This window comes from Pinus tabuliformis, chromosome 1_2, assembly GCF_031772625.1.
Source record: "Pinus tabuliformis cultivar Carrire ecotype Pingquan chromosome 1_2, CPIR1, whole genome shotgun sequence".
NCBI lineage: Eukaryota > Viridiplantae > Streptophyta > Pinopsida > Pinales > Pinaceae > Pinus > Pinus tabuliformis.
Genome location: NC_142298.1, coordinates 481,540,677 through 481,684,855, shown reverse-complemented (window position 1 = coordinate 481,684,855; position 144,179 = coordinate 481,540,677). Strand labels below are relative to the sequence as shown.

The 144,179-nt window shown below is 36.9% G+C and overlaps 2 protein-coding genes and 1 long non-coding RNA gene across 4 annotated transcripts; 1 reads left to right on the top strand and 2 right to left on the bottom strand.

The window, feature by feature from the left end:
• Positions 1 to 37,903: 37,903 nt before the first annotated feature.
• On the bottom strand, positions 37,904 to 82,693 carry LOC149206429 (cysteine-rich receptor-like protein kinase 2). 2 transcript variants are annotated; one of them, XM_089395412.1, is made up of 7 exons: positions 81,711 to 82,693; positions 81,390 to 81,515; positions 39,420 to 39,562; positions 39,116 to 39,326; positions 38,763 to 38,997; positions 38,535 to 38,685; positions 37,904 to 38,446 (listed from the first exon to the last, which is right to left on the bottom strand). In XM_089395412.1, the coding sequence occupies exons 1-7, from the start codon at positions 82,600 to 82,602 to the stop codon at positions 38,018 to 38,020; spliced, it is 2,187 nt and encodes a 728-aa protein (XP_089251538.1). In that variant the 5' UTR covers positions 82,603 to 82,693; the 3' UTR covers positions 37,904 to 38,017. The 2 variants fall into 2 exon arrangements, with proteins under 2 accessions (XP_089251538.1, XP_089251539.1); XM_089395413.1 differs by lacking the exons at positions 39,116 to 39,326; positions 39,420 to 39,562.
• Positions 79,112 to 80,803, bottom strand: LOC149206430 (uncharacterized). Its single transcript, XR_016251925.1, has 2 exons — positions 80,667 to 80,803; positions 79,112 to 80,485 (listed from the first exon to the last, which is right to left on the bottom strand). It is a non-coding gene; the product is annotated as an uncharacterized LOC149206430 (long non-coding RNA).
• Positions 82,694 to 90,130: 7,437 nt separating the features above from the next.
• Positions 90,131 to 94,503, top strand: LOC149206428 (uncharacterized). Its single transcript, XM_089397694.1, has 2 exons — positions 90,131 to 91,661; positions 91,826 to 94,503. The coding sequence occupies exons 1-2, from the start codon at positions 90,131 to 90,133 to the stop codon at positions 94,501 to 94,503; spliced, it is 4,209 nt and encodes a 1,402-aa protein (XP_089253820.1).
• Positions 94,504 to 144,179: the final 49,676 nt, after the last annotated feature.

Below are 144,179 nucleotides of genomic sequence, written 5' to 3'. Positions count from 1 at the left end.
GACATATAAAGCTAAATCCAGTCAGAGGATACCTACACAAAGCAAACCAGCCACACATCAGGTAGCAGAGAGCATGCAGCGAAGGAGATAAAGGCATTCAGCAACTGAAATACAAGCATGTAGCAGCAAAAGGAACCAAAATGCCTCACAGCACGTACATTCGACCCCTAGGTAAGTGACTAACCCTCTCCTCTATTGCATATTTGTAATTGGAAGATATGCATAAGAGAACGAGAAAACTCATCCAGTTGACTGCGCTCATCCGGAGATGCCACCACACGTGTGCCTAGTCAACTCAGAGAAAAATCTAAAGGAAAGGTAGTGGAGGATATGAAAACTCTGATGCAATGATGGGAAGTGATCACGGGAAAGAGCCATGATGACAAGGCAGTGGGGACCAACAGTCCAAATATGGCAACGTACATTTTTGCCAGCTCACCCCATCACCAAAAATACCCCAAAGAAGAAATAAGTACTCCTCCTTGAAACTCCTTCACCACCTTTTCTTCCATTTCATCCTCGTCCACTTAGCTGCAGCAAGCTCTTTTTCACCACCATAGCCTCGAAACCATCTTTCTCCATCACTTTCATCCATCCTCCTGCTATCGGCATTCTACAAGCGCACCTACAAACAGTTCTACAGGAGGGGTAGTAAGTTGTTTTTAAGGAGAAAACATAGGGTTTTTTGCTCAATTTTCGCTTGAGGAGGTAGGTTCTATGCATACCCACCTTGATTATCAATATGTGCAAGGAATGATATAATTTTAAGGAGAAATTGAGTCCATAGAAGAAGAGGAATTACATAAAAATTTATGCCTGTTTTCTTTAAAAAAAACAGTTTTCCTCTATTTTCATGTTTCTTCAAAATTCTTGTCTCCATCTCTACCTTGGGTGTTCAAAAGGGGTATAAGCACAATGAAAGGGAGATTCATGAGGAAGGAGCCCACAAATTCAGCTAGGCTCCATGAACATCTAGAAGTAGTAGCCATTTTCACCAGAGCAAATTGGATGCCATGTTTTGAGAAAATTCAAGGGTTTGATGAAGAAGTGGCTCAAGAGTTTGCCCTTTATTTAGTCCCTCACTCAAGGACCCATGCCACTGTTACTCTTAGAGGTCTCTCCATGGAAATCGCCCCAGAATTTATCAGTAGGGTTACCACCCTTCCTTTTGGATTACCTTGGAGGAAAGATGAAAATCCAATTGGACAGTCTGCCAAGAAAAGCTTCTTCCAAAACAATGAACATCCTGTAGAAGACAAAAATAGCATTAGAAGGACAAGCATACCTTACCCTTGGGATGAGGTTAGTTACCAGATTTATATTTCCTGTGAAGGGAGGTATAGCATAGTTTATGGCTACCATTTCAGACTTCTCCATGAGCTGAGATATGGCATGGACACTCCAACACCCCAGAAACTCAGCATCCCCTATTTTCTCCTACAGTTCCTCATAGACTCCAGCATTAAGTTGAAGGCAGGAGGTCCAGATCAGTTGGCTCACCATGGGTTAATTAAATTGTTAGTGGAAGAAGCCCTCCATACCTTTACAATCCCCATAGCATGGGAAATCTTCCAAAACATGACAGCAAAAGACGATATAAAGGCCCTCACATATGATCTCAGTCCTTTTGATAATGAGGGGGAAAAGCAGCAAGGGGGAGAAGGGGAGGAAACTGAGGAACAAATAGAGAGGGAGGAAACCAAAATAGAGGAAGAAACCAAAACAGAACAAAAGGAAACAAAACCAGTAGAGACAGAGAAAAAGACAGAAGGAGAGGAAAAAGGGGCAAAAAAGACATAAGTGTCTCCTGAGACCCTAGAAAGGGAGGTAGCAGCTGCTCTCGCTACCCTCAACACCCCAATTAAACCAAACAAAATAGGAAGAGGCAGACCTCAATGTATTTTAGGGCTCGGAAGAGCACAGGGATCAAACAAGGGAAGCCCCAACCTTCTTCTAAAGTGCCCATTGTAATTGAAGATTCGCCCACTGTCAAAGGGGAAGAATATCCCTCTAAAACCCCTATCACATATGAAAGAGGGACTCCCAGATATTCCACCTAGAAGGAAAGAGTGCAACTACAGGACTCAAAAATTGTTCTACAAGAGGCACAGACTGTTCTACAGGAGACCCTGCCAAGACTACAAGAAACTGAAAAACTTGAAAAAAGACTAGAAGGATGGTCACAGGGGGAGGAGGAAGCAACAAAGACTCAAGAACCTGATCCCCAGCCTAGTTTGGGCTCTTACTACAATATTCTTGAGGGGGGAAGAATCATTTCACAGAAATTTGCAATCCCACTTTTCTTTGAGTTGGAGAAAGAAAGAATAAGGAGCCATAGGTGGATGCAAATCACCAAATCCAAGGGAGTAGAGGATATTGGCCATATAGAGAACAAGCTTAGAGAAATGGGAAAGGAGTTAAGTGTTGTAAGACATAGAGAGGCAATCACAAGAACACACATGGAAACAGAAAATGCATTACTTAGAATATAGTTGCATGAGAGGGAGACACAACTAGCATGCATGGGAGTCTATGGAGGCACTGCAGTGCAGAACACGAACAAAATCATATGGATTATACCTCAAGGACCAATGGCTACAGTTTCAGATAAATACTTTGGCACAGAGAGGCACAATGCCTTCCCAAGATTATAGACAGTTTATGGAACTATGTGACCAAAGTTCATCAGAAGACAAGGCAAAAATAGTAGATTTCTATTTGCATAACATGGCCCTCACCGATATGAATGTGTGGGACCCAAATGCTAGGCTAGGGGACCTGCAACTAATTTCCATCGCATCATGGATGAATCATGAGGAATTAAGGGCAGCAGAGATAAGGGAGTTGATGATAAAGGAGAAGAATGAGCCCTTAATGATTAGAGCTGAGCCATCAGACCCCATGGCTCTCATCAGCACACACCAATTGCTAGCAAATAATCCCCAAATTGCCCCTAAGTATATCAATGATCAGGCTCAGGCCATTGCACATTTTGAGGACATGGAAAGGTTACTGGGGGATGGCTGTATTCGTGCTTGTATGAGGAGGTGGAACACCCAACACAGTCTGCAGAACATGGAGTATCACTCCCCAACAAGGATGAAAGAAGCATTAAGGAGAGTGCCACTGTACAAGCACTCTATGCAGAATTTGAAAGTCAATTTGATTGGCCTCAAATTGAGTCCCCCACTACTGCTAAGAATGCTAGAAGGCAGAAAAGAGAAATAAAAACAACAGCAGTGGGAAGAGGTTGACAGAAAGGAAGGATTCCATGACAAAGAAGAGGACCTCACATCAGAAGCATGGGATGTCAGGGAGGCTATCAAGGCCATCAAATATGAGGAGATGGATTAAGTTGCTTAGAGGATGAGCAACACCTTCAGTAGGGGGGTGATGATGAGCCCCATAAATGGGTAATTATATGGGATCATTTTGCCTCCTCACATAGTTTAATCAACCATTCTATTAGCTTATTGCATGTTTTTATTATATTTATGCTTATGGAGTGATTTGGGTTGGTCATTATTCCATGGAGTCTAATATGTGTTTAATGCAGATTTTTGTTCAATTTTTGAGATAAAGTCAAATATTTAATGGACAATTGGAAGCAATAATTCGAAGTAGACAAGGGAAAGGATTTATAGGAGGGTATCCCCCTCATTTATGACTGCCCACTTCAAATTCTCCTCCATGCAGCTCGGAGCACAAACAACCACATCAATGCACTAGGAGGCAGCCAGGCAAGTGGAGGATAACTTCTGTTTATCTCAAGTCTTGGGAGCCAAGCCTCTTTGATTTTAAGGAAGCTGTTGGGAACTTCAGTTGTATAAGTAGAGAGGCCTAGGGCCTCATTAGGAAGTTAGTCAATTTTTTGATTTTTTGTTGCAACTTTTCTCTGCTCAACTTCGAGCTTACTTTTGTTGACAGTTTCATGTAATCCTATTATTATTATGATAATATAGATGAGATCCTTTTTGAGCTAGCACTGAGTTACCTCAGAGGGCTGAATTTCTTGGGTTAGGGCCCAATCCAAGCAGTCAAGCTTCTCTTTCTTGTATTTATATGCTTTGTTTCGGTTTATGAATTAGTTGCTATTAGATAAATCTCTTTCTTGGTTAAGAATAGGTTGCTTTTGGTGATTTAGAAGGTTGTTTCCATTTAAGTTTCTTGTAGAAGGTTGAACAGTGATAGAAAGAATATACAAAAAGGCCATCAATAGAGCCTTGGCCTCCTTTCCTTCCCTTGGGACCATGAACTAAGGCCAAGACCCTCTTGCTGCCACAAAAAACATAGATTTGCCTTCTCCATAGGATTTCTAGTGTTGCAGTTTGTTAGAAGGTTAATGCTTTGCTTTAGATCTCTTTCACCATGTTCATTTTTGTCTTGCAATAAGTTTCCTTCCATGCTTTCTCTCATTATAGCATTTTTCAGCATTTCTTTCCATAGCTCATAATTTAGAATAGCTTGATGCAAAATTCTTTTTTTGATGTACTGAGTTTCCTTGCTTACTTGATCTCCTTGTTTGATTTTCAGGTCCTTTTGCAGCAAATCTCTTCTGACAGCAAGTAAGCCTACCAGCCATCACATTCTCTCCCTGATCTATACCCTACAGGTCACCCAAAGTTCACCTCAAATCTGTGTTAGTTTTCTGTACTTTTCCATAGAATTTCCTCTCTTTTCCTTGAACAAATTTGACCATCTTTCTCTCTCCTAATCATTCTTCATGGACCCTGGACACCTTAACACATCATCCTAGCCTTCAACTACCCTTTCCACCCACTTTTCTACCTTCAAAACCTCCAAAACTGCTCTCGGCATCCTCTTGTAGACCTCATGTAGATCCCCTGCAACCTCCTGTAGATTTTCCTGTAGGCTTCTTTTTGAAGTCTGATTGCAGGAAAAGCCTCCAGAAGGCCACCTGAGACCTCCTAGGACCCATCCACACCATCCTACACCTCTGCAAATCCCAAAGTCACCCTCCATCGCCACCTAATCACTGCCACATTCACAATCAAATAAATTACATGCATGACAATTTCACATAAAAATCCAAAAAGATGTTTTTTTGCTCACTTACTTCTAGAAATAGCTTGAGTAGATGTTGTTTACTTCTTGAGTAGGTAATTGAATTCATTTCATGGTTTTTCATCTCACTTTCAGCAAAAGTAGGAGTAGTTGGTTAAGTAGGGTTTGTTAGGTTTACTTTACATTTCAGTCTTGTTTTCCTTTCTGCAAGTAGAGTATCCCTTGTAGAGTAAGTTTTCCTTTCTTTCATCACATAAAGAGATTCTTCCGGAATCCATAGAAGTTGGCTTGAGCTCCTAGTGATCTTGCACCAGCTGACCAAGTGACAGCCTACAGTAAGAACTAGTACTTGTGCATACAGCATCGTTGCTTCCAAGTTTGTTACGAACTACCAGGTTGATAAAAGTAAAGTAGGAAGCCCAGGAGTTGCAGCATTATTGTTGCAATACTGGTGCTCACCGCTTACCATAGTATTAAACGTGTTCAGATGCTCTGTCACCGAGTCTCCATATTTCATCCTCAAGTTATACAGCTTTTTCTATAGGAACAGTTTATTCACCAGAGACTTAGATTGGTATAAAGTCCCTAACTTGTCCCACAAAGCCTTCGCCGAAGATTCCCCTGATACATTTAGCAATATTGAATCTAAGACACACAATCGTGTTGTGCTCTTTGCCTTCCGATCCAACTTTTCCCAGTCTTCATCTAACATTGTTGTTGGTTTAGTACCCGGATCTACTATGATCCACTAATATTTATCCACCAACAGATCCTCCATCTTGAGTTTCCACAACTCAAAAATCTAACCATTAAATTTCTCAATCTTTATCTTTCCACTACTCACCATCTTCTTTCACCACAAGACTCGATCCCACAGATCTCGCACTGAACAGGGTCTACCACAGGCCCGAGCAAAACCCCTCAATAGCAAAGGCATCCTTGAAGCCAAAACAACTTTGATACCAAATGTAAATTTTAACCCCGTACAGAAATTACCTGCATATGAATTCTAGAAACAGAAAATAAACAATGGCGAGAGCATAAAACATAAATTAGATATACATAGTTATTTTCCCCTAGATCCCAAAACTGGGACTACCAGATTGATTTTTCATTATATTCCTTTCAATGTTACAATACATATATATACATGTTGAAGCATCCATAAGCCCCAATCCATTAACAATGGATTAGAACATAACTGTAGTTCCCTTTACTGGATCTACAAAATACCATGGAAGAAAAACCATCATGCCCAAAACCATGTGCAAAATCCATGAAAAAAACCAGAGGTAGGTCCACCCAACTAATATAGGGTCCAAAAAAAAATCGTATGGTGTTTCCACGGACCTCGTGTGCGGGGTAGTCGTGGAAAGAATATAACACACACCCAACACATGGACATTACCCCGGAAAAGTCGCGCAAGAACACAAGCATTGCTCCACTGCCAGCGAGCCTGGTCAGTACCCTGGTGGAGTTGTTTGCTTCACCTCTCTATGTGGGAAACCTTTCTCTTCTTTCGCCTTTATATTTTTTTAAAAATAGGACTGTGCCTTTAAGCAGAAGAGGGATCCTAACTTATTGAGAGAAGAAGAGATTGTTCCCTCAAAGAAGCATGTAAGACCTATTATTTAGGCTTTCTCGTGTAGATTTTCTCCTTCTCTGTTTCTACTAGTTGGATAAGCTTGGATACACAGAGCAAAACACTAAGTATAGGCATGGGGTTTCCCACTTTGGACACAGTTTCATGGTTTGACTAGAGCTTCCCTTACAAACAAATCGTATTTTCCATCAAGACTTCATCAGCGAAAATTTACAACCAAGCACAGAGGAGATGGACACAGGATTGGGAAAGCACTGTAGTGTCATATGATTCCTTTACTTCAGCCACATACTTATTCAAAAGCCAGAGCACAATGCAGGCACAAAATTTATTCACATAGTGCAAACAAACGAAAAACTCAACATGAAAGAAAAAACGAGATGAGAGGAAAGGCATACACAACAAGAAAACAAAACTAAAAGACAAGAAAGCAAAGTGATCAATGCAAACATGATGTACAACCGGAATAAGAAGACCATGATGTATTGTGAGTGCAAAATGAGTTCAAGGAAATGAAAACTAAGATGCAACTAATCATACTCCTATTCTAACCGCTAAACGATCGAGGTTACGTGAAATGAAATTTCCAGTGAAGCCACCGTAGTCACTTTTGACCTACATCCACAAAGATACAAACAATTAAAACAGACAAAAAGTAGTGTCCAACAAAAAATAAAAAAACTTGAAAGACTTTCACATGGAAAGGAAGGTCTTGCTTATGAGCATAAAAATGTGTCACGACCACCCAATACACATGCTTACCTCTATGATGTATATCATTATTCAACAAACCTCTGAAGAGTCTTGAGAGTGTGTCATTATCCGCATCGAGCTGCTTATAAAACATGAGGAAGGATTGAAGCATGTTACCTACAACATGGATTTCCAAGTAAGATTGTTCCAACCATTCAATGATTGGGTCATGGAATTCATAATGGTTGTTTGGACAGCTTCGTGATCTGTGAAAGGGTGAATTCTTGATTTAACAAATGGGGTCACGATGGGAGTATTGTAAGGAAAAATGAATCTAATCATTCTCAATAGTCATGCTAAGATAGTGAGGACCTTCCATAACCATCCATGCAGGTTGAAGTGCCTCACCTGCTTGACAAAAATCTAAGGAGAAAGATGCTGAAAAATGAAAATCAGAGAGAACGAAACAACTGTCATCGAATGTGCTATTGGGAAAATAATAAATTGAATGACATTCACCCAAGATAGAGGGGTGATCATATGAGCTAGTTGAAAAGCTAGATTACCAGTTTGAAATGAACAAATAAAAATCCATTTGAACAATCTTGCGAATGTTTTGAACAATTGAACCAAGTTCGTTGTGAGCTAGACATGATAGACCACCTTCTTGCAATTGGTGAAAAATTGCGCAGGAATCATGGTCATCACAGGAATTTAAAAAGGATGCCAGCACTGTAAATGCATGAGACCAGTTGCGGCATGGTGAATAGAGAGGAACTTGATTCATGTGATCACCCGGGGATATTTTTTATGTGATGAGCAGACATATTTGCAATGAAAGGATAGCAAGTAGACCAAGGAGCTAATAGTGAAAGGGAAAATTCGATAAGTATGATCACACGAAAAGACAGTATTTGAGATGATCAACTTCATAATTCCATGATCTCATGAGGGATGGGCATTCCCATCCCGAGTTTGATACAATAAATGTGCATGAAAATGAATGCACTATGACAAATTTGTGAATTCGGTAATAAGTGAAATTTTGAGAGATCAGATCCAGAATACCAAACATTTTTTACACATGAATTCACATCGAGTGAAACCATGTAGATAGATAGATTGTGCATGAGAAACCAGATTTGATTGGGTGTTGGGGGCTTACCAGAGTCATGAGGTCCTGACATAACCATCAACGGATGTTGAAGTGCCTCAACTCCCTGTCACATCTCAGAAATTTCCAGAATTTTAGAATCATATTTTGAAGCTTGAACTAGATCATGCATGGCTTGAGGATAGTTGTTGTTTTTGATTTCAAAATTGCTCTCAGGATGGAAGCCATCTTGTCACAGGTTGCACTAGATTTTCCAGCTTTAACAAGCTAACTTGAAGAGTTGTCTTCATGCAAGATAAGAGATGATGGGGAATGGGAAGTACGCTCTTTGATTAAACTATTTTTAAATTCATCATGGACAACTTCACTACCTTGTGTCAATTGAGGAAATAACTCATCGGATGAAGAAGTAAGAGAACATGGATTATCTTTGACGCATGTGGATGCGTTGTGAATGGTAGGACACATCGGAAAGTGAGGTGAAGAGGAAGTTTCAATGTGAATGTCTTCTTTGATCGAAGCACATTCTAGATCTAAGCTAGAGCCTTCATGAGAAAATGAAAGATCACATGTTGTGCATGGGTGCTCGTCACAGCATATCGAAACACAGGAGTGATGACTACCCAGGACTAGGGGTTGACTGAAAGAATTAATTGTACAAGATATTCCATCGAGATTAGCAGATTGAGAATCATTCAATAATGGAAGCTCATTGTCTTGATGTACATAATTTTGAATCAAAGAGGGAAGATGGACAATGTCCTCTCCTTTTTGCTCCTCTGCTTGTGTGATGTGATTGACTGCCTTGCGCCTAATTGCAATTTGAGCCAGCAGCTTGAAAATCAAGAGTGCGAACAATTGGCTGGTGGAACAGATTGATCAAGAGAGTCATGGTACAAGGAGTCATGGCTTGTAGATGATCGAGGATAGATGAGATGCAGATCAAATTTGAGACTTGAGTTGTGAACGGTGACATCCTCTTGCAAAATGGAGGAATGATTTTTCGTTATAGGCTTCCTAAGCCATTATGGAATTTCCTCCATTAAAGCGAGAGATGGATGAGAAGATGGGCTGGGAAAATGTTGTGCATATTCCCCATCTTTGCAATCATCGCAAGGGGGCACCCACATCAGAACCAGAAAAGGTGGAGGATAAGGAACAAATGGGGTGTTGGGCTCCTCCTCTACAATCTAAGGTGCCTCATGATCCGCAAGAGTTGGGTAGGAAGGGAAATTAGAGGTTTCACCATATTGAGAAACATGAATCAAGCATTTAAAATCTTCTCACAAGAAATCGAAGTTCAAAAGCTGTTTAGGAATTTCGTAACAAAGGTGAAGGAAGAGATCAGCAAAGTCCTTAACTGATTCTTCATGCTCCATTCTTAAACGAGAAATGTTTTCACGGAAATATCAATGGCTATACTCACCGAACGTTTTATTCATCATTTCGGAAAGCTGACTAAGTGAATCGATAGAGGGAAAGGGTAATGTGTGGCACTATTTTTTAACATGACCTTCAAATGTGAGGGTGAGTAATACAGTCTAGACATCTTCGTACTCTATCATGTGGCGTAGGAAAAAGTTTATAAATTGACGCACATGCACATAAAAACATGGTTCACCCTCACCACTGAACTTTAACTTGGATGGGTTATGGACAACTTCCGTAGGGATAGTAAATTCGAACTTTGTAGAAAGACATCACGGAATTATGATGTCAGGAAGAGCCATTTTTAAATAAGATATTCAAACTAGACTCTATGGGCACAACCTATCATCTAGCCCTCCTTCTAGTACCATTTTGTTGATGGCGCTGGACCCACCAATAAAGGGGATCTCCCCAGAATGAACTCCCAACTAGAGCTTACACTGTTTGATGTAGGAGTCCCATCCGGTACGATGGCCCAGTTTCTATTATCTTAGAGATTTTCCTTAACTCTTTTTGTTCAACACATGAGAGTGTTATGCTTGTAACTTCAAAAAGCGAGGTGAGTATGTCTGGTGAGTGAATAATGTAACTTCGTGTCCAGGTTCTCTTACTGTAAGGGAGAGGGTAAAAGTGAGCCTCTAGATAAGAGGTAATAGTACCACCCAGGGAGAGACACACATGAAAACAACAATGGTTTGTCTAGCATCCATCAGAATAGTCCAGCGGATTTGGTAGTTGTTAAAACAAAATTGTAAGGGAAAAGACGTACACTGTCCAGCGGAGTAGTCCACACGGGGGTGGCGGTCATTATAAATAATGAAAACAAGAATGGTTTGTCTAATGTCTAGCGGAGTAGTCCACACGGATGAGACAACAGTGATAAAAAATGCAGCACATCTTCAACAATGTAAGTACTAAAATAACCGAAGTAGTCCAACTATCTTAGTACAGGTTAAGAAAACAAGCATTACAAACGTTTAAATAATAGTCTTACAAAGGGATAAAAAACATCCGTGAAAATGTACTAGCCTAGGACATGGATTTTGAATTAAGAAATAGTTCCAAGACACATCTGTAAACAATACATCACTAGCCCCAGTAGTGGGATATTGGAGTCACTCCTCACCCCTCAAAGAACAAACTACAGACTCTTAAGGCTATGTAGGAGGATCCAAGGTGAAAAGTCCCTTGCTCATATAATGAGGGGATATATATAGCCAAGGCGGATAATTGACCCTTGTGACTCTTTGACTTTCCTCATGACTGTTTGACTTCCTATGAATTTTCAACTAAGGTGACTCTTCAACTTCATATGTGTGTCTCTTGAACTTTCACAATACATTGCATTTGATTACAACAAGTATGGCCCATAGTAGTGATGTGGCCGAGACAACACACAACTCGACATGACACTACTGACATGTGCTAGCTGATTGTGGTGTTTGTGTCGAGCTGCTATGTTTTTGAGTGATGGGTGTGCTCTCAGTGTATCATGTCTTCACCTGCGCATGGAAAAGTGTGTGGGGTCTTCGATGGTCTTGGTCTTTTCTTGATGGTGCACATGTGTGTGTCCCTTTCCCTTGTTGCTCGATGTGTTTTATACTTTTTTTCAACTGCGAGCAAGTCTTCTAGCATGTGCCCCTTCTTCATCACATTCGTCATGGCACCATGTTTCATCAATGTACTTGTTCCTGCAATCACTCATGATGAGACGACATCAAATCTAAAAATCTCCTAGTCTAGCATGATGCATGTTTTCCGTTTCGAGTATAGGTGACCAAGAGAGAGGACAAGGCACTGAAAATGTGCAGAACACAACTAAGGCCAAGATGATAGGATCTAAAGCACTATCGGGAAAGCTGCATAGATGTCATTGGGAGGAAAATTTCTATAATCCGGGACAGTAGTGACAGCTGCAAGGTAGAACCCAGGTGGGTAGAATTACGTAGTTCCTGGGAGGAAGACAAGGCGAGGTGTCGGGGGGGATTATTGGGTCATTTTGTGAAGTTTTTAGGATGGGGACTGGGTAGGTCATCCGAGGTTCCAACTGGGAATCTTTGCAGTTTCTCCAAGGAAGACAGAGAGGGTAGCAGGAGGCACTAGCAGACATTTTTGCATAGTTTTCCAAGCAAGGCTGGATTGGGCTGCGGGGAGCTACTGGTCATAACTACGCATTTCTGAGAGAAAATTTCGAGTAGGCAGTTGCTACACAGTTCCTGGGATGAGTGCAGAGTGGGGCAGCAGGGAGAGTGCCAGTCAAAACTGTGCAATTTTCAGAGGAAGATCAAGGCAAGCCAGCAGGGGGCATGCTAGTCAGATCTGCACAATTCCTTGGAACAGTGCAGTGACAGGCAGCAGAGGCTTGACTCACATGACTGCGCAGTTTCTGTAGACAGTGCAGGGTAGGCAACTAGGAAACTTCTATGCAGTTTTGGGGAGAAATGCAACGCTGGGCCATAGTGCAGTTCAGGTTTTTTGGTACACCAGAGGGAGGCTTGATGAGTGATCTTGCGGGAAGCACAGATTGGGTCGAACTTGAGGAAAAGCTCTGCGCAGTTCTAGGAGACATTCGACTTGCTCACTTCTACGATTATGTAGTGCAGGCTACCCCAGAGGACAGCCTCAAGCTCTACGCAGTTCTGGGCAGCAGAGTAGGGTCATTGAGAGTTGAGACTCTACAGTGCAGCTCAATCAGGGTCCAGTTGAAGGGGTGTGTCCAGTCGATAGATTTTCAGGAAAAATGTCTAAGTGTGAGAGAAAGTGAACTTGTACATACGTCACATCGTGATCAGAAACTTAGCATGACTTGGTGACAAGACACCACAAACCAACAAGATAAACATTTTCTCAGTGAGACTATCTTAAGGTTGAGAGCGACAAGTGCAACACTTGAGATAGACCTTTGAACTACTGTGACAAAATTTGCACAACAATGTTTACAACTTTGTGTGTGAGTACGACCGATGTTCACAGAGCGAAGAAAACTCATGCACCCAAAGACAAACCTTCAAAATCGCTAGAACAAGATCGCAGGCATGACAAAGCATTCAACATGACGACCGCTAGTCAGACAAGCAAAAAGGTGTAAAGACTCTACAAGAGCTCATGGAACGAGCTCGAGTGTTTGCAACCATCAGTGGAAAAACCAAGAAGGGCTCTGAAATTTGGATGCAGGCCAAAATTTTGGAGGGTGTTGCAGTCGCTACAACAGGTTATACAACTCAAGAAAATGTAGTCCCATTGGCATGTTTATATTGTTTTGTATGAAAGGCAGAAGAGATCTACTCAAGAGGGCACATGGAATCGGCTTAAAATATGCAACAAAATTGTCTATTATAGAAATTTTTAGTTTATTCATTAAATGAGGCCAAATTAAGATCCTTGTTATTTTTTGGAGATTTTTTCTTGTATATATAGAACTTCTCCAATCAAGAAATGGGTTGGAAATTCTATATAACATACTTTGTACACTATTGTCAAGACTTTTTGTCGAATTGAAGACTAGAATTTGGTGACTCATTTCTTTCTTTAACTCTTTGATATTATTATTATTCTTACATTGAAATATGTAAATTATGCCATTTTGTCTTTCCTTTGATTTTGTCACTGGATTAATTCATTAATACATACTCTATTTTTTTGCATTATTGTTAGAAGGATCAAGTTATATTATTATTTGAATTCCAGTTTTCTTGAATTGGATGTGAATGAAATTTAATTAAATGTGAGCAATTACAAGTAAATTATTTAAATAGCTACTTATTTAAATAATTAAAGTTTAGTGGTTATTTAAATTGCTATATTTCAGTTTTACTCAACATCTCATATTTGACTATTATCTTGCTCGTGAGATAGGTTAGTTGCAGTTAGAAACAATAGATAGATAGCATATAGAGAGAGTTTTATTTTCATTAATTATGATTGCATCAACGAAATAGTATTAAATCCAAATTGGATCAACAATTTGTTGATTACAAAATTCCTTTAGTGGAAATTGGGCTCACATATCGATGATAATCACCATGCCAAATGAGTATAGGTCTAATATAGGACCTTGATTGGGTGATATCTCCATCTTGTTGACCAAGGGTTTTCCCAAGAATTAACAAGTATGATGCTAGAAGGAGGGCCTCTGATAATAAATGGAACAAAAATCACACAAATTTAAACCCCATTCTCTAGGTATAGGCTTAGTCCTTAATTCCAACTTTAGAATCTAGTTCTAGCGAAGTTGTTTCAGATATTCAATCAAAACTAGAGCTTAGTGTTACAACTTTGGTGATTGAACAAATTGTGAATTATCCTAAATTACATATTCAATAATCTTCCAGGATTACCAACCTTTATTACTAGAGATTAAAATCTCTAAGGTTAGTGAGGAAATTAATTAGGATTTACGTCCAAAATTCAAGCAATTAGGAACTTTAGCTAGATCCCAAGCAAGACAATTGGGTCAAGAACTAGCTGAATACTTTATACTAGCCAAATACAAGAAATCAAAAGCTAATGAATCATCTAATTGACATTTCTTTGCAAGAACCGATCCTCTTTTCAATTGGGAAGAAAAGTGAAAAAATGGTTACATCTCATAAAAGGAGCATGTTTCATGATAGGGATCACCACCACGATCAACTCCTCTTGATATTCTCACATTTCATACTTTACCATCGAATTCTGAATCATCATCATTATCTTTTTCAATGGCTGGAATTCAACAACAACAACCAGGAAAGCCTTGAGTATCCCTAGGTGTAGTTATAGCACTTGACATTCAACGTGACTTTACCAAAGCATCGTAATAAGTTCCTTCCTAAACATTATCCAAATACTAAACAATCTCCTAATGAATAAATTATTTCATTTACGCTAGCAACCAATCTAATGGGTGTACAACATGAAGATGTTGTATGTTAGCTTTTCCCTTTTACCTTTCAAGGGAAGGCTTCTATATGGTTTTTCTCATTCCAAAAGCATCCATAACAAACTAGAATGAATTTTAGGAATCACTTAAGGAAATTTGGTAATGATAAATCACTTGCAACATTATTCCTTGAATTCTCTAGGATTAAAATGAATGGACCAAAGGAAAAAATAAAGGATTTCAACCAAATATTTTTAACTTTATTGAAAAAAATCCCAATTGGAAGAAGACCTTCCATAGATGTTTTGCAGGATTTTTACAGTACTGCTCTACCCTCATCAATTTCCATTTTCAATAAAAGAGCATCTTAGACCACATTGAATGAAACCATTAAGGAGACTCTAGAAGTTGAAAAAGAGATGATGAGCCTTCCTACTAAATCACTAGTGAAAGACAAGATAACCTTTCCAACTGTTAAGAAACCAATTCAAATCAAACAAGCAGAAGAAAAGAAAATAGAAGAAGCCCTAGACATGGAAAGTTTGCACAAATTAGTTAAAAGCCTCGCTAATGATATCATTGGTATAAAAAATGAAGCTAACGAATTTTCTTATAAGAGACCATAGAGGCCTTTTAGAAAACTACTCCACCTCTTGGTAATCAAATTTATTTTTCTAAAAATTAAGAAGATGATGATGAAGAAGAAGAAAAATATGATGATGCTGAGAGAAATAAACAAATTCTCAAAGTAAATATAATTTGGGATATCGTAGAAGGTATAATTGACTATGATGAGAATAAAAAACTAGAAGAGGTATATGTTGTTAAAACAAGAAATAGATGTCCTCCCTCCACTTATCCAAATACTCCAAACCCTCATTTTTCCTCTGCACCAAAAAATTCATAATCTTTATATAAAACAATTAATGGAACTTTAGTGGTGTTTGATTAAATACATTATGATATCATCAAATACTTGAAAATAACTAAGGCTAATATTTTCTTCTTTGAATTATCAAACCTTAAACAACAAAAGAATACATTTTTTAGAGCTTTATATATCAAAAGTGTTAGACATCACCAACTACAACTACACATCAACCAGCTACTACTACAGCTAAAAATAAAGGTAAACCAATTCTTGGTTTTTCTTCAAAACAAAACAAACAAACAAATGCAAATGATGTGTTAACTAGGGAAAAGTTAAATTCTCATACACCCCCTTTTCTCTTAACCTTTGCAAACATTCAACTGAAATGTACACAATTTTTTAGTGGATTTTGGTGCTTCATCCAACATAATTCCATACTTTTTATGCAAGAAATTAGATATCTTAGAAATCCACCACTCAAATAGTACATTTTGACAGGTCAAGAGTCAAGGTGTTAGTTGAACTAAAGAGTGTTTTGATTAGATTCTCTTCCAATCTCGAAGTACATCAAATAAGTGATATAATAGTTGTTGACATTCCATAATCTTAGATTCTACTTCTAAGTAGAGATTGGGTACAAAACCTTAATGGCTATTTTTCCACTGATTGGTCTCATTTATGGCTATGGCATACAATGGTAAGTCCAACCAAATTAAAGTAGAGCATGAAAAATATATGAAATGTATTGTGACTAAAAATGATTGTGAAAATGAACCATTATTATTTGCAAATTCTATTGTTAGAAATTATTATGTGGATTCATTTTTTGGGAATTTTACTATAGAGATGTCATATTTTAAGATTTAGGTACACAGTCTGAGATAGAAATTTTTCCTTAGACTAATTTGTCTAAATGCAAAAACGTTATTTTTGAAAATGTAGAAGTAGATGTAAATAATAGTTTTCAGTCTTTATATTTTGACTGTTTGAAGTGTAACGAAGGTGATGGAGCAGGTTGTATTATCTAGGATCCCAACGGAAACAAGACCATGTTAGCCTACGGATTAGAATTTCAATGCACTAACAATGTTGCATTATATAAGGAATTCATCAAAGGTTTGAATAAGGCAATTGATTTAGGGGTCACTTGCATTAAAGTATTTGGTGATTTTGAGATTGTCGAAAGACAGGTATATAATACAATCCTTTGTGTTTCTAGTCATCTAAAAAATTATCGGCAAGTAGTTTGGGACTTAATATCTAGTTTTAATTCTTTGAATATTATGTCTATACTGATAGCTTATTACTCTGATACATATTTTCTCACTAATGTGGCCTCTAAACTCATTCCATTAGAAGATTTTTCATATGATAGATTTTTGATTGAATTATTGTTTAGACCATCAGTTCCCGATAACATAAAAAACTAAATAGTATTTAATGATGATGAGCATATTTTAAACTTCCTTACTCATAAAGACAAATATATTAACTTTATCATCAATGACAACCAACATGATCAAGAGATCAATCAAACTTCTATTAATTTTGAATTTAAAATTTATGAAAATATTATTCTGAAACCCGTAATAAGATTAGAAAAATATTATGATCTCCAAGATAGGTTTAAAGCTCCATGTATCTGTAAAGCAGATAGTTCTTAAATGAAATGTGGAATCATTAATCTAGGTTCTGAAGAAAATCCACAAAATGTGAATCTTGGACTAGGTTGTACACCTTCAAAACGAAACTCCTTTATCTAACTTTTAAAGAAGTACAAAGATCAGCTAAATAATCAATCGATTCTTAATTAGTAAATAAATCACCAAATGAGGAAGACTAAAAAAATATATATTAATGAAGTATATTTTATACCTGATTCCATTAACTTGTCGTACAAAAATATTAAGTATTTCTTATCTCATGGTTCTATTCCTCATATTTGGAACCCATAAAAAAGAGATCCTTAAGAGTACAATATGCTCAATATCAATTAATTAATGTAGTATTGTTCAGGAAAAAATATGATTTTGTTTTTCTTAGGCACCTTGAGAAATTAGATGCTAATAAAGAGTTGTCAGATTTTCATGATGGCCTTACAAGTGGAGATTTCAAAGGTGATACTACAGCTCATAAGATTATGCATACAAGATACTATTGGCCTACATTTTTTGAAGATGCACATGCCTATGCTTGAAGATGCAAAGTTTTCTATACTTTAGCTAGAAGAGAAAGAAAGTCAACATTCCCTTTACAACTAGTAGTGGTCAAGGGACCTTTTAAATATTAGGGAGTATACATAATTGGTGAAATCATTCCTAAATCATCAAAGAAACACAATTATATTCTAGAAACAACTTATTATTTCAAAATATGGATGGAGGTCATTCCTATGAAAACTATAAATCAAGATCATGTGATATCTTTAATCAAACAATTCATCATTACAAGCTTTGGAATTACAAATACTTTAACTTAACACTTCATACGTTTTTCCCATTGATCTAACTAAATTTGTTGCTGAGAAATGAATTAAAATTAGAGATTAATGCTAACTATTACCCTCAAGCTAACGACTTAGAAGAATCTAATAATAAAAACCTTCTTCAAATCATAAAGAAAATGTGAATCAAAGCCAAAAAAATTGACATAAATCTCTTACCAATGCATTATGGGATGATAGAGTTATAATTGAAACTACAATAGGAAATTCCACTTACTTCCTTGTTTATTGCAAGGAATCCATCTTACCTAGTAATGTAGCTTTACTCTCACTTCAATTAGCACAATCCATTAAGGATGAACCTTGTCCCAAAATGCAAGAACGAATTGAAGAACTATTAAAGTTAGAAGATAAAAGTGATCATACCAAACAAACATTCACTAAACATCAAAATGTCATCAAATCATAGTTCGATAAGCATTTGATTGGTAACAAATATTTCAATGTGGGTGATTTGGTTCTGAAATGGGATAAAGTCCATGAATATGAGAGAAAACAGGCTAATTTTCAAAAAACTTTGGCTAGGACCATTTCAAATATCATGAAATATTGACCCTTCAACATATGTTCTACAATTATTGGAAGGGTGAAAAGAAACTCTCCCAATGAATGACCAAATTATAAAAAAATTAAAAAAATAAATATGTAAATAAGAAGATGTAAATTTATGAATTTTTTTAAAATTTTAAATAAATTATATCTTTAACATTTCTTTTAATTTATTGTTCCTTTTTAGACTCTTCTTTACTTTTATATTTTGATTTACATGATTACCTGTTAGTATAAGTATACTTTTGTAACTAATTAGAGAATGTCTATTGAATATGTTCAACTTTTGATTTTGCACTTCAAGAACTTATTTATATCACAAATCAATATTGCATGTTTTCATTCATTAAGTCTTTGTAGAATATAATATATTATTACATTGTATTCATAATTAATGGAACTACTTAAATTATTATTTTTCATAAAATACACCCATTGCAAATGCAATGACAATTATTAGAATTTGGAAATGAGTAATTGAAGAGGGCTAAGATTTTATTGACTTTGATAAGGCATTACATTAAAATAACTTTTGTATCACCCCACCTTTTATATATATCTCAAAAGGGTGAATTTAAATGCTAGGAGGTTGAAAACACTATAAGAAAGTGTGGGAAGTGTATGTAAATCTATGGATGCTTACTAGCAATGAAGCAATATCAGATTAATAAAAAGATGATCTGAATTGATTGCACTAAATATTTTTGTATAAAAGCTTTGGCCTCTTAAATAATTCATGACAAAATTTTGAAGCATTTGTCTAATAGCAAATTATAAAAATGAACTCCAAATCTTTTTCTCATATTGAAAATGGTATTTTAGACTATGCTTACTAGAAGTGAAGTACTTAAATATTTATGAAATCAAATGCTAAAAGTACATTAATAATCATCTGTGAAAGTTTGAAAGGACATAATCTACTTGATTCATGTTATCATGCATACATCTATATATTGACATAGATAATTGTTTCTTATAGTGTTTCACCATTTGTTGACGTAGCAACAACCACCCTTTAAAATTTTGGAAACTTTTAGCATCCCTTCTTTAAAAAAATTATTGGACTAATTTAATTTATAAATTGGTTAGGTTTTCAAATTAATTTCCATTTTTACATTTTTTGTTAAATTTTTAAACATGAATGGTTTTTCTTAGCCCGTGATTGTTACATTGTAAATAATAATAATAATAAACCTAAAACCATGATAAATCCCCAGAATTGTAGACGTTTTACCTTTTAGAAAGAAAGCAATATTGAGATTTTTTATCTATTTTTTTTCAATGTACAAAGCCTTGCTATCCCCAAGTCTCGCTTTGTTTTCATTTATTTTGTTTGAATACAAAATTTCCCTTGTGATGTAGGTGCATTAGGTCGAGCACATAAAAATGATAAGTTATTAAAGTCAGACCAAGAGCCTAGCAATGTGATGGATTGGTCACATGCTAAGGCTAAACATTTTAAAGTTTATTTGTGAATTTTTTTATATTTAGTTAAGATTAGCTAAGAACATCTAGTTAAAAGAAATGATTTTATAGCTAGAAGGTAGTTAGAGCTAAGGGAATTGGTTCACATCGTGAACTCATTTCTTGGACAGCTTTTTCAGTTTGAAAGAAACAAGAGAGGATCATTTTAAAAAGAGAGATTTTTGGAGTGTGTATGGAGCAGGGGTTTTTGTTATTTGTATGAAATTGAAGTTAACTGAACATCATTTCTTATACCAGTGATTTTTTTATCAACAAGTCAAATTTGTAAGTGTGTGTGAGACAGTTATTTGCATGTGCATTTGTGAGGTTTGTGAACCGTAATACTAATATCTGAATATTGAAATTGATTTGGTCTTTAAATTGTTGTGTTGAATGAGGATTTCATGCACTGTCTTTTCTATGTTATTTACATTTAAATGAGAACCTGGAGAATCAAATTTTAGTTAATCCTTTAATCCAGTGCTTTTTCATCCAAGATTGTGTATTGGAAGGAGTCATTTACATTACAGGTTCGAGAATACAGAGTTCTTTGTTTCAAGCCAACAGAAGAAGGGAAATTCGTAAGGGAAAACCATCATCAAACTTGCGGGTCAATTTCTAATCAAAGGAAGACGAATTTCGAAATTCTGCCATCTGGGTTTTGTGTAAATCAGGGTCTATTTGGCAAATGGAGAGCGATTTTCCCAAAATATCCTTGGTTGGGGAGTTCCGAAGTGATATTTAGACTGTGTTTTTACAGACTCTGTGACTAGGAAAACGACTTGTTGTTTCCTTGCACCAACGCCTGTGTTTGCAAAAATTGAAGCTGAAAAAGACGACTTATTGTTCCCGTGCACCAAAGCCTATGGTTTGCAGATATAGCAGCCATTAATTTGTGCATGTTGTTCCCTTGCACCAATGCTTGTGGTTTGCAGAGATAGCAGCCATCAATTTGTGGTATTAGAGCCGTAATGTTGTTGGTCTCTATAGTATAGAGAGATGAATACGCGAGCAGGAAGGCCACGAGGTTAAGGAGGTAGACCGCGGTAATGCAGAACTCCGGGAAGAGATAAGGAGACTGCAAGTTCGGTTAGAAGCCATGGAAGTAGGGAGACAAAGGGATCGTGAAGGTGGAGATGTTAGTGAGGCTGAATAGGAACTTGAAGAAGAATGAGCAACACCTATTGAAGAATCTGATGAGATTAAGTTTTTGAGAGCATTATTGGGCTCAATTTCAAGGCCAAAGCTTGAAATCTCTATTTACGATGGCAGTTTGAAAGATGAGAATCTAACAGATTAGATCGGTGAGATGGACAAGTATTTTGAGTACGAGGAAATTGACGAGGATAAGAGAGTCAAGTTTGTTGTGACAAGGTTGAGGCCATGTTGCACTATGGTGGGACAATGTACAGGCGGAAAGAAGGAAGAAGGAAAAACCATTAATCAAGAGCTGAGCTAGAATGGTGGCAAAGATCAAGGGTAAGTTCTTGCCAAAGGGTTACTAGTTAACTCTTTACAAACAGATGCAAAATCTTAAACAAAAGATGATGACAGTGAGGGACTACACTGAAGAGTTATACAAGGTGAATTTGAGAGCAAGCTATGTAGAAGATACCCTAGAGAAGACAGCAAGGTATATCAATGGTTTGAGGTTAGATATCCAAGATGAAATCAACATACTTTCTCCAAGTACAATAAAGGAATCATATCAGTGCGCCTTGAAGGTAGAAGAAAAGATAGCTAGGAAGAAAAGCTCTGGTAGAGGACATGGTTTTTCCAAAGGGAAAGGATAGACAAATGGAAGAGGAAAGTTTCATGTGTAAAAGAATGATGAAGGCAACTCAAATCAGCTAGTTCAGTCAGAGAAAGAAGGTGGTAGAAAAGGATTAAGACCTTACTAGAGAGGTAGAGGTAGAGGAAGAGGCAGAGAGACTATCTATCGGTGTTACAGATATAACAAATTGGGTCACCAATTTTTTGAATGTCCTGAGAATGACAATACGGGACAGAAAGGTGCATACATAGCTCAAACCGAAGCAGTAGATGCACAAGTAACTGAGGTAGAGAATGTGTCAGAGACTGGAGAGGTGTTGATGATGCAAAAAGTCCTGTTAAAACTAGCAAAGGATACTGTTGAACCAATCCAAAGGAAATCCTTATTCAAGATGTTGTGTAAGGAAAAAGGAAAATGCTGCAAATTGGTGATTGAAAGTGGAAGTACAGACAATCTAGTCTCCCAAGAAATGGTGGAAAAATTGCTATTGAAAAAGACTAAGCACCCCACACCTTATAAGGTATCGTGGTTGCAAAAAGGACACCAATTTTTGGTGCATGAACAAAGTGAAGTTGAGTTTCAAATAGGAAAGTATAAAGACAAGGTTCTCTATGACGTAATGCCAATGGATGCTTGTCACATTCTTTTGGGTCGCCAATGGTAGTTTGATAGGAAGGTGACACATGATGGAGAGATAAATTGTTATAAGTTCAAAAAGGATGGCATCAAGCACACTCGTGTACCATTGAAAGAGGAAGGTACAGTTGAATCAAGTAGCACAAAATCACAGCTGCTTGGTGGAAATGAATTTCTACGACATATGGAAGAAGAAGAGGTAAGCTATGCAGTGGTTTGCAAGCCAAAGGTAGTATTGTTGCACATTAAAATTGTAGATTTACCTATTGAAGTTCAGGAGTTGTTGCATGAGTTTCATGATATTGTAGTTGATAAATTTCCAAGTGAGTTGCCACCCAAGAGAAGCATTAGTCATCACATAGACTTGATACTGGGAGCAAGTATTCCGGACAAGGTTGCATATCAAATGACACCCAAAGAGAATGAGGAAGTGAGGAAGCAAGTTCAAGAATTGTTGAACAAAGGACTAATAAGAGAAAGTTTGAGTTTGTGTGTCGTACCTACAGTACTAAGTCCAAATAAGGGTGCAGAATGGAGAATGTGCACCGAATCTAGAGAGATCAACAAGATCACCATTCGTTTTAAGTTTCTATCGCCACGGATGGATAATATGATGGATTGCTTGGGTGGGGAAAATTACTTCTCAAAGATTGACCTGAAAAGTGGTTATCATCAAATTCGGATCAAAGAAGGAAACGAGTGGAAGACAACTTTCAAGACCAATTAAGGCTTGTACGAGTGGATGGTCATGCCATTTGGCTTGTCAAATGCACCCGGTACCTTTATGCGGCTGATGAATGAAGTCTTGAAGAAGTTCATTTGTAAGTTCATCATTGTCTACTTGGATGACATTTTAATTTTCAGTCAAACTAAATAAGAACACTTGAGACATTTGAAGTATGTTTTAGAGACATTGCAGAAAGAGAAGCTATTGATTAACATGAAGAATTGTTCTTTTATGAAGATTGAACTTGTATACTTGGGTTTTTTCATTTCTAAGGATGGCTTGAAAATGGATCCGAAGAAGATAGAGGCAATTGTAAATTGGCCCTCACCTACGAACATTTTTGAGGTGAGAAGTTTTCATGGCTTAGCCAGCTTCTACAAAAAATTTATCAAGAATTTTAGTGGTATTTGTGCACCTATCATTGACACCATCAAGAAGAATAGACAGCCATTTTATTGGACAACAGTAGCAAAAAATAAATAAATAAATCAACTATTGAAGAAGAAGATCATTGAGAAGTCGGTGTGGAAGTTTCCAGACTTCAATCAGCACTTTCAAGTGAAATGTGATGCTAGTGGGACAGCCATTGGAGCTGTACTGAGCCAAGAAGATAAGCTCATTGCATATTTCAGCGAGAATTTAAATGAGTCAAAACATAAATACTCTTCCTATGACAGAATTTTATGCGGTGGTTCAAGCTTTCAAGCATTGGAGGTATTACTTGATGCCTAAGGAGTTTGTTCTATACAAGGATAATTTTGCCTTACAATACATTAAGAAGCAACATAAGTTAAATCATAAACATGCAAAGTGGGTGGAGTTCCTTCAAAATTACACTTTTGTTTTGAAGCACATTAGTGGGACGGAAAATAGGGTTGTTGATTCCTTGAGTACGAGATGCTTAATCATGCAAGAAAGTCAAATACAAATTTTAGGCTTTGATTACTTGAAGGACTTGTATGACATTGATGCTAATTTTAAAGAAGCTTTTACAGCGTGTAAAAATGCAGTCAATAGGGACAAAAGTCCATGGAAAGAGTTTATGTTGCAGGATGGGTTGTTGTTCAAGAACAATTAGCTATGTATTCCCAATTGCTCAATGAGGGAAAACTTGGTCCAAGAAAATCATAATGGTGGGTTGGTTGGACACCTTGGTGTTGAGAAAACACTTGGGCAGCTGAGTCACTTCTATTTTTGGCCTAAGGTGAAGGCAGGTGTACAAAGATGTGTGAGTAAGTACAGGTTATGTCAACATGCAAAAGGGAGAAGTCAGAATTGTAGAAATTTGAATAATATAACACTTATTCACAGAGATTATCCTGATTATACACTATTTTCAGAATGCATGCATAATACATAAACTCCTCTACCATTGATCATCAATTTGCAGAATTAAAAAAACAATCGCATGCGCACATATCAACATAGTATGTAATGGGGAAAGCATACAGCTGAAAACCCCCAACTATCTGTATATTATAATGATAGAGAACATGTAACAATACATAGTACAATACTCCTCACAAGTACTTAGTACTATTTCCACATGCTACACACAAAACTAGCTCAAATTTGAACAAGTCACAGGTTCAAATCTCCTCCACTGTTTGCCTGCCTCTACTGCGCAATCCAAGTTGAGAATAGATCTGATCCAAGTTCGAATTCCCTTGGCTTGCACTCCGCAATCCTCATTGGAAATCTCAATCAATGATTGTGCAAATCTCATGCACAGCTATAGTCATAACTAATAGTAGTCTCACCCTTTCACCCACCTCTAACACTTGTCTCCACTGAACTATCCATGCACTGAGTTAACTGATGTATTCTTTAGTTGATTTATGAGTTAATAATTAGTGAATTAATTAATAATTAATTCACATCACTCATCACTAGTGTATTTGGCAGTTAGACTAAATACAACTAGTTCAACTAAGTCAAACTAAACACAACTCCATCAACTCCTCAATCAACTCCACCAAACTCAATCACTTGAGTTCTAACTGAAGTCCATCATGCAATAGCTCAACTAACCCATAGGAAAAGTGTATTTCCTTCTGGTAGTTGCATGTGCCACATCCGTAGCTCAAACTGAAGTGTTGCAAGAGGATAAGATAATGTTTATAGTCCAAATATTATTAAGAGCTAATAATATTCGACTGTTCTATTTTTTTTACTGGCAGTCTAAAAATAGACTCTGCCCATATGTCTAAAAATAGAGGTCCATCTATTTTTACCAACATGACCAATCATCCATAAATAGCATCCTGCAACTCATAGACCATGATCCATATGTCTAAAAATAGACATAGTCTAAAAATAGACTTTGCGCCAAAAATAGCCTGTGGGCCCACTTAGTGAAGGCGACTTTTTTTCACTAAGCTCCATCATCTTTTTGCATTTTCAACACTCCCTCTCAACAAGATATGGATTATCTGCAACCCCTAGCCTGCCTCTGTGGTATTCGAATTTGCTCCTGGTGAGCGCCTTCGTCAAGATATCAGCATCCTGATCCTCCGTGGGAATGTATGAAAGTAACATGATTCTCCGCTGCACACAATCTCTTATATGATGGTACCTGATGTCGATGTGCTTAGATCTATCATGAAATACTGGATTAGCTGAGAGTTTAATGCAACTAATAAATCACAGTAGGCTCCAAGTGTGACCCGAACAACCCAACCAGGATCTTCCTCATCCATATAGCCTCGCATGCAACTGAACTTGCTGCCATATACTCGGCCTCTTCTGAACTGAGTGCCACAGATCTCTGCTTCCTGCAGTACCAAGAAACTGTTGTCAACCCGATACTGAAGATTCCTCCAGATGTGCTCTTTCTGTCCGTTGGGCTCCTGCCCAATCTGCATCCGTGAAGCCACATAGCTTCACCTCATCCCCCTGTCTGTACCATAATCCATATCCCGATGTGCCTCTGAGATAACGCAATACATGCTTGCCTGCCTTCTAGAAGAGCTTAGTTGGCTTAACCATAGCTTGTGAAAGTTGGTTAACAACATAGCATATATCGGGTCGTGTATTGACCAGATACATAAGCGACCCCACCAACTGCCGATAAACAGTGGCATTCACTACCTCCGCTGAAGTAGCATCCTCCTTCCTCCAACCTCCAGAAAGAGGAGCATCAACAGGCTTGTAGCCATGCATGTTGAACTTCTCCAGTATCTCCCGGGCATACTTACCCTGAGAAACAAATAGTCCATCACTGCGCTGCCAAATTTCCAATCCCAGGAAATAATGAAGGAGGCCCAAGTCCTTCATCTCAAACTCTCTAGCAAGACCCTCCTTGCATGAAAGTATCAACAGCTCATCTCCCGTCAAAATCAAATCATCTACATAAAGTACAATGATCAGCAACTTACCCTCCACCACAATCTGGTATAGGTTAGGATCCGCCTCACTCTTGGAGAATCCAAGTCCGGTGAAATAACTGTCTATATGTGTGTACCAAGCACGAGGTGCTTGTTTCAACCCATACAGCGCTCTCTTGAGCCTGCACACATGTGACTCGCTGCTGAAGATCTCAAAACCTTTGGGCTGCTCTATGTACACCTCCTCCTCAATGACTCCATTGAGGAACACAGTCTTCACATCCATCTGATGGATGTGCCACCCCATCTGCGCTGAGAGAGCAAGAATCGTCCGTATGGAAGAATACCTTGCGACAGGTGCAAAGGTCTCCTCATATTCGATCCCCTCTATCTGTGAGAAGCCTCGGGCAACAAATCCTTCCTTGTACTTCTCCACACTCCCGTCAGCTGCCTGCTTCACTTTGTAGATCCATCTCGAACCCACCACTGATTTCCCCTCCGGTCTTGGGACAATCTCCCATGCACTGTTTCTGACAATCGAATCATACTCTTCCACCATGGCATCTACCCATGCAGGATCCTCCACAGATTCCTCGAAAGAGGATGGCTCAGTCACGAAACATTTGCTCACAAGAGCCATGTATACAGTGTACCGATCAGGTGACTATCTCTATCTGCGCTGTGTTGTAGGTGGTCCTACAACCTTCTCTACATCTTGAGCAAGTCGCTCAGCTTCTGTAGTGCGCTTTCGCCCTCTGATGGTTGGCGCTGCATGAGTGGTCTCTTCCACTCCATGAACTTCATCTTGTGGCTGATCCACATCCTGAAGCTCATCATTAGGAACTAATAGCTCCTCACCTGCATGCAAGTGTGGCTCCCTCTCAAGCGAACACTTCATGGCTTTCTCCTCCTGAAATTTGATATCCCGTCACACAACAATCTTGCGACTGTCTGGCAAATACACACAATAGTTGTGGGGCATATCAGTGTACCCCACAAATATCCCAACCTCTACGATTGGCTCCAGCTTCTTCCTAGCATCCTTCATCACATGCATGTAAACAAGAGAACCAAAAATCCTCAAATGGGAAATATTAGGCCTCTTACCAGAATAAGCCTCCTTGGGTGTACTTATGCCAAGTATCTTGTGAGGACAATGGTTCTGCACATATACTGCAGTATTGCATGCCTCGCCCACAAGTGAAGGGTTAGGCCCTGGTCATGCAACATCGCCCGTGCAGCACCCACGATCGTTCTGTTCTTCCGCTCTGCAACCCCGTTCTGTTGTGGGTTATGGGGAGCTATGAGCTCTCTTCGAATCCCTTATGCATTGCAGAAGTCCTTGAACTCGCCAGAGATGAATTCACCACCATTGTCACTCCTAAGAGCCTTCACCTTCTTCCTCGATTCCTTCTCGACCAGTACTTTGAACTCACAGAAGTTTGAGTATGTCTCACTCTTCTTCTGCATGAAGAAGATCCAACACTTTCGAGAGAAATCATCAACAAAGATCACATAGTACTTGTGTTTTGCTGTCGAAGCTACTGAGAAAGGTCCACACACGTCTGTGTGAATTCTCTCAAGGATCGTCGTGGCGCGACTATCCTTCTCATGAAAGGTGGCTTTCACAAATTTTCCCAAAGTACACCCCTTGCACTGATCTGACTGCGTAAGAGTGCCTTTAGGAAGCCCAGTAGAAATTTGCTGCAGTATCTTCAAAGCTCCATGGTGAAGGTGGCCCAATCTCTGGTGCCACAGCTCGCCATCATCCCGGCTCACCACTCCTTCTGCCTTGCATGCCATTTTTGTGCAGCCATCTACATGCAATTGATAAAGGTTCTTGACTCGAACCCCTATCTTCCGGGTTTCTCCAGTTGTCTTACTGCGCAGGAAAACCTTTCCCTCACTAAAGACAACATCATATCCCTTGTCTTCTAACATCGCCACAGAGATAAGATTCTTCTTCAATCCTGGAACATGCATCACTTCCTTCAATACGAAGGGTTTACCAGACTCCTTCTCAAAGGAAATTGTACCGATACCGGTCACACTGTATCTACCATCATCGCCCATCTCCATGTGCACTCCAAGTTCTTTCTCATCCAGATCAGAAAACAAATCTCGATCTCCTGTCATGTGAAAAGACGCACCACTGTCCAAGAACCATACTGATCCCATCACACTTATACCAAGCATGCGATCAACGAAAAATCCAGCTCAAACTATGAGGCTAAGGCCTCCCCCGCTGCAGATCCAACAACTTGCTTATTTTTCTTCTTCTATGGACAATTTGTGGCATAATGTCCGTGCTGGTGACAGTGAAAGCACTTCACCTTGGACATGTCCTGCTTCTTGCCTTTCGCACCAAAATGAGAAGCTTTCTTGTTCTTCCCCTTCTTTACTTTGGCGGCCAAAGCACAATTTTCTTCATCAGATGCCTTTGATGAAGATCTGTCCCTGGTATTCCGCCTGATCTCCTCTTCCACAAGATCTGACCAAAGTCTCTCCCATCCTGGCAATTTCTCTCAACCATTGACAGAGTCCTGATAGGAATTCCAACTCTTCAGAAGACCAAGGAGAGCCAAGCTCACCAAGTCCTCATCATCGACAGTCACCCCCACACTTCCCAGCTCATCCCGACATTGGGTGAACTTCGTGAGATACTTGGGCATACTGTCTCCTTTCTCACACTTAATGTTTCTGAGTTTATCCTTGAGCACCAACTTACTCTAGTCGCTCTTGCTTTGGAATAAATTGTCAACGCTTTGCACATCAAGTATGGAGAAGCCTTTCCATGCAGGCTGGATACAATGTAATCCTCCACGCCCTCCAACAAATCTTTCGACACTTTGCTGTCCTCTTTTGCCAAGCCTCAACTTGAGCAGCATCAGTAGGCTTTGGGACTTCAGCATCTATGAACTCCTTCAACCCATTGTCATCTAACACCGCCTCCATCCTGTCTTTCCATGCAATATAATTCGAGTTGCCTTCAAGGGCATACTCCAATCGCAATCCATTGAAAGACATTTCAACTTCGACACCAAGAAAACACTGCTGCAAATTCGAATTCCACCAGCTCAAAACTCAACCGTTTCTGATCTAAAATTCATGAGAACAAAGTATTTCTCGTACAGAGATTGACTGTATGGGCATTTACCAGATATCTCACCTTCCAAAAGAAGGATGAATCCAGAGGCTACCTGACCCGATTACAGACTCTGCCTGAAGAAATAAAATGTAATCACTTTTTGAATAATAGATCTGATGATCAACTTCGCTCTGATACCATGTAGAAATTTGAATAATATAACTTCACAGAGATTATCCTGATTATACACTATTTGCGGAATGCATGCATAATACATAACCTCCTCTACCATCGATCATCAATTTGCGGAATTAAAAAAACAACCGCATGTGCACATATCAACACAGCATGTAATGGGGAAAGCATACAGCTGAAAACCCCCAACTATCTGTATATTATAATGATAGAGAACATGTAATAATACATAGTACAATACTCCTCACAAGTACTCAGTGCTATTTCCACATGCTACACACAAAACTAGCTCAGATCTGAACAAGTCACGGGTTCAAATCTCCTCCATTGTTTGTCTGCCTCTACTGTGCAATCCAAGTTGAGAATAGATCTGATCCAAGTTCGAATTCCCTTGGCTTGTACTGAGAAATCCTCATTGGCAATCTCAATCAATGATTGTGCAAATCTCATGCACAACTATAGTCACAACTAATAGTAGTCTCACCCTTTCACCCACCTCTAACACTTGTCTCCACTGAACTATCCATGCACTGAGTTAACTGATGTATTCTTTAGTTGATTTATGAGTTAATAATTAGTGAATTAATTAATAATTAATTCACATCACTCATCACTAGTGTATTTGGCAGTTAGACTAAATACAACTAGTTCAACTAAGTCAAACTGAACACAACTCCATCAACTCCTCAATCAACTCCACGAAACTCAATCACTTGAGTTCTAACTGAAGTCCATCATGCAATAGCTCAACTAACCCATAGGAAAAACGTATTTCCTTCTGGCAGTTGCATGTGCCACATTCGTAGCTCGAACTGAAGTGCTGCAAGAGGATAAGATAGTGTTTATAGTCCAAATATTATTAAGAGCTAATAATATTCGACTGTTCTATTTTTTGACTGGCAGTCTAAAAATAGACTCCGCCCATATGTCTAAAAATAGAATTCCATCTATTTTAACCAACGTGATCAATCATCCATAAATAGCATTCTGCAACTCATAGACCATGATCCATATGTCTAAAAATAGACTTTGCGCCAAAAATAGCCTGCGGGCCCACTTAGTGAAGGCGACTTCTTTTCACTAAGCTCCATCATCTTGTTGCATTTTCAACAAGAATGTTCAACTATACATGCCATTACCCATTCCCAACAGACCTTAGGATTCGGTGAGTATGGACTTTGTTCTGGGTTTACCGAGAACTCAACTAGGTAGTGATTCAATCCTTGTAGTTGTGGTTAGATTTACTAAGATGGCTCATTTCATTCCATGTTTCAAAACTAGTGATGCTACCCATGTGGCTAATTTGTTTTTTGATGAGATTGTTCGTTTGCGTGGTTTTCCAAAAAGTATAATCTCTGATAGCAACACAAGATTCACCGAACATTTCGGGAGGACTTTGTGGAAGAAACTTGGCACAAAGCTAAATTTTAGCTCAACCTATCATCCACAGTCTGATGGGAAAACAGAGGTTGTAAATAGCAGTTTGGGTAATTTGTTGAGGCATTTAGTAGGTGATTGACCAAAGCAATGGGATCATGTGCTAGCCCAGGTTGAGTTTGCCTATAATGACTCACCAAATAGGAGCACAGGAAAGAGTTCATTTCAAATCTTGTACGACATGCATCCAAGAGGAATTTGTGAGCTAATAGACTTGGGAAAGCTTGAGCATAGAAGCGCTAATGGAGAGGATTTTGCAATAGCCATGAGTGAGTTACACGAGCAAGTAAAACAAAGATTACAAGATACAAGCAATGAGAAAATTTACATAGGAAAGAGGTAAACTTTGAAGTGGGAGATGTGGTCCTAGCTCACCTAAGAAAAGAGAGGTTTCCAAGGGGAGAATATAAAAATTTGAAAATGAAGAAGATAGGACCTTGTAAGATCCTCCGCAAGTTTTTAGCGAATGCTTATGAGTTGGAGTTACCTCCAAGAATTGGCATTTCACCCATTTTTAATGTAGCAGATTTGTATCCCTACATAGTTGGTGATGCAGATCAAGCTTCTGGGAAACTTGACCAGGATGAAGGAAAGGAACAGTAGCGGTTGAAACAAATTCCTGTGGCAAAGAGTTTAAAGTTTGAACAAATTTTGGATGCGCATCTTGCCAAAAAGACCAGAAGGAAAGAATACTTTGAATATCTTGTGAAGTGGAAAGACCCTCCAATGGAGGATCCTACTTGGATGGATGAAGCAGCACTACAGAAAGTGGTTCATTATATAGAAGATCTTATGCGCAGGAACTCATAAAAATTTTCTTTCTTGGGGAGTCTGATGCAGGTGCATTAGGCCAAGCACATAAAAATGATAAGTTATTAAAGTCAGACCAAGAGCCTAGCAATGTGATGGATTGGTCACATGCCAAGGCTAGAACGTTTTAAAGTTTATTTGTGAAAAGTTTTTTATATTTAGTTAAGATTAGTTAGGAACATCTAGTTAAAAGAAATGATTTTATAGCTAGAAGGTAGTTAGAGCTAAGGAAATTGGTTCACATCCGTGAACTCATTTCTTGGACAGATTTTTCAGTTTTGAAAGAAAAAAGAGAGAGGAACATTTTAAAAAGAGAGATTTTTGGAGTGTGTATGGAGCAGGGGGTTTTTGTTCTCTGTGTAAGATTGAAGTTAACTGAACATCATTTCTTAGACTAGTGATTTTTTTATCGGCAAGTCAATTTTGTAAGTGTGAGTGAGACAGTTATTTGCATATGCATTTGTGAGGTTTGTGAACCATAATATTAATATCTGAAGATTGAAATTGATTTGGTCTTTAAATTGTTGTGTTGAATGAGGAATCCATGCACTGTCTTTTCTCTGTTATTTACATTTAAATGAGAACCTGGAGAATCACATTTCAGTTAATCTGTTAATCCAGTGCTTTTGCATCCAAGATTGTGTATTGGAAGGAGTCATTGACATTACAGGTTCGAGAATACAAAGCACTCTGTTTCAAACTTGCGGGTCAATTTCTGATCAAAGGAAGACGAATTTTGAAATTCCGTCATCTGGGTTTTGTGTAGAGCAGGTTCTATTAAGTAAATCGTGAGCGATTTCCCAAAATATCCTTGGTTGGGGAGTTCTGAAGTGATATTTAAACTGTATTTTTACAGACTACGTAACTGGGAAAACGACTTGTTGTTCCCTTGCACCAATGCCTGTGTTTGCAGAAATTGAAGCTGAAAAAGATGACTTGTTATTCCCTTGAACCAACTCCTGTGGTTTGTAGAGATAATAGCCATCAGTGCTTGTTATTTCCTTGCACCAACGCTTGTGTTTTGCAAAGATAGCAACCATCACCTTGTATATGTATTTTTCCTACTCCATTTCCTAAACCTTAAATTTCAACTTATATCAGGATATCAAGCCCCAACCTTGTCTTTGTTTTTATTCATTAAACTTATCATATCACTATCTTGGTGTAACAACAATCGTGCACATTAAATGCCATATGTTTTCATGTTACTCAATGATAGTATTGGGATTTCATAACTTTCTAAGAAACAAATAAAACTCCTATACCTTGGTATAGTAGGGTTGTCAATACACTAATATGTCTAAAATGGTCGATATCATTTTGTTCTAATATCGACATATTAGAGAACTTTGATACTTTGATATGACCAAAGTATTGTGAACTATGATGCTTCGATATGTTGATATGCCACCACTATGAATTATCATCATCAAACACCCAATCATGCTTTGTCATGTGGCAAGAAAATGACTTAGCCTACACATGTGTCACTCATTTTCAACATTGGGACAAGCTAATTTGACATTTCTACCACAACACATGTCACCCATATGGCATTTCCACATCATATGATATAACAACATGATGAAGTAAGCTATGAGATTTAAATATCATATAGCCACACATCAAACCACTTCATAATTCTTCACCTTTGGAAATACGGATTGGTTGCTACTCAATATCATTAAAGAGTTTAGTTAGCATTAATCAAAGGATCATTAAACAACAGATTAGGGTTAACCCCAATGTGATTTAAAAGCATGTTTTAGGTGGTAGAATGTCATGTTAAAAGAATATCCCACTCTTAAATTCTTAATAAAAGGTGAAATAAAGTGCAATGTGTTCCTTATGATAACACTAGAAATGAAATAAGATTCATTTATGACATTTAAACAAAAATAAAACTAAATTTTACTTCCATTCGTTGTGCACAATATTCAATTTTTTGTCTCTATTACCAGTGCTACAAGCACCCAAAATTAACTAATTTCATATAATTGTTTCTACAATTACTACCGAAGAAGTAGGTTCTAGTCTTTAAGCAGTTAAATATTTGCAATTTTTTTCATTATGATGCTTAAGTTTAATGTTATGTTGAATTGTTATTGTAGGTTCTTGAAATTCCTCCAAAGAAATGTGGAAAACAACCAAAGATGGTCGATCTTGTAGAAGATGAGGACACCAAACTGAATTCAACATTATTTTTTGATACATCCTACAATATTGGTCAGAAATCGAGGACTGGAGTGAAATGTTGATTTCTTTGAGTTGAGTGACTTCTTGGATGAACTTTAAGAGGGTGCAGATGGACTTATTGATGTTAATAAGTCAACCCTCCACAAAATAGTAGCTAGACCAATTGTTATTCAATACACATACATGGTATGCTGTAATTTAACTTAGGCTAATGTTAAAACTCATACAATTGTGAATGATAGAATAGAAATGGTAGGCTCATTTAGGGTTGAGGATATCTAGTTTATTTACAAATTTCCAAAACTATAAGTTAAATTTGACAAAGAATTCCTTAAAACTTCATGGTCCAAGAAAATATTAAAGATGAAAGGGAAAAGGAAATCTTAATAAAAGATTGGTGGTGTTATGAGGATGCCTTCAAAATCAAGGGAAAAGATATATACCCCGTTAGGAGGATGAAAGAAGCCCAAGCAACTTACCACCATGTTATGTAGGCCCTATGGTGAGTAAAATTCTTTACAATTCAAAATAGAATGGGTTTCCCTGTTACAATAGGTACTAGACAAGGGTTTCCTTGTTACAATAGTCATTCTATCAAACAATTGAAAAAGAAAATTGAGAAGCTTTCAAATGCCCCTCCAGGCTTTATGCCCCAATTCTTCATGCTAGCTTTTTTATTGGATGTAATATGCATTAGGATGACATTCCCTCTTATGCAATGGAATTGGAAACTAGGCATTGTATCAATCCATATTTATTTTTCTAAATTATGGTACAAAAAAAATTAAAAAAAAAAAAAAATCATTTTATGATATTTGTAACAATTTTATGATCCCATTACATCATTTATTATTTGGTTATCTACCCCTAGGGTTTACTAATGAGGCCATGGAAGCCATTTCTCTAATTTGGGACTAGTTTCTTGATGAAACATTTTCTTATCTCAAAATCTATGGTTGTGAAGGGCCACCACATCCCTTACCTAGATATGTTCCAGATATGCTAACCTTAAGAGGAATATCCTATAAAACTGTTAGAGCCTTATTAGTTGGTTCAAAGAAAATCTGGCCTTTCTTTCAATTAAATTGGAATTTTTTTCCTAGAAACTCCTAAGCATGCCAAGAAGAAGTGACAACTTTATAATTGCTTAAGTTATATTACAGATCCTTTAAGAAGCATGGCCCTCTTAATATTGCTCAATAAGACTGTAAAACTCAAAATGGATTTAGAACATATGCAGATGAAAAATCATTGTTTAATCAAGTTTTTAGGACGTCAAATCATAAGAAGATGTTGCAAAAATAATTCAAAAAATACTATAAGGTCACGGTAAAGTAAATTTCTTGGATTTTCAAAGACACAGATTGTTGGCTTTAGGCAAGGAATCTATGATAGAAGAACAAATACAACATACTCAGGCTAAGTCTATATAGGCTGAACAAAGCCATATTGAGCATTCTTGGTCTAAATATGTCCACTCAAAATTATTACAACCACAAAAAACCATTCCAAGGATACGCAAATTGAAGACATTCAAATTCAAGAGATGCAAACCAAGATGCTAGTAGAAACACCTCATCAAGAAGATGGAAAGGTAAAGCAACCACATTCTAAGCTTGTTCCACAACCTTAGCCAATACCAAATCTAGAATACCATATTCCTACATGTAAAGGGGCCAAATGTTTTTTAGAAGCTAAAAAATTGGCAAATAAAATAACAATTGGCTCCAAGCACACTATCCAAAGTATTAGACGTAGATAAACACGAAATGCAAGTCGCATTAGAAGATTGGTCTCGAAAAATATTTTTTTGTCAAAAATTAAACACTGAATCAATAAATCTATGCTCAATCACATGGAAAAGCTCAATGGATATAATAATTTATTTTGACATGTCTAATGTATAATTTTTGGGAAAGACTATACTCATTGGATCTTGCATCTTTGATATTCAATAGTTACAGAGAAAAGATACATAAAATGAACTGCAACATATCGACCACTGAACGTGGCAAAACATTAATTAGTTTATTATTAATCCAACAACTTGTTCCACATTAATTATTAAAAGAATATAGTCAAGAGGGGACATTCAATACTTAAATGTGCAACAAAATTCTCTATTATAAAAAATTTCTAGTTACTCATCAAATGTGGCCAAATTGGAATCCTTCTTGTTATTTTCTGTTATTTTGATGTATATAGAGAACTTCTCCAATTGAGAAAATGGTTGGAAATTCTAAATTACTATGTGCACTATTGTCAAGTTTTTTTTCTGTGGAATTGAAAACCATAATTTGGTGACTCGTTTATGTCTTTAGCAGTTGATGTCATTATTGTGCTTACACTTGAATACAAAAATTATACAATTTTGTCTTTCCTTTGATTTTTGTCAATGGAATAATTCATAAGTACATACTCACTTTTTTCTATAGTATTATTAGAAGAATCGAGTTACATTATCATTTCTATTCCATATTGATTAAATTAGAAGTGAATGACATTTAATTAAAATATGAGCACTTAGAAATAAGTTATTTAAATAATTAAAGTTTAGCGATTGTTTAAATTGCCAGTTAATTTTAGATTTTTTTTTAAATTCACCATTTTTACTCAATATCTCATATTTAACTATTTTCTTGCTCTCTGATAGGTTAGTTGTAATTAGAAACGACAATTGAATTGCATATAAAGATAGTTTAATTTTCATTAATTAGGATTGCATCATAGAAATAGTATTAAATCCAAATTGGATAAGAAAAATATCAATCCCAAAATCCATTTAATGGCAATCGAGACCACATACAAGTGAGAATCAACACATCAAATGAGTATAAGTCAAACTTAGGACCTTGATCAGGTGATATCTCTATATAGTTGATTAGAGACTTTCCTAAGCATCAATAAGATAACTTTTGAAGTAGATTGTAAATCCTTCTTCAATCATTATGGACATTTCAAATAAATAATTCATTATAATGAGCTTATAATTTTTTTGTTATTTTAGGAATGTATTCATGTTATTATAAATTATTTTAATAGTTTTGTCTTTATTTATATTTAAATAAATATATATTAAATGTACAAAATACATTTTAAAATTATGTTTTCTTATTTAATCACATGATATTTTCATATGATAATGAGTGAGTATATATTCTTGAATAAAATACACATTAAGCTTATTACATTTACTATAATTCAAATATCTTAAATCTATAAATTACATGTAACATATTGATAATATATATTAGTGAATCCTTACATTGCATATAACCATCTAATTATATATGGATTAAACAAATATCTTAAATCTATAAATTACATGTAACACATTGATAATACATATTATCAAATCCCTACATTGCATATAGCCATCTAATAATATATTAATTTCACCCATGGATTACATTTATCACTATAACATTGGATTACATTTATCACTCTTAACATTGTTATGCTTATTTTAAGTTAAATATATATCATATCCCTACATTACATGTTAAATATTGGGAACTATTTTCAATCAATTATAATATAAGAATTGCATATATGTTACCAGTGGACTAGTTCTAATCTAATAACAATCCATCAATGCCCATTCTCTAAACAAGGTTCATATGTATTCATGGTGCCAATAAATACAATAATAGTAATTCCTCACCATGTAGGATTAATTGAGGAAATGGGTATCTTATTTTCTTGTGTTTTTGTTGTCATCTTGGAAATTTAAGAGAGCTTGTCGAAATGGTGTTTGAAGACATTGGAGTGACAGAGGAAGAAGCAATATTTGCTATTGGATTAGGTGTTTTTGATATAGGCGAAATACTTATGTTAGTATTTAAATGTGAATGGCTTGGTGCAATACTAGTGTGTGATTTTGAATGGTTTGAAATAACATTAATATTAGGATTTGCTTGCAAATCGTCAATATCTATAAAAGGGGGTTGACTAGCTTCTATAATATTTGGTTCTTTGTTGGTGAGTAACATGATAACTGTAGACATTGAAGGACGTAGTATTGCAGATGTTTGTGTGCAAAGTAGAGCTATATGAACAACTTGCAATACCTCCTTGTGGTAGTTTTCTTGGATGTTGGGATCAATTATATTTGAAATGGTACCTGATAAATGACAGTTCCAAACCTGCACCATACATATATTATAGTTTGAATATTATTACAATTTTACTATTAAAAAACAATGAAGATTATGTATATGATGAAGAAATTACCATTGATAATAGAGAAGGTAAGTCATCGGTGTGAATAGGTGTTTTATTTCTTTTGCCACTGATAATCTCAAGGATTAGCACCCCAAAAGCATAAACATCAACCTTTTCTGTCAAATGACCATGAACAAGATATTCAGGAGCCATGTAACCTCTGCAAAAACAAAAATAAGTATTAGCAACATTTATAATAAGAGTATTTTTTATTATTATTATTAAATTTATTCTCACCGAGTTCCAATGATTCTTGTGCTAAGGTGAGTTTGATCTTCTGAGAAGTATCTAACCAACCCAAAGTCTGCAATTTTAGGCTTGAAATGCTGATCCAGTAGAATATTGCTAGCTTTTATATCTCGATGGATGATGCGTATGTCTGATTCTTGGTGAAGATAAGCTAGCCCACTTGCAGTCCCTAATACAATGTCAAACCTCCTTTGCCAATCTAGTATGTTTCCCAAGTTTTCATCTGTTGAAAAGTACAACTCTATCTCAAATAACTTAAATATAACTCAAAAAATCAATAATTATTAGCATTTAAAGGTTGATTCTAACAAAATTCAATTTATAGAGGCAAAAAATATTACCAAATATAAAGTGATCAAGGCTCTTGTTAGGAAGGTATTCATAGACTAAGAGTTTCTCTGGGCCATCGATGCTACACCCAAGAAGTTTGACAAGGTTTTTATGTTGAACACAACTTATCAAATTCACTTCATTAAAGAACTCACTCATACTCTCTTCTTTATTAGAAAATAGTCTCTTCACAGCAATCTCTCTACCATCTGGTATAACTCCCTGCTAACATGCCCATCTATTTTATTAAACGATTATGTAAATATATCCATGTATTTAAAAAATAAATCATATAAAAACACATACATAAATCACCTTATAGATTGAACCAAAGCCTCCTTGACCAATTTTATTTGTGGGGTCAAAATTTTTAGTAGCAGATTGTAGAGTTCTAAATTTGTAATTTAATTTTGATTTGGATATAGCCGTTGAAAGTTCACATAATGGTTTGTAGTAACCTGCAAGAAAAAGGAACACGTCAAATATTTTTGAAATATTGTAAAACCATGTTATCAAAGGCCACATTACATTTTAAACATTTTTTAATATAGTCTATGCATTGTTCTTTGTGCTTTACTATAGTTTAGATGCTTGCGTTTCTAGTAAATGTTAAAAAAAAAGCAATAAAAACATTTAATGCTTTACAGCCTAATACTAATATAATGTTGATTATTTAAGATTTAAACATCCATTAAGATTGTGATTGTTGAAAAAAATTTATATTGTTAGGATCAATGTCTACATTTTTATTATTGATGTTGACATTAGTTCAATAGAGTACAACTTTGTGTGTATAAGTGGTGAGTGACTAAAACCCTAAAAATGGTGGTGTCATGATATTAAAACATAATAATATCTCCACTCCTATAGCCTCTTTAGAAATGGGAGAGGTAGGACCATCCTCCTTAAAAGGCCATTGTCGTAGGGGAATGAATTATGGATCCTTCCCCAAAACACTATAACCAAGGAAAACACAAGATAATGGAATTGATAGTTCTTAGAAAAAACAACAAAGAACCTATGCTAAGAAATCACCTTCACATGCATCAACAACTATATTATATGCATGCATGATTATGTAGTGGCTATGAAATTCTAGGATTTGGTCAATAGAGAAAGCCCCACTAACTATGAGAGTCAACAAACTTGAATCCTAAAGGAGTTGTATAGATCAAATTAGGTTATAAAGGATTCTTCATCATTACATTCACTAACATGTAAGACTAAGATTAAATGTTTGGAAATGGACCATACTTCTATATTTCAATCAACTTCCATTACTCTATTCGGTATGATGATTCAATCTAGAACATGAGGATTTCACTTCCTTGCTAATATAATCTTCACATATTCTCTACCACAAGAATTTTGGGATGAAAAAACCATGAAAGGCATCATAATATACTTGGATATTATGTAAAAATCTTGAAGGTGACCAAAACATGAAGAAACACATCTTATTGTCACATCTATGTCTACATGAATCTCTCTAGCATCCCTCCTAAATCCATTTCCATCAATTATCAAAATGTGGAATGGATCCAAACCCAAGATTATGGGCACATACCATTTCTGTACATAAAGGTCCATAAGCATGGTCATTTTCTCTATGGCTACCCAAAAATTGAGGCAATAGTAAATATAGAGAATCAAAGACAAAATATGAGGATGGGCTTCAAAATATCCAAGGAAAACAAAAAACCAATTGAAAACATAACTCAAAATTTCATGTCACGACAAAGATCCATTGTACCTAGAATTGAGCCTTCCTCAAAATGAGGGAAACTTCGAAGAGGGTAGTTAGCAACCATCACATGATAGAAGAAAGCAATTTCTATAGAGAAAAGGAAAATCCATCCCTTCCCATCCCTAGCAAATGACCTAGGCATCAAAGAATAAAAACAAGTAGAGGCAAATTGTGTAGTTCCCATGCAAATACAAAATAGGGAAAATAAGATCATGGAGGAATCAATCTCATCAACTGAGCATAAAGGGACTTTGATAACCCATAGAAAGATACAAATATGGCCAAAATTATCACACTCCACTCCAAAATTGAAGTAGGAATATCTAAACAACCTCTCGCTAAAGACAATCGCAAAACTATATAAGGAGGCCATGTGAAAAAGGAAGAAGGGAGGAGGAAGCACATACAACCAAAACCATTGGACTAGTAATTTTCTTTTTTAAAATAGCTTTAATGACATGATAGGAAGTATGGACATGGTATAGAATACAAGTTGAATCAACGTGATAGACCTACTAGTGGTAATTAATTCCATTTAAAGAAATTTCCAAGAATTAGTATCTAAGGAGCAAAGCATAATTACTAATGTTTCTAGACCCCTAGTGCCTTGCCTTAAAGGAGCCTTTCTTGATTCCATAAAAGAATTGGGAGAAATACTAGGGGAAATAGTGGAATATTGGGGGATGATTCAACGCCATAACTATTGAAGATCTAACTAGGTCCGGTCCTCATAAGTATCATTGCACTTGTATCAATGTATATATTTCATGAAAGCAAAAGAAAAAGAAAATTATCCATTTTTCAAGCATGAGTTTCATGCTCAAGTCAAATTTTATTTTAGTAAAGCATGTTCTTCATGTTTCTAGGGTTTTGAGTCAATAAGAGTGTCATGAGTCATAAGTCCCATTTGGACTATTTATAATTGAAAGAAAAAACTATTTTTGAGTCAGAAGTGTCAAGTTGTTCCCACAAGACCAAGTCGGCCTGCCCAAAGGATGTGACCCTCCGCATGGACAAACAACTATATATTGGCATAAATGTTCCACCATTTGTTAAGAAATTCATTGAAGTTCTGAAGCAAGAAATGTGAGTTTCTTCAGAGGTAAGGATGCAAGTTTCTCTGCGAAAAGAAAGCGAGTGTTCTCTATGAAAAGGGATGTGTATTTCTCTGTAAAAATAATATGAATTCTTTTGTAACATATGCAAGTTTCTGGGGTTGAAAATATGTGAATTTTATAGGTTAAAAGTCCACGCAAAGATGCGTAATCTCTGAGGTTAAAGTTCTAAACAAGGTGCGAGTTTTCTGAAGGGATGAGCCTATACTTTTGTGGAGAAATACGAACTAAAATGAAGATTTGTTTCTTGAGTTGTGAGGATTCTCTAATGGAAAAAATCATGGTATCTAGTGGACAAAATGGAGGGCTGGCTTGAGTCTTGTGGGAGGTCCTGGTCTTGGTCTTTGAGTCTTGGATATCTCATTTTGATATGATTCTATAAGAAGAAAAGTTTCTGGGTTTTCCCCTTGTGGGGTTATGGCGTTGGCTTGGAGAGCCTATGTATTGTGTTCATTGTTTATTGTAATCTTCATGTTTATGTTTTTGGTATTTGTTTGATGAAAAAGAACATAATAATATAATAAGAAAACAACAATATTCACAAGCATCTATCAAGTAAAGAAAATTTTAATCTAATTTACTGCCCTATTGATTTCTCAACATGGTATCAGAACTAAGGTCAGTTTGAAGGTCACACATTGTTGGAATTTAGCAGTAGTTATCTCTCCAAGAATGGCTTGAAGTTATTACATCATTGAAGGCTCTTAAAATTATAATAAGATAGCTCTTGAGGATCATTTCCGAAAGATCAAAAGTCTGAAGCACCCGAAAAAGGGTGTGTTGCAATGACATTCATTCACACAAGAAACCAAAGCTTATTATTGATCTCTATAGCATCCTAAAGCAAAGGATTGTAAGAATTCTGAGATATGCATCTGAAGTCCTGTAACATGCAAAGGCACTGTGGTAACCGGAAGTAAAGGACAATATGCGAAAGAAGGGCAACGAAGCCCTTTAAAGTTTCTATAGTTTTGTAACATGAAATTGTGGAAATCTCAGAACCTGTGGCACACCAGCAAATTGTTTAAAATTTATAAAATGGCAATTGAAAGAACTACTACAATTTGAATAATTGAATAGTAGGCCGAAACTGTGGAGACATGGAAATATTCTCTTATGCCAATACAAGCTACAGGAACGTGCACCCTATCATGACATCTGAAGCCTTCTACAATGTTCTCTGTGATCTAAGGACTGATGCCAATACAAGCTACAGGAACGTGCACCCTATCATGACATCTGAAGCCTTGTACAATGTTCTCTGTGATCTAAGGAGGAAGACGAAAGTATGCTCAGTATAGTTGGAAGCCTCTTGGAAAAAATATGTTGAACGAAATGGATCAATATATCCTAAAGCAAACAAGGAAGCGTATATCTAAATCTGTGACTGCATTAATGGCATTCGAATTCTGTGACACATTTCTCCATTCATACAATTCTCTTGCGGTCGATGATGATGAGAAATATCTATTCTTCTCGGAAAGTGATTCAAGCCAATTATACTTTGACTACTATAGTGATACAGGGATATACTCCTTTATGGTGATACATAGTCTTCTTCTAAGCATAACATCGAAGGCGTCACAATATGATCCAAGATCCCTTCTCTGTTCTTAATCCAAGGTCCGATTTAAGACCATGGTGGATTTTGTCGACATAACAGTGATATGCATAAACGATGATATATGTCATCCCCTTCAAATCCTGACAGCAATATAAGTTCCTTCTGAGACATGTTATGAGAGTAATATGAAACAATACAAGACACCTGATACATTGGACAGTTATTCACGTAACATCTCCAATCTCTCTGTTAGAAGTCCATCTGAGTTAATCTAAAGAGTTTGTCTGGAGTGATTTTGTGGTATAAAGATACTACAATAATGACAGTGATACACATAGGTATGACAGAAAGCCATATACTTTTGGCACAATGATAGAAAAATAATACATTTGTAAGAACCACAGTGATCCGAAGTCATCATGATTATCTCCCATCGAACAAAAGATCTGAAGTAAGGTTGATAAACAGTAATGCGAGTTGTATCCTCTAGACTTGGACAATAAATGATCCGAGATGATGAACATCCAAACTCTGTTATCTACCAAAATCCTAAAATTGATGTGTCTTTTAGTGATCAATGTCAACATCATATAGTGATGCGGGTTCCCTTTTTTGGCATATGAGTTTGACATATCAGTAATACACAATATGCGAGTTCTACATATCAACGACATACAGTGATGAAATGTTTCCTCTTGACATGCGATTTTGATATATCAATGATGCATAACAGTAAGGCGAAATGATCTCCTAAGGCAAGACTGCGATACGGGTTATCTCCTGAAGTGATTTGATAAGACAATATTGCAACAGTGATGAATGGCTTGACAACATTTGACAACTGAAGATTGAAGACAGATGGAAAACCAAGAACAAGATCTTTGCAAGGATGAAAAAGGTATGTATACTTGTGTCCTTCTGTTATAGTGGTCATATAATGATCTCTTAAAAGGTATGTATCAATGTTGCACTAGTCGTTATCAGGATAATTTCGGCCCGGGAAAAAAAAAAAAAAAAAAAAAAAAATCGTTAAAATCGGGAAAAAAGGAAAAAATCGTAACATATAAAAATATTCATTTTTTTCAATTTTTTTAATATCTAAACCATCTACAACATAAAATAAATACATTGACACATAAATATGATAAAAGAACTAATAAGATGTTTAATATCATTTTTAGTGCTACATCACACGTAACAGTGAATCATGTCCTGAATAGTAAGTCCTGACTCCTGAGTCCCAACTCAGCATCAAAATATCAACAAAAAATATAATAATGTATCTCATGAGCAAACTTGGAATTAGTTTGAGACTCAAATCTTCCGGGTTGCTTAAAGTCTATGCTTAGAAATGTACGGTGCCTAAAGTCTATGTTTAGAAATGTCGGGTTAAGTGTTAATTCTGCTCTCACTTAAGGTTATAACTTATGTTACAAGGATTGGTGCTAACGTTGAAGTGTTTCTTTGCTCCATATACCTAAAAGAGACAAATCGATGACAGAGTAACTGAAATGACCTGGCTTCTTTGCACCTAAATTTCACCCTTGAAATCTTCATGTCCGGGTTTTTTGAGGTCATTGTTTCAGATCTGAGGTTGTCTATGATGAGTTTGGCACAATTTATAGCATAATAAATCTCCCATCCTTGGTTTAAAACAGATTTACATGCATGAAGTTATTTCTGGTATCATTTCAGCACTGGTAATAAGGGTTTAGTTTTCTGAATAGTGGTCACATTCTCATCTTTATACACCATTTTATGACAGTGTTCGAATATACTTGACATTCTTAATACATCTACAAGCAGATCGATGTCTTGTCTTGTTAGACAATATGGTGTTTGAGTTCGATATTAATGTGTTTCTAACCCTGATTTTCATTAACAGCAATTTAACAAAGGAGTTTCCATTAACATGGTTTTGATCTTGAAAGGAAACTACTCTTATGCATATAGTAACTCTTGAGTCTTGAATAAATGGTTTTCAATACATGATTAATAGCACTCATCTAAACATGCTGAAAAGGTTAAAATTGTTCACTGCTAGAGAACACTAAAACACGGTTTATACAGTATGTGATCTCTTGACATTGCTGCCAACGTTTGCACTCTTATCACTGCTCATTTGTTACATTGTGAATGGTTGATTCTTATGGTCATAACCTGTTTGAACCTACACATACACTTGAGTATTTGAAGAAACATTTCACTGCTAAGAGATTCTTTTCACACAGCATATATATTTACGGAATAGCTATGCAATCACTTGTGTTTTCATCACTGTCGGATATTCTAAATCTGTGATCTCTCATTGACAGCGAAGTGTCCCAAATGCACCAGTAAATGTGATATAAGTGCTATTTTTCTTGAGTACTGTTGATGCATAGGATTGGCCATTGTCTTCATAACATTAATGAGAAAAAAATTCATGTTTTTCTAGTTATAAATCGCGCTGCCCAACATAGCCACGATTTTTCCATAAAAATCGCGATTTTTTCATAAAAATCAGCCAAAAAAAATCGTTTTTATCGTGCGATTTTATCGTTTTTTTTTAAATCGCGATAAAACGATTTTATCGCGATATTTTCGCGATTGGTGCAACACTGGTATGTATACTTGTGTCCTTCTGTCATAGTGTGCATATAATGATCTCTTAAAGGATTGAAATGCATCATAAAAATGTTGGTATAGAAGTATCCTCACAAAAGGCTTGATATCATTAGGGTTTTTGCAACTGATCCTTTAGTATTTGAAAAAATATTAATGACATAATTTCTACGGTTTGACAAATGAAGAACCTAAGGTTTATGAACCCTAGCAAGTATTTGAACTAGAAAACCCTAGAAACCCTAGCAAATCATCTTTTCTGAAATCCCTAGTCTTTAGGAATGACAAGATTAACATCATGGTGACATATTCTTAGAGATAAGTAACTTCTTGATTTTGTTCTCTTGTTTTTGTATATTTTGCTTAGTTGTACTTGCTGGTGAGAATTGCAGACACAGAATGAAGACTGCCAAAGTTGTGAAAGCAAGATGAGAAGGATGGTAGAACAAAGTAAATAAGGATGATATACAAGAAGATCAAAACCAAGAAGAAGGGAGCAGTCTAGAAATATGTATCAAAGAAGGAAGTTGGTGAAATCATGGAAGCATACAAGGAAAGAAGTTCACTTACCGCAGATGGATAGAGGGAGCTATAAAAATCTTGATGGATACGATATTAATTAAAGCTTGGAACACATTGATTAACAATTGGAAGCTAAAGAACATGTAGCAAAAAAATGTTGCAATATAAAGATAGACCATGCAAAGGAATGTTGACTTCAAAGGGAGGAAGCAACCGATTTTATGACTCTACATCTTGACTAGAGAAATTCTGATGAAGAAAGAAGACATGAAGGTGTTAATTTTAGGTATGTTCCATGCTTAGAGGAATTTATTTCTATTTTCACAGTTAGCTCAATATCTTTTCTAGATTAGCAATCACATCATCATTAAAGTAAATTGCAGATAGAACATAAACATAGATCGCAGAAGACAAGCCAAGACAAGAGGACACAAGATGTGGCGCTAGCCAGGGACAAACTCCAATGTGGGTAAACGCTTGATCAATTCTTCTTATATGTTCTTCAATAGTTCAGTAGAGAGAGAGAGATATAGTACATTTACAACAGAAGCCAACATTTTGACTTATCTAAATAAAAGCATAGATCATCTCTACGTAGATGATACATGAGGTAGCTAAACTCAGTTGAAAACATGCTGCTTCAACTGATTCTCCCAGGTGACTCCATCACCCATCATAGTGCCGCACCTCACTGTGTTGCGTCATGTTGCACCCATCATCACTATGCTGGACCTCATTACCATGTTGTACACATGATACTGGTGCACCATGATTGCTTGTTGTCATATGCAAGCACCATGTCCTTGTTGTCCCATCTATCATGCTCCATCATGATTGCATTTGTTGTTTTCCCACTGTTTAGCATTGTTGTGCCACGTCATAGCTTGTTGTCCCAAGTACGAAGCTCCGACAAGCACCATGTCCTGTTGTACCACTTACCATGCTGTGTCCCACTGTTTAGCATTGCTATTGTTGTCCCAATGTGCTTTTGCTGCCACATGTCATTGTTGCTATTATGCTGCCCATGCATCTTGCTGCACTATCACATTAGTATGCATTCAAACTTCATGGGTCACCTTGCTGTCACTTCTTATCATGGACTGTATTGGTTCATAGTTTAGGATCTTTGTTTGTTATGTAGGATGGAAGATGGGACAACCTTCATCATAGGCCATCAAGACAGATCTAGCATCCCTCATATATAGGCAGCAGCATCCATGCTTGTCCAACCTTGTTTGTTGTTGATTGTTAGTGACAGATTGGTTAGGGCACATGCATGTGGCCTTAATCTTCTCCAAGCTACCCCAAACAAACCTTGGAAGATTGCAGCTTGCTGAAAGTGAACTCCTCCCTTACTAGGTTGTTGCCTTAGGGCATATGACAGCAAAACAGCCCACATTATTTCTTTGTTGTGGTAGTATGGCCTGTGGCCTACCACACAACCTTGTTGTAGCATACGGCCTCCTCCAAATGTGCCCAAACAGCCAGCGTTTTACTCCTCTTCTACTCGGCCTGGTTGCCTATCCTTTCGACCCTGGTTGCCAATTTTAACAGAAGGCCTACGTGAAGAACTAATTGATGACATGATGCATTCAAAGCTAGATGAAGATTGAAAAAGATCCAGAAAGGCTAAAGTTTGATATGATGTGATGTTGTTAGGAGCTAAGAAACCATGTCATGAAGATGGAATGTGAAATAATTTGGAAGGTCGAAGCTCAGGTATGATACGATGATGCGAGAAAGGAGCCCTGTAACTAACACTAAGATATCCACAGTAGAACAAGTAGCTAATGAACAAGACACAATAAATCCTATAGTTGAAGTCTCCCTAGTTGAGAGGAAGTAAGGATTATCTCACTGATTGAGAGGGAGTGATGAGGGACATTGCATTCTCCATGTGTCATGCACTAGACCAAGACTAACAACCATAAGATTTAGTGAAGGAACTGGTAGGGAGAATGGAGGATTGGATAAGCATCTCAGACGAGTACTACTTGAGGGTTGAGAATCCAAGATAGGAAGCAGTCCTACGGACTGACACTCTTTTAGGATCAGACAGGGTATCCAAGATAATAGTGGTCGAAGAGGACATACATTCTTTGAGGACTGGAAATCCAATATGAGAATAGTCCTAAAAGGACATACCTGGTGAACATTCAGATGGAGTATGTGCCTTAAGAGGTTATGGTGGTGTCCATATGTATGCCTCCTAACATTGTGCTCTAATCTAGTGGAGAGATAGAGCTTGTTAGTCAAGGCCTTTCTATATTGCTATTTGACAATGTTGGGTATGATGTTGATGCTCAAACATGGCTTATCAATTTGACTCTTCTTATGAGAATATTTCAATTTGAGAGTATCCTTGTACCAGTTGTGTAATTATGAATACCTCCCTAGTTAAGCGGGAGTGTTGAAGACGTAACTAGGTTCGGTCTTCATAATTATCATTGTACTTGCATCAATATATATATTTTGTAAAAGAAAAGGCAAAAGAAAATTATTTATTTTTCAAGCATGGGTTTCATGCTCAAGTCAAATTTTATTTTAGTAAAGCATGTTCTTCATGCTTCTAGGGTTTTGAGTGAATAAGAGTATTTTTCATGAGTCACAAGTCCCATTCAGACTATTTGTAATTAAAAGAAAATTTCATTTTTGAGTCAAAAGTGTCAAGTTTTTCCCACAAGACCAAGTCGACCTGCCCCAAGGACTTGACCCTCCACATGGAAAGCAACTATATATTGGCATAAATGTTCCACCATTTGTTAAGCAATTCATTGAAGTTTTGAAGCAAGAAATACGAGTTTCTTCTGAGGCAAGGACGTGAGTTTCCTTGTGAAAAGAATGTGAGTATTCTCTGTGAAAAAGGATGTGAATTTCTCAGTAAAAAGAATACAAATTCTTTTGTAACATATGCAAGTTTTCGAGGTTGAAAAGATGCAAATTTCAAAGGTTAAAAGTCGCTGTGAAATCCCTGAGGTTAAAGTCCTAAAGAATATGTGAGTATTCTGAAGGAATGAGTCTACACTTCTATGGAGAAATACGAGCTAAAATGAAGATCTGTTTCCTGAGTTGTGAGGATTCTCTAATGGATAGAATCATGGTATCTAGTGTATGAAATGGAGGGCTGACTTGAGTCTTGTGGGAGGTCTTAGTCTTCGTATTTGGGTCTTGGATATCTCACTTTGATTTGATTCTATCATAATAGGAGTTTTTGGGTTCCCCCCCTTCTTGGGTTTTGGCCCTGGCTTGGAGAGCCTACATCTTGTGTTCATTATTTATTGGGTTTTGGTAGTTGTATGATGAAGAAGAACATAATCATATAATAAGAAGCCAACAATATTCACAAGCAACTATCAAGTAAAGAGAAATATGATCTAATTTACTGCCTTATTGGTTTCTCAACAATAATATCCCTTGGAGAAAAGATGAGAGGAATTGAAAATTGAGAGAAGAAAATCATTGTTTCAAACAAGTCACTCACTATCTAAGGCACATAGATATTCCCACCCTAAATGGGTTGTACACTTCAAGTGAGGGGGGGGGCAAAGAATAGTTGTAAAGCTAGATAGATCCTTTCTCCTAAAGGAGTTATGGAAAAAAGCTAAAAATGTGGTAGTAGAGGTGTTACCGAACATAAGCTTGAACCATTTTCCAACCGATATCCATGAAATGGGACAACAATGGAACTACACATGTCATCCCATTCAAAACTGAGAAATTATGGTTGCCTCACTCCATCTTCAACAAAAAATGGCGGAATGGTGAAAGGAGGAAAACAACATCCAAGAAACCAAGTGTATGAAATCCAACAAAAACTAAAACATCTTAAATACAAACTCAAAGAACAGAAGAAAGAGGATTTAAGAAACATATTCCAAGATAGGTGGCAACTAGATCAAAAAATGGCAATAATTGTTAAAATTGGCAACTAGGGCCAAACTCCATGTGGGTCATATTATTTATGGCAGCTGATATTTTTATTGGATCCCTCTCATTGAGAGGTGTAGGATTGATCTAAAGATCATCCGATTCCGATAAGTATTTATGGAGATGTGAATTTATTTTGATTATGGAATTATTATCAAGTCGGCCAGCAACTTATGTAGGCTCAGAAGCCCAACAGTCATGTCTATTCAACCTCTACGTTTTAGTATAAATAGAAGAGGACTTCAAGTCATTTCTACACACACTTGGATCTCTTCCTCTCTCTATTTGTCTTTGGGTTTTAGTAGGAGGAGAGCTCCCAAGGAAAAGCCGGAAAAGCCGGAAAATCTGGAACTGCCGGAAAAGCCGGAAAATCTGGAACTGCCGGAAAAGCCAGAATAGCTAGAAAAGCCGGAAAAGTTGGAACTACCAGAAAAGCTGGAAAAGCCGAAACTGTCAAAAAAGTTGGAACTGCCCGAATAGTCGGAACTGTCGGAAAAGCTGGAATAGCCAGAAAAGCTAGAACTGGCAGAAAAGCCAAAAAATTAGAAAATCCAAAACTGTCGGAAAAGCTGGAACTGCCGAAAAAGCCGGAAACGCCGAAAAAGCCAGAAATACCGGAAAAGCCAGAAAAGCCGAAAAAGCTAGAAAAGTCGGAAAAGCTGGAACTGCCGGAAAAGCCGGAAATGCCAGAAATGCCGAAACTACAGGAAAAGCCGAAACTGCCGGAAAAGCCGAAACTACCGAGAACTGCCGAAACAGCTGGAGCATCTGTCTCCGAAGGAAGGCAGCATGATGTATGAGGTCATGGGCAACATAATAAGCAACATGATGATATGAGCATGGGCAGCGTAATGATGAATGATGATATGAGCATGGGAAACATAATGATGAATGAGATCATGAGCATGGCAACTTGATGATGAATAAGACCATGGAAGATGCAGCATGATGAGCAGCATGAAGATGAGAGAAGCTCAGTCATCAAGGTTCAACACGTGTGACAATACAGCAAGGTGTCACACGGTAATGTGCAACAAATAGACGAGATGCAGCACTATGATAGGTGAACGAGTCACCTTAGAGAATCAGTTGAAGCAATATGTCTTCAACTGAACTCATGTCAATATCAAAAGCCAAAGTGATTGACTTCTATTGTAAATGTACTATGTCTCTCACTTTCTCTGCTTAACTTTGAAGAACATAAAAGAAGAATTGATCAAGGGTTTCCCCACATTGAGGTTTGTCCCTGGCTAGCGCCACATCTTGTGTCCTCTTGTCTTGGCTTGTCTTCTGCGATTTATATTTATGTTCTATCTACAGTTTACTTTATGCTGATGTGATTGCTCATGTGGAAAAGAAATTGAAATAAATTGCTCTAGCATAGAACATACCTAAAATTAGCATGGTAGCAGAGCTGAGGTGAAGACAATGCCCAAGCAAGAGTGAAAAAGCAATCACCAAAGACAATAGGGACAATACAAAAGGATCAATGGGTTCCACATCTCTCTTCTAAGTTCACAAAGGGTGAATTCGAAGCAGAACATATTATCGGAATGGCGTAGCGGAAGTTTCTGATGGCCCATCTAAAGATCACTTCATTGGGAAGTTCGGATCTAAGGGTGGAAGGAAAGGCGGATGCCTTGGTTGCAATAAGTTCAGCCATTATGCGTAGGAGTGTCCAAAGGTAATGCAGATCATCAAGGAAATGGTTGACTCTTCAAAGAAAGCAAGGAACCCCGCATCACTTTTATGTACCTGATCGCAAGAAGAACCTGGTGGCCATCTCGAAAATGGAAGTCAAAGGTTTCAAGGTGGCACTCATCGATGGAAAGGTACGTGTTTGGAAATAGAAATTTCAAAGATGTTTTTAAGTTCAGGGTTGTATCAAATTGCAGGAAGTCCACTAGGGACCATGTCCATTGTCACGTAGCACCGAAGGTCTATGAGTCATATGGTGACAGGGATGCCTGAATTCAGAAGGAGCATGAAAGTACATGTCTAAGATGTACCAAAGGAAAATCTTACAAGGGGACCATTCCCCTCATGTAGCGGGTCCACAGGTCTAGAACAACCCAAGGGGTCTGAGATTGATAATCAGGAATCTCGCATATGCAGGTGGAAGAAAGCCCTCTATGGCTTGAAGCAAAACACCCCAGGCATAATATGAGAGGATCGATAGCTGTCTGATAAAGTTGAGATTCACTAGGAGTGAAACGGATCCAAACCATCTAAAGGTTGTGGATGATAGATCTCTCATACCAACACCTTAGAGGACGACCTACTTCTAACAGGTGCAGACCCTTTCATTTGCAGAAGTAAGAGGGAGTTGGATTCTAGATGTGGAATGGTGAATTGCAAGCCTGTGACTACCTCGAGGATCTTAACTTTCAAAAGTTATATGGTAATGATGTCAGACCAGATTTGGGAAATGCCTCTGAATCTCATAAACTCATTCGCGTTGATGTTCTTGGTGAACTTCCGTCCGGACATATGTTTTGCAGTTAGCACGGTGAGCTCATATTTGGTTGAACCTCACTGGATTGGTGCCAAGAATCTTCTAAGATGTCTTCGGGGCACAATCTCTCATGGATTGAGATACACTACCGGAAATATGAAATTGCATGATTATTCGAATGCTGATTGGGCAGGCAGTGTGGAGGATCACTAGAGCACTTCTTACAGTTGTTTCTCTTTGGATTCTGCTTCAATATCATGGATGAGCAGGAAGCAGAAGTCAGTTGTTATAAGCACCGTTGAGACCGGATACATATCTACGAGTATGATCTCGTATGAAACTGCCTAGTTGAGGAAGCTCTTCAAGTGAGCTATTTGTACCACTGTGATTCTCTGTGACAACCAGAGGTGGGATTCGATTATTGAGGAATCTCGTATTCGACGATTGCTCCAGCAAATAGACATTAGATACTACCTTATCTGGGATGTGGTAAGTCTATGAGCAAGGAAGCTCCATCGCTATGAGATGATGTACAGGTCGCTACACTTTGTCTAAACCTTGGGGGAAAGATCAAATCTATGATTTTCCCGAACGAATTGGAGTCATCAAGAGACCCTTGTACAAGGGTCCTGCATGTTGTATACATTGAGCTCTAGTAGCTCTGGGGGCTTGTGGTTCTTACTGGAGCAACATACGACCACAGGGTGACTCACCCTCCCCTGGTGGTGCCCACTGGGACAGGATGATTTGCTCTCCTATGGACAGGATGATTCGCTCTCCTATGGACAAGATGATTCGCTTTCTTGTGGGACAGGATGATTCGCTCTCCTGTGGACAGGATGATTCGCTCTCTTGTCGGACAAGATGATTCGCTCTCCTGTGTAGCAGGATGATTAATTCTCCTGTGAGGTTTGGATGATGTGTTCTCCATGACGAATGTGTAGCAGGATGATTAATTCTCCTATGAGGTTTGGATGATGTGTTCTCCATGACGATTGTGTAGCAAGATGATTAATTCTCCTGTGAGGTCTAGATGATGTGTTCTCCATGACGATTGTGTAGCAGGAGGATTAGTTCTCCTGTGAGGTCTAGATGATGTGTTCTCCATGACGATTGTGTAGCAGGATGATTAGTTCTCCTGTTAGGCCTGGATGATGTATTCTCCACGGCGATTGTGTAGCAGGATGATTAGTTTTCCTTTGAGGACAGGATTGATTAAGTTCTCCTGTCGAGGCATCCTACCCATGTAGTCTGGGACTCATGGGAAGTACCTCTCATCTGATCAATGATCAGGGAAATGAGGATAGGGACCATAGTAGTACCGATGGACGCATCGTTGTTTCTACCATACTCCCTATGCTAGGATGACCTTCATTGATCTGGGACCAATGATACTGGTCTGGACCAGTGGTAGGAGTTGTACCCACTATGACACTAACTTCGAGTCGATTGAGGACTGATCTGGGACTAGTGGTACATACTCTGAGACTGACTTTGAGTCAGTAGAGTACTGGTCTGGGACCAGTGGCAAAAGTTGTACCTACTATGACACTGACTTTGGGACGGTTGAGGACTGGTCTGGGACCAGTGGTACACACTCTAAGACTGACTTCGGGTCAGTGGAGAATGGTATTACACATTCTCGATCAATTCTTCTTCTTCATGGTTCAACAGAGCTAAGTTGAGCAGCGCAGAACCAGTAGAGCTGAGCAGAGCAGAGCAAAGCCAGCAGAGCAGAGTAGAACCAGCAGAGCAGAGCAGAGCCATCAAAGCTGAGCAGATCTGAGAAGAGCCATCAGAGCTAAGCAGAGCTGAGTAGAGTTGAGCAGAGCAGTGCAGGGCACTGATAGCAGAGATAGTACAGTTGGACATATGGATCAACAGATGGAATTCTCCCTAGTTGAGAGGGAGTGTTAAAATTGGCAACTAGGGCCAAACTCCATGTGGGTCATATCATTTATGGCCGCTGATATTTTTATTTGATCCCTCTCATTGAGAGGTGTAGGATTGATTTAAAGATCATCCGATTCCGATAAGTATTTATGGAGATGTGAATTTATTTTGATTATGGAATTATTATCAAGCAGACCAGCAACTTATGTAGGCTCAGAAGCCCAACAGTCATGTCTATTCAACCTCTACGTCTTAGTATAAATAGAAGAGGACTTCAAGTCATTTCTACACACACTTGGATCTCTTCCTCTCTCTACTTGTCTCTGGGTTTTAGTAGGAGGAGAGATCTTAAGGAAAAGTCGGAAAAGTCGGAAAAGCCAGAAAAGCCGGAACTGCCAGAAAAGCCGGAAAAGTCGAAACTACCGGAAAAGCCGAAAAGCCGATACTGCCAGAAAAGCCGAAACTGCCGGAAAAGCCGGAACTGCCGAAAAAGCCGGAACTATCGGGAACTGCCGAAACAGCCGGAGCATCTGTCTCCGAAGAAAGGCAGCATGATGTATGAGATCATGGGAAGCATAATAAGCAGCATGATGATATGAGCATGGGCAACATAATGATGCATGATGATATGAGCATGGGCAGCATAATGATGAATGAGATCATGAGCATGGGCAACTTGATGATGAATAAGACCATGGAAGATGTAGCATGATGAGCAGCATGAAGATGAGAGCAGCTTAGTCATCAAGGTTCAACACATGTGACAATACAACAAGGTGTCACACGGTAATGTGCAGCAAATAGACGAGATGCAGCACTATGATAGGTTAACGAGTCACCTTAGAGAATCAGTTGAAGCAATATGTCTTCAACTGATCTCATGCCGATATCAAAAGTCAAAGTGATCGACTTCTATTGTAAATGTACTATCTCTCTCACTTTCTCTACTGAACTTTGAAGAACATAAAAGAAGAATTGATCAAGGGTTTCCCCACATTGGGGTTTGTTCCTGGCTAGCGCCACATCTTATGTCCTTTTGTCTTGGCTTGTATTCTACAATTTATATTTATGTTCTATCTGTAGTTTACTTTATGCTGATGTGATTGCTAATGTGGAAAAGAAATTGAAATAAATTGCTCTAGCATAGAACATACCTAAAATTAACAATAATAGAACAAGAAATAATGGACATGGCAATGACTAATGACCTAAGGAAAGAAGAGAATATCTTGAGAGAAGGAATCATAACCACCAATTAGAAAGAAGAATTTCTACAAAAGCAAGATTTAGAGCTCATTGGCTTGAATAAGGTGATAAAAATTTGAGATATTTCTACCAACCCACTATGGAAAGGACCAATCATAATAAAATACACTTCCTAAAGAATACACAAGGAACCAATTTGAAAATCAACAATGAGATATAATAGGAACCACTAACTACGTTGACAATCTTCTCTCAAAATATTTATAGGAAGTCTAGCAACAAAAGACATCCTTGAGAACATACTTAATCTGAAAACTTTCGTGGATATTCCACTAGAATAGTTCGTCACAACATATCTGAATATTAACTGAAATCTATACTATGTAATTTATTTATCCTTGGACCTTTAGATATCATTTTTTTTATAGCTAACTTTCTGCTTGAAAGAATGATATAGCTGAAATGTAAGAAATAGAGAAAATGGAAATAAATACACACACATTAACACAATTCTTACCCTAGGAAACCTTTCTACGAAAAAAACCAACTAGAAGGTGAGGCTACTATATTCTCTTTTCTCTAGTATGGAAATATGCAAGTAGAAAGGAAGAGGTACTCTATGGAGTTACCTGAGACCTATGGCTTGTAAGGCTGCTATGTAACCTTAATCCCCTTTATTCTTCTCTTTAAAATCTCACTTCAAGTCACTTTGGTCAACTACGGAACACAATACAATGGCATAGAATGGAACTCCTACTCCTTGTGGCTTAGTATTTAACATAGCCCAATAGCTAACTAGGGGTAAGGTTTTACTCTCTTAACCCTCAACTAGAGTTACAGGTTTGGACCTTCTAGAGTCTTCTTTAATGTCCACATGTGGTTATCCCCATTTTCAAGTGTAATGGGGGTTGAAGTGGCATCCTCTCATACCATGTTGATCAATACAATAGGTTAACTTGTGGGAGGCATAACTTTTGCATATGGCATTTGCTTAGCATGATTATTGCACCAATAGAAAAGCCTATAAGTGTGTATCAATTTATTAGGATTTCACACTAGGGTGGGAAAGTTTTGACCCAAAAAAATTCCATTTGGTACCTTAAAATGGCTCTAAAAGGTTTTAGATCCCAATTCTTCAAACTACGACCCACCATTAAAATGACCCTACAAATTGTTTCCTCCAATTTTCTCCATTTTGAAAAATCAAGATAGATGAAAAATAAAATGATGATCCAATTTGGATAAATTCCCAAGCTAATCATGGATGAGTAAAACACCCTACCCATGTAATGAATAACTTATGAAGAGGTCACATACTTTTTAAACAACATGGTCTCAAGAATGGCATAAGGACTAGATTGGTTCACGATAGACTTTTTTTAGTTTTGTTGGGAGAATATTGGAAATGAAATATATGGGATGGTAGAAGATTGTAGATGAACAAGGGAACTTCACAAGGATTTCAATGCCACCTTCCTAGTCCTCATCCCAAAGGAAGTGAGTTGGAATAAGTAGACAAATTCTACCCATCTCTCTATATATTGTCATTTACATGTTGATTACAAATGTTATAGCCAATCACTTCAACCCAATCATGCATCATATCATCTCATCAAAGCATTGAGGATATATCTAACTTAGGAAAATCCTAGATGGCATCATAGTATCCCATGAAGCAGTCACATCATTGAAAGCAACAAGAAGCAAGGTATGTTAATAAAAATTGACATGTTAGAAACCTTTGATGGAATGAATTAGAATTTTTTAGAAAAGTATCCCAATGGCCTTTGGCATCTCTCACATTTGTATTGGATAGATATTAAAATTACTCTCCAATTCCTTCTCCTCAATATTATTTAATGGTTTCCTTCTACCATATTCATCCCATCTAATGTTATAAGGCAAGGTGACTCCCTATCCCCTTTCCACCTTTTGCTTAAAGCATAAGTCATTGGACACTCTATAAAATGAGCCATGACTAGTGATTTGATTCAGGGCCTCAAATTCTTCAATAAAGGAGAAGCCCTCTTAAATATTTAAGTTATAGATGGTACTTCTAGAAAACTCCACCTATAAGGAAGCTAAAACTCTCAAAATATTCCTAAACACATTCTTGATAGTCTTGGTTGGTCAAGTTAATAATGCCAAACCTTCGATCTTCCTTTTCAACACCAGACCAGACATCCAAGGCAACATCTACCAAATTATAGGCTTCCAAATTGACATGCTTCCATCAAAATACCTTCGACTCCCCCCTCATCAAATCCTCCCTCTAACACTCCTATTGGGAAGACCTACCTTATGGAATAATGTCTTGGTAGATTTCTTTTCCAATATAATTCTCTAGCAATTATTGTTACCTTAATCCAACTTATCCTCTAGTCCTTTCCCATTTATTTCTTCTTTTCCCTAGCAACCCCCCCAAAAAATCATCAATGCAACCAAAGAGATCCAAATATCATTTCTTTTGGGTGTAGTAGACATGGAAAAAAATGGCCCTTGGTTGCTTGGGACCAAGCCTACTTTCCCCCAAAAATGGGAGGCCTTAGAATAAGAGCCATCACATCATGAACAAAGGTTTAGGAGATGAAATCTATTGGAAATGGATAAAAAATTGGAAAGCTCTTTGGGTAAGGATCTAAAAAGAGAAATACAAGGACAACTACACAAAATACACTCTCATCAAATTGGAAAATCACCTTGGGGCTCCCTTATTCGGACTAAAGCATGGAAACATAGGAACCTAGTGAGAAACCATTTTTTTGAAGGGTAAAGATGGAATGTCCACCCTAATATGGGGACATTTCCAGTGGCAAAGAACAACCTTAACCTCCAAACATGCCTTACAAAGAATGCAACAACATTTCATCAACTAGAATAAGATATGCATCTTTAAGGCTTGTCGTTTCATTCTATTTTATTTGGTTTCAACCTTGAAGGCTTTTTGCTTCATTCCAAGGCATACTCAGACATTGTCATATCATATCTTGGATGATTAAAATCCTCCACTTAAATGGAGGTTCTAGCATAGATAGGAATGTGAAAATTTCTAAATAGAAATCCTACTGCAATGATTAATATAATTTCTTCTACTTATTATCTCAGGAATAAGTTATTCACAGTGTTCTTACAGCAAATATCGAAATATATTCTACTGCAGCCTTCACAATTAAAACATTGTAGAAAGTAAATGTAAGAAAAAAAATATTGGCACAAATACAATCACAATGACACAATTATTTTGGACAATCATCCCCAGAAAACCCCAATGTGGGAAAACTGGTGCAGTAGATGAGAGCTTTATTATTCTTCAGCAAATTCTCACGTACAAAATTACAACCAACGAAACAGGAATGAGAAATTTTACAAATGCTTCCTGACAAATTTTTGACCCAGGTGAAGTACTTCCTCTTCCCCGGAATCCTTTTGCGTCCCTCTATGTCAAACCTCTCACGCTGACATAGCGTTAAGATGTCTGCGCAGGCTCTACATCAATCTACCTCTATGTTGCCTCTTTCTGCGTCACCCTGTTCTTGCTCTGCGTCTTGCTGCATTGCACTCTCTGAAGATAATTATGCCCTCTCTTCCTTTCTCACCTGCAACTCTCCCCCTGATTCGTTTTTCTCTTACCGAACTTCGACCAATGAGAAAATCGATCTTACTCGAGTAACTAAGTATCTGCCTCTGGTGTGTTCTCCAAGTGCCCATCAAGCCTCCTATTATCCTCACATTGATCAATCAATGACCCAGATTAGACTCTAATCAATGGTTAGGATCATTTTAGTTGATCTTCGCCTTCTTCTAGAAGTTTCACCCACAATTTAGATAAATACCCATTAATTATTTTAATTTCCTAAGTTTAGACTTAGGGTCTCATTAAAAATAATTAATTATTTCAATAAAACTGTCTCTGAGTGGAATTTCCCAAAACGATGCTACCCCAAATCAACACTCCCTCTTAGCAAGGAATGTGCTCTAGCAGTATACTACTGTTGCATACTGCTCTGACTCTGAAGCATCATGCTCTGCGCTGATGTCTGACATGTTGTCCACCAACTACTGCATTGTTGCTGTAACTGTACTGCGACTGACACTGCCACTACCAACACTGCATTCGTACTACAACTCCCTCTGAATTTCTGCTTCATTGCTGCTACTGGCACTGCCACTGCCAACTGTCCCTGCACTGCAAACTACTGATGCTACTAAAACGGATTTTCTACCATACCCATCTGCTCTCTGAACTGAGTGAACTTAGCTCTTCCGAGAGCCTTTGTGAGTATATCGGCTACCTGCTCTCTTGTGGGGACATATTGTAGTTGCACTGCCCCACGTTGAACATAGTCTCTAATAAAGTGACAACGAATATCTATGTGTTTCGACCGATCATGAAATAATGGATTCTCAGAGAGTTTAATACAACAATGATTATCACAGTGAACCTTGGTCGCTTCCATCCCTTTTCTGAACAAGCTCACAAGCAATTTTCTGAGCCATATAGCTTCGCACGTAGCTGTATTGTCTGCCATATATTCTGCTTCTAATGAGCTCAGAGCTACTGATTTTTGCTTCTTGTTGCACCAAGATATCATCCCTGATCCAACATTGAAGCAGTATACTAAACTACCTACCCAATCTGCATCTGTGAACCCATTCAATTTGATGTCCTCCCCTCGGGAGTATTTCAACCCATATCCGACTATTCTGTGCACATACCTAATAATGTGCCTAGTTGTTGCCCAATGCACCCTTTTTGGTTCCACCATGAACTGACTAAGAGTGTTGACAGCAAAGCAAATGTCTGGCCTAGTGTTGACCAAATACATGAGCGACCCAATGAGTTGCCTGTATAAGGTGGGATCTACTTCCTTGTCTCCTGATGCATCTATTTCCTTCTAGTTGGTGATCATGGAAGTAGGCATGGGTCGACAATCCTGCATTCTGAATCTCTTCAGAACTTATGCAGTGTATCTTCCTTGTTCAAGGAAGATCTCCCCATTGTTCTGCCAAACTTCCAACCCCAAAAATTAATGCATCAACCACACGTCCTTCATGTCGAATTCAACTTCAAGATTTTTCTTGCAATCCTGGATGAGCCTGGATGACCCAGTTAGGAATAGGTCATCTACATATAGTACCAGAATAAGTGGCTCATTCTCTACCATCAAATAGTAGCGATTGGGATCAACATCACTCTTGACAAATCCCAACTGTTGCAAGTAACTATCAATCTGACCATACCATGCTCTAGGTCCCTACTTGAGCCCATACAGGGCCTTCTTTAATCTGCAAATATGAGTTCTCTTCTCATGAGTTTCGAAGCGTTCGGGTTGTTCTATATACACCTCCTCTTCTATCACCCCATTCAAGAATGTTGTCTTGTCATCCATATGGTGAATCCCCATCCCATTTGAGCTGCTAGGGATATAACAGATCTGATAGAGGTGTATTGAGCAACAAGGGCGAATGTCTCTTCATAGCTTATTCCTTCTTTCTAAGCATACCCCTTTGCCACGAACCTTGCCTTGTACTTCTCTATACTGCCATCTGCAACATACTTGATCTTGTAGATCTATTGTGATCCTACAACTGATCTATCTTCTGGTCTAGGTACTACTTCCCAAACATCATTCGTCATGATGGAGTTGTATTCTTCCACCATGGCATCCACCCATACTTGGTGTTGAACAACTTCCTGAAAGCTAGAGGGTTCTTCAACCTGAACTACCAATGCCTGGTATTTGTCAGGTTGTCTACGCTGCCTTTTCTCAGTTTTAGGAGCTCCAACAAACTCCTCTACATCCCTCAGAGTCTACCATACTTCTCTACTGGTTCTACCATTGGTGGTGGCAGGTTCAACCAACTCCTCCTCCCGATCCTGTCATTCCATCGGCTGAGAACTATCTGAATTTCCTCCTTCTGAGGAGATACTGGTACTAGTCACTGTACTCGATCCATGTGTCTGTCCTCCTGTCCTCCTTGCTGCCCCTGCTGCTCTTGAACTAATGGAACATCTCCTAACTGATCTTCTGCAAGCATCTCATGAGATTTCCTGAAAGCTCTTTCCTCCATGAACTTTGCATCCCATCTCACTACAATCTTCCTGCTACTAGGAATATAGATTATGTATGCCTTTGAGGTCTCGTTGTATCCTACAAGATACCCCTTTTATGCAGTATGATCCAGCTTACTGCGCTTCTCATCTGGAATGTGATAATAAGCCGCGCCTCTGAATATCCTGAAATGACTGACTTCTGGCTCCTTCCCTGTGAAGACCCCTTCGGGTGTTTTCTTCCCCAATGCTCTATGAGGAGTTCTATTCTGGATATACACTGTTGTGTTGCAAGCTTCTGCCCATAGATACCTAGGTAGATCCTGATCATACAACATAGCTTTGGTTGCCCCAACAATAGTTCTGTTTTTCCATTCTGCTCCGGATTATATGGAGTTGTCCACTCTCTTTTGATGCCCTCCTTTGTGCAGAAATTTGTGAAGTCTTTGTCCGTATATTCTCCACCATTATCTAAACGCAATACCTTTATCTTTTTCCCTGTCATATTTTCAACAAGAGCTTTAAACTCTCGGAAACGATCAAAGACCTCATCCTTGGTCTTTAAGAAATAGATCCAGGTTTTTCTAGAGTGATCATCGATAAAGGTGACGAAGTATTCGCCACCACTAAGAGCTCTTGTGGACATAGGACCACAGATATCTGAGTGTATTAATCCTAATACACATTCTGCTCTATTGTTACTTCTGGAAAAAGTTGCTTTAGTGTACTTCCCTAGCACACATCCTCTGCTATGGAGTTGTCCACTCTCTTTTGATGCCCTCCTTTGCACAGAAATCTGTGAAGTCTTTGTCCATATATTCTCCACCATTATCTGAACACAATACCTTTATCTTTTCCCTGTCATATTTTCAACAAGAGCTTTAAACTCTCGAAAACGATCAAAGACCTCATCCTTGGTCTTTAAGAAATAGATCCAGGCTTTTCTAGAGTGATCATCGATAAAGATGACAAAGTATTTGCCACCACTAAGAGCTCTTGTGGACATAGGACCACAAATATCTGAGTGTATTAATCCTAATACACATTCTGCTCTACTGTTACTTCTGGAAAAAGTTTCTTTAGCATACTTCCCTAGCACACATCCTCTGCATAAGTCATCATGTTCACCACTAAGGACTGGTACTCCTATAATAGTCTCTCTGAGCATCCTTAATGCTCCATGGTGTAAATGGCCCATTCACCTGTGCCATAATTCATTTCGCTCCTTCTCACCATTATAGTTGTTGCATATCAGTGCCATTGGTGATTCAAGATGCAATCTATACAACTTGTTGCTTCGAACCCCAATTTTCCTTTTCTTCTTCCAGCTTGGATGCTTGACGTACACTTTCTTTCCCATGAAGTATACATCGTATCCCTTGTCCTGTAACTGGGACACTGAAATCAAGTTCATTCCTAATCCTGGCACATGCAGAAAATTGGTGGCTCGGATGTTGGTCCTTGCTTCCATCTAAAATGCTATGGTGCCTTGTCTCTCCTAGAATACATTTCGTTATGTTTCCCATAGTAATTTGGAAGTCCATTTGTTCTTCTTGATAGCTCGAGAAATGTTCTCGTACTCTAGTCATATGAGCTGAAGCCCAGCTATCAATGTATCAAACATCTGCTGACGTTGAATTTGCTAGGCATGCGAATTCTTTATCATATCTAGTAGATAAATCTAAGACACTTTGAGTATCCATAATGTGCCAATTTCTGATGCTAACCTGTCCCAACAACTACTGCAAGAAAAACTGCGTCCCACTTGAGACAACCCCTCTCGCTGAATCTTTTGTTGCGTTGTTCCTTCTACCACTAGCAAATTTCGATTGGAAAGACTTACCTCTCCGTCGACTCACTAGAGAGATTTTTCCCACAAAATCCAATCCTCTTGCCTTTAAACTACGCAATCCCCGAAATCTGCTAGGGAAAATGGCGTTTGTGGCGGCATCGACTTTCTAGGGTTGTTGAGTTCTGTCATGGTTACAAAGATATGAAAGGGAAATAATATGATAATAATAGCTCGAAAGAGGCCTCTCCATTGTTCAAGATGATTAATATTTGTGCATAACTCATGGAAAGAGAAAGCTTTGGTAATCTACATAAGTTGAATGCCTTGATGGATAATCTAGTTGTGGGAATGGAAAAGAAGTGGTTAAAGGATATCCATACTTTAGTTGATAAAGTGGAAGTTTTTAGTTGCAAGGAGAGTTACATCATTGGTCTCTTGAATATTGAAACGAGAGATCAAGGAGACAGGCCATTTTGGAATGAAGCTTTTCTACAGCTAGCTTTGGTTCTTATGGATGATTTACATAGCCTCGTGAGGTGGAAGCCTTGCAATTGGGCCCAACGTATGTTTGAGACAATGACATCCATCGCTTTGGCATTTCTCAAGAGGGAGCGGAACACGGAGGTTGACCGTCTTTCCAAAGAAGGCGCGATCCGGGACCAAGGCAACTGGTTGATCATCGAACAGATAGAGGGTGAACACCACCAGTTCTATCACAGGCCTTTTATGGACATTTTGAACTAATGATCGGACACTTAATCATAATTTGTACATATTTCTTTTGTTGTTTATGATCTGATAAGCGGCCATGGTTTTGGTACTGTACATGTTTATTTGGTGTTATCTCCCTGCGTGGAACAAGATAACATTTATTCTACTGGTTTTTGTATCATTTTGGACACTTTTCCAGATCCTGTCTGGGCTACTTCCCTGCGTGGATTGGTTGGCTGGTGTTTACTGCCTTTAAGGACGCAGAGTTTTATCAATAGAAATATCGGAATATGCATATGCATCTACAAAATGTAATTTCTTTTACTAATGAAATTACGAATTTTCCATGGGAAAAAAAAACTACGCAATCCCCTTGGAGATTCGAATTACTGCCCCTGCAAGAATTTCGAATTCCCTTCTCCTTTCAATGCTGGGTCTTTCGGCTTCTTCCTTCTTCTTTCCCTTCGCTTTGATACCATGTGAAAATTTCTAAATAGAAATCCTACTGTAGTGATTAATATAATTTCTTCTACTTATTATCTCAGGAATAAGTTATTCACGGTGTTCTTACAACAAATATCAAAATATATTCTACTGCAACCTCAATGACCCAGATTAGATTCTAATCAATGGATAGGATCATTTGACTTGATCTCCACCTTCTTCTAGAAGTTTCACTCACAGTTTAGGTCAATACTCATTAATTATTTTAATTTCCTAAGTTTAGATTTAGGGTCCCATTAAAAATAATTAATTATTTTAATAAAACTGTCTGCGAGTGGAATTTCCCAAAACGATTTCTGGGTATTGGAGAATGCATGTGTATAAGCCTTCCTGAAAATTTTGAGGCCTAGAGCACATCTGATGCTACCCCAAATCAACAAGGAAAAGGTAGATATCAACCTTTTTGAGCACACCTTAGGTCACAATTAAACAATTCATTGTTCCATTATTTTGTATGGTATATCCACTTACATATTGTATTGTATTGGAGATATAGTGCAATTTTGTTTTGTAGTGAAATTGGGTTGCATGTAAGGGTTTGTTTAGGATGTCACACACTCTCTTATAGAGTATGGTAACCCTTGTCTTTAGTCCAAGAAGTTTCATTTCCTGCAATAGTGCTCATCCCAATGATTTTTTTCACTTTTTTATTTGATCTCATCTTCAAAACATTGTTAATTAGCTTATCAAATGAATAATGGTCAATCAACCCTAGGCTATTTACTTCCCTTTACTATTTCATTGTTATCACTTAATTATTGTTGAGACCAAATAAAAAAAAACTCTAATTAACCTAAATCCATAGATTAATATAATCAACTCCAAACCATAATTAATCTAGTGGTATCGTTCCCTTGAGTTTTCTATCTCTACTCTTACCCCTATGGTTTCTTTATTTTCCCCTAAAACTAAATGAGAACTCCACTCTTTCCTTCCTCCTTGTTGTAGAATTTATCTTTTCATTTGCTACCGCTCCCTTGTCATCTTCTAATTCTCAGAGCTTTCTTACATATCAACCCTCGTAACAATGGATTTCTATTTAAATAATATCCAAGTTTGGTCTTCACCTTGTAATTTTATATTATGAATTAAAACAAAAGTTCCCTGGTATTAAACTTATGTGGAGTCTAATGGGAAACTTATGACTATCCATTATAGCTTAATATGAATTCACATTGTGTTTGATTAGGTCATTGCAATGCTCTATATATACTCAATGAAAATAAATAATAAAACAAAATCTTAACAAACAAGATTCTACACAATAGACAAATTCCTTTTTAAGTATAGAAACACTCACAAGGAATAAAATACCAATAGAATATCGATCTATAATATATACAAGGATCACAATGATTTTTATTCTTATTTACAGAAAGTAAATAGTTAACTTGAGAAATATTATAGGTAATTTGTTGTCACTACGAGAACGACCCTCCAAAATTTTTGCCTAACTCAATTTTGGAGTCTACTTGAATTATCGCTTCAAGCCACCTAGTGTCATCATGTTGTTTGATTTGTTATTCTTATGTTTTATTTAAGTGTCGCATCCTCCTAAGTCAATGTTTCCTAAGTGTCATCACCTAACCTTTAGAAATGATTGTTATGAAACCAGCTCACAAAAAGATAGAAAAGATAGATAAATGCCTTACAAATAAACCACTTCGAAGGGGCAACCTCCTTTACATTACACAAATGAACAATTCTTCAATGATACAAATGACAAGACCTCCTTTCTATATATAGGAGTCTAAGGGGTCATAATATAATCAGAGCCGACATAACAATAATAATGTAAGAGCACGATACTAACAATAGTGGGCTTCTATGGGGCACAATAATAACAATATGGGGACTACATGGGCACAACAATATAATAAGGGGGTTGTACTAATAACAATAAGGGTTATACTAGTAGTATAGGGACCTAACATGCCCCTCTCCTTCAAAAAGTGTTGTCCTCAACGCTTGAGTAGTTCTTGATGCTTCTGTATAAAATTCTTGTGCTCCCATGTGGAGTCTTCAGCGGGTAAGTTCTTTCACTTGATGAGATACTCTGAAATTGATTGATATTGCAGTTGTCGGGTTCTTGTTTATGTGACTGCCCCAGGCTCCAATATGATTTTTCCTTCCTCGTCAAGTTCTGGCAATATTGTTTGAACTGGGAACTTCTGCAAATTTTGAATGAGTGGCCATACTTCTTCGTCCTTCTTCAATTCATCCCTTGCTTCGTTTATCGAATCTGGTTGGATAATAGAAATAGCACAAAACAATGCTTCCACATCCTCATCCTTTCTTGAGAGTGCATCTGCGACAACATTTTGCTTCCCTTTTTTGTAGATGATTTCAAAGTCATAACCCAACATCTTTGTGACCCATTTTTGTTGCTCTTCAGAGGATAATCTTTGTTCTAAAAAGTATTTAAGACTATCATGATCCATTTTTACTTTGAAGTGTCTTCCCTTTAAGTAGGGTCATCATTTCTTAAGTGCATGTAATATTGCCAACATTTCCTTCTCATAAATAGCTTTGTGTAAATATTTTCCTTTGATTGGACGACTTTCGAAAGCAATGGGTCTTTCATCTTGCATTAAAACAACACCAATTCCATTTCTTGAGCATCACATTCCACAATAAAGGTTTTTGTGAAGTCCGACGTAGCTAAGACCAGTGCTTGACACATTGCCTCTTTAAGATGTTCGAAGGCCTTTGTTGCTTCTGGAGTCCATGCAAATGCATCTTTCTTCAATAATGTTGTTAGAGGTACTGCTATTATCCCATAATTCTTAACAAACTTGCGGTAATAACCTGTCAACCCAAGAAATTCTTGCAGATGCTTTATGGATGTGGGGATTTTCCATTCCTTAACGGATTTAATTTTGCTAGGGTCTACCTTAACACCTTCATGAGATACAATATGACCCAAATATTCCACCTCTTGTACTCCAAAGAAACATTTGGAGCTTTTTGCATATAATTGTTTCTCCTCCAATAGTTTGAGCACCCTATCAACATGTTGAACATGATCCTTCCAAGACTTGTTTTAGATTAGTATATCATCAAAAAATACTAACACAAATTTTATAAGGAAGGGTTTGAAAATGGAATTCATCAAACCTTGAAATGTAGAAGGTGCATTGGTAAGGCCAAAAGGCATGACCAAAAATTCATAATGACCCTCATGAATTCTAAATGTTGTTTTCGGAATGTCTTCAGTCTTCATTCTGATTTGATGATATCCTGAACGAAGATCCAACTTGGTGAAGTAAATTGATCCATGCAATTCATCCATTAATTCATCAATGACAAGAATGGGAAATTTATCTTTAATAATGAGCTTGTTGAGCTACCTATCATCCGAACACATGCACCATGATCCATCCTTCTTGTGCACCAATACTACTTGAGCAGAGAAAGAACTTTGACTAGGTTGAATTATACCAGCCTCTAGCATTTCTGCAACCATATGTTCAATTTCACTCTTTTGGGATATCTGTACGGCCTGATGTTTGGAGGAACACTCCCTGGAATCAAATGAATAGCATGATCATGATCACGAATAGGTGGGAGGCATTTGGGAGTCTCAAATACCTTGGAATGATTGTCCAAGACTTTTTGGAGATCTGGAGAAATAGATGATTTCGATGTGGGAACCTCTTGTGAACATAATTGTGCAATTACGCCTCGTTGTTCCTTCTTTAGAAGCTTTGTCATACCATTAGAGTTGATTATCTTTCTCGGTTTCCCTACAATACCCCTTAATTCAACTTCCTTTCCTTCCGCACAAAATTTCATGAAAAGTTCTTGAAAATTAAAAACTATTGTACCCAAGGATTGTAGCCATTGGACTCCTAATACAACATCAGCACCACCCATTGGAATGGAAAGCATTGGGTTATTCAATACATATTCTCCCATGGATAGCTTGATATTATGGCACTTTCTAGAGCAATTTATGGTTCCTCCACTTGCAACCATCACTTGAAACTCTGGTGTTGGATATAGGAAGCAATTCAATTCCTTGGCTATCTTACAATGAATAAAATTATGGGTACTTCCCGAATCAATCAACACTATTACCTTTTTCTTCTTGATATGTCCTTCTATCTTGATAGTTTGAGGAGTAGTAATTCCAGCCAATGCATTACAAGATATGGTCGGATTCATTTCTTCTTTATCTAGGGTTTGTTCTTAGAGTATATCCTCTTCTTTTGACATTTCTTGTTCCTTTTTTTCCTCCTCTTCACAATCTATGTAGAATAATTTCTTCTCAACACACTTATGACCTTTAGTGTATTTGCTATCACAACTGTAACAAAGCCCTTTTGCTCTTTTTTCTTCCAATTGTTGTGGTGTCAACCTTGTAGGTTGTGAAAGGCTAGGTGCAACAACACTTCCATCTTTATAGTTGTGAGTGGTAGGCTTCCTGGTTGCCATAATTTTGCTTTCCATTTTCCTTGCTAACCTGAATGCCTTCTCCAATGAATCATGTTCCCAAAGGCGGACCTCATGTTGGATATTATCCTTTAAAGTCCCTATGAACACATCAATCCTATGATCCTCTGGAATATTTTTTACCCTTATTTTCAATTTTTGGAAGTCCTCAATGTGATCTATCTGTTTGAGATTTATCAATTGGCTAAAAAAGGTGTTGCTTTTTGTATCCTCATAATGTGCTATCATTTCTTCCGTAAAAATTGCCCAAGTGACAATTTGTTTACGAGAGCAAAGCCATCGATACCATACAAACTGATTTGGTTCCAAATATAAAGTTGCAATACGTACCTTTTGTGTGTTTTTCACATTATGGAGATCAAAAAATTGCTCCATCTGTAGTATCCATGTTCCGGGATCCTTGCCATCAAACTTCCTCATATCGATTTTTGGAACATGGTGGGTCTTCAATCAAACATTAGAGTCTATGAAATCATGATTAACATTTCTTTTGTTCTCATCATGAGTTTCCTTTACTACCCTTTCACCATTAGTAACCATTTCTTGTAGCAACTTATTCAAATTTATCTTCAATTCTTCCATCTTAGCATCCATGCCATTCATCTTAGCGTCCATGCCATCCATCTTAGGTTCCACGCCATCCATCTTAACTTGCACTCCATTCATATTAGCTTCCACAACATTCCTCTTGGCTTCAGTTACCTTTTGTGAGAGTGAAATTTGTTGTACTTGGTATTGTAATTTTGATATATCATGTTGCATTTCTTCCTCTTCTTCACAAGTCATGCTAGAGCTTTCAGGTTGCTTACTAGGTGTTTCCATTTTCTTTCTTCGAGGCATCAATTAATGCTAATAATTCTTCACTATTCCCTTTGAATTCCTTCAAACTAATGTTTCAAACCAATCTTATGCAAAATTTAAAAAAAAAACTACACACCTTTTCTTCACTTTGTAAGAGCTTGATATTGAATCTGTTGTATCTCTGTAACTGTGGATCTCGAATATCTAAAATAGCGTCCTGTAGTATCTCTTTCAGTCTTCTTTCTAACCCCACAAGTCTAATCAAGATTGGATTCTCCAAGGAAAAGTTATGCCAAATCTCCTACGGTGACCTAATTATAGACTAGTTCAGTAGAGCGAACTTGTACGAAGTGCCACGTGTCCCTGTTTTGACCTTAGTACCTGAAACTGATATATAGAAAACTATAGGCCATCCTCTTTTTGAAACTTCTTACGAAATTTCAATCTAGTGCTCAGAACAAAAGTTATGATGATTTTCCCCAGGGCACCTGTTTGGAATGTAATTCAGGAGTCTACAAAAAACCTAACTTCCTCAGATCATATCTCCGAAAATATAGCGATAAAAGCTCTGAAATTCGGACCCAAAGTTCATAACGATTTCAGCTCAAATGGGTTTTTTTAGCTTCTGGAACATCGCAGAAAACAAGTTATAGCGAAAATGTCACGATGACCTGTTTGGAGCAGCGAAACCCTAGAATCCAAAGCTCTGATACCAAATGTTATGAAACCAGCTCATAAAAAGATAGAAAAGATAAATAAACGCCTTAGAAATAAACCTCTTCAAGGGGGCAAACTCATTTACATTACACAAATAAACAATTCTTCGATGATACAAATGACAAGACCTCCTTTCTATATATAAGAGTCTAAGGGCTCATAATATAATCAGAGCCGACATAACAATAATAATGTAAGAGCACAATAATAACAATAGTGGGTTTCTATGGGGCACAATAATAACAATATGGGGACTACATGGGCACAACAATATAATAAGGGGGTTGTACTAATAACAATAAGGGTTACACTAGTAGTATAGGGACCTAACAATGACTGTGTTATCTTGTCCAAAATTAGGTGAAGTCATCGATTTTCTTGACTTATAATCTAGCCTTTTTCGTCACGTAACACACACAAAAGCACAAAAAAGAAAACAAAAGAAAGAAAAAGCACTTTTAAAGCAAAAGCGCACTCTAAGTTGATGAAGAGTTGCTCTTGAGTTGAGCGCACTCCTTTGGGTTGAACAACTGCACCCTCCTTGGAGCACCCTCCTTGAGTGCATTCCTTCAGCACGAAGACATGCACTCTTCTAGAACTCATGCACGCATTTTCTTGTTGCATGTGATCCAAAGTTACTTGCAGATAAAAACACAAGAGGTACTACTAAAATCTGCAAAAGACCAGAATGCTAAAATAGGCAAATAAACTTAGTTCAACCTACAAGAAAAGGGTGGTTAAGGTCAGAGAAATTGTAGAGGACATCCAAAAGACTGAGATGAGCAAGTCAAAGGAAAAAATAAGGATGCATGCAACAATCAAAGAAAAGAAAGAGAAGCCAAAAATATCAAGCCAAATTCTTTATAAGCAAGCTTGAGCAAGAAGAATAAACAAGTTTTTCAGAGAAGAGATATGAGATCTGGTGTGATCGAGTTGGATTGTTGTTGGTATTTCTCAGTGATCAGAGATTGTTGAAGGTGTTGGTGATTGAGGAATTTAATTGTTTTTGAAAGCAGAGAAGGCATTCATGGCTCTAATATGAAAATGGATGAAAGAGGAACCAGTGGGTGTTAAACAAGTTGTAGCTTGCAAAATTAGGGGTTGGTGCTCCTTCCAGTGGGTGCTGGAAAATATTTGGGGTTATAGATCCATTCAGTTGTAGCTGATAAAACAGAGAGTTGTACCTTCTTGCTAGTTGTAGCCAGAGAATTGTAACAACAAGTTGTAGCTTGCCCTATGAATGAATTGTAGAGAAGTTTTGAAAAGTTATTTGTTCTTTGTGTGTTCCATTGAGATTGTCGATATTATTTCCTGTCATGCTTATTTCAATTAATTGTTGATGTATTTAATCGTGTCCCAATATAATTGCACAAAGTGAAAGAAAGTTTCAATTGGTAAAAATTCTCACAATACTGATTCACCCCCCCTCTCAATATTGTCCTAGTTTCCAACAACATCTTGGCAAGGATGGGTTCGCGCCTTGGTAACGTGATTGAGATGGGTGGGTGCATGGGCATCTAGGGACATTACATCCTCCCCCACCACGAGCCATTGTCGTCCTCGACAATCTCATCACCTCCTAATGTATCTTCTCTTCGAACTTGTGGATCTCCTTCTCCCATCTCTAGAGTGACTCTCTCATCTCCCATCTGTCCTCCTTTGGTGCATTCTTCCAACGCACAAGATACTCTCTCCTCATGTTATTGTTGACTCTTGTAGTCATGTAGGAAACTATTTCCTCAAGCTATAACTCAAGATGATCAATAATCAATGTTGGTCCACGTGATGGCTCTTCTCTCTTAGCGTCATTCGTGTCTAATCGGCATGGCTTCAACTGACTCACATGAAAGAATAGATGGTGAGATCACATGTGAGATGGCAGATCTAACTTGTAGGCTACTTATCCAACCCTCTTAATTACTTCAAATGGACCCTCAAACCTCCTAGTAAAGGACTTTTACATCCCTTTTAGCGTTGGAAATTGCTCCTTCATCATCTTGACGAAAAATCTATCGCCTACACTGAATTGTGCATCGCATCTATCTGTATCCGCCCACTTCTTCATCCTTTATGTTGCTTCTATCAAGTTAACCCAAGCCAACTCTATGTTCTCCTTCCAACCCACCAAGAATCTCAAGGCCAAAGGACTTCTCCCACAGAATCCCTACGTCAATATGTGAGGTGCAATAGGCATCTTCCCATTGACCAACTCAAATGAACTATAACCTGTTGCTAAAATCTTTTGAAGGTTGTAGTTGAATTGCGCTACATCCAACAGATCTAGTCAATTCTCCTGACTGACTCTCACAAAACATCTCAAATAATCCTACAACAATGAGTTGATACACTACATTTTTCCATCTGTCTGCAAATGAAAACTTGAACTGAACAACAACTTGGTCCCCACAAGCTTATATAGCGAGGCCCAAAACTTCCCTGTGAATCTCGTATCTCTATCTTACATGATGCTCAAAGGTAATCCCCAATACTTCACCACATACTTGAAGAAATTATTTGCTACCTCCTCAGTTCCACATGGTACCTTCATCAAAATGAAGACTACGTACTTGGAGAAATGATCAACAACAACCATTAGTCCATTAACCCCCTAAACCATCAATAACTAAGATATGAAGTCCATCGTCACACTTGCCCATGGTTTGTCTGGAATCAATAAAGGTTGCAATAGTCCCCCCTACAATCTAGTATCTGATTTGTCTTGCTGACAAATGATGCAAGTCTATACATACTAATCCACATCACACCTCATATGCTTCCAAAAGTAGCCTCTCTCTAGTAATGCTAGTGTTCTACATTGTCTTGGGTGGGTAGCCCAAGGCAAGTCATGGCACTCCTTCAAGAGCACTTTACAGAGCCCACTTGACATAGGAACATAGATATGATCACCAAATAATAAGAGACCATCACGAATGTAGAATTTTCTAATCTCCTCTTCCTTCACCTGCATCATAATGTTTTGCATTGTAGTGTCTATCTCTAAACCTACATGAATCTTCCTGTGCACTCTTTTGCCATTTGTATCCAACTCTCTCCTGGCATCGGTAGGTCTTCTTCTTCCTCAATCACAACTAATTGTGTCTTCCTACTCAAGGCTTCTGCAACAACATCGAGATTCCCTGGCCTATACTCAATCGTCATGTCGAACTCTACTAAAAAGTCCTGCCAACATGTCTACTTTGCTGACAATCTAGGCTGAGATGCAAAGTAACTCATCACAATGTTATTATCTTAACCACAAAAGGTTTTCCTATCAAATAATGCCACCACACTTAAAGATAGTGGATGACTATTTTCATCTCCTTTTCATGAACAGGGTATCTACGCTCTCTATCCTGCAACTTCCTGCTCTCATAGGCTATCAAGTGTCCATCTTGCATCAAAACACCTCCAATGGGGAATGGGAAACATTTGTATATACCTCAAAAGATTGCTCAAAATTTGAAAACTTCATTATCGGGGTTATCACCGTCTTCTTCTTCAACTCATCAAACGCCTTTTAACACTTCTCTGTCTATCTCCACGGTCCGTCCTTCTTCAACAAGTTGGTTAGTGGTGCAATGATCTTGGAATATCCCTCCACAAATCTGCTATGATAATTGGCCATTCCCCAAGAAAACTCTCATATGATACACATTCTTGGGCTCCTCCCAATTCTTCAATAGTGCGGACCTTCTTAAGGTCCATTCAGATGCATCCCTGTCCAATCCAATGTCCCAGAAATGGATTCTCGGTCTGAGAAAACATACACTTTGACTTCCTCAAGAACAACTGATGCTTCCTCAATGCCTCATATACCAATGCCAAGTGCTTCTTAAGTTCCTCCATACTATTGCTATATACCACAATATCATCAAAGTACACCACTACAAACTAATCCAAAAATGGTTGAAGTACATCATTCATCAAGATACAAAATGTAACAGGTGCATTACACAACCCAAATGGCATCACCAAAAACTCAAAAATCCCATACCTGGTCACCATAGCTGTCTTATGCTCATCACCCTTTGCAATGCGTACCTGATAATATCCCTATCTCATATCAAGGTTTGAAAACACATTTCCTATTGCCAACTTATCGAAGCAACCTGTTGCAAGTGGTAGTGGATATCAGTTCTTGATCGTTTGCTTTTTCAAAGCCCTGTAATCGAGACACATCCTCAACTCATTAGTATCCTTCTTCTTCTGAAAGAGCACTAGAGCACCAAAAGGAGACCAAGTAGATACTTTTAGACCAAGTTCCTTCGCTATAATTACCTTCATGAAGTTATGCATAGCCCGTGAGTCCACAAGTGCTCGGACGATACTCCCCTAGACTCTGAAATCCACAAAACATAACTTGTGCAACTGGGCATCATATTTCCCCAGAACACCAATTCTCATAGGAACGTCAAAATCTACAAACATACCTATCAGCTAACATACCTCCATCTTCTTGAAAGCTATGAAATTTACTCTAATACCATTTGTGTAACACACTCCCTTATCTAACTCGATAACTAGAGGTGGTTACTATGCTAACCCAACTCTCAATGTGTAGTTATGAGAATGGGATATAAAAAAATGTCTTCTTCTTTTATGTTTTAATACTAAAACAAACCAACTCATGATATTCGTCTCGTTAAAACATTTTCCATGACATCAAATTTCTCCCTAATTGGGTCCCAAAAACAAAAGTTATATCATTTTATACTTCTCCTCCTACACTATGCTTAGAGTACCTTTTTCACCCACGTGGCATATTACCCTAATACCACATCACACTATGGTGGTCCTTGTAACTTATGCTTATCATCAATAGACGGGTCCCATACTTGTCCTAGGGATTAACCCCAGAGTCATCGTTACATTTTATTATCCATCTAATAAGTGATACATTGCAACAATAATTCAAAATCCTCACTTTGACACATATTACCAAAGCGTTATCAACTACAGTCTTTATTTACATTTCAACAAGTAGTATACATATTTCTATTAACAAGATTGGTATCGAAGGAAATAACCTAGTATTTCTTAAAACAACAACATGAATAATGATTAAAATAGATGAAGAAGAAGAACACACATTTCTAATCATCCTTTGATAACATAAGTGTGCATCTTCTGCCTTATTTACGCTCTATATATGTTCATCATGTTTCCAAGTTGACAAAACGTTAAGTTTGCATACAATGAGATGGGCCTATGCTTGGTTTACAATGGCATCAATTTTATTTGGCTAATGTGTTTTCTACAAACTTAAGCTTGTAATCATTTTTAACTAGGCACTATTTCAAGCTCCCAAACTTCGCAACATTGGTGAAGAGAAGCTTTTATATACGAGCATCATTTGAGCAGCAACTGTTCAGATGAAAATAGCCAAATGCCATCCAACCACCAACTTATATATCAATCTAAACACTAAATACAACATGGAGAGATTCTTAAATGGTATGAGTTTGTTGTATCTTCTTTTATCACAGACTCCTAACTTGGACAGGGTATGAAAGTAATCTATAGAAGTTTATATCACAAATTTAAAATCATAGAGACTAACTAAAACTCAGTTCAAATTCCTCTCTGTTTCCATCTTCAGTAAAAATTTGATGTTGGAAACACCCATCTTCTTACTAACTATGTGAGGCCCTTGAAAACCAATATTGAAGATTCAAGATTTCTCCATAAGTAGGGATCAACTAAATTTTGAAGCTGCTCCGCAAGCTTGTGCTTGCTGTCAATTTTGTCATTAACGAAAGCCACAACTACAGTAGATCATCTATGAGATTCTCCAACACCTTCCTTTTCATTGGCTTATCTCTGACCAGGGCATTTGAACCAAAGACTTGTTCCCTTTATTCAGAATTTATACCCATAGTTGTGGGCACGACTGGAATTAGCAATGGTGCTTCCCTTGCTGTTATCATTGAGATTCGGAGTGGATGCTGTGGTGTTTAGTGGACAATGCCCTCTAGAGAGTTATGGTTGAGGGATGGTGATAATAATTTGCTAGCCAAGGTAGGAGAAAAATGATTGGAGAGCTCTTTGATCACTCATGTTCATGTGCACCTTGTGGATTATCAATCTTACTATAACACTAGATGCAGTGTGTAAGTTTTTCCTATATGTATTCCAGAGACCAATAATGAAACAAGCAAGTTTATTCTCCTTGCCACTCTAGAGTTCCAGGCATACTAAAGGTCATAGATCTCACACAAATTTTGGAGACTTTTAGAGAGTTCAACCAGTCCTTTAATGATAGTAAAGCAACCCTGTAGCACACTTGTAGCTCCAGTCACTTATAGTCATGAATATTATGCAGTACCAATGTAGATTTCAACAGGTATGAATTTCAGAAAACATGGTTATCAATTAGACGTTTGAAATCTAGCCTGTAGTATTCCCTCCTATCACATAGGAGGTCATTAAGTAGGCATCCAATTCTGGGTTGTTCAATTAGGTAAGATCAACCAACCTCACGAGCTCTTACATGCAATGGTTCAAGTATCAGTTCCCAGGTCTGAATTGAGTTGTACATAGGGATTCCAGTTCAGTTTATAAGATAGACCTGTGTCTATGCTCTATAGTCCGAACACACTTCCTATTACAATTTTCACATAGCTAAGGGAAGAATACTTTCAGCCAGTCCCTCAAGGGCAGTAATACACTCCCGAGGCACCAATTCCACTACAACAAATTTGTGATAATGTATATTATCCTTAACAATGTAGATCCAACAAATAAAAATCATTATTAAATGAATATCTGAGTCATGGACATTAGTATTAATGCAACTATTCCTATCCCGATAGTGTTATGGCTTCATTTAACAATGAGCTATTGAATTCAACAGTCCATATGCACGAGAATTATAATTAACTCTTGGACTCATATTTTGTGATTTCCTGTTGCATAACTACATATATATTTGTTTACAGAATAGTCAATTAAGCTGAGCTTTGCCTTGTCCAACGTTTTAAGTTACAATTCATTAGAGTATGAAGATGTTTCTCCTACAGGGCCATGTTCAATTTTGAGTCCAGTCTCTCTAGTAAAGTTTACATTCCACACATTACTTTATGCAACATTTATATGAGCATTGTATAACAGTATACCAGCAACCATATTTCAAACATATGTGAACAACCAGAACTCAATATGTCCGGCACACTACTAGCATCATTTCAATTCAGTTGGATTAAGCAAGAAATTCACTGTAGAAGTTAACATGAGAGACACTTATCTCAAATGAAGATGGGCAACTGAGTTCAAGACAACAATTCTCCACCCAATAGTAGACAAGATGCAACTAGGTGTCTCTTGCAGCTATTACGCTTGAGCCAGATTCCAGGGCTTCAGAAGGTTGTTCACATATAATGTGCTAGTTGAACCAGGGATTCCAGAAGTCTAATCTATCTCCACCCTTTAATCATAAGCACAGGCTAGTCGAGGGAATCCAAAGGTCTGCTACCTCCACCCACAAGCCAATAAGGGAATCCAGAGATAGGAATCTCCACCCTAAAATCAACACCAAGGAATCCAGAGAGTTCACCTCCACCTTGAATCAATTTACCACAGTGGTTGCACCCAATGAAAGGAATCCAGAACACACTAGCACAACAATGGAAAAAGTAAACAAGGCTAGGAATTTTCCTCAATTCAAGGAGCAACCTCCACCTTGGCTGTCAAGGGAGTCCAGAGAAGACCATATCCACCCTTCCTCACCAGGAAATCCAGGGAATTGCTAGGATTTCCACGAGTTCTCCTTTTGCTCAACTGAAATATATTTCCTTTTTCTGAGAGTTGTCGATGTACAGAACCACTAATTCCTTTAGTTGCCTTAGCACAGCTCTCTATAGTCAGCTGCATAACATATGAAATATAACATATGAAATTTTACTGACAATTTACTCTCCAGAAATACTACACTAGTGACCACGAATTTCAAGCATGAGTTCTTAGAATTCCAAGTTTGTTATACCACTGCTTCTAGGCTATATCTTTCACGCTGCTCGTGATCTTAGTCTAACACTGCTGTACTAGTTTTGGTGTTCCTCCCACGCCATTCTCTGCATGCTAGCTACTATGCTTGCATTATAGTTTCTTCCCTTGCTTGCATATGACTCTATAGTAACACAAATCCTCTGCTACGCTACTTGAATTCCTTAGCTTGAGTGACTCTACGGTAGCACGAATTCTCTGCTAAGCTACTCGAATTCCACTCTGTCTCCTTTTGTTTGCTTTCCTTTTCCTATTCTCTATGTGTCTAGTCTCTCTCCTTTACTCGAAATTTTCTCCCTCGATTTCGTGCACTTCCTGTGCTGTGGTTGTTGGAAATCTACTTCCTGGTGGTTATTTTCCAGTATGTCTCAAATCCTCTGGACCAATCAAAATTGCTCAATGTATTTTTCTGTTTCCATATTTTTTTGTTTAGCCTTGTCAGGTTTGTTTTTGTGTCTTCCTGCCCAGTATTGCAAACCAATCACCATAGTGCCACTTAATCCCCGATCCCTTACTTGCCATGTGTCAGCCTCCATAGCCATAACAAAAAATCAAAGTATATCCCAAGCAGTAATCCTCCTCAGCCACCTTGACTCAGCCCATATATATATATACAACATCTGCAAAGGTGAAAAATGACGAGGGCCATCACAACCTGTTACACCCGAGCATACACTTGAGTCAATGCGTGTCAAGTCCTCTGGATGTGTGACACTGGCAAAGTTTATGGTAATGGTTGTGAACGACTTCTGACTACTATTTCTGGACTACACTTCTAGCACTTATACTTGTTGACGTGTGAGATATGTTATGTTAGTAGAATTTACATTCATTCTTCATCCCAAGTATAATACCTACATAAAACTTCCACATCAACATTTATCATAAATAGCACATCAATGTAAGAGACACATATATGCAGAAACCTCTCTATAATATACTTCGGAAATATTACATGGGTTCTGGCACACACCTAACTACTGAAATCCAAGCCTTGCTTCACCCAGCCAAGTTCCCCATGGAAAACCCACGACAACAAGAAACCCATCTTCGTTCCAGGTCCTAGCTCACATGGTTAAGTCATTCCACAACAACAAGAAACCCATCTCCGTTCCAAGTCCTAGCTCACATGGTTATGTCATTCCACAACAAGAAACCCATCTCCGTTCCAAGTCCTAGCTCACATGGTTAAGTCATTCCACAAGACCCTCGAATGGCATTTTTTTCCAAGTTTCACTGTGCTGTTTATACACCTCACGTTTTTTTGTTACTATGTATTGCGACTGTGGATACTAATCATATTGCAGCACACCTCCTGTCATACATTTGGTACAAATAGATGATGAAAATCTGATATGTAAACAATTGTGGTACTTTATATTTGCCGAATTATATATTTTTGAAAATTATACTGATTCATCTATAAAAACCAACGGTTTGTTCCCTCTGGAAAATAAAAAACCTCGCATGGTTCGATCATTCCACAAGACACTCACACGATTCAGTCGTCCCACCAAACAACTCGCACAATTTCATACGATTCGGGTGGGTTGGCTCACATCTATTGTGCGGCAGAGAGAGCTCTCCCCTTCATTCGGTTCATTCCTTTCAGCTTGCGGTTTGGTTCGAAAAGTTGAATATTACTTAATTGTAAATATAAATGATGTAAATAAAATCATGTACATGCGTCTTCCCTAAGTTATCTCATTTTCACTGTGGTTGTATTTTCATGAATTGAACTCATGATTTTAGGGAAAAAGGAAAAATTAAAATCGAAACTAGACGCCTGGTTGAAACAGAGCATTGACCGTATAAGCCGTTTCATTAGTCTACAGTAAACTTATAATTTATAAAATGCTTACTTAAATATGATTAAAAAAATTAAATAAAGAAATTAATTAAAAAAATAGTTTGTTTCGTGTTTATCTAGGTTTGATTTATGGTTTGAGAAACTGATTTGGCCTCACAAGTCCTAAGCTACTAGATTTTTGAGGTGTAGATTCCTTATCACAGGCGCAATTCAATTCTATATGTCACCTTACTAAAAAAGCCCATCCTCAAATAATGGTGCTAATAAAACTTAACAATAACATTTTTTTAAATAAAAAAATTTGTATTTTATTTTTAATTTTAGTTTTATTAAAAAATAAATATGTAATAAATAAACCCAAAAAATCACCATTTCCCTACGGTACAACAGTAAAAAAAACTCCACTTACCGGGAAGCTGTTTCTTATTACTCCGCTTCAAAACTTTAAGTTTCCATATAATAAGGACTCCAACCATCACCACCACAATAACTGCCCCACCAATGCTCAATCCCAACATTCTACCATGGTTTTTTCCTGCAGAGAACAACAATAATCGTTTCGTCATGATTTGATTAAAATGTATAATATAATTTTGATTAATATTATGATTTTTTTTACTTAAAATGCATTCAATATTTTGGAAACTTATAAAACATTTAATATTTTTTTTTTTTCCAAATATCTGACCATTAAACAATCATTTAATCTGTTAATTAGATTAAACGCTACCTTCTGTTACCCTTGATTGCTGAAAAGGGCCACTTGCAGTTCCAGTTGGGGTTGGGAGCAAAGGGGCACCATCGGCATAAAACTTGTCCCTCGCATAACGAGTTACACAGTTGTAACTCAAGGACTCTCCTTGTATAGTTCCCTGTGGACAGGAGCCCAAAGAATTGTAAAGTGTGTTGAGGCACTGGTTACACTGATCCATATCAAGGTATCTAAAGCACTGAGCCAAAGTATAAACCCCACTCGCATTTCCAGTACCAAAACCCACATTGCTGGACACAGCAGTCTGCATAACGGTGGTCAAAAGAGAAGCAATATTCCAATCCTTGAAGCCCCTTGCATTTCCATCTGTGCCCTTTATTGTGGTGTTATCGCACCATGTAATGGTGGAGTTTGATACATCTGATAAATTCAATTTTGTATAGAAGTTGTGAGTGTCATATCTCAAAATGCATGCACTGAGAAAAATGGTCACGGAACTGTAACCCTCACAGTGTTCGCCGAGAGTCACTGTGGCGTTTGAAGCGCATGTTCGACAAGCAGAGGCATTGATGTCTCCCCTGCAGTTAGCCAAACCGTAGATCTTATCTCCATTCTGTCCATAACTGAAAACACTGTAGCCCGTCTTGTTAACATTGCCAACCAATGAATTGAGAACCACCTTCAAGTTCCTTTGCAGAGCACTTCCATTGATGATATTATAGCCACTGCAACGGTATGCCTGGGGATCAGTAGGATTGTCTGACTGAGGTAATGGTGCTAGGAAATCAGGGGGGTTATCCAAGTGGGCTAATGCTAATGTTAGCAGAATGACCATTAAGGTGAGAGATAATTTCGATTTTGCAGTGAAATTCCTTGTGCAATTACAGACCATGTTGGAGGAGGCGGCCATTCTGTAACTGACATCAATCTGCGGAAAACTTAACAGAGAGTTGCGCTGTCTTTCTTTGATGAAGAACACCCCGTCGAAAAGTAAGATAAGGTTAAAGTACCACAAGGGTAGGTAAAAGCTTGGGTGGCTTGACTTGACTTCAGAATTGAATGGTGTTTGGTATTGTGTCTGGCTTTAGCTTTATCTTATCCTGACAAACAAACAGTGTTACAAGGAAATCGGCGCAGTTTATTTAGACCTGGTCTCCGTAGTTCAGAAGGATTTTTGGGTATATTTAAGGGTTGAATTTGCTTAGAATTTGGGTGAGAATTTTTTATAATTTTAGTGTTTTTTAGGTGGTTTTTAGGGTGCTGAATTAATAGTTAAAAATGCATTTTAAATAATAAAAGATAAGAATTTTATCTAGAATTGTTTGGTCTGATTTTGGTCAAAAATTCAAAAATGTAGGCTGTTTATTTATTTGTTTGAATTTTTTTTTGTTTTTGGTCTTAGATTTGAAAATATAATTTTTACTCTGTTTTTAATTTTAGTAAAGTATGAGGTGTAGACCAATTGGTTTGTATGGGATTTAGAAGTCTAAACAGACCATAGGTTCAAATATCATGGGAACTTCATACATACTAAAACAAGTTGTCTTTAGTGAGATTTTCTGGAAGTTTTTCCAGTGGGTTTTTCCGGTCTAATTTCTCTTAAAAAAAAATTCCCGTGGGGTTTTCTGGTCTAATTTCTCTAAAATCTAACAGGGATTTATTGAAATCACAAGTTTGATGGGTAAACCCTGCATAATCAAAGTGCCCTAGGTTTCTAAGACATAAATAAATTTAGTGAACTGAAAAACATCACTATACTTGAATTTTGTAAATTAGAGAACTCAAAGCCTATGATTCCACCAATTTTTTTAATCAAATTTTCTTTTTCTTTTTTATAGATTTGATAATATATTTTTGTTGAGAATTTTTTTTATTATTTAAAATATGCTTTTGGATACATAAATAAAATCAAAATAAAAATCTTGAAATTTAAATTATGTAAAACTAAAAAAATCAAACTTATTTTTTCCCTTTCAAAATTTTATTTTCCAACCTTTATATTATTTTTTACAATTTTTTAAAAATTATTTTTCAACTTCTCATTACACAGTTGAAAATATATCCTTATCATATCTATATATATATATATTAATAAAAAGTATATAACTTTGAAAAACCAATATCAAAAATTCCACCATAAACTTTGAAAAACCAATATCAAAAAGTCTATGAGAAACTTTGAAAAACCAACCCATATCCAATTTTGCACCCACTCCAGTCCAAAAATGCCAAAAACAAGTCCCCTACCAACTTTGAAAGTCCATATATTAAAAAATTAATATTAATAAAAAGTATATAACTTTGAAAACCCAATATCAAAAAGTCCATTAAAAACTTTGAAAAACCAACATTAGTACAATTTTACGCACACTCCAGTTCAAAAATGCCAAAATAAGTCTCTTACAAACTTTGAAAAACGAACGAGTCCAATTTTGCACACACTGGTCCAAAAATTTATTTATAATTAGTTTTTTAAAAGCATGATTAGTCATGAATTCTGTCCTATGGATGACACAAAACATCTAGATGCTGGAAAGATAGGTGCACTGGAATATTTTTATTTTAATTTTAATTTTATATATGATTAGAAGTCAACGATAAAATCACTGAATATTTATAATATTTTACAATTTAGATTAAGAAATTACAACTAAATTGATATTGATATGTGAGAAATACTAAACAAATTATATAAATTTAATTTTCAAAATTTTTAAAGATTTTATTTTAAAATTATTATATATTAGCATAATCATATTAAAAATATTAATGTAGTTGATATAATAGAAAGCTTCATTTGTATCTATCATTTTTTAACAATTAGTTAAAATTGAATTTTAAAAATTTTTAAAAATTTTATTTTAAAATTATTCTATACTAGCACAACCATATTAAAAATATTAATGTAGTTGATATAATAGAAAGCTTCATTATTAAAAATATCAATGTAGTTGATATAAAAAAAGCTTCATTTGTATCTATCATTAATAAAGATGTTACATTAGAAATAATAATACAAAAAAACAATTGCAATAAAAATATTAATATTATCATTATAATTAATAATAATAATTTCTATATAATAATTATTTTTTTATAATAATAATTATTTATTATTAAATGTTATTTATTATTATTTAATTTTAAATTATGTAATTTAAATATGAACCTTTAGGTTAATAAAATCTAGGGATTAGTATTATAAACCTAAGAGGTTAATACTGAATCTAAGGGAATAATATTAACCCAAGGGATTAATGCCAAAAACCTTAGTGTTTATATCCCCTTGGGTTTATAATATCAATCCCTCAGGCATATTAATCTATGGATTCATATTACTAGGGTATAATATTATTCATAGGTTTATAATATTAATATGTTAAGTTCAATATAAATCATGGTCATCCAAGGATTTATATACCTTGGATTTATAATATTAGTCCCTTGGGTTTATGATACTTTGTGGTTTTAGTATTAACCCTTGGGTTTATAATATCAATCTCTTGGGTTTATAAATGTAAGGGTTCATATTCCTAGGGTTTTAATACTAAAACCTCAAGGGATTATAAACCCAAGACAATAATATTAACTTAAGGGATAATAAACCAAAGACATTAATACTAAAAATCCAAGGAATTATAAATCTAATGGAATAATATTAAACCCTAGGGATTAATATTATAAACCCAAGGTATATAAACCCTAAGATAAATATTATAAACTCTAAAATAAACATGGTTGAGAATGGTTGATTTTCACAATGCAACGTTGGTTAAAGTTTATAATATTTATCTTAGGGTTTATATACCTTCAATTTATAATATTAATTCATTGGGTGTATAATCCCGTAGGTTTAATACTAAAAACCCAAGGAATTATAAATTCTAGGGAATAATATTAAACCTTAGGGATTAATATTAATTACAAACCCTATGAATAATATTATACACTCGGAATATGAACCCTTAGATTAATAAACCCAAGGAACTGATATTATAAATCTAAGGGGTTAATACTAAAACCCCGAGGGATTATAAACCCAAGCGAATAATATTAATCCAAGGGATAATAAACCCAGGGGGTTGATACTAAAAACCCTATGGTTTATATTCCCTTCGGTTTTTAGTATTAATCCCTTGGGTTTATAATATCAATCCTTTGGATTTATAATATTAGTCCCTTAGGTTTATAAACCCTATGAATAATATCATACCCAATGGAATAATAAACTTAAGGGATTAATACTAAAAACCCAAGGGAATATAAACTTTAGGGTTTTTAGTATTAGTCCATTGGGTCAATATTAGTCCATTGGGTCAATATTATTCCCTTGGGTTTATAATCCCTTCGAGTTTTAGTATTAACCCCTTGAGTATATTAAATTCCCTTGGGTTTGTAAACCCAAGGGGTTAATACTAAAAACCCTAGGGTTTATATTCCCTTCGGTTTTTAGTATTAATCCCTTGGGTTTATAATATCAATCCTTTGGATTTATGATATTAGTCTCTTAGGTTTATAAACCCTATGAATAATATCATACCCAATGGAATAATAAACTTAAGAGATTAATACTAAAAACCCAAGGGAATATAAACTTTAGGGTTTTTAGTATTAGTCCATTGGATCAATATTAGTCCATTGGGTCAATATTATTCCCTTGGGTTTATAATCCCTTCGGGTTTTAGTATTAACCCCTTGAGTATATTAGATTCCCTTGGGTTTGTAATATCAATCCCTTGGGTTTATTAATATAAGGGTTCATATTCCCAGGGTATAATATTACTTATAGGGTTTGTAGTTAATATAATTCCTAGGGTTTAATATTATTCCCTAGGGTATATAATTCCTTGGGTTTTTAATATTAAACCCAAGGGATTATAAACCCAAAGGAATAAAATTAAACCCAAGGAATTAATATTATAAACCCAAGGTATATAAACCCTAACATAAATATGAAATACCCTCAAATAAAGATGGTCAACCATGGTCCAACATTGCATTGTGACAACGAATGTCTCAAAATGAAAATCAACCATGGCCAACGATGTTTATTTTGGGGTTTATATTATTTATCTTAGGGTTTATATACCTTGGGTTTATAATATTAATCCTTAAGGTTTAATATTATTCCCTTAGGTTTATAATTCCTTGGGTTTTTAGTATTAATCGCATGGGTTTATTATGGCTTCGGTTAATATTATTCCCTTGGGTTTATAATCCCTTGGGATTTTAGTATTATACCCTAGGAATATGAAGCCTTAGATTAATAGACCTAATGGATTGATATTATAAACCCAAGGGAATAATAAACCCAATGGGTTAATACTAAAACCTCAGGTAAGATAAACTGAAGGGACTAGTATTATTAAACCCAAGGGGCTAATATTAATATTATATTAAACGCTATGAATAATATTATGCCCAAGGAATATGAACATTTAGATTAATAAACCCAAAGGATTAATATTATAAACCCTAGGGATTGATATTATTGATATTATGGTTGACCATGGTTAATTTTCATATTGAGACAATCGTTGTCACAATGCGGCATTGGATGATGGGCGACCATGGTTGATTTTCATAGTGAGACAATCTTTGTCACAATGCGACATTGGACCATGGTTAACCATGATTTATTTTTATATTGAGAGAATCTTTGTCATAATGCCACGTTGGACCATGGTTGACCATGGTTTATTTTCATATTGAGAATATTTGTCACAGTGTGACGTTGGACCATGGTTGACCATGGTTGACACAATGTCGCATTGAATAATTAAACAATCTTTATCATAATGTGACCATGGTTATTAACAATCATTGATCATGACTGACAATGGTTGACCATGGTTGATTTTCAAATTGAGACAATCTTTGTCACAATGTGATGCTAGACCATAGTTGACGATGGTTGACAATGATTAACCATGCTTAACCGTGGTTGATGATGGTTGACCATGATTGATTTTTACATTGAGACAATATTTGTCACAATGTGACATTGAACCATGGTTGACCATAATTGACCATGGTTGATTTTCATATTAACCATAAATGACCATGCTTGACCATGATTGATTTTCATATTGAGACAATCTTTGTCAGGATGTGACAATTGACGATGGTTGACCATGGTTGACAATGGTTGATGATGGTTGAAAATTGTTGATTTTCATATTATAAACATTATAAACCCTAAAATAAACATGGTTGACCATCATTGAACATGGTTTATTTTCATATTGACACAATCTTTGTCACAATGTAACGTTGGACCATGGTTGATCATGATTGATTTTCATATTGAGACAATATTTGTCACAATATAATGTTGGACCATGGTTGACCATGGTTTATTTTCATATTGAGATAATATTTGTCACAATGCAATGTTGGACCATGGTTGACCATAGTTGATGACGGATGACCATGGTTGTCATAATGTGACGTTGGACCAAGAGACAATCTTTATCACAATGTGACCATAATTATTGACCATGGCTGATCATGATTGACCATGGATGACCATGGTTGATTTTCATATTGTGAAACAATCTTTGTGACAGTGTGACATTGGACCATGGTTGACAATGATTGATTTTCATATTAAAACAATCTTTGTCACAATGTGATGTTTGGGCATGGTTGACCAAGATTGAACACGGTTGACCATGATTGACCATGGTTGTTTTTCATATTGAGTCAATCTTTGTCACAATGTGATGTTGGACCACAATTGACCATGATTGACCATGGTTGACAATAGTTGAACATGGTTGACCATGATTATAAACCCAAGGGGTTTATATTAAACCCTAAGATTAATATTATAAACACTATGAATAATATTGTACCCTAGGAATATGAACCGTTAGATTAATAAACCGAAGGGATTGATATAAACCCTAAAATAAACATGGTTGATCTCATTGACCATGGTTGATTTTCATGTCGAGACAATCCTTATCACAATGTGACATCGCACCATAGTTGACCATGACTAATTTTCATACTGAGACAATCTTTGTCACTGTGCGATAAATAAATCTAATGAATTTATATTATAAACATAATGTATTATATTATAAACCTAATGAATGGTAATTGACAACCAAGAGATGGCATGGCATAACATAGCATGAGTGAAACACCAAAAGTTGTGTTGTTGGAAAATGTTTAACTTTGATATCATGTCAAATTTAGGAATAACCCAATACTTTGAGAATTGTGTTATTTGCTAAAAACTGTCAAAGTAAGAAATAACTTAATACTTTGCTTATTATCTTATTTGCTAAAAGGTGTATATATAGAAGGAAGTGGCTATTCATTTTTACACTATATGAACTAATGAAAGTAAATTTATACTTACCTTTCGTCATAATCGAACCCATTCTTAAAATAAATAAATGAGACTAATTATTAACAAAGTGAGAAAGCATAAGTTACGATTAATTCTTTGATAAATCTTTTACAATTATTTGATAAAAACCATGCAAAAGAAAATGTAAATATTAATAAAAACTTTTTTGATACTAATATTACTTTAAACATGAAAAACTTATTATTAATATTGCAAATGTTAAAATTTACACATTATTATTAGGAAGCTATTCAAATTTAATATTAATAAACTAAAAATAATTAATTATATTTTAATAAATTAAAAATAATAACTATAATTATTAACCTTCAATATTATTTAATTATTATTTCAATTGATATAAAGATAAGAGTTATTATTGATAGTGGTGCTTATTAATAGTAGATAGTACCTCCGATTACCAACGACCCATTAGCTCCACATATATATATATATATATATATATATATATATATCAGAAACATGATTTCCGAATTATTTATAGAAATGAGATTGGCTAATCCATTCAAAATTTGAATGAATTTACATAAATAGATAGACAAGTGGGATTGAAAATTTCCACACATATAGGCCCTTTTCATTTATATCTCAATTTTCTCAAACCATTCATTATAATTATGCAAGCGAAATGTGGGTGTTTGATATTTTGTTGATATAACCAACATGAATTGCTTGTTCATATAATCTATGTAAAATGCCATCACGAACAAAAGGCAGTTTTGTATCGCAAAATCAAGTGTGCTTTAATTTTAATTATCAACAATTTAGTATCATTAAATTTTTGGAATAATCATGTATATATATATATATATATATATATATATATATATATATATATATGTGGTAGAGAGATTTTATGCTAAAGTATATATAAAATATTTGAAACCTAATATTATATTTACGGCATTAACATAAAGATTGAAAATTTTTTGGTCAAGAAAAAAACGCTCTGATGCAGAGTACTGTCAAACGCAGCCGAACCCTAGCCAGTTGCCGCCCCTGACCGCTTTCGCTGTAGCCGTTGCCGGTCTTCTGCTGGTAGCCTGCCATGGCAATGGCGGTAGGAGGGGAGAGCTCCGCCTCCCCTCCAAAGGACACTTCAAGCTCTGACAAAATACAGCATGCACAGCCTCTGCACCCCTCTGGCGCAGTCCCTGACGCTGGGCAAGAAGGACACACGGCCCCGACAGAGGAGGAAAATACAGACAAAGAGACGCACAACAAAGCTGTGCCATCACAGCCAAAGGCGACCTCAACCACCTGTATCCCAAAGGCTGCAAAACGTATCAAGGTTGACCTGCCCAACCACCGCATCAATGGTGAGATCCAATACATGCAAGATCATGCACTAATAGGAAAGTTTCTAGGTTTCTGGCCTACGGAAAAAGCCTTACAAGGTTGGATAGCATCAAAATGGAAGCCCAAAGGACAAGTTACTCTGCAACTCGGTCCCAAAGGCTTTTTCACAGCAATATTTCACTGTGTGGAGGACAAAGTGCGGATATTCGAAGGAGGACCATACTTCTTCAACTCTTCTGGTCTCTATCTCACGGAATGGAAACCAAGATTCAGCCCGGATAAGGAAGATTTCTGCTGGGCTCCGGTTTGGATAAGGATGTACTCCCTCCCAGTGGAATACTGGAAAGAAGAAACACTGGCTGACATAGGCAACAAACTGGGCACCTTCATCCGAGTCGCAGCTGAAACAAAAACCCGCAAATATACCTCGTATGCTAGGATCTGCGTCCAAATGCACCTGACCAAAGCTTTAGCTGATACGGTAAGTCTCTATCACGATGACTATGAATGGACTCAACCTTTAGATTATGAGCATATTCCCTTCCGCTGTCGCAAGTGTCATGAGCATGGCCACCTCTTCCGAGATTGTCCGTTAAATTTACAGTCCAAAGCCGCTACCGCTGTCTCTGACAAAGACTCCGAAGGTTTCATAAAAATTCCCAACCGCCGTAGGCATGCCAAAAAAAGTCAGCCAGTCATGGACACCGCCTTCAAAGCTGACTCCCAGAACAGATTTTCTGTTCTTACTTCGCAAGACCAACCCAGTTCTATCCCCCCATTCAAGATCTCTTCGCCCTCTACTTCCCTCAACCCCTCAGCCCCCTTGCAGTCCTCAGACCCTGTTCTTTCGAATCTCTCTCCTAACCCTTCTCTGGAGAAAGGAAAATCGGTCTCAGGTCCCAGTCCCCTCTCCTCCTCCCCAGAGAAATCTATGCCGGATAACAAACAGCAAGACTTTGACATGGAGACTGATGCTACTCTCGCTCTCAGTCTTCAGGAAGAAGCGGATGAGGAAGAACAGAGTGACACTATTGTCATGGAGGAAGATCAGGTGGATGTCAGTTTAGATGGTTTAGATATCTTCACACTTGAAACGGCATGCAAACAGAGAGAATACAACTCAATTCCCCCCTGGAAAATAGACAAGCTGGAAGGAGTCTTAACCAAGGTGCAGCACAATAAAAACCTTGGCATACAAGGACGCAGCCCATGGGACGGAAAAAAGGTGCTCAAAGAACCCAAGAAAAGAGGAAGAAAGACAGACCTTCAAAGAACCATAATAATAGGTGAAATACTTATGGAATCAGGGAGATTCCCTAAGTTGATAAAGTTCTATAAACCCAAACCTCAGTTTACATGAAGTTAATATCTTGGAATGTGAGAGGACTCAACAGCCCCTCAAAACATAGAATGATCAAAAACTTGATTCAACAAGAAAAACCAACCATAGTTTTTCTTCAAGAAACTAAAAGCAGCACCGAAGCTATTGAAAGAATTCGCGGCAAGGTCTGGGGAGGAAGCAGTTCTATTTCTGTAGACGCCTCTGGAGCCTCAGGCGGTTTGGCCATTCTGTGGAACCCGCAGATCATCTCATTATATGACTTCCATGCCACTCTCCATCTTATTCAAGCCTCCTTCCACCTCATAGGCACCGGAATCCATGGGCATCTCACAAATGTTTATTTTCCTCAGACAATACAGCACAAATTGGATCTGCTGGAAACGATCTCTATCCTCAATGAAAATAGGCAATTCCCGCTCTGGATTGGAGGCGGCGACTTCAACATAATAACATCTATGGAGGAGAAACAAGGAGGTGGAACCAGGCTCGACAGTGACAGTGATGGCCTCAGACAATTCATTCAAACAAATCAACTTATGGACATTCCAACCTCCAATGGAATCTTCACTTGGACTAACAAGCGTCGAGGTACTCATCACATTGCTTCCAGGCTTGATAGATTCCTTCTCTCTGACAATGCAATCCACCTGGGAGGGGATCTCAATGCCTCCATTATCCCACAAGGAGGATCTGATCATTGGCCAATTCTGCTACAATGGTCAAGGCCAGGTAACTGCTGCAACAGACCTTTCAGATTCGAAGCATTCTGGTTCACAAATGCCAATTTTAAGGCAGTAGTCAGCGATGCATGGGCTTCGTACATCCCGCCAGAGGGAGCCAAAATGTATCAATTCCAACAAAAATTGAAAAACTTGAAACACGTCCTCAAAGTTTGGAATCGCACAAATTTTGGTAACATCCAGGCAAAGCACCAACAATTGGAACAGCAAATGCACAAACTTCAACAAACTCTCATTCTTGAAGGCAGAACAGACGAACAAGCACAACAGGAGCAGACACTCTGGAACCAAATTGAAGAGCGTCGGAAACAAGAGGAAATACTCTGGCGGCAAAAATCCAGAATCAACTGGCTAAAAGAGGGGGAGAAGAACACAAAATTCTTTCACAAAGCCACAATTCAAAGGCGAATGCACAATAATATTACCTTCATCAACAATCAACAAGGTGAAAGAATTGAGGAACATGAGGATATGGAAAAGGAATTCACAGGGTATTTTAAGGAAATTCTAACGGAACCCATAGATAACAGGGATGAAGCAATCAGAGCCATCACGCAGCACATTCCCAGTATCATAACTGCGGATCACAATAACAAACTACTCCAGCCCACGTCCATGCAGGAAGTAGAAGAAGCCATGGCTCAACTCAAGGATGGAAAGGCTCCTGGGCCTGATGGCTTCACAGCCAATTTCTTCCATGAATTTTGGGAACTCATCAAAGTTGAGGTATGGGACCTCGTTGAGGAATCCAGAAGCATGCACTGGATCCTCCCGGCCCTCAATACCACCTTCATAGCTTTGGTTCCCAAGGGAGAAGAGCCCAACAGGCTGGAAAAATACAGACCAATCGCATTATGCAATGTAATCTACAAGTTAATCTCAAAGGTCATCGCAAACAGGCTCAAACCTCTCCTGCCCTTACTCATCTCTCCAGAACAGACAGGATATGTGGAAGGTCGGCAGATCATGGATGGAATCATATTATCAAATGAGGTAATTCACTCATTAAAGATTCTTAAGAAACCAGGTATGATACTAAAACTAGACCTTTCTAAAGCTTTTGATAAGCTTAGTTGGAATTTCATTCACAAAATGCTTTTAGCCTTTGGCTTCAGTGCAACCTGGACCAGGTGGATTATGAACCTCATTACCTCTCCAAGTTTCTCTGTTCTTTTGAATGGCTCTCCTTCATCTCCCTTTCGACCCTCTCGCGGCATTCGGCAGGGGGATCCTCTTTCACCTTTTCTCTTTGTTCTAATGGCAGAAGGTCTCAGCAGACTTCTCAAATCGGCTGTTGCATCTCAAGAGCTTAAAGGTATTTCCATCCATGGTCTCAATCCTCTGTCTCATCAGCAGTTCGTTGATGACACCATGCTATTCGGTCATCCCTCCTCGAGAGAAGCCTCTGTTTTCAAGTCTCTTCTCTCCCTTTACTCCGATGCCTCTGGCACTTCCATTAATGCCTCGAAATCTCAGCTGTTCTTCTTTAACACCCCCCCCTCTACTCAAAGAAATATTGCCAGAATTCTGGGCTTCACCATATCCCATTTGCCATCCAAATACCTTGGGGCTCCTCTCTCTGATTCAGCCATCAAACATGCTTCCTGGAGGTCTCTCCTTGATAAGCTTGAATCAAAGCTCTCATCCTGGACCTTCCGTGCTCTTAACATGGCGGGCAGACTAGTCCTGATCAAATCTGTCCTTCAAGCCATGCCGCTGTACCTCTTTTCCATCATGGCAGCTCCAAAATGGGTCCTTAAAGCCATTTGCAACCTCCAGCACAACTTCCTCTGGGGCTCCACTGGACGGAATAGAAAATGGGCTCTTGTTAACTGGAAAGAAGTTTGTAAATTCAAATCAGAAGGAGGTCTAGGGCTATGGGATCCGCTTCAAAGTAACAACACAATGGGAGCTCGAATGTGGTGGAATTGGATCTCCAAACCTCATTCACCTTGGGCTCGTTTATGGCAAGAAAAATATGCCCCAGGAAGTCAATGGAATGATCTCATCAGAATCAACTCCACAGCCCAAGGATCACCCATCTAGAATACTACAAAGACTCACAGCCACTTCATTCAAGAACACAGCTTCTGGGAAATCCACTCAGGCACGACAGCCAAGTTCTGGGAGGATTCGTGGCAGCAACTCCCCAAACTTGCAAATCTATTCCAAAAGCCCCTTTGGCAATCTCATATGCAGCAAGAGAACCTTATCCAGGTTCACCAATTCTGGCAACAATCAGGGAATCATGGATACCAATTATGGAAACCGGCAAGCAGATGGAAGAGGGATTGGCAGGGCGAAACATATTCAGATATTGATCAGGAACTCACTCACTGAAGAATCCGTCACTCCAACCAGCAGGACAAGCTCAGATGGGGTCACACGCACAAAGGCACATTCACCACTAAAGAAGCACATCAACTGCGCTATTCAGACATCCAAGTGGATAAAGATCAAATATGGGCACGAGTTTGGTTACCAGGGTTATGGCCTAAGATCTCAACCTTCTTATGGTTGCTAAGTAAAAGGCCCATTCTCACATGGGACAATTTGATAAAAAGGGGATTCATTGGGCCTTCAAGATGCCCAAATTGCAATCTCAACCCTGAGACCATCAGCCATTTAATGGAGACATGTCCGCTAGCCAAGAAACTATGGGAGAAAGTGGAGAAATTCAACAAGAGAACAGAACCCAGGGGAGAGGATGTAACGGAAAATATCAGGAACTGGGACAAGAACCCGTTCAAAAGCCAGCTTCTCAATACTTTATGGGGTCTCATACTAGGCTTTTTGTACTGGATTCTCTGGAAAGAGCGCAACTCCAGAATCTTCAACAACACTTCCCGGACAATCGATGCTCTGTGGCTCATCTACAAAAAAAACATCCAGGAAACCTTAGCCATAAGAACCTGGTATGATACAGACATGCCAGAAACGCAACAAGAGCGGGACATTTTGAAAGAATGGAATCTTGATCCTTCTGCCTTTGCCAAGGTCATCACCCGTCCCCCACGCAGCTCCACCTCCCCATCCTCCTGGTCCCCACCAGCTATCAATTCATTCAAGCTCAATTTCGATGGGGCGGCCAAAGGAAATCCTGGACCTGCCGGATTTGGAGGAATCTTCAGAAGCCATACAGGAGCACTTCTGCACATTTATTATGGTTCAATAGGCAAAGACACTAACAATGTAGCCGAGCTAGAAGGCCTCTGGCAAGGGATCTGTCTAGCAGAACAAAATCACTTCTTCCCTCTTGAGGTTGAGGGAGATTCTCTCATCCTTATAGCAGCAACCAAGAAAATTCAGGCAGGGGCTACAACAGTCAAATTAGCAACTAGCTGGAGATTGCTAAGTAGATTGGAATCCCTGGAGGCAAAGCTTAAGAATCCCCAAAGTATAACCTTCCAGCATGTACGAAGAACAACAAACCAGGTAGCCGACAGAATGGCTAACCAAGGTGTTTCTCAGCCATCACCATACTTCTCTGGCTCTCTGGACATGGTAGATGATGATCAACTTAAAAGGGACTGCATCTCTTTGGTGCAAAAGGACCTCTCCCTCCCGGATGCGGGTGGTTGTAGCACGTAGCAAGTTAGTGGCTCGTCACATGGACATGTGTCAGCCCGGACGAGCCACGCATTACAGGTCCGGCGATCATTTAAGAACGGCGGCGACAGACCATCTGCGGGATTCAATACAGGTCCTTTCGGCATTAACTGCCCTCCTTGGTAGCGGGAAAATGGAGTTACAAAGGCCTGGCACCTCTGTCATTCTCCCGCAGTTCTGCATAAGGTTTGGGCGTTCGGAGGTTGCGTTGGCTCACTCTCTGGTTCTGAGGGAGGTCACGAAGGGGTACTCCTGCTCTCTGGTCAATTTGAGGATGCAGCGTGAGCGCCAAAGGATGATTAGCAGGCGTGGAAGCTCTAGAGGACGCGCTTCGTCTCAGCGGCAAGCTAATTCCCCCTCTTCCTCAATTGAGGTTTCTTCTGACCGCCGTCGCTCCAGGGGATGTGCAGTCGGCCGTGGCAGGGCAACGGAACACCGAGAATTAATGGATTGTGGCCACTCGGCGCATCCCATGGTAAGATATCGAATTCCATGCACTCTGGCTAATTCAACTTTCATAGTTTCGGTTTCGGTGGAGCATTGTAGCAATCCTGGTGGTCAGGAGGAAGCGTTGCAGGCAAGCCCTCCTCGGATTCCTGGGTTGGTTCCCACAGTCGACATGCAAGTCCCTGCTATTGACATGCTGTGCCCCGACCTTCGGGCAGGCCCCAGCGAACCTGCGCAGAGGAATACTCTTCCCGACCTGGACATCCCCAAGCAATTCAGATGCAAAGAGGAGGAAGAGCCGCACACCACAGATGATGAATAATTCGACCTGCAGTTCGCTACAAGTCTCTGCGAAGGGAAAGTTTTCTCCGGTTGCTCTCACCGTTATCTTGTATGTGTCAGGACTCAGTCCTTATGTGTTTCAGTCCTTATATGTTTCAGTGACGGATATCCATATATGTTGCAGTCCTTATGTGTTTCAGTGTCGGCTATCCATACATGTTAAGTGTCGGTCTTATGTACTGTTCTGTGTCGATACGTCTCCAATTTTGTTCCCATGTAATTTTGGACATGATTATTCCTGAGCATTATGTCAATCTCTTGACAGGAATCACAGGGCTACGGCTCTGTTGTAACACTGATGATGTAAATTTTGACTTTTTGTAATATAATAGATTAGTCTGATTCAGAAAAAAAAAAAAAAGAAAAGAAAAAAAAAAAAATAATAAATATATATATAAATATATATATATATATATATATATATATATATTATATTTACGGAAAAATGGAAATACATTTAGGAACTCTAAAATTAATTTAGGAACTCTAAAATTAGGCCAATCATAAGTCCGAATACATAGAATATGAAACTCATTCAAGATTTCAATGAAGTTATAATTGTAGAACAAAATGTTAATGCAAAGTATAATTACAAACAATATTATAATATTTTATTAATCGTACAAGCAGTTCATTTATAAACCCTAATATTTACTATCTGAAACTCATGCTTCAGATATAACAAAGATCAAAGTTTACATAATCAGTGAGAATCCCAATCAATTTCCCATCTTATTCAATTCATTCACCATATACGTAATGACATGGACCAAAACTATTGTAAATGTGAACATCAAACTTATAATAATACTCACCATTAATTAGAAAAGCTTCATGCTACGGCTTTCAAACCCGCTACTCATTACAGGACATTTCTTCTTTAATATTTTCCACCACAAACAATATGTGTTGTAGTGGCGATCCTTCTCAGCCAATAGGAGGCTTCGCGCAGGGATCGAAGATGACACTGACCGTTGGAGATTGAAGCACCAAGCAAAGAAGAGCGTTGGAGCTGATAGAAAATAACCATTCAATGATTTAATAATTGTGAATCATTAGTCCCTGACCCCGTGAAAATTGAAAGTAAATTTAGAATATGAATGGAAGTTGCATCCACAAAAAGAAATTCCATAATGAAGTTTCTTGGTAATTTAATATTTCCTGAGACAACATCCACTAACTAGAGACACTTTTCCCGCCGTGTCCCATCCCTAGTTCATTTGAGAGCATCAAAGTTAACAAAATGAAAATTAGTGGGGAGATTGTCTTGTTCATACCAAGGAAAAGGATCTTCCAATCTAGTGCATTGCATATGAAAGTGATCCAGTACTTCGGTTTCTATTAACGAACAAGGCAATGTAAACGAAGGCATAAGGCAGAAGCGAACAAGGCATTGTAAATGAAGGAGATGGCGCATAGAAGAGTAGCACTGGTGGAATTCAAATGATAGAAGATCGTGAACTGATTTGCCTCAACACATTTGAAATCCGGTGGAATCACTTCAATTTATTTGTCACAAGTCGATCGCATGATCCAGGTGGCTCCAATGATGCTCAGAAGTCAAAGAGGACTAAGAATAGGTCAAAAATCAAAGTGGTTAGATTGCTACCAAAGTAGAACCAGATCATAGTGTTCATTGCCTTGATTCCAACGGTGTGAATGACACTCAAATATGAGTTCGTGTAGACGAGATAGGTCTGGTCAAAGTTTTGTTAAAAGTGGACAAGTGGCAGGCTTAAGGAGACTACAATTTGACTAGGACTGGTGCACGGAATCTAGCTCCCGAGGACGAGTGAAATTGTAGGATGGTTAATTTGTCCTATATCCCTTATTTTGCGATTGGTGAATTTTGTCTAATAACCTTATTATATATAAAAAACAAAATATATATATATATATATATAAAAAGGGGGAACGCTGCCACCCCCGCATTACGGTTATTATATGTAATATGTAACAATTAAAAGGGCTAGGACGAGGCCACGTGGAGCACATCCCACTCACCAACTATATACCACATATATTATTACACAATGATGAATACACAACGGTTACGAACTGCATCTCCAAACTTCACACATATCAAAACAATATGCTATGGTGGGGGGTTGTTGGGGTTTGAACCCCCGACTTCCCCGCCACAAATTCTCCGCCCAACTGCTCCACCAAGGGTGCCGACTTTTTAAAGTCTGCCACCCTCAACCTTATAAACTCTGCTTTTCTCATTCAATGGGGGAGTTCTCGCCTGTTAGAGTCCCATAATGGGTATCAATGGTGTTGGTCTCTTACTATTCTTTTTGGGCAATTTAGCCTATGAATCACTAAGATGTCATAGCCTAAAGGTTTACTTTTCCAAGGAGCCATTTAGTTCTTGAAGTCTTGTGGTTAAGACAAGTCTGAAGGTTTTGGAGGTATTTTGCATGAGAATTCAAGTTCATATCATGTTGCAGGTGTTTTCATGATAAAGTGCACAGAAGCATATTTCCAACGATATATCGAACTCTTCAAACTGACTTCTGAATCAAAAGTTATGGCTAAACAAAAATCCTTCCTCAAATCCAGAAAATAAAGGGAAAATGCCTAAGTGTTTATCTTGCATCCCACATATTGGAGATTTGGAAAGAGAAGCAACGGAGGTCGGAGTGAGCAATGATCGTCGATATCACATATTGGCAATTGGAGGTTTAAACACAATGACCAGCAATCAGACATATCGACAAGGTCCAATCGGAAAATTGACAGTGAGCAGGGTCCTTTGCAGATCGTGTATCACAATTGATAATCAGAGATCGCATGTTGCAGGGGTGACAACTCTAAAATGTTGCGATATTATAAAGTTGCGATATGCGATTAAACCACTGAGATTTTTCCTTCAATGTTAAAGCACTTGGGGGAATGCCTGAAATATTTTACAAAGGATTTTATTGAAAATCAGAGTAGGTTCGAGCATTTTCTCTCTCTTCCAATGGGACACGTGGCAGACATAGATTGGTTCAAATAAGCCACGTGGCAGCTGATGTCATTATGACGTGGTTATACGGTGGAAACATGGTAGGAAGATTCGACATTTTTTAGGGGTCTCACCATGTGACATGTGGCAAAGGATGACGTCAGATCACAATCAGTGATCAGAGGATGAGGAATGTCACTGCTTGAAATTAAAACCTCCGATTGAAAAACTCTAATTGAGGGGCTTCAATGTGGGGGCTGGACCACGGTAACAGAGAACTCAAAGAACCAAAGGTCAGGACTGATAACCAAGGACTATCTCACATCGAACATCGCAAAGGCAGGCAACAACATGAATATATGTTTTATGAGTTAAAGTCAAAGGTTTGGCGAAAAAGAGTTAACAAAGGTTTTATATGTTAAAACCTGGCATATGCCATCCCTTATCCTCTCCTCATGTGGATCGGGCCACGTCACACATCGGAGATCACAAGTATTGGGGGGTGCAAAAAATGCCATGTTATGAAATCACTGATCGTCGAGCTCCGATATTCAAAAGGGCTCAAGCGCACATATGTTTTGGTCTTATGTGTTCTATGTTTAGACTGTTTATAATGCAATATTACAAAGAATCGGCCCCCGTCCCAGCCAAAGGGTTTAGCCCCTAAAAAGGCTTTGGCCATGAGTCCTGAGGCCCCGGTCATAAAGATTTTGCCTAAATCCTGGAGGCTAGATATATCACAAAGTTCACACCCCACACAGTTCCAAGTGGCGCACAGCTAAAATCTCTGATATAATAAGCCTTGGTCTCGCCTCTAGTCGCAAAAATAAGAAATGCATAAAGGCGCAGAGGCAAACACATTTAAATCCTTTCCATAGTCATGATAATCTGCCATGTTTTTATGGTTTGGACTATTCAAAAGGAACTTGATAAGGCATAGGGGGAATGAACCAAGGCATCCAGAGAATTTTTTCCCATTTTTAGCAAGATTTTTGGCACCATGTTACACAATTCAGGATTTTCCGAAGGACTATGCGCAAATGAGGTTCAAACATATTTTCTAAGTTCGTTGTTGCTCCTAAATTTAACCTGAATCTTTCTATTATGAGAAAATGTATCTTTTGGTCTACTTATTTGGATCAATGCAATGTATCTAGTCTTTGGGCCGAAAGGGTATTTAATGGCTAAGTATATGATGTAATGAATAATGGGGGAAATTGTTGAGAGTAGGAGGAAGCCCTGTATGTAAAAAAAAATTAATAAAAGCTCAGTGCAAATTTTGCCTCTAGTTTTCAGAGATTCCTAGTAGGTGTGTGGTTTCAATCCTATGTCTTCTTTATGTTAATTTAATATCCATTTCTGAAACTGTTTCTTGAATTCATCCTTAGATGCTCAGGATAATTGTGGATCTCATACATGATGGAATTATTCATTGCTCTGTCACATTTCTTCTAAATATTTGGTCATTATTTGTGTAGTAGAATTCATAATCACATGCCTTGTTGCATTTGACTGATACTTTTGTGTTTCCCTCATTCTTTCGCTATACTACAACTGATAATTGACTTGGAATATATACCTACCTTGCCTCTATTATCTAGATGGCTCATGCATGCCTTGATGTTCTATAAAATCATACTTTAGTGGCCCTCACTCCCAACAATTTTCATTCAACTTTATGTCATCTACCTCTGAGCTTGATAACCAGTCTAAAATCCATATCCTATCAGTCTTTGATTAATAGTTGATCCAGCGAGAGAGCCCTCTCCAAGGCTAGGGGGACTAGACCTTAACCTACAAGTGGTTTGTGGGGTCCTCTGGAATCCCTTTCCTCGGCCTTAAGGGATTTACGGAGTGCTAAAATGACCTATGGAGTGTTGAACCATAACCAGGAGTGGAACCATGAGTTGCAGGATGACAAAACCATGAGCTAGAGAATATGCCAAGATGCCGAGAAAGATTCACTTGAGGGCCAAAGGTGCGAGTGACAAAATTTGTCATGCCTATAGTCATTTTTACACATTTTCTCTCCAAGAGTCCAATTGTGCAGTCAGAATCTCCATATGAGAAGTAAAAATGCAGGTGTCCAACAGCAAGGAATCTTTAGAGAATCTTATGGAATCTTAAAGATTGCCTTGGAGGTTGATTTTTAATTGAGGTAGAATGTTGTCAACTTTATAGTCGTTTTTTCATTGAATTTTGCAAGGAGCGTAGTGGTGTGCTCTGAATCTTCATTCGAGCAGTAGATTTTCCAGCCATCTTTAGGAAGAAATTTTTGAGGGAATCTTCAAGATTCCTGAGGGTCCAAAATTTGACGGTGTCAAAATTGGACAAGTTTACAGTTGATTTTACACCATTCATCACCAGGAATTCAGTGGTGTAATCCATTTTAGTAGCCGAGCTTTGAATTTTTCAACCATCCATCAAAGTGGAGGTATATGATATAGTTATGTCATGCTTTTCTTCTGATTTGCTGAGATGATGTTTTTGTTGAGATCCCTGAATACTATTATGTTGAGGGATACAATTATGCCACATCTTGTGAGAATTTATTAGCTTGTCATGCTAAAGGAATTCCCATTTGAGTGAGAGTTCTTATAGGAAGAACATCTAGTGGAGAGACATGCCTCTCTTATTGAGGGATTTTCCCATATGAGTGAGAGTTCTTGAGAATGTCTCGTGAAGAGACAAGTCACTCTAGTTGAGGGTATCCTTGTAATGACAAAGAATGTACTGTGTACTCATCATCACCTTGTAAAATTAATGAAGTGACCTCCCCACTCTTGACATCAGGGCTCAGAGACGTAACCCACACTGGTTGAACTCCATTATCAATGTGTGTGTGCTTATATTTGATGGTTGTAGTTATGTTTCATCTTCTTTAAAATGTGCACATGTGGCTTTTCATGCTCTTTTGAATGAAACTATGCTAACATCATAGAAGTAAAATATATTGAATAATTATGGTAGCTGAAGAGATCCAGATCAAGTTTGGTATCAGAGCAGTATTCTCGCTAATATGAATTGAATGATTGAACATGCAACGCGAGAGAAAATAGAGGATGACAAAGAGATGTACGAGGCCTTCCTCAGGATGTCAAAAATGGTAGACATAATGTATGCAGCTTATGAGGAGAAAATGGAAAGATAGGAATGAGAGAAAGAAAGAGCAAAGGATAATGCTCCATCTACCCCCTTGAGTCTACATTCATCTTCTTCATCATCTTCTCGTCATTTAGATGAGGAAATCAGTCAGAGCCTTCAAGTAGAGAATGTTGAATTGAAGAAACATCTACGAGAAGATAAAGAGGAGAAGCAGAGATTACAGCTTCAGATACAAGCCATGGAAGAGGCCTTGGAAGAGTTGAAGCACAATGAAGGCTTAGAAAATACATCAACACCTGTTTCGGAATTGACAATTGAGGTAAACAATTTTGATCGTTCTTTAGTTTCATTTTCACATGACACTATTTCCATTGGAAATGTGGAGGTACCCATTTTAGGAATTGGCATGAGACTCCTTACCAACATGGGGTATAAAGGAGGAGGACTTGCTGTTAATGGAAAAGGCATGACTCAGCCATTGGAGGTTATGCAAAGACCTCCATTCACAGGTTTGGGATACACCGAAGGAGAATTCTCAAAGGTGTCAGAAGCTTCCAAGACATCATTGAAACAGTTGAGGAAAGAGAATGATGGGAACACATCCCCATCCTCCCATGGCAATGCATATTGCAGAGGAAGAGCTGAGGGAAGCCCTCATCGCCATAATTGCACCAGAGACAACCAAGAAAGGTATAACAAGTCTCAGTATTCTAAAGTTCATTTTGATTACAAGCATGTTAATGATGAGAATAAATCATGGCATAGAAAAACATGTATTTTGTGGTTTACATAACCATGTGGTTTCTGAGTGCTTGAAGAGAATGGCAACAAGAAAAAGGATGAGGGGTGAAAGGCCTTGTCCTCATCAACGAAGGAAGTAGGTTAAGCAGGTCTAGAGAAAGAAGAATTTTTGTAGTCATTGCAAAATAAGTGGTCATCAAAGAGCCACACAGTGGAGGCTCCATCTAGAGAAGTGTCTCAAAATGCCTGTGCATAAACCAGTTGGTGAAGGCGTTCAACAAGAAAAGTTTCCACATACCTATTAGTGCACTTTGTTGAGTAAGAGATGGTTTTACTAGACACGGTAGCTTGTCATGGCCTCATTTTGTAAATCATTTGTCGCAGTATAAATGTAAAAGTGATGATGTATTTTCCATCACTTATTAAAGCAACAATGATGTTTTGGCCTTGTATTGATAGCTAGGGTATTGTTTCTATTATGATATGAACTTGACCAAAGAGTGTGTCTTATAAACTCTTGGCAAGTGTGGGGGCATGCTTGGGTCACTATTGGTCATATAATTGACCATGTAATTTGTAAATATTGTACTACAAGTTTGCAGAAGATGTAGGTGTCGGCTCATTGCTTATGGCTCCAAAGAAGAAAGGTGAAGGAGAAGGAAGGGTGACCTCTTAGGACACTTGTGGTGCATACAATGCACACAACAGTTGCAGATTATGTTAATGCTTTTGGTGGACCAAAATATCCTCAGTGGGGAGGAATGATCTAGGTGGCTCTGGAGATGCTCAAAAGTCAAAGAGGACTCAGAATAACTCAAAAATAAAAGTGGTCGGATTTCTCCCAAACCAGGACTAGATCATAGCGCTCGTTGCCCTAATTGCAACTGTACGAACAACACTCAAATCCAAGTTCGTATGGGTGAGATAAGGCTGGTCAAAGTGGACAAGTGGTAGGCTTAAGGAGACTACAATTTGACCATGACTGACACAAAGAATCCGACTCCTGAAGGCAGGCGAAATTGTAGGACTGTTAATTTGTCCTATATCCCTTATTTTCCGATTGTTGAATTTTGTCCAATAACCTTATTATACATATATAATATATATCTATATATCTATCTATCTATCTCTCTCTCTCTCTCTCTCTCTCTCTCTCTCTCTCTCTATATATATATATATATATATATATATATAAAGGGTAGGCAGGCTGCCACCCCACCATTACGGTTATTATATGTAATATGTAATAGTCAAAAGGGTTGGGATGGGGCCGCGTAGAGAGGACCCCGCCCACTAACTATATACCACATATATTATTACATAACAATAGATATGCAATGGTTACAAACCGCACCTCCAAACTTAACACATAGCAAAACAATATTCTATGGTAAGGGGTCGGCGGGGTTTGAACCCCTGACCTCCTCACCACAATCCTCAGCCCAACCGTTCTGCCAAGTGTGGTGGGTTTGTAAAGTCCACCACCCGTCAACCTTATAAAATTTTCTTTTCTCATTCAATAGGGGAGTTCCGACCTGTGGAGCGTTGAACCATAACTAGGAGTGGAACCATGAGTTGCAGGAGGGTGGAACCATGAGCCAATGAATATGCTACGTTGCTGAGAAAGATTCCCTTGAGGGCTAGAGGTGCCAGTGACAGAATTTGTCATGCTTATAGTCATTTTTGCACGTTTTCTCGCTAGTAGTCCAACCATGCAGTCAAAATATTCGTCCAAGCAGCACAAATGCAGGTGTCTAGCAACAAGGAATCTTTGGAGAATCTTAAAGATTCCCTTGGAGGTTGATTTTTAACTAAGGCATAATTTTGTCAACTTTATAGTCATTTTTCACAGAATTTCGCAAGGAATCCAGTGGTGTGCTCAGAATCTTCATCTGAGCAGTGGATTTTCCGGCCATCTTCAAGAAGGAATCTTCAAGATTCTTGAGGGTCCAAAATTTGACAGTGTCATAATTGGACAAGTTTACAGTCGATTTTGCACCATTCATCACCAGGAATTCAGTGGTGCAATCCATTTCAACAGCTGAGCTTTGAATTCTTTGACGTCCATCGGAGTGGAGGTATATGATGCAGTTATGTCATGCTTTTCTTCTGATTTTCTGAGATGGCATTTTTGTTGTTGAGATCCCTGATTACTATTATGTTGAGGGATACTTGTATGCCACATCTTGTGAGAATTTATTATCTTGTCATGCTGAAGGAATTCCCATTTGAGTGAGAGTTACTATAGGGAGAATGTCTTGTGGAGACACATTCCACTTTAGTTGAGGGTATCCTTGTAATGACAAAGAATGTACTATGTACTCATCATGATCTTACAACATTAATGAAGCGGCCTCCCCACTCTTGACACGAGGGCCCATAGACGTAACCCACACTGGGTGAACTCCCCTATCAATGTGTGTGTGTGATTCTATTTGATGGTTGTCGTTATGTTTCATATTCTTTATAGTGTGCACATGTGGCTTTTCATGATCTTTTGAATGCAATTATGCTAACATCACATAAGTGAAAGATCTTGGATAATTCTGGTAGCTGAAGAGGTCCAGATAATCGCACCATGTGACGATTCAAATTAAATTAAAAAAAATATTTTTCAACACGCGGGTGAAATATCATCCACCCTTTGAGACTCAGATGAAGCATATTCATTTCAAACATAATCGTTGCCTTCTATCTGTCAAAAATTAAAATTCAACGTTGGTACATCTACTTGGGGTTGAAATAGGGGAGCCTTAGGCTAACAAAACTAAAAATATAAAAATATGAAAACTTTCTAAATCTATATATAATAATAAATAAATAAAATTAAACACTCTCGAGACAAAATTTAAATAAATAATTTTTTAAAAAGCAACAAAAATTGGAACACTTCTTTTTGAGATACCCTTGTCATATTGTGAAACTCTTTTACCATTTTCTTATAGATTTTTACATGAACTGTATAATCATCAACATCTTACATAGTTATCTTTTCACTTTTGTAGATTTAGTGTTGATTAAATAAATCCCTAAAATGGAAAAATAGACATATTAGGAGAAATGTCCAAACATAAACACCCTATCTATATAAGAGACAAGGATAACTCTCAATCACTTTTCTTTTTAACAAAATTTAAAAAGAAATCGCTGAACACACATGATACACTTCTCATTGATCAGATGAAGCTACATATAAATACAAGAAGTGTTGTCTAAATATAGACAACCTAACTTAGACTTGGTTGAGAGAATATTTTGACCACACACTATTACAGGACTACTAGTTGGAGGGAATCTCTCAACCAACCAACTAGGCCTAAACAAACTCCTAGAGAATAGGAACACACTTATACATGAGACAAGTATATATATATATATATATATATATATATAACTACTACCTAAATTAGAAGAGATTATCTCACAAAGAGTAATGGAAACCATTATGAAAGTCTCATTCATATCTCTATCACGTTGTTTACCAAATTTTAACATAAGAAAAGTAGAAACAATAGCAATATAAACAATTTAAACCTTGCCATAAATCTATCAATCTAATCTTCAAATTTGAACTGAAACTTTTACTTTAAAGAATACCCATTTATCTTATACCTAATTTACTTTGAGAAATCTAAAATTCATAGTGTAATTTGATACAAAATAAAAAATAAACACATAAAAAGGAGTACCCATTAATCTTATATCCAAATTACTTTGAGAAATCTACAATTCATAATGTAATTGGATCAAAAATCAATAAACATATAAAAATTAAACTTGCTTTAGGAACTCAACCCACATAAATATATCGTAGTGCCATCTCTTAATTTAGATGCATCTATAAGTTGGGATTGAAGATTATTTAGTCAACCAACACACACTAATAGGTACAATAGTTATTGAATGGATGTGAGAGATCTTTGATTAGTCCCCAATAGTTATTGAATGGATGCGAGAGATCTTTGATTAGTCCCCAAATACTTTCTCTATTAAATGCTGACATGTACACTACATTCTTGGCCTAGTTAGTGAATGGATGCAAGATATCTTTGATTAGTCCCGAATAGTTACTGAATGGATGTGAGAGTGCTAAAATAATTTCTCTAGTATTAGAAGTAATGTTTGCATGTGTTATCATGAGTTGTCATTGAGAGTTCCCAAGCGTTAATATAGAAGTTGTTGTTTCCTATGTATGAGTTGTAGTTATGATCTAGATGTGTGGAAGTCAGAGATTTCTGTCATATATATGCGTATCTATTGTGTTGTTGGAAATAGCAACAAGAAATGCTAAAAATAGCATTTCTATAAATAGCATTTCAGGTACTAGTGTTGGACATAGCAACAAGGAATGAAAAATGGAAGTGCTAAAAATAGCATTGCTATAAATAACATTTCGGGATAGATTCCAATTTTAGTTAGTCCCTGAACTAAAATTTGAATTTGATCTTAACAGTTGTTTGTAAAATAATTAATAAATTCATCTTCAGTTAATTAGTTGTAGGAAATCAAACATGAAGTCTATGTGAAGACATGCAACAGTTTCTCCATTGATTGAGGAAGTTATCCCTTGATTAAAGGAGATCAGAATGAGTTGTACTTTGAGTTGTAATTAGTTAGCTCATTTAACTGAGTTAAGTCCAGTTAGATTAGTTCAAATAGTTTGTTGAACTAATTGTGAGTTCAGTTAGTTAATGCGTGCATGCATGTAACTACTGCACTTCAGATAACTGAATATTCTCTCTTAAATAACTCATGCATGTCAGTTCAGTCAGAGACCCAGTTGAGATTAGAGGAAGGGACAATGTACTATCAGTTGGAGGAATTTTCCTATAAAGGAAACTCATCCATGTAGAAGGAATCATCTCCTTCAGGTTTGTGCAGTTATTTCTGAGCCAAGTGAGCAGTGTGAGGTGGGAATTCACACAAGTGGAAGCACTGGACCCCAAGAAAAAATGTGCAAGGAAATAGGAGGCTTGGAGGTAAGAGGAGAAGGTTGTGAGAGCCTTTGACTGTCTATGAGCAGTATTGTTTGATTGCAGAGAGAGAAGGATAGCTTGTGAGCTAATTCTTTTTGTAACTTGAACATATTTCCACTTGTATGATAATACAGACATTGGGATTTTAGGCTAAGGCTTTCCCCAGGTTATTTCTTCTATGTCATGTGTGATTGATTTCTCCTTCTCAGTTATATGTGTTCTATTTGATCTTGCTCAAACTTGATTAAGCTTCTGCAAGTTTGTTGTAGAAGTAGATCTTGTATTTTTCTTTAGTATATTGCATAATCTGTTGATCTATAGTGGGAATTTCTACATGGTATCGGAGCTAGTTGATCTATAGATACATTCTACATGGTATCAGGGTAAAGGTGATCAAAGAGAAGAACAGTATACAAGAAGGGAGAAGTTCGAAGTTTGAGGTTCCTGAATATAGAAATCGAGTTCTTATCACATCTCAATTTTGCTAACGGTGTTCAACGATTTAAGACTCGAGTATGCCCTTGATGGCAGCTCGAATTATATAGCCTGGAAGGATCACATGGAAGCAGTATTAGAGGATAACAGTCTAAAGGACTTCATTGATCAAGAAGTCCCCAAGCCAATAGTGGCTGATGCTACAAAATTGGCGGAATGGAAGAAATGTGTGGCTAGAGCAAGGAGAATCCTCCTAGAGGGAGTTCGAGACCATGTTGTCTCGAGCCTCCATGGGAAGGAGACACCATTTTCGATGTGGAAAACATTGAAAGATCTATATCAGAATAGCAACGATTGAGGAAGCTGGCACTGAAAGACAAGCTTAGGAAAATCAAGTGTGGAAAGGGCGACACAATCTCTACATATCTGAACAAGCTCACCACCTGTAGGGATGAGCTTGGAAGTGTAGGGATCACAACAGCCGATGATGACATGGTGAGTCGTGCACTCCTCGGTCTTCTTAAGAGCTGGCACAACTACCAAGACTCAATTAATGGAAGAGATAAACTGCCAGATTGGGAATGAATTTCGTCGGATCTGATGCAGGAGGAGATAAGAAGAAGCACCAGAGATGGATCTTCATCAAAACAAGATGATGAAGAAAATATAGCCTTAGCGAGTAAGGCGACGAAAGGGAAAGGGAAGGCGTCCCATCCCAAATCCAGTTCTTCCCATGGTGGGAAGAAGTTTGATAAATCGAAAGTGCGATGCTTTCATTGTCATGAGGTGGGCCATTTTGCAACAAATTATCCATTGAATAAATCCAAGATGGGATCTAAGGAAGGATCTGGAGGTGAGGCATTGGCCTCATAGTTCGAGTTGGATTTCACCCTCTTCGCATGCATGGTTTCATCCATGGTGGGATGTGGTTGGTTTCTTGACAGTGGAGCTTCATTCCACATGACCAACGATAAGAGTTTGCTCAGTACCTTGGAGGAGAAAGATCTCCAAATACTCATAGCGATGGGTAATGATGAAAAGTAGGCACAGTTGTTTTTCAGAGGGAGCATGGAACTCACATTACCTTGACTGATGTGAAGTATGTGCCAGGACTGAAGAAAAAATTGGTATCGATCACAATGCTGGAAGAAAAAGGCTATGATGTAGTCTTTAGTAAGGGAAAGGTTTTCCTTAGACATGTCACCACGAGTCAGGTGAAGCAGATTGGTTCACGAGTCAAGAACGCGTATGCTCTTGAGGTTCAAGATGCATGCAAAGCCTTGAGGAGCAAGGAAACTGTTGGATACTTGGTGGTTGAGAGGGGCAGTACATTACCTCTCAACATGAAGCACCAAAAGAAGTCTCAAACAATTGTGGAGGAGCCACAATTAGTGAAGCAGCGTCAGGAGGTTGTGGAGCAGCCACAACTGGAGAAGCCAAGAGGAGATCGAGTGGAGGCACCCATTCATGCAGAGACCTCCAGTAGGGGAAATTTCGAGCCAAGTGGGCAAAGGGATAACATGCATCCATACCTACAGATAAGAGGTGGGGCGATGTGGAGTGATAGTCCTAAGAAGGCTGGAATAGGGGCAGGATCATTGAGGTACCCAACCTCTTTGATTAGACCTTGCTACGAGAGCCCTAACGAGGAGTAGTAGGACTGGCTAAGTGGGTAGAGACAGATGTGGATGGAGCGGCAGAGAGAGCTACAGTGCAGGAATCCCAAGATAGTGCAGAGCTAGCAGGCTGCAACAATGCAAGAGGCACAAGAGTGTTGCACCAGTGCAGGATGGCACAGAGAGGTGTGCAACAGTGCGAGATGCATGGAGTGTTGTAGTAGCTCAGAGGTCATAGAGGGAGCACTTGTCAGTGACAGAGGGAACTTCAACATCAAAGGGTGTTTCTAGCCCAACAAGGAGGTCAGTTGGGAGATTTTTTGTTTCTAGAGTTGCTGGAGCAACAACACTTGGGAGAAGTGTTGCATGCAGAACATTCCAAAGGTTCAGGATTGGGTTCAAGTTGAATGCCTTTCTTGTTGAGAGGCAGTGTTGGAAATAGCAACAAGGAATGAAAAATGGAAGTGCTAAAAATAGCATTGCTATAAATAGAATTTTGGGATAATTCCAATTTTAGTTAGTCCCTGAACTAAAATTGAGAAGTAAAATTTGAATTTGATCTTAACAACTGTTTGTAAAATAACTCATGCATGTCAGTTCAGTCAGAGACCCAGTTGAGATCAAAGGAAGGGACAATGTACTATCAATTGGAGGAATTTTCCTATAAAGGAAACTCATCCATGCAGAAGGAATCGTCTCCTTTAGGTTTGTGCAATTATTTCTGAGCCAAGTGAGTAGTGTGAGGTGGGAATTCAAACAAGTGGAAGCACTGGATCCCAGGAAAAACTGCGCAAGGAAATAGGAGGCTTGGAGGGCAGAGGAGAAGGTTGTGAGAGCCTTTGACTATCAATGAGCAATATTGTTTGATTGCAGAGAGAGCAGGATAGCTTGTGAGCTGATTCTTTTTGTAACTTGAACATATTTCCACTTGTATGATAATACAGAGATTGGGGTTTTAGGTTGAAGCTTTCCCGGGGTTATTTCTTCTATGTCATGTGTGATTGATTTCTCCTTCTTAGTTATATGTGTTCTATTTGATCTTGCTCATATTCGATTAAGCTTCCGCAAGTTTGTTGTAGAAGTAGATCTTGTATTTTTCTTTAGTATATTGCATAATCTGTTGATCTACAATGGGAATTTCTACATGGTATCAGAGCTAGTTGATCTATAGAGAAATTCTACATGTGATCAATAAATATATCATAGTGTGATTTGTGTTGTGTGTTTAATTTCTCTCTCTGCTCTCTCAAATTTTCTAACATGGTATCAAATCCGATTTAGCCTTGACTCTCTCATGAGAGGGGCCGGGATCATGCAATTTTAGCCATGATACTCCTTTGTACATAGATTAATTTAACAAAGTGTTTCGTCTATTGTTTGTGTGTGGATTGTGGATAGTTGCATGCAAAGGAGAATTACGAGGATCCAATGTTGTTGTTGTTTTGTTTCCATTGTGGACAAATATTTGTAAAAGAAGAGGAGATATGCTTGTGAAGAAGTTGGATCAACATAGATTTGGTTTCATCTAGTGTGGATCTACAATTGAGAGCAATGTCTACATGTTTTAAATGGTGGTTCTTGATATTATCAGATGGTGCAAGATGTATAACTGTGACATGCAGGTGGAATGTTAGCATTTCTCATTCTAGATCTAAACTAATAAAATATTGTGGTATTTTTTATCTAGAGATCGAGATCCAAACACTACAGATCTGATGGAAAATACCAATATTCAAAGTTATTATTATTATTATATTTGATCTGATCTACACATATCGATAAAGAGCATTCATTGATTTTGTCTCTGTACATTTTGGTGGTTGGTGTTTGTGTTTTATTAGTTATAAAAAGGGTTGGTGGTTCTTAAATTGGAAGCCTCAGTGTATGAAACATCATTTATTTTGTGTTTTAATTGGTTATAAAAAGGGTTGGTGGTTCTTAAACTGGAAGCCAAGGTGTCTAAAACATCAATCATTGTGTGTTAGTAAGGTCAAGTTGTTTGATAAACTTTTTAATGAATTCAGTATCCAGACCTCCATCTTGACAACTGATAGATAACCAAAAGTGAAATATCCGACATAGGGTGGTTGGTCAATAGGATGGTTCATTACTTGACGACTTTTATCTTAGAAGCCTTGATGAGACGAGGTGTCAATATTGTTAATCTTACAAAGTTCATCAACGATGGTTAGAGGCATTACATTATAAATTGAGGTCAAGTGATAGCTTGAAGATGTGGTGATGAAAGAGCATCGTTTGTGATATTCCAGAGTGGATGTGAGTGCTAATGAAGATCAGTCAGACAAAGATTATCCTTGTTTTTGTAATATGTGTTTTCCATGTAAGCATTAAGGGAGGGTATTGGAGGTAATGCTTTCATGTTTTGTCATGAGTTGTCATTGAGAGTTCCCAAGCATCAATCTAGAAGTTGTTGTTTCCTATGTATGAGTTGTAGTTATGATCTAGATGTGTGGAAGTCAGAGATTTATGTCCTATATATGTGTAACTGTTGTGATCAATAAAGATATCATAGTGAGATTTGAGTTGTGTGTTTAATTTCTCTCTCTACTCTCTCAAATTTTCTAACATCTAGTAAACACTGACATGTACACTACATTCTCTAGCCAAGAGCATGTAAATGCATTTTACTTTCATGTCACATACTAAGATCAACCAAGATAATGAAGAGGTTGAAATATTTTTAATGGTGTACGATTTAGATATGATTTGGTTGGAAAAATAATCTATGATGATATTTTCAATTTTTTTTATGTGATATAAAGAATATTATATTATTAAATAAAAAATATAATTATATTATTAAATTAAATATTAAAAAATAAATAAATAAATTATATTTATGAATAAAATTCATAATCTATAGTTAAATTTATTTTTGTTGTAATTAATTGTCAAAGAAAAGAAAAAAACTTTATCATCTTCTAAATAAGAATATGTGTTTATTTCTAGAAAGGTATAAGTCTAAATTTATAGTGGTAAAATATGTACACTGCCATAAACTTTAGTAGTCAAATAGTTATTTGAAGGGGCTGCTTATTTCAAATCTCGTATACTAATTTGATGTCTAACTTAACCATAACAAAAAAATTAAATTATTGTTATTGTTTCAATATTTATAATTTAAATACATTATCATTCTAGGGGCTAGCTTAATTAACAATTGCCATGATATGAAGTATTGTGCAAATTAAGAGATCTAATGTTCAAATCCCTTCTATTAAACTAAGAACTCATATTCTGTAATATTATCTTTTACTCATCTGGGGTAGTTAGTTCATTGGGATGTTATCCTCTCCACCCAGTTTCAAATTCCCCGGGGGGACACCTTTGACCCATTATGATAAAGCTCAAGGAGTAATACCCCCCTTATCCATGGGGTCTCATCTCTTGTTAAGTCAGAAGTTTCTCGTATATCTGGCTTGTGGGATGTTTGATATATATTCTTGGTGTTATAGTGGTAACCACTAGGTTTGATCCTGGGCCTCTGCCAAATTACTTCAACGAGTTATCAATTCACCATGATATATATATATATATATAATTTTTGTAATGTAATTAAAAGAATAAAAATGCTAAGCACCAACATGGTTGTATGGCCAAACTGGTTGATGTAAATATTAATGTTGATTAATTATAAAAATGCTAAAACTAAGGATGAGGACATGCCTATGGATCTCGATGTTATGGAAGAATAGTCTACTTAGGAATCTTGTGAGGGAGATTGGGAAATTTTCTAATCTTCCCTAAAATTAATGTTTTGACCCTTGATGTGCTGGTTAAGCTACTAATTATTGGAGAAATTATGGAAGAATGGGGAAGGAGGTATTGGAGTTGCCTAAGATTGGGATGTGTACCTCACAATAGAGTCCTGGATTGACTTTGTTCCTAAAAAGGAACCCAAACCCCTGATGTGAAGTAAAAAAATGCTTGTGAGGAGGATGGAGGAAGAGGATTTTGTGTGTTTTATAAGTCAAGGAGTATTGCAACGAGCGTGGAGACAAAAAGAGACCTAAATGTTGTGTGACCCATATCATTGAGAACCCTTTGAACTTGTAACTTGTGTATGGAATCTGGACTTTAGAGTCTCGGTTTGATTAAAGATAATGGTGGAAACCATTAGGAGAATCCCTATTTTTAGTCAAGTGGTAGAGAGGAACTATGTTATGTGATTTTTTTTTTGTGCATGAGAAGCACTGGAGAGGTGGGATCGCTAAGGGACCAAAGAAGCAGAGAAGAAATCTCCCATTTTGTTGTGCAAGTTGTAGTGGCTATACTTTTGTAAATTGAGCCCTAACTTAGAGGTTGAGAGGTGACACCCTTGTTTAATAGCTTTGAAGGAGATTGGCCTTAAAATATTTACCCTAAATTTCACCTTTGATGTAACACCTTGAGTGAATCATCCTCAATCCATCAAATCCGCCTCTGATGTGGCTAACTACAAGGGAATTGTAGTGTGGTTAAGCCTACATTTAGGTGGAGAGTAGCAATCTCATCCTTAGTTTCCAATAAATTTAAGAAGTATAGTTAAGTGTATTATTTGTTTTGTATAAGGAATGCAAAAGCTATTCAATGCTTTTATTTAAGTAATATGTTATAATTTACTATGTAAGTTGTGAATTTAGGATGTTGATTATATAATTATGCATGAACAATATGCTAGGTGGCTAGTGAGGATTTCCTCACTATTGGAGGGAATTCTTTGATGAAATGAACATTTTGTGATATTGTATGCCTTCCATTTTTTCTTAATGAAAATATATGTATTGTATGTTTATGAATTTAAGAGGGTAGCCTTAGTTGTGTTGGCTTTGTAATTTTTATATGCTAGTTTGGTTTCAGTTATTAATCTTTATGACACATGATATAGTTCATGGGATAGGATTGATAGAGTCTTGATTATTTCTGAGTTTTAGATATATCGCTTCTCCTGGTGAGACCGACATTATAATTCTTTGACTGCACTAGATAGACTAGAGGAGCCTTGTGTTAATTAGAAGGTCATGATGGTGAGGGGACCCATAAGTAAAAGTGGAAGCTTTCATGAGGAAGAAGAGATTTGAGAAGACTGAGTCTGCTCATAACCTTTGAAATTCTAGCTTAGAAAAGTTCACCTATGAACTATTTCCCAAGTCGAATCCTCAAGATGAAGAGTTGAAGAGACCAAGCAACAATCTTGAGGATAAGTCTTTGTTTGAGGGCCAAATAGGAAGCTTGGTTTTATCCTTGAGTTCCAGGCCTAAGGTGAATTTGGGGATTGGGTCCCTTTGAGAAAAAAATCCCTTGAAAATTTTGGGGATGCATAATCCCTTTTTATATGGCGGAATGCTAGAATTTTGGGGTTTGGTCAACCTAGCCCTAGCCCTAAATGCAGTGCGAAAAGTAAAGGAAACTAACCTAACTTGATATCTAGGAGATAACTCAAATACCAAGTGCAAGACTTTAAACAAATTGGGGATTTAACATGCTTTTAATAATGAATGCCCAATTGTTGAAGAAGTTCTAACAATTTATATTATGGGTTCCATGCATTCTTTGTTTGGAGATTAAAAAAATAAATGGTTGATCACTAAAACTAGGAAATAAATCACTTAATTATAATGGCAATTAAATCGACTTTAGATGACAAAAAATTGAGTAAATAATTACTTAGAAGTTTATTTTAATGCAAGAGAAAATAGGAAAAGCAATAACACATCCATAACTCCATTAGACAAGATAGCTCATCTAATGAACACTCATTAACATATTTAACAATAATGCAAAAATATGAAGCAATTGGCATATATCTGTCATTACATAAATTAAATTTGTATTATAAATAAAAGTATTTAAATACAAAGTGGTGAACCTAGACCCCTTTTCTCTGTTTCCCAATTGGATCTCCAACAATCTCTTCAAAAGGATCAACTTTGCTAATAAAGAGGAATTACAAAAGTGCTAGTTGTACCCCATTAACAGAGATTGAATTATGAAAAGAAAATCCTCATTATCATCAAATATGAGTATTTCCTATACTCCTACCACTAAAAAATCCTTACAAAAGTTCTTTAGAGAATCTAAGTTGTAGAGAATAAGAACCTGTTCCTCATTCTCCTATAACATTATTTAAAATTTGCAAAAGAAATCCCAAAATAGAGAGTTGTTGAAGTTTGGGATCCATCTATTTAGGAGTTGCAAATTTTCTTCTTCTGTTTGATGGTGCAAGCTAATTAATTTTAGATCTCTTTGCCTCATCTCTCGAACAAATTCCCTACCAAAAACAGACAAGAAACCAATTAAAATTGCACAAAAAAATTGAAAATATAAATTTAGGAAAACAAACTCTAGTCTAATTAGAAATCTAATTAAATAAATAAATTAAAATAAATTTATGCTTCCCGTTGATCTCTGTCAAGACTTCTGTGGCTCAAGAGGGTTGTCTTCAAACCAAATTGCAACAACTAAACTCTTAGCAAATCAAATTCCAAAACTAAATTCAAAAAAATTAGTTATTTTTGTTACAAATTTGGAACTCTAACTTCTACTAATTTTTAGGTATAGTTAATGACCAAACATGGTAATTCAACCACTCCCAAAATCATCTCCATGATTTTATCTTTCCAACGAGTTGTCTTTGGCCTCATTTGGCGACGTGCAACTCACGATAGAGCCTTCCAAAGTCAAAGTCTCAAAACTGCAAGAGTGCTGGAAAATGCATGCCCAGGAAAATTATTTAATTTTATGTTTTCTATTAAAATTCTAAAAAAAATTATTTAAAATAAAATAAACAACTATATATACAAATTAAAATTAAAAAAAATTATATAAATATAAACAACTAATAGTTATTTGAAATATATTACAATTAAATTTTAAATTTTAAATAAATAAAAAAATTATATTAAAAAATGAAATTATATTATATTAAAATCATATTGCCATGATGCCCTAATATCCTAGTCCTCTAATCCCTTGGTTTCTCTGGTCCCCGGGTTTCCCTGGTCCCTAAGTTCCTTGGTCCCCCTAGTTCCCCTGGTCCTCGCCCCCTCGTCCCCAGGTCCCTTGGTTCTCTGGTCCTCGCATCCCATGGTTTCCCTAGTCCCTGGGTTTCCCTACTTCCCCTGGTCCCTGAGTTTCCCTAGGTCCCCTAGTCCCTAAGTCCCCTAAAGTTTTTATTGCAATTTTGATTTGTTCCATGGATTTGTTAGTAATATTTGTTAACACTTATACATGAAATGGTTAATCTATACATATATGTTATTGCACCTAGTGGTTTTGTAGAATAGCTAATTAATAAATAATTAATTAAGTTAATTTTAATAATTAATAAAAACTAATAAATAATTAAAAATTAATATTTACATAATAAGCCAAACTAATTACAATTGACATAATTAATATAGGTTAGTAAATAAACTAATTAAATAATATTATTTACAAATTATACAATTAATTAGATATAAAAATTAAATACATTTTGTACATTTTGTAGCCTACACAATGAAAATCATTGAAACTTTGAATAAGTTCCATTTGCAAACTGTAAGTCCAAACTCAGCAAAATCAGAGACGCTGGGAAGCTGGCAAGAAACTACACTCAATGAAATAATCAAAACAAAAATATAAGGAAAATGAAAATCTAGCAAAAATTCTGCAAAATAAACCAAATGAAGCATGAAGGAGACGAAATGAACAAGATTTACATAGAGGGTCCCCATTATGATTATGAAGTAATGAAGTAAAAATGGGGTTTTTTGTTTTACTACAATAGGTGCAAACCTCTTTTAGAGTGAAAATAGATTTGATCTCTCTCGGTGTTTGGTAGATCCTTACTTAAGATGAATCTAGGTTGGTAATAATGAAATGAAGACTATGTCGTAAATGAAGACTATCTTTGTGGTGCATATATAGGGTGTATTAAATTTGTATTGAACTTATTTATGGTGTATTGAATCTATCTTTATGATGTGCTAAACCTATTATATTTATGGTGTATTGAAGATGTATTGAACATATCTCTACAATGATATGTATTGAATTTGTTGTGAACTTCTTGTATTGAATCTGCAATGGTTTGTATTGATCTAACCTCTATAAGGATGCATATTAAGTGATATGTAAATTGTCATGGATATTCCACTGGAATAGTTTGTTACAACATATATGATAAAATACTGAAATTTTTACTATGAAGGTTAATTTCCTTTAGATATCATATTATTTAATTATTGTTTTTATGCTTAATTGTATTAAATAGTTGAAATGAAAAAAAATAGAGAATAAACACATACATACACATATAAAAAAAACACAATATTTACCCTGAGAAACCTATACATGATAAAATGTAGGTAGAAGATGAGGCTTCTCTACTCTCCTTTCTCTAGTATGAAAATATGGAAATACAAAGAAATAGGTACTCTATGTGGAGTTACCCGAGACCCGTGGGCTATAAGATCATTACAAAATATTATCCCCCTCTATTATGCTCTCTTATAGAAATATGGTGATAGAATTGCAACTGCTCAAGAAATTTAATCTAAATCAAGAGACACAATTCTACTCTACTGTTCTGTGGAAATTAATTCACAATTTAGAAGAACATTCGAAAACATGCATCAATCACATGCACAAGTACACAAATTTACCTAGGGGAAACCAATTGGTAAAAATCCCTTAAGCCTGCTTCCATTAAATAGATGAATAAATAATGTATTACAATTGCTTACTCACTCTGAGCTCAACCTGCAAGTGAATAATTTTTCTCTCTACTCAATGAGAAGCTCTTGACTCGGACTTAGACAATTTTTTCCCCCACCTAAACTCCTATTTCCTTGTGCAAATCCTAAGTAAATTGGCCCCTATTCTTTAGGAATTTCCTCCAAAATTATTGCGTAATTCCCAAGGATTTATCACTGATTGCATGCAACACCTGTACACTCAAAACTAGTCTACAACTAATGTTACACTACCTTGGAATCTCCACCACAGCTAAGCAATTTGAATTCCTTTCATGCATGAGATATTTTTGGTTGATTGATCACTTAACTGGATGATCTTTGAGTTAGACTATTGTCCCACTGCACACCTGACCTCCAAGTAGTTCTATTAACTGTTAGAACTAGTTTAACTAAGTACAACTAGAAATAACTAAACTGGATTGCTACAAATTAGCAATCAACACATGTAAACTGAACTCCAAGCGCACTAACTTGAATTTACTGAGTTAAATGAGTGACAAGAGCCATGTCACTTCAGTTAACTACCTCCAGGTTGTCTATTAATGTGAAAATTTCGAATTTTCTCAATTTGACCAAGGCTAAGTCCAATTTAGCCTTTCTTACTACACTTATAAACACTCCCTCTTAGCAAGAAAGGGATTTTCAACAACCCCTATGCTGCACCTATGGAATTCAAACTTCCCTCTTGACAAATCCTTTGTCAAGATGTCAACATCTTGTTCCTCTATTGAAATGTATTGTAGTAACATTATCCTCCTCTGCACATAGTCCCATTAATGACGATACCAGATATCTCTATGCTTGGATCAATCATAAAATACCAGATTCTCAAATATCTCAATTCAACTCTAATTATCACAATAGATCACAGTTGGATCTATCTCCTGACCAAATAGTCCCACGAGTATCTTTCTCATCCAGATCACCTCACATGATGCTTGACTTACAACCATGTATTCAACTTTTGCTATGTTGAACATCACATACCTTTGCTTCTTGTTGTACCAAGAAATTGCAACAGACCCAACACTGAAAATTCCACATGATGTACTATTTCGGCTAGATGGACTCCTTACCCAATTTACATCTCTGAAGCCACACAGATTCACTCCCTTTTTCCATATGTGCCATAATCCATACTGGGCAATGCCTCTGAGGTAACGTAAAACACACTTAGCTGCCTTTTAATACAATTTGTTAGCCTAACCATAGCTTGGATCAATTGGTTGAATGCATAATACATATTTTGTCGTGTTTTCACAAGATACATCACTGAACCCACTAGCTGTTGGTAAATGGTAGCATCAACCTCTTCAACTGAGGTGGCATTCTCCTTCCTCCAATTGGTCGATATAGGTGTCTCCATGGGCCTACAACTCTCCATGCAAAATATCTGTATCTTAGTGGCACAAACAATTTCCCATCACCTTGCCATACTTCTAGCCCAAGGAAGTAGTGCATCAGACGCATGTCTTTCATCTCAAATTCCCTTGCAAGGTCCTCCTTATAAGAACTGATAAGCTTTTCATCACCTGTCAATATTAAATCATCAACATATAAACAATGATAAGAAATTTACCTTCTACCAAAATATGATAGAGGTTCACATTCGTTTCATTTTTTGTGAAGCCCAATCTAGTGAGATAACTATCAATCTGAGTGTACCAAGCTCGGGGTGCCTGTTTGAGACCATATAATTCTCTCCTGAGTCTGCACACATGAGACTCCCGATCAAATGTCTCAAAACCTTCTTGTTTCTCTAAGTACACTTCCTCCTCAATAACAACATTGAGAAATGTTTTTTTTACATCCATCTGCGCAGCCAGTGAAAGAATTGATCTAATTGATGAATACCTTGCTACGAGAGCAAAGGTTTCCTCATAGTCAATTCCCTCAACTTGAGAGAATTTTTTGGCCATAAATATGGCCTTATACTTCTCTATGCTCCCATCTATAGGATGCTTAACCTTGAATATCCAGGTCAAAACCAAAACAGATTTATTTGACGGTTTTGGGACCACTTCCCAAGCACTATTATTCATGATGGATTCATATTCTTCCATCATTGCATCAACCCAAACTAGTTGTTCAACTTCTTCCTCAAACTAGGATGGCTCAGTCTCTATAAGCTCAATCATTAGAGCCATGTAGCTAGTGCACCTCTCAGGTGACCTCCTTTGCCTGCATAAATTTGAAGGAGCTCCCACATTCTACCTCACATCTTACACCAATCTTTCAGCTTCCCTGGTTCTTTTTCTACCTTCTCTAGATGGTTATTGTTGGTGGAATTATATGTATTCTAATTCAACATTAAATTATCAAATCCGGGATCGTAAGACTTAGAAATGCGAGCATAGGAAATGCAGGATTAGAGCCTATTCTAACCTATCTAACAACTAACACTAGAAAGAATTAATCACTAAGAATTATAACTTGTCACTGGACTGTGGGACTCTAATGCTTATCGGATTCCAAACCACATATTTTCATAATTACCAACAAACAATGTTAATGTGGTTTTTTTATGTATCTTATTAGGCCTTAAGACTTCAATGGTTATCCTATAGTGTTGCATACAAAAAATCATTAAACATGTTGTAGAAAAGTAAATTGCAGAAAATTAAATGCTGACAACTATAACTGAAAGCACGTGACACAAGAAAAGAAGACAAGACAATAAACTATAAGAAATGCATTAATAAAATATCAAAAATAAATGCTAAGCAAGCTTAGAGTCATAATGATATATTGTAGGTTCTTATTCGCTATAGGAATATTTTACCAAGTAACTGCAAAGCTCCAATCAATTAAAGAATCCTAAACTACAAATTACATAAAAAAAATTAATACCTTATTTTAGTACAAAACCTAGTACTGAATCAAGTACAAAAAGTCTAGAAATTGAAATTTTGAATATTAGTACCAAATTAAGTACATAAATTTTGTAGATTAAAATTTCGGGTACCAAAACATGTTAAGAAATCGATTTTAAGTTTGATTGACTCTTAAGTATGAGCAAAATCAATTTGAATTTAATCACAATGTGTTTGATTTTTGAATATGTTAGTGTTAGTCTTTGAAGCCTTCCTCCAGTGATCAAGCATGCTCTTACAAAATGATTTTAAGGTGTCAAAGTCAAATTTTGTCATTTCAGTGAGTCTTCAAGTAAAATTTGGTCATTAGGTATTAGGTTTAGGATTTGTTTTCACTTATTTCAAATTTGTCCAAATGTCAGACCATGTCACCATTCAGATGAGTGTACCATCATTCAGAGAGTTGTCATCATCATTTCAGGTTCCAATGGGTCATTTTTCACCTTGTTCGTGTTTTAGTTGTGCTTGGGTAAGACTCATTTCCCTCTCCTAGGGTTTTGAAGGTAATTTCTCTTGTATGGTAAAATCATCAACAAAGCTTGCATCATGATGCTCATACACCTTCCCCTATCCTTAATGTACCTTATTAAACACTTCCCATCACTGATATCCCTCAAATTCCTCATTTTCCCACAAACCTTAGTTTCTTGCTACAATTTGACAATTTTCTAGGCTAAGCCTGCGTTTTTCCCTTTCACTCATTCTTTGAAATTCCACTTTCCCATATTTCCTAACATCCCTCCCTACTTCCCAAAGTTTTCTTAAGAATTTAGAAGCCCCTTATCCCCTTCATTTCCCTTAATTTCTACAAATCCCCTGTTCCACACATCGGGATAGGTTTTACTCAAATGATATTTTTGAGCAAGGAAAAATGAATTTGGAAAACGTGAGAGAGGTTTTTGTCCAAAATAGGCCAAGGAAGAAAAACCTCCTTCACTTTTTTCACAGGTGTCATGGTTTTATAGAAATATCAAAAATATAGTTGCCTCAGGAGAATTGATGTGCTTCTGGAGTGGCTTTGGGAAAATCAATATTTATCTTAGATTAAATGTCCAAATGACATGCTTGATGAGTCAAATGATATATAGACAAAATAAATTTCCAGTTAGCTATCATGAGCTCAATTTGGAGTTAAGGAAGTCCTTCAAAAGTTGAATGCAACAACACTCTACATTTAGGCAACCTCATTTTGCACATTTTGACCAGTCTTGGGAGATTTGACTTTTGACAGGGAAAATGAACTCCAAATTGGAAAATTCAAGATGTTTTGGAAATTAGACTCAATAATATTTTCAAAGAGCTATCACGCGCCCAATTTGGACACAGGGAAGGCCTCCAAAAGCTGTCTGAAAAATGGCATTGCACACCTATTGCCTGGCGCTGTGCACCTATTGAGATTCTGCAGTGTATTTTTACACTGGCGCTGCACATTAAAAGTCCACTGCGCACCTGTTGGGGAGACTCAAAACAATTCTAAACTGCATCAAATTTCATCTAAAGCTCTTGAATACCTTTGTCCAAGTAAGTATACCATTCCTCCTTGCTAAAAATAGTTTTTCTTGGTTGCTTGAGTGTGTTTGGCATCATTTCATAGCAAACCCTATTGGCGTTGAAAATTTCTCTCATAAACCCTAAATAAGCTAAACTACCTCTCATAAGCCACCAAGGATCATTTTCTGCTCTTCTCCTCCATTTACACTTAGTTTACCAACTCTTTTTCACTATCCATTACTCATCAAGCTTCATTCCACTAAACCCTAATTTCTACATCAAACCCTAGCCTTAATGCACTATTCACTTACCTAATTCCCAATTCTTACATTCCCACTACCCCCCATTCCCTTATCAACTCTATACCCTAACTCCCTCAAGCATTCACATCCCCATACATCTCACTTAGCTTGTATTTTAAAATCTCTTCATGCTCATCTTGTCCCCACCCCATTCCTTCATTCCTCACTAGCAGCTACAGTCACCAAAACCCATGGAGAGTGACACTGATTATGAAAGGGAGGAAGAAGCCCTTAGTGACAGTTCTAGGGAAAAACATGTGCAGCAGAAGACCTCATAAGGGGGAAAGCTAATCAGGGAGGAGCCTATTATTTTGAGACAATTGCTTGCTTGCCCACTTTCGATATCATGTTTCAGACATCACTCTCGCTTTGATTTCTATGAAATGGTGGAAAGGGTCAAGTTTCACCATGAGCTGACCAGGTTATTTGTGACTCATCTGGACAATGGTTAGGTAAAACTTGCTAGTGTTTCATTCATATTGTCACCTGCTATTATTTCAGAAGCAACAAGCATTCCAAATGTAGGTGAACAGTGGAACAAGATATGTAATTCAAGGTTAAAGAGGCTAAAAGTTAAGTTAAGGAGAGCCTTGAGGAGCAAGAAAGAATATGATAAACTCAAGATCTTGGCTGAAGCATCATTGGCCCATCAAAGCACCTAACAAGGATCATTCATGCCAAATTTCAAGAAATTTGGAGAAAATTTTGTCATTTTTGAATTTTTGAATTGGAAAAACAGGTTTTTCCAATGCTTTTATTGGGGGCATCCATTTGCAAAACGGCTTATATATTTGGAATAAACATGGAAAAATAAGCAAGCTCAGAAATAGTGAGGAATTTTGGACAAGTTCTAGGTCTCCAAAAGGGCAAAAAACACCCAAAAAATGCCCTCTCAGCCACTTTTTTGCCACATAGGAAGCAGTCTTGGGAGAATCAATTTTTGGAGGGGAAAATGAACTCCAAATTCAGAAATTCAAGTTGTTCCAGAAAGTAGAATCGACAATATTTCTAACGAGCTATCCTGAACCTGATTTGGACTCTGGGAAGGCCTCCAAAATTTCCCTAGAAAAATCATTATGCATAAAAATTTTGGCGTTGCGCATTAAATTGATTTTGCCAATTTTGCTTGATTTTCCAAAATTTTCCTAGTTTTCTTGGGAGATCACATTTTCCTCATTTCTTGGTAAATGTAAGAATGGTAAATGATGAATTGAATTTAAATATGGATGAAAATCACTTCATAGGGTAGATACATCAAGTTCCAAGTGGTTTTGAGCTGTGATGAATTGGTTTCCTTGGTTTTAGAGGCAAGTTGTTCCACTACCTATATTCTTGTTCTTAGTTTAGATATGGTTGAAACCACCCCTCTTCTCATGGATTCAACCCTGATAGCTAGCATGAGTGGTTTCCTTGCCTATATTATGCAATTTCTTAGTCGTTTGAAAAGTTTGGACTCTGGTGGAAGTGGTGGCACTCATTGAACATTTGTATCTGCACTTTGGCAAGGAATAAAACCAGGTTTCACAGCTATTTTTGTGGGATTCTTGTGACAGTGAGTTTATGTATTGTTTCTTGTTAATAATGAGTTTTTCTTATGTTTTATATGTATCCAACTCTATATTTCTCTTCTAAAACTAAATGAATCAAGGTGAATAGGCAAAATACACTATTGTGCTTTGTCTAGGGAATGCATTTGGTTTTCAATGTTTTCAACTATTTGAAAAGGATTCATAGTTTCTTTATGACCTCCTCAACTCCTCACTTGTCTTAAACTACCATCTTAATCCTTTTATAGTACATAAACCCTTGTCTACCTCGCCCCATAGAACATGATTGTATCCCTGAGTTGATTTCCCGGACCCAATCTTCCTTCTCCAATTGATCCAACAACCAAACATAAAAAATCAAACAAAATCCTTTTGAGCTATGATACCTAGCCTAAAATCCAAATTTGACAAAGTCATCTCTGTTGAGATTGACAAGGAGAGAGCCCTCTCCCGACCTGGTAGGGCTAGCTACTAGGTTAAGCGTGGTTTGTGGTTACCCTAGGCCTACCTCCCTTTAGCCTGAGGTCGATCTAGGCTCTAACAAAATATACTAGCAGATATGAAATGTATGTCTAATATAAACCGATATTTATGAATTAAATATTGAACAAAATAAAAAAATCAATAAAGTTTCGTGGAAAGAAACTGAATCTAACTAATATTCTACTCTAGAAATGAAATATGGGACGCTACTTGAGTCGAGGGGCCCTTCCCGACCTAGAAACCTTCCTAGAGACTAAATCAGATCGTAGATATGCTCAGAATCTCAACAGTTGAATCTTCATTACAACAAATTTTTTTCACTTATGTTTAGATGTGTTAGTGTCAGTCTTTGCAGCGTTCCTCCAGTGATCAAATATGCTCATACAAAGTGGTCTTAGAGTGTCAAAGTCAAATTTTATCATTTCAGTGAGTTTTCAAGTAAACTTTGGTCACTAGGTATTAGGTCTTGGGTTTGTTTGCACTCCTTTCAAAATTGTCCAAAGGTCGGTCTATGCCACCATTCAGCTGAGTGTACCATCATTCAAAGGGTTGTCATCATCATGTCAGGTTCCAATGGGTCATTTTACACCTTGTTCATGCTTCAGTTGTGCCTAGCTAAGGTTCATTTCCCTCTCCTAGGGTTTTGAAGGTAATTTCTCTTGTATGGTCAAATCATCAACAAAATTTGCATCCTGATGCTCATACACCTTCCCCTATCCTTAATGTACCTTATTAAACACTTCCCATCACTGATATCCCTCAAATTCCTCATTTTCGCACAAACCCTGGTTTCTTGCTACAATTTGACAATTTTCTAGGCTAGGCCTGTGTTTTGTCCTTTTGGACCCCTTCCCCTCACTAAATATTTGAAATTCCACTTTCCCCTACTTCCTAACATCCCTTCCTACTTCCCAAAATTTTCTCAAGAATTTAGAAGTCCCTTATCCCCTTCATTTCACTTCATTTCGACAAATCCCCTATTCCACACATCGAAATAAGTTTTACTCCAATGACGTTTCTGAGCAAGAAAAGATGAATTTGGGAAAACTAAGAGAGGTTTTTGTCCAAAATAGGCCAAGGAAGAACAATGTCCTTCACTTTTTACACAGGTGTCATGGTTTTAGAGAAATGTCAAAAATACAGTTGCCTCAGGAGAATTGATGCACCTCTGAAGTGACCTTGGGAAAATCAAGATTTCTCCTAGATTTGTTGGCCAAATGACTTGCTTGATGAGTCCAATGATAACTAGACACAAAGATCTTTCCAATTATCTATCATGAGCTCAATTTGGAGTTGAGAAAGACCTTCAAAGGTTGACTGCAACAACACTCTGCCTTTAGGCAGCCTCATTTTGCACATTTTGACCAGTCTTGGGAGATTTGACTTTTGACAGGGAAAATGAACTCAAAATTGAAAAATTCAAGTTGTGTTGGAAAGTAGACTCAATAATATCTCCAACGAGCTATTCCATGCCTAATTTGGGCACCGGGAAGTCCTCCAAAAATGTCCTGCAAAAAGTGCTACGCACTTGTCATTTGGCGCAGTGCACCTGTTGAGTGCGGCGCACCTGGTGCAGGTTTTACACTGCAATTTGAATGGGCGTGGCGCACCTGTTGAGCACAGTGCACCTGGGTAGTGGTGCAGTGCACCTACCTACTTAGCCCAAATTTCACTCAAATCATTTTGCCAAGCTCCAATTTTGTGCAATCTTCATTCAACAAGTAAGTGAAGCATTCCATAATGCCATTGCAAAAGTTCTGATCATCATTCATGGTGTGTAAATAGGTGAAAAGGAAAGCCCTAGTTTGTTGCACATTCACATTCAAAAAATTGTCTAGGGTTTCAAAGTTTTCATTGTTGCTGTTTGCTCCCCTTGCATCAGTTACATTCCCCTTCACTACATTTCACTCATCTCATTCCCCCTTCCCTCTTTCATTCACATTCATTTATTCCCCTATCCCCAAAACTAAAAACCCTAATACCTAATCCCACTACTCCCAAACCCTAATTGGCATCTCTAAACCCTAATACCTAATTCCTACTATCCCCAAACCCTACAAGCCCTACTCACATCACCAAACCCTACACACTCTCCCTAAAACTCTACACACTTATCCTACTCACTCCCTAAACCCTACTCACATCCCTAAACCATGTTCATACATACATTTCCACACTCCCTTCCCCATACACTCTGCCCATTCCATTCCTCCATCCTATTCCATACTATTATCCACAAACCATTCATATATAATCACATTTTTCAAAACCAAGGGAAAACAATGGAAAGAGACAACGAATATGACTATGATAAGCAACAAAGCAAAGGCAAAGAGAAGATGCATGAGGATGATATAGATGACAAAAAAGAAATAAAAAAAACAGTTGGAGGATAAGCAAAGCCTAATGGAGCTAGAAATGTTGAAACTGAAGAAGCAAAATGATGAAGAGGACCATGTCACTTTGACTTCCATTGAACAAGAGATAGAGAATGACAAGGAGTCTTGGTTAGAGAAGATGAACATGCACTTGGAGAAGCTGCTGGACAAGGCTAACAAGGAGAAGGACATGTTGCAGCACATGGCTTTTCATTATTTGGCGAGAAACAAAGTTTGCAAAGTGAGAATTAGGACTTTGAAGGCCAAGTTGAGGAAAGCTTTGAGGAAAAGGAAAGAGGAAGACAAGCTCAAGATTTTGGCTGAGGCTTCCTTAGCCTAAGATAGCACTTGATGCAGGACACTCAACCCAAATTTCAAGAAATTTGGCATACTTTTTGTCAATTTTGAATTTTGGGAGCAAAACACAGGTTTTTCTACCTGGTGCGCCGGCCACCTGGTGTGCCGCACCACCTGGCGCGCGCTTTTGCTAGGGAACTCCTTGGGAGGAAAACTCAGCATTTTTGGATTCCTCAGGAAAAAATATGAATCCCAAAAATGGCCAAGAAATTTTTTCAAGTTTTGAGCTTCCAAAAAGGTCAAAAACACCTCAAAAATGCCATTTCTGCCCCTTTTTGGCCACACAGGAAGCAGTGTTGGGAGAAATCACTTTTGGAGGGGCAAATGGACACCAAATTCAGAAATTCCACCTGTTCTGAAAAGTAGACAGATATTCCTTTCCAACAAGTCCACTTGGAGAAAATTTGGTGCACGGGAAGGCATCCAAAATCAACTACAAAAGGGCATGATGCACAGGGATAGAGGCGCGACGCACATGATGGAAAATTGACTTTTTTGCCCAAAAAACTTTGTTTTTCACCTAGTTTTTTGTCAGTTTGACTTTTCTCTCTCTTATAGTCAAACTCATGATGTAATTTGATGTAACTTGATGGAATTTGATGTAAATATGCTAAAATTTCACTCATGGAGGTAGATACATCATGAAAAGGTAGTTTGAAACTGAATGAATTAGTTTCTTAGGTTTTGGAGGCAAGCTGTTCCACTGCCTACTTTTCAGTTCTTAGTTTAGATCTTGTTGAAAAAGCTCCTAAACTCATGAATTCGACCCCTAAAGCCTAGCATGAGTTTTTTGTTGCCTATATCTAGTAGTTTTTGAGTCATTGGTAAAGGTTGGACTTTTGTGAAAGCTTTGAGCAACATTGTACATTCATCTCTGTAGTTTGGCAAAGGAATAGACCAAGGTTTGCAGCATTTTGTGGGATTCTTGTGGCAAGTTGATTTGGTATTGTTTCTTCTTCTGTAATTCAAGTTTTACATGTGTTTATGTATGCCATTCTCTCTCTCTTTCATCTGAACTAAATGAATCAAGGATAAAGGTAGAAATCATTGAAGTTGCAGTGCTCTACCTAGGGTTTGTTTAGTTATTTATGTTTTCTACTGTTTGAAGAGGATCCCTGAGACTCTCATGCCCTCTCCAACTCCTCACCAGTCTTAAGACTCTCCATCTCATTCAATTTAAAGTACTAAAGCATTTTCCTACCTCGCCCCACAGAAACCTCTGCAAAACTGAGTCCATTCCCTGGACCCAAATCTGCCTTTCACATTTGAGCCAGCAAACCATCATCAAATTCAATCAAACTCCTCTGAGCATATACCTAGCCTAAAATTAGTCTTTACATCAGTCATCTCAAGCCTCATTTGATATATTTTCCTGAGATTGACAAGGAGAGAGCCCTCTCCCGACCTGGTAGGGCTAGCTACCAGGTTAAGTGTGGTTTGATGTTACCCTAGATTCTGCATTTCTTAGCCTGAGGTAGATTTAGGTCCTAACAAGATGAAACTTCAAATTTATTACAAAAAACCAACTCAAAAAATGATCTTCTCTTCCTCACATCTGCTACACAAATTCGTTTATGATATAATCGTAGTGGAAGCGATGGTCCAAAGGATCACATCAACTTCCATGAGACTCTCTCTTCCATACTATGATTAGAAAAAGAGATAATCCTTTAAATATATTTTTGTTATGATTGAATCATTTGAATCATGCTTTGGGGATGGAGATGATGCCACTTGGAATTAGTTTGAAGTTCCCCCAATTCTAGATGTAACTTCCCATAATTGTTGTCGAACTGTTGAACTAATTTATGGAAAATGGAAAACTGGTACCGAATTAAGTACCAAATTTCTGTAGGTGGAATTTATATTTGATTGTAACTTTGAATGATGTCTTGAGCTTCCCATATGAGCAGGTGTGATCTAATGAACATAAATCCATCCATAAGCATGTAGTTGCAACCCATGTCATCTCGAGAAGTGTTGATGTGTTAACCTTTACTTAGTACTGAAACTGATATAAGTACCAAATTGTCAAATTACAGTACTATAACTTGTTGTTTGGGGACATAAACATATTAGTAAAGTTCATTGGAAAACCACATTAAAAATTCATTTAATCATTAAAAATATAAGAAATCATTAATCATTAACCACAAGGTAAAATGAATGCATTTAGTGAAAAATGGTAATATAATAGTTACAGACTATGTTATAAAGATATGAATATGGCTTCTAAATGAAAGGTTTGGATAGCTAGTACGATAGCATATCTAGGGTCCAACATTCCCCCATGCCTAATATTTTGCATGCCCTCATGTACACAAAATCCTCTCCTATGACATTGTTTCTTGGTGCAGGTGATTAAAGGTAAACTATCATACCATCATATACTTGATATATTTCATAACAAGGTAGGAAAAATTGAGGACAAACAAAATATGGACTAGGAAGGGATGGTGGATGATATAAGGTGATGATGAAGATAATGGTTGTATGAATGTGGACTTGGAAACTTTGTAAGACCATTATTCACTTTGCGGTTATTTTCTTAGATAAACAAAAATGACTTCATCCTCCTATTGAGAGCATTCAAATGATGATTTTGTGAATGCTTTATGATGTACAAGGAGAAGACACTATCAATATTGGTGTATGACAATCATTCTTATGGTCTTACTAGAATATGAATTAATGGATTTGGAAATGGGGGTTTAATGGTGGTTTAAAAAAGGTGAAGAAATAAGAAGCGGTTAATCATCAATATTCCTTAATTTTAATGAGCTAAAGAGCCTTTAAACATGTTTTACCTCAAGTATACCTTTTGAATTTTTGATTTGTACTCCAGGATGCAATGGAAGTTGTGTGAAGATGAAGATGAAACAGAGTAAGGCTGAGAGTTTGGAAGAGCTAGAATTGATGAGTGTTGATTTGATCTGCTAAAGAAAGTTGAAGATATTGAAATTAATATGTTGAAAAGGTCCCAAAAACCACCCCCCATGCCTGAGGTTTTAAATGTCCTCATGCAAACAAAGTGAGATAATGAAGAAGTGGGGAGAGATGCTGACATGGCTCTAGTACAAAAAGGGACATGAAAAAAAAACAATGGAACTAATGAGATGAATACTGAAAAAAAGAAGAAGTCATCTTAGATTTATTAAAATGATGCTAAACTAACACCAAGCATAAAATAAATTCCAAATCACTCATTGCATATGATTTCATCAATCATTAATAGTTTTATGATCAAGAAAAAGAAACCTTTTTTAAATTTAAGGGGCTCTCCTTCTTTGTAGGTAGGAGGCTTTTTTAATGATCGCAACAAATAATGAACCAATGAAAAATTAGTCATTACTAACCAAATCCCAAAGTCCTATAGTCATCCAAGTATTACAGATAAGATTTACAGTTGAGTTTTATTAATTCTATGTGATCATCATTCCCAATTTTAAGGTAATTAAATCTTAGATATAGTATGAAAAACGAGTGATAGAGGTCTCAAGGTTACCTTAAGGCCATTCTTCAGTAGAAAATTTATGGATTTAGTTTTTCCCTTGACTTCATCCACAAATGCTTCCTTTTGATTGTAACACTATAGAGTAACCATCATACGTGTAGAAAAAGGCCTTGGTTTGGTTGACACTTCTTTAGGTAGAATTCCCCCATTGCCCACGAGCATCCATAACCCCGATGGGTTGTCCTCATGATATCACAGGTTAGTACCCACTGCTAGCAAGCGTCCATAGCCTCGACGGGTTAACCTCTTAAACCTATTTTATACTGAAGGCTATAGTCCCATGTTTCCTACCATTTTAGGTTTAGATTATGGGCATTTATTTTGAAATTGGTAGATGGGGGAGCAACTTCAGAAAGCCCCTTAAAGGAATATGATGATACCTTTCAGAGTGATTTTGATTACCTGCATAATGTCTTAGATGCATAAGGTACTTATAGGTACTCAAAGGACATAGCATGAATGAGCAATTTTTAATGTGAGATGGATGAGGTTGTCAAATAATAACCAAAAGACACCTAAAGTTCTACCAATCATAATTTTCATGTATGCTTTCGCTTTTTAAAGTAGTGTTCCACTATGTGTAGAGACTTCAGTAACTCTTCTGCAATTCTTAATAAAGATGATGGGATATCATGCTTTGGTTTTATGGTTATAGTATTCAAGTTTATTTTTCATTGGTATCATTGTATGGACCTTTTACCTTTGTTTTAATCCCCTTAGTATGCATTGGTAACTATATTTTGAGCAACTGTTTCATATTGATAATAAAAAATCTATATGTATAAGAAAAATGAAATTTAAAAAAGAAGAAGGTATATAAGCTATGAATAGTTTGGAATTATCATTTAATTCAACCTTTATGAAAATGATTTCTTATTCTATCACCTTTGTGAAATATCAGTCTTAATGATAAAGCATGAATGCACCATTTTTAATAAATTAAGGAAGAAGGAAAGTTATCATCAAATACTCCCCTAAGTGTTCCATTCTATTGACGAAGATATCTTTTCTGCTTTTGAGTACTAGTATTCTTCTAGTATTTAAGCATCCCAAATGAACAAGATCCTTGAATTTGACTTTGTCTTGCAAAATAGAAAATTGGTACCAAAATTATGGGTACTGACTAGTTGAAACAAGGTACCGGACAATTGTTATGCAATACTAGACGATGTTGCAATGCAATCATTTCCAACTTCACATAATATTCCAAACATAATGGTCATAACTTACTTTATTGAAAAGAAAAACTAGAAACAAATCTAACTAAAAAGAAATAATAAGTGGGAAAACAAAGTAATAGTTGAACCATGTTGTAGTTGGAAATAAGACTAAGTGGAAATCTTCATTAAAATAATATGCAACTGAAAGAGACCCTAATAGAAATATGCAATAGGAACATATATCTCCCATTTTCAACTAATTACTTTTTAGTTGTTAACATCCCCACTGATATAAAACAAATGAGAAAGATGTTGCACTATATTTTATAACTAAACTAATTATTATATGTGCATAACAGGTATAAAAATACATTCATACTCAAGTTTAAAATATAATCTTCAATGCATACCTGAGTATGAAGAACCATGTGTTTTAATGATGATGTCAAAAAGTAAGGAAGAATGAAGGAGCAATATGGTATTGTAATTGCTTGAAACCAACTTTCAACAAAACCAAAATGCACTTAGTTTACCTCTTTATTTGGCTCATTTAGCATATCCTCCTTTACCGTGCCATGCAAATATTCTAGCATTAGATGATTATCCTCGTGCGTGCTCATAGGATCTGCAAATAGGCATGTCAAAAATTCTTCAGTCTCACGTTCTAACGGTTTCTCTCCATTGGATGTGGTCCATGATTCTTTAGTTTCCTTGACAATTTTGCAAGGGTGAATATCTTTTTGTGGATGTGGTTCATCGACTTATTGTTTTTCTATCAATTTTGGAGAGGAAGATAAGTTCTTGACTGTTCTCAAGATTTGTTCTTCTTGAGAAGCAAAGATCACAGTTGTTGCTAAGATTTGAGAGAGTTCTCCCAAAATCTTGATCATCCTTGAGTACTGCTTTTCTAGCTGCTAATCCTTTTCTTGCACATGGATTAGAGTATGGAGTTCTTAAAATACCAAAAAATTAAAAAAAATCCTAAACAAATGAAATGAAACACGCTTAAAACATATACAATCAAACCAATCATGTACTCAAAGTGCCACCATGCTACTAAGACCTTGTTGTCACCAAATTATCTATTCACACAAGTTAGGCTTCTCTTCTTTCCATGAATCAATTTAAAGGAAAACACACTTACAAAGAAAAATAAGGAAACAATAAGGCTTTGGAACAACCCCACCAAAGTGCATGCGTAGGTTATTACCTCTCATCTTATTGTTTTATCTTCGCCCCCAAGTTGTCCTTGTAGCTAAAATCATGCAAAAAAAATTCCCTATAACTAATATGATTAGCACCTCCCTGGCAACGGTGCCAAAAATGTTGGTGGAATTATATGTATTCTAATTGAATATTTAATTATCGAATCCGGGATCATAATACTTAGAGATGAAAACACATGGAATGCAAGATTAGAGCCTATTCTAACCTATGTTAACAACTAAAACTAGAAAGAATTAATCACTAAGGATTATAACTTGTCACTGGACTTTGAGACTCTAATGCTTAACAGATTCCAAACCACAAATTTTCATAATTATCAACAGACAATGTTCATGTGGTTTTATTTATGTAGCTTATTAGGTCTTGAGACTTCATTGGTTCTAATCATATAGTGTTGCATACAAAAATTCATTAAACATGTTGTAGAAAAGTAAATTGCAGAAAAATAAATTGTAGAAAAGTAAATGTCGACAACTAAAACCAAAAGTGTGCGAGGCAAGTAAATAAGACAAGGCAATAAACTACAAGAAATGCATTAATAAAATATCAAAAATAAATGCTAAGCAAGCTTAGAGTCATAATTATATATTGTAGGTTCTTATTCGTTGTAGGAATCTTTTACCAAGTAGCTGCAAAGCTCCAATCAATTAAAGAATCCTAAACTACAAATTACATATTATTTTTAATACCCTTTTCTAGTACAAAACCTAGTACCAAATTAAGTAAAGAAAGTTTGGAAATTGAAATCATGAATAATAGTACTGAATTAAGTACAATAATTATGTAGATTAAAATTATGGGTAGCAAAACGTGTTAAGAAACCAATTTTAAGTTTGTTTGACTCTTAATTCTGAGAAAAATCAATTTGAATTTAATCACAACGTGTTAAAATTACTATACTAGCAGATCTGAAATGTAAGTCTAATATAAACCAAGATTTATAAATGAAATATCGAACAAAATCTAAAAAACAATATAGTTGCGTGGAAAGAAATTGTTATGAAAATATGTTTATAATACAATTGTAGAGGAAGCAGTGGTCCAAAGGATCACATCGACTTCCATGAGACTCTCTCTTTCATACTATGATTAAAACAAGGGATAATCCTTTAAATATATTTTTGTTATGATTGAATCATTCGAATCATGCATTGGATATGGAGAAAATGCCACTTGGAATCAGTTTGAATTTCCTCCAAATATGGACGTAACTTCCCTTAGTTGTTGTTGAACTATTGAACTGGTACCAAACTAAGTACCGAGTTTTTGGAAAATTCTAAACTAGTACCAAACTAAGTACCAAATTTATGGAAAATGGCAAACTGGTACATAATTGTTTTAGGCGGAAATTATGTTTGACTATAACTTTGAATAATGTCTTGATCTTCACATGTGAGCTAGGTGTGATCTAATGAACATACATCCATCCATAAACATGTAGTTGTAACCCATGTCATCTCGAGAAGTGCCAATGTGTTAACATTTACTTAGTACCGAAACTTATATAAGTAACGAATTATCAAATTCTAGTACTAGAACTTGTTGTTTGGGCTCATAAACATATTAGTAAACCGTAATTGGAAACCCACATTAAAAAATCATTTAATCATTAAAAATATAAGAAATAATTAATAATTAACCACAAGTTAAAATGAATGCATTTAGTGAAAATTGGTAATATAATAGTTACAAACTATGTTATAAAGGTATGAATATGGCTTATAAATGAAAGGTTTGGATAGCCAATACGATAACATATCTAGGGCCCAACAGTTATGCTTGAGTGGATGTCTCCAATCTACTTCCTCTCTGCTCCTCCGTTTGTGTCTACTTCCAGAAACTCCTGAGGCTTCTCCTTTGGAGCTAAAATCTCCTCTCGGTGGGATTTGCAACTCCCTCTCAAGAGAGCATCTCATTTATTTCTCCTCATCAAAATTTGCATCCCTTCGTACTACTGTCATTTTGAGGGAAGGTAAGTAGACCTGGTAATTGTGTGGAGTTTCGGTGTAACCCACAAAAATCCCAACTCTACTATCGGCTCAAGTCTTTTCCTTGAATCTTTCGAGACATGGTAGTAAATAGCGGCTCCAAAAATTCTGAAATGAGACACATCCAAATTTCTCCCCGAGAAATCCTCCCCTAGTGTAATCATACCTATGATCTAATGAGGACTCTAGTTTTGTAAGTAGGTTGTTATGTTACATGCCTCTGCCCACAAATGCAGCGAGATACCTTTGTCATGCAGCATAGCTCTCACAACTCCCACAATGCTCTGATTCTTTCTCCCAGCTACCCAATTCTATTGTGGGTTGTAGGGAGTTGTCAATTCTCTTTGAATTCCTTCTTTGGCACAAAAGTCCTTGAATTCATTCAAAACATACTCACCTCCATTATCACTCCTGAGAGCCTTCACCTTCTTGCTGGTCTCTTTCTCAACTAGTGCCTTGAATTCTACAAATTTTGAGAATATATCATCCTTCTTTTGCATGAAGAAGATCAAACACTTTGTTGAGAAATCATCAATAGAAATAACATAGTATTTATGTCTGGAAGTGGAGGTTGTAGAGAAGGGTCCACAAACATTAAAGTGGACCCTCTTCAAGACTGCATGTGCTTTTCTATCATGATCATGGAATGTGGATTTTACATACTTCCCTAAGGTACAACCCTTGCAGACATCCTGCTGCTCAAGTGATCCTTTACGGAGGCCACTGGTTATTTGTTGCATAATTTTAAAGTCGCCATGATTCAAGGGGCCCAATATCCCATGCCAGAGTTCACTGACATCACAAATCTACACTTTCTCTACCTTACTTCTTAATGCAATACAATCTTCGACATCAAGTTTATATAGGTTATTCACACGAACCCCAATATTCTTCACCTACCCAGTAGCTATGTGTCTCATAAAGGATTTCCCTTTATTGAAGATCACATCATAGCCACTCTCTTCCAAAAATTCTAGAGAGATGAGGTTATTATTTAGGCTTGGTACAAACATAACATCTTTGAGGCGAAGAGGGGATCCCGACTCCCTCTTAAAGATTAGTATATCAATCCTGGTAGCACTGTACCTTCCGTTGTCCCCAAGATCAATATGCATATGGAGATATTTCCCCTCCAGTTCACCAAAAAACTCTCTACACTCTTTCATGTGGAACAAGGCACCTGAATCCAAGCACCACACATTCCCCATCATAGTGTTGGCCATGCATGTGATCAAAGTGAATTCTAATTCAAATTGTGAATCCAATGCTTCACCTGTTGCTCCTCCTGAGTTCTTCTTGCTAGAATTTTTGTGTGGACACTTTATAGCATAGTGCCCAAATTCATGACCATTGAAGCATTTTATTTTGGACAAGTATTTCTTCTTGCCCCCTTGGCTAGCTTCTGGTTTGTTTGATATTTCTTCCCTTTTCCCTTCTTTCCCTTTCCAACCAATGCAAAATTTTCTTCATCCTCTTGCTTGGATGAACTTCCGTATCTGGTATTTCACTTGATATATTCTTGTACCAAATCGGACCATAAGAATTCCCAATTTGATAATTTCTCTCTCCCATTCACCGAGTTTTGGAAGATATGCTAACTTTTGGGAAGACCTAGAAGAGCTAGGCTCACCAAGTCATCTTTTGAAACATTCACTCCAACCCCTCCAAGCTCATCCCGAGCATGTGTAAATATGGTGAGATACTTAAGAAGAATATCATTCTTTTGCATCTTAATGTTTCAAAGTTTGCCTTTGAGGGCCAGTTTTCTATGTTCACTATTATTCTCGAATATCTCAGTCATTTCCTTCCATATTGTGAAAGGAGTTTCTTTTCCATGGAGATTTGAGATAATTTGGTCTCTCACTCCCTCCACAATTATTCTCCTTGCCTTGGCTACATATTTCTTCAATTGGGCTAGGTTTTGGGCATCAATTGATCCTAGTTTTGGAATGTTTGTCTTGACATATTCGAGCAATCCATTGTCATCAAGCACTACCTCCATGTGATCCTTCTTGGAAATGACATTGGAGCTACCTTACAAGGCATACTCCAATCTCAGTCCATTGAAGGCCAGTCTCCCAACTCTAAAGAAATCTTGCTATACTGAAGATGGTGATTCGAACCTCTTGAGGAACAACTTTGAAAATATTGTTATAATGTGAATCCTGCTCTGATACCATGTAGAAATATGGTGATATAATTTCAACTACTCAAGAAATTTAATCTAAATCAAGAGACACAATTCTACTCTATTGTTCTACAGAAATTAATTCACAATTTAAAACAACATTCACAAACATGCATCAATCACATACACAAGTACACATATTTATCTAGGGGAAACCAACTGGTAGAAACCCCTTGAGCATGCTTGCATCAATCAGATGAATATATAATGTATTACAATTGTTCTCACTCTTAGCTCAACCTACAAGTGAATAATTGTTCTCTCTGCATAATGAGAAGCTCTGAACCAGAATTAGTCAATTTATTCCCCTGCCTGAGCTCCTATTTCCTTGTGAAAATCCTGAGGAAATTGGCCATTGTTCTTTAGGAATTTCCTCCAAAATGATTGCACAATTCCCAAGGATTGATCACTGATTGCATGCAACACCTGTACACTCAAAACTAGTCTACAATTGATGTGTGACACTACTTTGGAATCTACACCACAGCTAAGAAATTCGAATTCCTTGCATGCATGAGCTATTTTTGGTTGATTGATAAGTTAACTGGATGATATCTGAGTTATATTATTGTCCCACTGCACAACTAACCTCCAAGTAGTTCTATTAACTGTTTGAACTAGTTTAACTGAGTAAAACTAGAAATATCTGAACTTGATTGCTAAAAAATATCAATCAACACATGCAAATTGAAGTCCAAGCCCACTAACTCCAATTTATTGAGCTAACTGAGTGACAAGAGCCATGTCACCTTAGTTAACTACCTCCAAGTTGTCTGCTGATGTGGAAATTTCGAATTTTCTCAATTTGACCAAGGCCATGTCAAATTGATCCTGTCTTGCTACACTTCTCAACATCTCTAACTTCCTACTCCTTACTACTCTACCCAATTATGGAATAAATAAAATAACATAGAATGGAAGCCCTTCTACTCGTAGCGACCTAGTATTTAACATTTCCTGATAGCCATCTAGTGATAAGGTTTTGATCTCTTCAACCCTCAATTACAGTTACAATCTTGTATCTTCTAGGATATTCTTGTAAGTTTACACATGGCTAATCCCATACGTGTGACTAATGGGTTTGAAATGGCATCCTCTTATATCATGGTGGCAAACATGATAGGTCAATTTGTGGGAGGCATAACATTTTCATGGTTTTTCCATTGTTGGAAAGGCATATAAGTGTAGATTAGTGTCAAGGGGTCATGGTGTAAGTGAGGAAAGTATTAACCTAAAAAAGTTCTATTTGATTCCTCTAAACGATTTTATAAGGTTTCAAATCCCAATTTTCCAAACTAGGACTTACCATTAAAATGACCTTGCAAGATAATTCATCCAATTGTTTCCACTTTGAAAGCATTAAGATAGTTGAAAAATAATATAATTATCAAATCTAGATCATTTAGCATATGGTCAATTTGTCTATCCAACATGAGATAGTCCAAACCCTACAATAATTCAAGTATGATAGTTTATACTCTATACTCTATAGAGTGAGATATTTTATTATCTCGACAGTGATTATATCTACAATGTAAGAGAGTCTCTTATCTCCGGAGTCTCTCCACAATCATTGATTGAATGGATTGAAGGCATTTTTAAATGAATCCTTGGATGTGAGATTAAAATCCTAGCTTAGTGAATGAGCATGTTGTGAACCCTAGAACTCTGAGCAGTAAGAACTTTGCATGCTTTTCAAGATTTTTGGTAGCATAGATCCAAACCTTATGATAAATCAGGTGCATATGTTTGTTATGCCTATTATTTATTCCTCTCAGTCTTCAATATGAGTTTCAATATGAAAATTCACCACATATATCAAAATCTCTCAAGAATATACCTAGAAAAATAACCATGGATTATTTGTATGAACATATAGATTCATTAGAGAAATGTAGAGGAGAGAAAATATAAACTTCAAATAGAGTTAAAATCAATGCTTGATAATAAATTTATTTCGTTACAAGACATTCTTTAAACATAGATAAATAATGGAATATTAGGATTGGATACTTAATTAAAGAAATGGATGTTAGAAAACATGAACTAGAAAAACAAAGGCAAGAAAATAGACAATCAAAACAAGGAGAGGAGGTCGAAGAAAATTGTAATCTTAGGGACAAAATTAAAGAGCTAGAAGGAAAATTAATGAATGATCTAGCCATAAATAGTTTGGAACATAACTTGGATAAACCAATCAAAGATGAAATGAATAAGCTCATAGAGTTAAACCATGACAAAAACAAAAGATCCTTGAACCTCATTATTTTTTAATATAAAAGAGTAGAAATATTAGGACATTCTTGCAATAGTGAAGGAAGAACAGTTGAAACGACATACCTTAGAGAAGCAAAGAAACTATGCAAACTAATTAAACATAAACATAAGTTGATTTGGGCTAAGGAAAGATCTAATGATCATAAATATGGTATACTAAGAAAAACTCCAAGCTTAATAGGATCAAGAATATTTATTAATAATGACCTCATTCCAAAAAACCAAGTAGAATTAAGGAAGGGAATTTAAAAGGTAAACAAATTTAGGGAAAGGGAAATGGGAAATAATTAGGAACGAAAAGTTGTTATCAAGGATGGAAACCAAAAATACACTAATAAATAGGAATTTGGTGCACTCTAGATCCTCTCATGGAAGTGTCATAGTTTTCCATGTGGAAAAGGCCTTATATTAAGTTGGATACCAAGTGAAATTGATATTATATTTCTGGTTGAAACTTGGAAGCAAGAAGAATCTAAGGGCTCTAAAATGGAATATTTGTATTGTGGTTAACATGGAATAAGAAATCCTCTTGTAGAGGTATTGGAGGAAAACCCTGCTACATGAAAATGAACATATATCCTCATATTTGGCTTCATAGGAAATTACCTCTCAATCAATACATTTGGTTGGAGATCTCAAATATTAATGTGAAGAATTGAAATTCACTACTTCACACTATAAAATTCTACTTTTTATAAGAAAAACAATCTAGATAAGAATATCCCCTTCAAAAACTTGGAACAAGACATTTACAATGCATGAAATGAAGGTAGTATCATTCTACTTTGATACTTTAATACTAGATTTGCAACTAATCAAGTTATCCTTCTAATTAATGATTCCAACCCTAATCCTTTTAGGTTAGGTGATAACCTTATTTTCACTATCATATATAAAAGAAACTCTAAATATTTTACTAAGAATTTATCCATTACAAAACTAATCAAGCTTTGTTTTTATCAAGATATAATGGTTTGCAATGGTCTAATGAAATGGAAAAATTCTAACTAAATGATTTGTATCCATGGGCTAGGAATTAATTTCATGGAGTATGTGATATCAAATATTCATATATACAACCAAATGGTAAATTTTTATCTTTTAAATGACCATGAACCTAACTCTAACCATCATCCCTGATCTCTAACTCTAAAACTTGTCATGCAAAAAATCTCCAGTAAATAAAACTCTAGTAACTAAAGGCACTTGCTTTTGAAACAAATAAACTTGGTATTTTCTAAAAGAACTCAAATAGTGACCTCAAGATCCTATCATATAACATTGATATTGAAGACCTGTATCATAATGTTACAACAACCCTCTATACTCACATCGACAAATTCTCTATCAAGGTGTTATATAAAAAGAAAAATAGGATGACCAATCCATGGTATGACAATGAGTGTAAAGCTATTGTAAAAGCTATTAGAGATGCATCTAATGAGTCCCTAAAACTGCATAAGATAAAAAGACACAAACCCTAATTAAAAGGAAAAAATAACATTACATAAATAGAAAGCAAGAGAAGATTCTACAACTATCAGAAAACATAAGATACTATTATTCCCCTGAAGGACTAGAATTCTTGACTAAACTATATTTATGAATCCCCTATTGTTATGGGCAACATTTAAACATTATAGGATGAAGTGTTTTTTCTATAAGACATAAAATTTTGGGCTAATTGATTCACAAAATGGAAATCTAAGGAAATCGAAGGCCACCAAGCCAAAATATTGAAAATTAGAGGGCCTATCCTTATCCCTTGCATACACAAGCTCTTCAATTTAGCAATTAAGTAGGGCTTTCCTAAACCCTAGACTCAAATCCTCATTTTTTATCTTTAAAAATGGAGTTAAAAGTAATATTTATAATTATATGACCATTAATACTAGCCCCATATTAGCCATGTTATACACAAGTATTTTGGAAGAAAAGATCAACATATGGCTTGAAATATGAGGGAAAAGAGCTAAAGGAAAAGTTGTATTTAGGAGCTATCATCAATTGTGGACAATCTTGTTACACTTAGTCTCATTGCAGAGGATTGTCATAATAATAAAGCTATTATCCTTTGTTGTTTCATTTGATTTAGAAGAGATTTTGACATAATTCCTAGGATTAAACTTTGTAATATGTTAGAAGAGATAAAATTTCCCTTTGAGTTGTGAACTACTATATTAAGGTTATATGAGAGTGTTATTTCCAATATTAGGAAAATTAAGGGATGGTTAGAAGAATTAATTTTAATATAGAAGTCAAACAAGGTTTCCCCCTATCATCAAATCCCATTAGAATTCCCTGGATTTCAAGGGTTTCATTTTATAAGATTGCGAAAGTTCAAAACTTGTGGTAATTAGGGGAAGGCATAAAAAATTCCAACCATGTTAGGTTGGTGTGGCCCAGGCTAAGTACACATGTTAAGGTGATTTTGATAGCTTAGATGCCCCTACATTTCAGTTTCTTGGACCACAAGCTAGTGTCACAAGTCATGGACGTGCTAGAAAACATAAAAGGTTGTATGCCTATCCCCTTCCCCTTTTTTCATACACATTGATAAGTTGGAATATTGGAAGATGTTAGTTGTATTGGTTTGACTCTCACTAGTATAGTTATGATCCTTCTTCTTTATGCCAATGATATTTTTATTATTGAAAGAAATCTCTATGACTTTGATAAGCATCTAAGAATTTTGAAGGACTGGTTCTTTAGTATCGGTATGGTTGTGAACATAGAAAAAAAAGGGTTATGATAGTTAAATCCAAAAATATCACTTATGACACTTTCATATATGACAACAATAATACAGAGGAAGTGCATTCATACACACATCTTGGAATCAATATTCATCACAAGCTCAATTAGAACTACAATATTGAGAAAAAGATAAATGGAGGGTGGAAAAATTGTTATGGGATTGAAAACAAGTGAAAATTAGTATACCTTTGGTTGTGGGATAAGAAAATCTTCCTCTT

Excerpts from the sequence above, each read along its gene's own strand:
- LOC149206428 (XM_089397694.1), top strand. The coding sequence starts at position 90,131 with ATGGCGGTAGGAGGGGAGAGCTCCGCCTCCCCTCCAAAGGACACTTCA. Across the intron at positions 91,662-91,825 it reads TCAAAGAACCATAATAATAG|TTTTTCTTCAAGAAACTAAA; the intron begins GTGAAATACTTA and ends AACCAACCATAG.
- LOC149206429 (XM_089395412.1), bottom strand. The coding sequence starts at position 82,602 with ATGGCCGCCTCCTCCAACATGGTCTGTAATTGCACAAGGAATTTCACT. Across the intron at positions 81,516-81,710 it reads GCAATCAAGGGTAACAGAAG|GAAAAAACCATGGTAGAATG; the intron begins GTAGCGTTTAAT and ends TGTTCTCTGCAG. Across the intron at positions 39,327-39,419 it reads GCTTTGGTTCAATCTATAAG|GGAGTTATACCAGATGGTAG; the intron begins GTGATTTATGTA and ends GCATGTTAGCAG.